The sequence below is a fragment of the Syzygium oleosum genome, unplaced genomic scaffold, assembly GCF_021117445.2.
Source record: "Syzygium oleosum isolate NSW1041296 unplaced genomic scaffold, Sole_v2.1 Sole_v2.02, whole genome shotgun sequence".
Classification (NCBI taxonomy): domain Eukaryota; kingdom Viridiplantae; phylum Streptophyta; class Magnoliopsida; order Myrtales; family Myrtaceae; genus Syzygium; species Syzygium oleosum.
Genome location: NW_026607486.1, coordinates 15632100 through 15772397, shown reverse-complemented (window position 1 = coordinate 15772397; position 140298 = coordinate 15632100). Strand labels below are relative to the sequence as shown.

Here is a 140298-nt window from a genome sequence, read left to right as displayed (position 1 = left end):
TCTATTGGCCCCTCTGTGGGAGAAGTTCTTCAAAGGGCACGAAGGGCTGTACTCGGTTTACGTGCACTCGAACCCGCCGTGGAACGAGACGGAGCCGGAAGCCTCGGTGTTTCACAGCAGAAGAATTCCCAGTAAGGTTAGTATCACTAGTCAGCTTCACATGATAATTTTTTCTTGCAATAATTCTAGCCAAATATATATCCTTTGACATTTGTCATGGGACCGATACTTTTTTGGAGCTATTAGACCGGAAACATTTCGAAAGAAACTGCCATTGTTTCGTCTGCTTTTGCTTTCTGGATCTGATTTAGATTGACAAAGAAAATGCACGTCTTCACATCTTTTCTTTTTTGTCCAACGACAGTAGTTTGTTCGATTTGCATGAGGTTGCAACATAACTTTTCCTAGTGTCTGGTCATATGGTTTGGCGATAGAACGAGTGAATCAGTTCCTTCAAGTTACGCGCATATTTGCTTTGCAGAAAAAACGAAGATGAACTAGGAAATAAGAATTGCGTAGCGATGCCGAGTTACGAAATTGTTTAGGGTTTTTGCACTAGAGTCACTTATAGCCCACTGGACATGTTGCGAGGTCACTAATGAAGGAGGATTGACTCATTAGAGCATGTGACGAAAGCGAGTTGTTTGTTGTTATTGTCGTGGCGGCCATGGATGGCAAGTGTTGATCAAAAGATTTACGCGACGGATTTTCTTCAACCGAGAGCGAGTTCATTAGCCGCGCCATGGCCGCCCCAACCCTCGAACGGGGAACAAAGATGATTCGATTAGGTCCTCATGCGCGTCCTCCTCCGTCTAGAAGACTAAGAGATTGACGGCAACGTGACGAGCTTCAATTAAGAGATCCGCATTAATCGGTTTTACGAACAGTTTTGAATGTTGGGCGCGCTTGGAAGGTGAAGGGTCTTACATGGAAACCACCCCCTTTGCCTAGCGCAATTAATGCATGCGCACTCAATTTGTGAGTGTCGTGACTAGTCCAACAAGAATTTGGGTTCATTTGGAGCATCTGCGTTTAGAATAAGTTTGATATAAGCGCATAGAAGAAGACGAAAGGTAATATCGAATTAGATCTTGGTTGTAGTAGCCAAACATTATTGTTTCGGTTGGATCTTGTTCTTTTCCACATGGATATTGGTTTAGGAAATTGAATACATCGGGCCCAAACTTGCCCCCCCCAATTCCGGCTAAATTGAAGGGGATATCTTTTTGCTCCCGGTGGTTCCACCATTTCGTCTTGATCTTATTGCATGTGATCCCATGACATGACCCGTTAACTTAACTAGCTACCGGTCGGTCCATTCTTGAATTTGCATCGCAGAAATGTTAGAACTTAGTACTTCAGGTTGTTCACAGACACCGATGACTCGTGAACTTGTCACATTTGCATCTATGTGATCCTTTGCTTCCCTTGCTTAAAGCCCTTTCACAGCTCTATAGACATTATTCGTGGAGTGCATGATCGGTCCCTTGACATGAACATGCTAGCTACACAGGCGAGAGCTTTACTCTCTAGGGTTAATCCAGAAAGGTTATATCGATTACATATCAAGAAAAACTATTAGTTTATATATACTTTTTAAAGTATGATTAATTTTGTCCATCATATCGTCCATAAATAAAACCTGCCCGATTTTTTTTTTGCCTTTGTATAATGTGCCAATCGTCCTCACAAAATGCAGGAAGTCTCGTGGGGGAAGGTCAACATGATCGAGGCCGAGCGACGCCTCCTCGCCAATGCACTCCTCGACGTCGCGAACGAGCGCTTCGTCCTGCTCTCCGAGACGTGCATCCCGCTCTTCAACTTCTCCACCGTCTACTCCTACCTCATCAACTCCACCCGAACCTTCGTCCAGGCCTACGACCTGCTGGGCCCCGTCGGCCGTGGCCGGTACAACTCCGCGATGTTACCGTACATCAGGGTGCACGACTGGCGCAAGGGGTCGCAGTGGTTCGAGATGGACCGGAGGCTTGCCGTCGAGGTGGTGGCCGATCGGACCTACTTCCCTCTGTTCCAGCGGCACTGCAAGCACGCCTGCTACGCCGACGAGCACTACCTGCCGACCCTCGTGAACATGAGGTTCGGGGCGAGCAACGCGAACCGGACGCTGACCTGGGTCGACTGGTCGAAGGGCGGGCCCCACCCGAACCGGTTCAGGAGGAACGACATCACGGTCGGATTCCTGGAGCGGCTGAGGGACGGGAACGGGACGCGGTGCGAGTACAATGGGGAGGCGACGAGCGTGTGCTTCTTGTTCGCGAGGAAGTTCTTGCCCTGCTCTTTGGATCGGCTGTTGAGGTTTGCACCCAAGGTCATGCACTTCAATAGGTAGACCATCTCCCAAGAAAATCAAGAAAGGGAGCGAAAGAGTCATTCATTAGTGGTTCATATTCTTTTGATTTCTGGCAATGATAAATAGGGTAAAGGATCTAGTCTAGTTTACCTTGCCAAAATTTTTACTTTTTCTTTTTACCACTTACTTCTTGAAACATTGAACAACATTCGTACACTTGTCGATCGTGCATAGAACGAAGATGTTCGCATGTAACTATCAAGTTTTATGATAAAATGATGTGCCATGCATACTTCAAATTACCTTATGCGTACGTATAATCTTGGGATATTTCAATTTTCAAAGTATTAAATATATATAGCAATATATGTATATAACTATTTTTTCGATGCACGGTGTCTCCCATCGTGCAAGACCACACCATCCGGAGGTGGAATTTCTGTCCCACGTTGATCATTACTTCCCCTTAGTTTAGGTTATAACTCGATGGAACCCAAGATTAGTCACCACTCGCGATAGGTGTTTTGACTTTTGATTCTTGATGTCCGTTAGAGATTACATATAACGCAAGGGGAGATAGTGTCATAATCAAATTAATCCATTTTTCGCAACGTGGCTTCAACTCTTTTTCAAACCAAACTGAGCCACGAACTGTATTGTAGAACCCGTTAGTTTTCCTTGTTACTTTTACCTTTTATACATGAAGTAGCCTACTTTTTAAAATTCGAAGTAGGTTTGGATTTCGTTTTGTGTGAACTTATGAATTGTTATGAGCGTAGACTTTGGCTTTTTGTTTTTAAGCTAAATGCTCCTTCTAAGCTAGTTTAATGAGTTTAATTTACATGTGGATGTGGGTCACATCCCTACTTTTAATCTTGATAACCTCACAATCAGATTCCTGAAGGCCAGCCCAACAGCAGATGACTTGCTCATTGACTTCGTAATGTAGTTACAAGGACAAAAAAAATACGTTCTTTTTTAGTTCAAGACTTCAAGTTTTTAAACTCAAGTCTTTTTGTGGCCTAATTCCTTGAAAAAAACCCTCAATTTTAAGTCATGTTCCAATTCTGTTTCGAACTTTTTCTTGTCTATAAAAAAAAATCTCAACTTTGGGTCTAATCCCAAATGTGTCTCGGACTTTTTTTTTGTTTAATAAAAAATCACCAACTTTAACTCTAATCTCAAATCTACTCCGAATTCTTTTTTTTTTTTGTAAAAAAAATTGTCTATTTTTAATCTAGTCTCAAATATGCCCCCGTTAACTCTCCATCCAATTGGACTTAAAAAACAAAAACCCTTTGTCCAAAAATCACCATTATTTGTTTAGCATGTCATTTTCACCTCGGTAACAAATCCACAATAGTAAGGTGACGGGAAAAATTATCTCCAAAATGAAACCGTTATATAATATGAAAAATAAGGAAATGGGAGATGATTAACAACGATTTTTGGACGAATGGCTAGCGGGGATAAATTTGGAACTAAAGTTGAAGTTGGTGATTTTTTATTAAACAAAAACAATTGGGATGGGTTTGAGACTGAACCTAAAGTTGAGGTTTTTCTTTAGATGAAAACTAAATTTGAGGTTTTTCTTTAGACGAAAAAAATTCGAGACAGAAATTGGACCTAAACTTATGAGCTTTCTTAGGAAATTAGGCCCTTTTTTCATAAGGGGCAGAAAACAAGTAAAAAAAATAAAATAATTGATTATGCCTTGAAATCGAAATCTCAAAGGAAAACCTTGCTTTTGCAATAGAAAAATCATTCGACGAAAATGAAAACACGCTAAATTGCTAATTGCAACCAAGAGTAAAAAAGTTGTTTCATGATCATACTCAACCTACTTTTCATGATAAAATGGTGCAGCGAAATTGTCAGAAAAAAAAAATAAAAAAAAGGAAGGACGATCGCAATGAAGACCTCTTCATTAACCACAATGATTTCTCAATCCTCATCATGAACCCAACTCAAGAAAAGCTCAAATCAAATCCTTCACCCCCTTTCCCCGCTATCATTCACGATGATATCGACTGGTCAAAAAAACAGAAAATCAAATTGAAAACAGTGGAAAAAAAAAAAGGAAGAAGAAATAGCAGATGATGACTTGTTAATTACAAGAATTACGGTGGAGTTTCACGGAGATCAAATGAAGTATTTCCTGCTAGAGATCACTGGCTCGTCCCGCACGTGCCTTCCGACATCGACGGGGAATCGGAAACGGACTCGAGGTTGTCGTGGCACGGGGACGACGACTCCTCGTCGGCCCCGCGGATCTCCTCGATCATCTGGACCACGTAGCCCATCCTCGGCCGTTGGTCGGGGGAGGCGCAGGTGCACGCCATCGCGATCTGGAGCAGCCCCACCATCTCCTCCTCGATGTCCTTGTACCTCATCAGCTCCAGATCGAACACCTCCGCCGTCCACTCCTCCCTCACCACCGACTGGACCCACCGTGGCAGGTCCAGGACGCCACCGGCCCCGCCAACGTACTCAGCCCCACTCCCGGGGTCCGGCGCGGACGGGCACTTCCCGGTCAGCAGCTCCAGGAGGACGACCCCGAACGAGTACACGTCCGACTTCTGCGTGAGCTTCACGATGCCGCGGTGGCTGTTGGCCGCCTCGGGCGCGCGGTAACCGTTGGGTCGGGGAGCGGCGGCGGGGGAGGCGAAGACGGAGAGGCCGTAGTCGGAGACACGGGCATTCCCGGCATGGTCGATGAGGATGTTGGTGGACTTGACGTTGCCGTGGACGAGCTTGAGGGACTTGCACGAGTTGTGGATGAAGGCCAGGCCCCGCGCCGCGCCCACCGCGAGCTTGAGGCGGGTGGTCCAGTCCAGCGGCGTTCTGCCCACTCCTCGGTTCCCTGCGTCACCAAGAACAATCTCGACCCATCAGTTCCTGAGAGAAATCATCTGTTGCACTCCCATTACAAGATTCAGCAACCAACCGCACAGCAAATTTCGATTACTTCCCTGTATCAAATCATTCCATTTGGAAGAACATTCCGCAATCAACACCGTAAGATTCCCATCATGTTAATTCGCAACGACAAAGGCATCGATGGATTTCGTTGGAATTTACGTCGAAACAGTGCGACATGCTAATCCCAGGTTTAGCTTTATCAAAAGCGAGGAAGATTCGGTCTAATAATTACGCGAGGAGCTTCACGAAGATCAACATCAAGAACGGAGGGGGATCTTTTAAAGAGATGGTCAAGATGATGATGATGATGATGATGATGATGCATGGTGTGTTGCACGAATTTGACTAAAGAAACAAAGGCCGGGTCAGGGGTAATGATGGCGATAACGAGAAAGTGCGCGGGGAAGAGGGGCCTACAAGCGCACACACTTTTGGAAAGCGTTCTGCTGGAAAGACAGCAAAGGATAAATTACGCACCAGAAAAAAGGAAAAGAGAGCGAAGAAGGAGACAGCAGCAGAAGGAAAATGAGAACAACGTTCGACAAAAAAAAATTGCGAAATGTTCAAAAACATCACTCGACAGAGAAAAGGAAAAGGGTCATTGAGCAGCTAAAAACAAAGCTATCCTCTTCCCCGGGAAAACGACGACGCAGAGGCCGGTCCCCCCCCCCCCCCCCCCCCCTGGTGCTGCAAGTATTTAAAGAAAGACAAGTGTGTTTGGCTCCCTGTTCACCGATGGCAATTAAAGTGGCGCAGGTTCCTGTCATCTTCTATAACTGTTCCCCTTGTCCGTAATAATGCCTTGTGGTACCATCAGTGGACCACTCATCAGACCATCTCCCAGAAAACAAAGATCGACATATAATCAAAACCCCTTTGTCCCTTTTGTCCTTTTACCTGCTCGCTGCTCCATATGCTCAAAGCTTTGCGAGTTCGAAAAAGAAGGGCACGAAACTCGGCGCTCGGCATTGAATGCTTCACTCAATGTGCGCCGTGTGGCGATTAATGGAGCGTTTTTACTACTGTTCACCAAAAGGGTCGTGAACTGTCTCGATGAAATGAAGCGTTTTTTGAGTTGACAAGGAGATAATGGGGGAACGGTCAGATCACAGCTTTGAAAACATCAAGGACGGTTCTTTGTTCCGGCCATGGAACAGTCAGTACAGGAGGTTCTAGGGGACTAAACAGAGCAACGAAATGCAAATTTCGAGCAGAGACTGGCGATCAACTTTACGCCAAAACCCAAATGAAAGTGTCACACCATTAAGGACAGCAAAGCAACAGAAACAAACGATTGATAGCAACGCACGTACCGTGAAGGAGCCAAAACAAGCTCCCATTGGCCATGTAGTCGTAGACCAGCAGCTTCTCCTCCCTCGCGAAGTAATAAGCCCTCAGGCTCACCAGGTTGGGGTGGATCAGCCTCCCCAGCACCTCCATGTGCTGCTCGAACTCCCTCCTCCCCCCCACGCTCGCGTCCTTCAGCCGCTTCACCGCCACCACGTTCCCGTCGTCCAGCACCGCCTTGTACGCCGTCCCGAACCCCCCCTTCCCCAGCATCTCCGCCGACGCCCTCAGCAGGTCCTCCAGCTCGAACCGCTTCACCCCCTCGAAGAACACCATCCTCCCCCGCTCGTACCCGGCGGGGTTGTTAGCCGCTGCCGCTGCGGCGGCGGCCGCGGCCGGGTATGGGCTGGACGAGTACACGATCTTCTCGCTCTCCAGGAGCTTGGAGTTCTTCTTCTCGCCGACGTAGCTCCTCCAGAAGTAGCAGTAGAGAAGGAGCGAGATTGCCGCGAGCACTAGGACGTCGCCAACTATGATGGCGATCATGGCCACGGGCTTGATGTGGGCTGCCCCGGAGCGGCGAGCGCCCGACGAGGCCGCGGCCGGCGTCGCGGTCACGGGCATGGAGGTCGGGGATGAGGCCACGGTGTTGGGCTTCGCGCTCGGGCTCAGTGGTGACGCGATGGCCCCGTCGGATCCGGGTCGAGTCGGGTCGCCGGCGGCGGCGCCGCATTTCCTCAGCGGGTACCCGCACAGGGCCGAGTTCTCCGCAAATGCAGACTCGGGGAACCCCGACAGCGACTTGGGCACTTCGCCGGCGAGCCTGTTGCGGGAGATGTTGAAGTCCTGGAGGTTCGGGAGGTCCAGGCCTGAAATGGGGCCAGAGAACCCGTTCCCCTCGAGCCTCAGGGTCAGCAGGTGGGTCAACCCGTTGAGCCCCGCCGGGACCTCGCCCGAGAAGTTGTTGAAGGACAGATCGAGACGATAGAGCCTCGAGAGCTCCGGCACGGAGGCCGGGAACTCGCCGGAGAAGCCGTTGTGGGAGAGGAAGAGGAGCTTGAGGGACGTGAGGTTGGACAGATCCGGGACCCGACCCGAGAAGCGGTTGTGCTTGAGGCTGAGGACGCGGAGCTGGGAGAGGGAAGTGAGGGGCTGGATGGAGCCGCGGAGGCCGAGGCTCTCGAGGACGACGCGGGAGACGCGGCCGTGGAGGCAGGAGACGCCGAGCCACGAGCAGGCGTCGGCGGAGGAGTTCCAGCTGGCGAGCCTGTCGTCGGCGTCGGAGGCGGCCTTAAAGGCCAGGAGAGGCCCGGCGTCTGGGTTGGCAGCGGCGGCGGCGGAGGGAGCTTGGAGGGAAGAGAAGCGGAGCAGGAGGAGGAGGAGGAGGAGGAGGAGCTTCTTCAGGTGAAGAGGCGGCGACATGGTGGCGCTGCGGAGGAGGAGCGACGGAGAGAGAGAGGAGAGAGAGAGAGAGAGAGAGAGAGAGGGGTTAAGTGAGGGAGTGAGAGTGAGGGAGGGAGAAGTAGGTTTTTGTTTCCCTGCAAACAAAGCTGAATGAGAGAGAGGGAGAGAAAGGGGCTGGGGGCACGACTGTAAATTGAAGCCGAAGTTGGAGGGTGGAATTGGAAACTCGTGCGGAAAAATATGACTTTATGTTAACAATATTAAGAATATGGTTAATATGACGAAAAATTCCAAATCAGAACACTTATGAAAAATTTACTTAAAATTAATTTTTTGACCACCAAAATTCCTAATCTTGTACACATATGACAACTTTACACTCCTTTAGTTTTCGTTAAATTTTACCATCAAATTTTGGAGTTAGATTAAATTTCTGAATTGGATGACGCGTGGCAGTTGACGGGTATACCAGTTTGGGGTTTTACCCTTCGTATATTATAGGTGTACCATTTTGTGATTTTTCGTAATAATTTATCATAAATATATCAATTTTGAATTTTTTGTAGTAAAAAAATTAGTTTAGGATAAATATGTTACAGGTATACTGGATTGGGGCTTTTGATAATCAAAAAATTAATTTGGGGTAAATTTATCATTGATGTATCAGTTTAGGGTGATTTGTGATATTAACCCTTAGGAATAGTAGATCATACACTACCGGTGAAATTTTACACGAGCAGCTTTATCCGCCGTCGATGGAAGGATTAGAAGTATTCCTCCTCTCCAATTAATGGTTTCCAAGTCATTTTGTGTAAATCGCATGTGGTTTTTTGGACTACAATGCTCTCGTTCAAGAGCCCAACTCAGATTCAACCCAACATAAACTGAGAAGACTGTTGACTTTGAGAGTTCGAGCGGGAGTGCTCTGTGTATAAAACAAAGCCTAATCTGTAGTTAATAAAAAAAGTAATTCGGGGTACCTCGAGCGTGGTTAGTGATTCTATGGAGTTTGTCTTATTATATTTCGAAATGGATCATTAAGCACCACTAATTAAGCGGGTTCATGCACGGTTTCACGGGGGATTGGCTTTCGTTTTTTGCCGCATTTGCGAGTGCCAGGGAAATCCCGCATTACAATGAGATTCTTTAAAACGCACTTCCAAAAAAGATAAACAAGAGTGGGAGCATAAAAAAAAATCCCTTTTGACTTAAAAGACAGGTTTGTTTATAAAAAAAATGAAATTTGCACTCAAATTTGGCGCGGGAGAATTCTTTTTTTTTCGGAGCAAACCTCGTTGATGAGTACTTTAGGATCACTGATTAAGCATGGAATACAAGGAATTCCTATGACACTGAGCACACTTAATTACGAAAAAAGTCGGTTCGTTTAGGATTGGAACATTCGTTGATTCGTTGATTAACTAGTTCCCTAGAATAATCTATAATGAGCTCTTTAGATAAACCGACATATCTTGCGACTGTGATTTGATGAATAGATTAGGCCTATCCGGTTCAAGAGTTCACAAGAGTTGAGCTCGAATGAATACTCTTTCACAAATTGATTTGGTTTCATATAATTGACATTGAGTTAACCCTAACTAGAGTTGTTACTCTTTTGCAGAGACAAACTTTCACTTGGACAAGCTACGAGCCATCATTCGCATCGATCCGAATGATGCACCAGAAGCTGATTAGAATCATCATCTTCGCGGTTCCATTGTCCTCCTCATTGGTGGTCTTGTGCAGCCCAAACTCTTCTCGGAGCTCCAGGCATTGGTGGACTCGACGTGGAAAGTACGTTTCGCTAGTACGATCTACCATGACTTATGATGTTTTTCCTCTTGCCGACCATCTCCAGGACCATCATGTCATAGCTATAGATATACGATTTGCAAGAAACCCCTCTAGTGTTCCTTATGATCAACTCCGAAGCAATGTGTCCGCCCGTGCACTGCACACCCAGCATCGACGCGATGCTATCTTTTGACCTACTTTAACTCTCAATTCACTCTCAGAGTTTTGCCCTACCTCTTAACAGAGAGTGGAAATCGAAACCCGCATCTGAAATTACTCCCCACAGAGAAGGTGAGGAATCGAATTTCCCACCTTCTTCTTCCCAAATAGGAAGAGTGGCTACCGGAGCAAATCTCAGTAGTTGTGTTACTCCCATTGAATATGAACTTTTTGAGTGATCCATTGGGCATGAGCTCATAAACCAAAGCTCTTCTGCTTCCTTCAAAATAGAATCCGAGGAGGCTGACAACATTGACACGAAAAGTCTTGCTTATGCTCGCAACATCATCCAAAACTTCTTCCCCCGCCACCTTTCAACTTCTTTAGAAGCTTCATTGGGCAAGTGATTCCGAAATTGGGGATTTGAGGGGTTAAAGTGTATGGATCGATGTGTGGAGTGATAATGAGACGATGGATAAAGGACGAAGGATATGGAAGGTTCACCACCAATGCTTAAAGACACGGACCACCAACAAAGGATAAAGAACCGAGATAGATAGCAACTCACCACCAAGGCGTAAATGATTACTCTACTGGCTAAGGATAAAGAACTGTTTGATTCACTATCAACAATGTTGAATAAAGAATCAGATAAATAATTCAACTCGCTTAGAGGAATTCTCATATATTCATCAAATTTTGCGTTACAACGGAGAATTCTCCTCTATCTATAGAGATACTTTGACATAAGAAATAGACACACTTTAAAGAGACTTGGGGACTCCCCAAATATTATAGACATAGGAATTAGAAAGTAATTAAAGTCCTAGGATCTTAGAACTTTGACTTGTAGAACCCACATTACAATAAAGACTCATCAAGATCTAGGAACTAAGAAATGTATTAATGACATAGAGACATGAAATCTTGACTCTTCAACCTTGTGGTTCATCTTCCAAAATTCATCTACCAGCTTTGACCAGAAAATAACCATCTAGGGAGATCAACAAATATCCAATGAAATTGCTTAGAATAGCCTCCCATCGATATGCTGTTGATTAGTTTTGATTTCGCCAACTAATATGGTGAATTGATAACTTAATACTTGAACAATGAGGAAGAATCCATAACTCCTCAATCGGTGGTAACCTGGTCGATAGTCTCCTTATCAACAACTTCATTCTCGATCCATCGAAGCAAGTTCTAACCAAATTATGCCTCGGCTTGAATGAACATCGATTGTGCTGAATTCGTCAATGGAATTAAGTCAGATGCTCCCGCATCATTCGCCGCCACCAATTGACCGTCTCGGAGTTTTCCTTTGTACATGCAGCCATAACCTCCGTGACCTGGCTTTTCCTCCAAAGAGTCGATCATCCTCTTGATGTCTTTGTAGGTGTATCTTCTCGAAGAGATGAGTCCGTCGATTTTCATCTCGCCATCAAGAAGTTTGCTCCTCTGCTTTACCAAAGCCATAATCTTTCTGATCATCAGCTTCTTCCCGAAGTAATGCATAACAATAAGGGCGATCCCAATCCCAGTTCCTGATGCAACTGTTCCTCTAAAACCGAACAATATTTTCAAACAACAATCTCACTTGGTCACTTTATCAAGGCTGCTAAGCTGCGGATCATTATAGATAGTATTCAACCACGAACACAATTTGACAGATTACGTATTATAGCTTTTGCCCCCAAATTGCCAAGTTTTGCCGCTAGGACACAAATCCTTACCAAATAAATATCCCAAATGAAGTTGTGATGGAACCAGTTAAAGAGTGCTTCCTACGGTGCAATGGGCCGTGCATGTATATTGTATCTATGACTCACGCTTGGAAGAATAATTAGAAGAATAATTAAACATCTCATTTAATCTAATCCCATATTTCCAGAACAAAATATCTACATCAATTTGCAAAACTTATTAATTTGGCTGTAAATCGATATAAACTCACCGTTTAAGAATTTTATTTGGTTTTCCTTTATGTGTTATTGATGTATAATATAATGTTTTTAGTAATTATTAAATTATCGTTTGGAAGATGGATTAGGGTTAATATCTACTTTATCGACCACCAATATCATCGGACACTGATCACAGAACAGAACGACAGTAGTTTGGGATTCAGAAAGATTCCGATATCCATTCGGAGAGTTAAACGTGGTTTGACTGTTCTTCTTCGGGCTTTAAGAAGCGAAAGGGCTTTAGTATGCCAGTGGCTCAAACTCAAAAGAGTAGAGGCGGAATAGTCCTAGTATATCTGGCTGCATGGTCCCAAACGTTATGAGTCCTTACCATTCTCTTTTGATCAGCATGTGGATCAGAATAACAATCTGAATTGAGCATTCGTGAATGGAAGCACCCAAGATTCTCTATGGAAATTACCACCGAAGTAAACACGGGAAGAAAAATCTCAAAATAAGTATTTCATGTAAGTTTATACAGAAGCTGCAGTGATATCAAATTGCAGCAGCGAACTCTCGTCTGTGGTAGCTACAGGGGATCTCGATGATGGGGATGACAAGGTTGGTTTGGGGGGAATTTGCAAGGCCTCGACACTTCCTCTCAGCATCTCCACGACTTGAGTCATCGATGGTCGAGCTCTCGGATCAATCTGAATGCACCACAAGCTGATTACGATCATCTTCTTCACAATTCCTTCGTCTTCCACGTTCGTGATACCATGCAAACCAAGTTCTTCCTGAAGTTCAAGGCGTCGGTGAATCCAGTGAGGAAAATATATTTCGCTACTACGGTCCACTCCAACTTCAACGTTTTTTCTCCCGCCCACCATTTCCAGAACCATCATGCCGTAACTGTAGACATCCGATTTGTGAGAAACCCCTCCGATGTTCCTTAGGACCAATTCCGGAGCAATGTAGCCTGCAGTACCGCGTGCACCCTGTAACGTTTTCCTAATGTGGGTTACATTAATTGAGATTGTTATTACCCGCTTACGGGTCTGGTCTAATAAGTTTGGATATAAGGTTTCTTAATTGGTCAGATATGGGCCCGGCTTGTGTGGGCCGAGTTCGGCCCGGCCTGTTATGAGAGGGCCTGGCTGGAAACTCTATAAATAGAGCTGCAGGTCCCTCCTCTGCACCTAACTCTCTCCAATCGCTCTCAAACTCACCTACGGCTTCCGTGAGTTGGCTGAGGCGGTCTCATAGCGCCGGGACTTCGGGGGTGACAGGGGAGAAGACCTACGGCACCGGTTCATCGTCATTTCCGCTTCCAGGCCGATGGAATCCAAAACAGGTGCACAAATTCAATCCATCTTTTTACCGTACCGTTAATATCTCGCTATGGTGATCCTAGGGCGCTCGGCCACCCAACATTGACAGGGTACTCTCTTCTCTAGGACATATTTTGGCAAGACCAAAGTCGGAAATCTTCGGACAATAATTCCGATCAAGAAGAATGTTGTGAGGCTTTATATCGAAATGCAAGATCCTGGCGTTACAGCCTCGATGCAGGTACTCTAGCCCTTGTGCTATGCCTAGGGAGATGTTGTATAATATCTCCCAACTCAATTGCTGATTGGCCTCTGAAGTGTTTCTTTTGAATATGAACTTTTCTAGTGATTGGTTGGGCAGGAACTCATAAACTAGAGCTCTTTTGCTTCCCTCAAAGCAAAATCCCAAAAGGCTGACAATATTGACATGAGAAGTCCTGCTTATACTCGCAACTTCATTGATAAATTCTTCCCCATCGCCTTCAGTTTCTTTAAAAGCTTCACGGCCACAAGTTGACCGTCTCGAAGCTTGCCTTTGTACACATAACCATAACCTCCTTGACCCAACTTCTCCAGGAAAGAATTGGTCATCCTCTTGATATCTTTGTAGGTGTATCTCCTCAAAGAGACCAGTCCCTCTACTTTTCTTGCAGCCGCAGAATGTTCTTTCTTTCGCATCATCAAAGTTATATGTTTTCTTATCATCGATTTCTTCCTAATGGAATAGACTACAAGAGTGACAATCGCAATTCCAACTCCTGATGCAGCTGATTAGAGAAAAGCAAAAGATTCGGAAGCAACTTCAGTTCATCGTTTTTACTAATATAAGGTCCTAATGTTGGAAAAGCAAAACTTTGTCAAGGTTTCTGCGCGGTGAATTAGAGTATATGAAACAAAAAAAGTTTAATGCAGTACCTATTGCGACTTTCATCACCAAAATGCCATGCTGCGCTGTTACGTAGGATACAATGGCTGAATTAGCAAAGGTGCAATGAACTTAGGATTTTTTCAACAATGATGCGAAGACACGGAGGGAAGAAAAAATAAAACAAACCCGTTTGTGGACAACGCCAAGCATGGCCGCTCACGGCAGTAACACCGGAAACTGTAGATGTCGTAATCGAACCCGCACTTGCCACCACTTGCCTCGCACACGATGCAATTGTTCACCTTCCAATCTAACACGAACCCGCTCCTCAACGCCTCCTCTATCTCCGCCCCGCGTCTCCACTCGGCCGCCACCGGCGCCACCACCAAAGTCCGGCACTTCTTTGCAGCATCGATCACTTCCGGATCCTCGCCATCCCTATATATCCCCAGAACGACCCCACTTTCGCCTTCTTCTTTGCCAGGACAGCTGATCCTGTGGTTCAGAAGCTCGTCGGTGTGGAGAGAGATGTTGCAGTCGTACAACAGAGAGAGATTGGCGGTAACTTTCGGGCACAGCTGGAAGTGCCCAGTCGACGAGAGACTCAGGTTCTTGAGAGAACCGGGCGTGCAGTAAGAGAAGGCGGTTGCGTTGTCGTCAAAGACGGCGGCGTTGGAGACCCAGAGAGACTGGTTCTTGTAGAAGATGTCACGGACGACGTAGTCGTCGCCGGAGAGGGTGATGACCGGGCGGTCGTCAGCGCAGGACAGCTCGAATCCCGGGTGGCCGCAGTAGGAGGGCTGCTGGCCGTGGACGTAGAACGGGAAGGTGATGTTCAGGCCGCCGCAGGCGACGGGAAGGCTGCAGTTCTCGAAGTGGGGGTCGACGAGAGAGAGAGACCGTCAGGGTGATAAAGAGAGAGCAAAGAGTAACAGGAATGTGTTGATTGGGAGAGGAGAAAGAGGACGTGTGGGGGCGGTTCTGGTTCTGGTCATCGTCGTGGTCATTGTGGATTGAACGGGCGGTGGAGATATGTCGAAGAGGTTTCCGGCTACGTACACGGCACTTAATATATCATTGGCTGATCTAATGTGTTGTGTCGAATCCAAGTACTCGTAAATAAATTTTTGGACCTTTTAAATGCGAAAGCTTAAGCTTGCACCATAGTCGTGGTCCACACGATTCATTCGATGGGGTCGACCGACGCTTCCTCGTTTTCTTTACCGTACAGAAGGCTGGCGATTGACTTGAAAATTTTAAAGTCTTCCTCCTCTTCTTCTGGTTCTGTGATGCCGGAAGACGAATTCTGCTGTTCTCTCGTGACGTCGGTACGCGTTCTTGTAGCTGTTCCTAAAGATTATTGCAGGACAATCGAAGGACGCGAAGGAGAGAGCGAGCGAGAGAGATGAATTCACCTGAGAGGTCGAGGCATATATGGCCTCTCTAAATTTGACCAGGGCTGGCCTTCCTAGATGGAGCCAGGTTGGAACAATAACATAATGAGAAGCAATCCAAGACTTTAAATTCGTGTAAATCGTTCTGTCGACTGTACCGAATCAGTTCGGCTAAGCAACGGGTGTAGGTTCGAATTCAAAAGCGAAATAAAGAAACAGCAAGAAAGCAAGACGGGTTAAGGAACGGACTTCAATATTGATGTTTATATATAGGCTTAATATCGCGAAAAATCCCAAACTGATAAACCTGTAATAATAGTTTCCATTTTCCTCAACGGTGTGACACTACTCATCGAAGTATAAGATCCTCGTGTTGCAGCCTCGATGCAAGTACTCTAGCCCCATGAGGTATGTCTGAGCGAAATTTTGCACAATGTGTGCCAACTCAACTGCTGTTCTACCTCGGAAGTGTTACTCCCGTTGAATATGAACTTTTTGAGAGATCCATTGGGCAGGAGCTCATAAACCAAAGCTCTTCTGCTTCCTTCAAAACAGAACCTCGGGAGGCTGACAACATTGACCTGAGAAGTCCTGCTTATGCTCGCAACTTCATCGAAAACTTCTTCCACGCCGCCCTTCAGCAACTTAAGAAACTTCACCACCACCAGTTGACCGTCTCGGAGCTTGCCTTTGTATATGCAGCCATAGCCTCCCTGCCCTAGCTTTTCTTCCAAAGAGCCAGTCATCCTCTTGATGTCTTTGTAGGTGTATCTTCTCAAAGAGATGAGTCCCTCGATTTTCATCTCACCATCGAAACGTTTGCCCCTCTGCTTTACCAAAGCCATAATCTTTCGGATCATCAGCTTCTTCCCGAAGGAATGCATAACAATAAGGGCGATCCCAATCCTAGTTCTTGATGCAACTGTTCCTCTTAAACCAAACAATATTTTCGAACAACAATCTCACTTGGTCACTTTATCAAGGCTTCCAAGCTGCGGATCATTATAGATGTATTCAACCACGAACACAATTTGACAGATTACGTACTATAGCTTTTGCCCCCAAATTGCCAAGTTTTGCTGCTAGGACACAAATCCTTGTCAAATAAATACCCCAAATGAAGTTGTGATGGAACCAGTCAAAAAGTGCTTCCTAAGGTGTAATGGGTCGTGCATATATATTGTATCTATGACTCATGCTTGGAAGAATAATAATAAGGATAATGAAAGATCTCATTTAATCTAATCCCATATTTCATCGGACACTGATCACAGAGCAGAACGACAATTTGGGATTCAGAAAGATTCCAATATCCATTCGGAGAGATAATCTAATCCCATATTAACGTGGTTTGACCGTTCTTCTTCTGGCTTTAAGAAGCGAAAGGGCTTGAGCATGCCAGTGGCTCAAACTCAAAGAGTAAAGGCGGAATAGTCCTAGTATATCTGGTTGCATGGTCCCATACGTTATGAATTCTTACCATTCTCTTTTGATCAGCATGTGGATCAGAACAACAATTTGAATTGAGCATTCGTGAATGGAAGTACCCAAGATTCTCTATGAAATTACCACCGAAGTAAACAAAGGAAGAAGAATCTCAAAATAAGTAATCTCATATAAGTTTATACAGACGCTGTAGCGATGTCAAATTGCAGCAGCGAACTCTCGTCTGTAGTAGCTATGGGGGATCTCGATGAGGGGGATGACAAGGTTGGTTTGGGGTGAATTTGCAAGGCCTCGACACTTCCTCTCAGCATCTCCATGACTTGAGTTATCGATGGTCGAGCTCTCGGGTCAATCTGAATGCACCACAAGCTGATTATGATCATCTTCTTCGCGATTCCTTCGTCTTCCTCGTTCGTGATCCCACGCAACCCGAGTTCTTCCTGAAGTTCAAGGCGCCGGTGAATCAAATAAGGAAAATATATTTCGCTACTACGGTCCACCCCAACTTCAATGTTTTTTCTGCCGCCGACCATTTCCAGAACCATCATGCCATAACTGTAGACATCCGATTTGTGTGAAACCCCTCCGATGTTCCTTATGACCAATTCAGGAGCAATGTAGCCTGCAGTGCCGCGTGCACCCAACATCGACACGATACTCTCTTCTCTAGGACATATCTTAGCAAGACCAAAGTCGGAAATCTTCGGACAATAATTACAATCGAGAAGAATGTTGTGAGGCTTTATATCGAAATGCAAGATCCTGGCGTTACAGCCTTGATGCAGGTACTCTAGCCCTCGTGCTATTCCCATGGAGATGCTGTATAATGTCTCCCAACTCAATTGCTGATTTGCCTCTGAAGTGTTGCTTTTGAATATGAACTTTTCCAGTGATCCATTGGGCATGAACTCATAAACTAAAGCTCTTTTGCTTCCCTCAAAGCAAAAGCCCAGAAGGCTGACAACATTGACATGAGAAGTCCTGCTTATGCTCGCAACTTCATTAATAAACTCTTCTCCATCGCCTTTCAGTTTCTTTAGAAGCTTCACGGCCACAAGTTGACCGTCTCGAAGCTTGCCTTTGTACACATAACCATAACCTCCTTGACCCAACTTTTCCTGGAAAGAATTGGTCATCCTCTTGATATCTTTGTAGGTATATCTCCTCGAAGAGATTAGTCCCTCGATTTGCTGTGTGGTTGCAGAATGTTCTTTCTTTCCCATCATCAAAGCAATATGTTTTCTTATCATCGATTTCTTCCTAATGGAATAGACTATAAGAATTACGATTGCAATTCCAACTCCTGATGCAGCTGATTACAGAACAGCAAAAGATTTGCAAGCAACAACTTCAGTTCATCATTTTACGGACATAAGGTCCTAATGTTGGAAAAGCAAAAGTTTGTCAAGGTTTCCACCAAGTGAATTAGTATATGAAACAAAAAGTAGGTTTAATGGAGTACCTATTGCGACTTTCATCACCAACATTCTATGCTGCGCTGTTACAAAGGGCACAAATCCTTGTCAGGTAAATCTCCCAATCAAAACTATGATGAAACCAGTAGGAATGCTTTTCACAACAGTCAGAGAGGACGCCAAAGGAATAAATTAGAGGGAAAACTATAGATAAATTCAGGGAGTAAATTAACAGTGTTGACTTTGAAGAACAAATTGACAAAATACAAGCAGTTTATGGATTAAAATGATGGTGGACAGTTAAAAAAGAAAGAAGATAAAAGAAAAGGAGGTTTTGTATCAAGACATACAAAAACTAGGAATGGTAGGTGATGTGATATTCAAATCATTAAAAACATTTTGTTCATAATAAAAGTTGAAGTTCCGGACAAAGTAGAGAAAATGGTCATGGCATTTTCAAGTTCATGTTTCTCCTGACTTGATGACCATTCGCTAGAGTCCTGCTCAGACCTTTCAAGGGGCATTAATGTTCTGCTCGGCCACTTTCAACGAAAAATGCATGGGAAGCAACATACTTCTGACTGTCAATGCTGTTGAACAGTTTGCCTTGTACAAGTGAGAGACTGACCAATCATGAGCAGTCGGAGTGTTAAGAAGTCGTTTACTTTTCAAATTCACCTTCACTATCTCTGCCATTTCATCATACTCCCGCTAAGATTGTTATTCGAGAGCTCAAAACCTCCAGTAGAGTCAGATTGCCCAGCTCAAGAGATATTTTGTGTCAAACTGTTGTCATTTAACAACAGATACTTCAACAACATCAAATTTCCAAGTGCAGAAGGGATTATCCCCTGGATATATGTGTCGTTGGTGGAGACTTACATGAAATGATAAAATCCAATCTTGGTGCCGTATGGCTCAAGGTAGGTCGGTTCGCACACGAGTTAAGGTTCAACAGACTTATGGGTCCTTTAAAGAATTTTCACTGATCAACCAAGGAAAAGTACCCTGATGCAACTATAGAAAATTTCGACAATGGACAGAGACTGTGTTGTTCCGACCCTCAAGAAAATTCTGCTATGCGGTAAGCCTGTGGAGCCCCCGAAAATTTATGATTCAGAGGTAATTCGTAGCGAATTCTAGGCAGAAAGGGAAGTGCACTTGACTCGACCCCCACAATCCGATGAATCTAATCACCATTTCATGAAGAGAAGAGTCTGCGCAGATAGAGAGTGAAGAAGAAATAACACTACCAGGAACACAAACCCAAGCATGAGGCCAGTCGGGACAGTAACACCTGGAAGTGATAGGTCTCGTGATCGAATCAGCTCTTGCTTCCAGTCTCCTCGCACGCGCTTCAATTGCTCGCCTTCCAATTCAGCACGAACCCACTCCTCAACGTGCCCTCTATCTCTCTCCTTTGCCCTCTCCACTGGGCCACCACCAGCGCCTCCACCATCGAATCTCACTTGGTAGACGCCTCCACCACATCCCCATCTTAACGATTTCCCTGTATTGCCAGAACAACTCTGTCCTGGCCTAAGTTTCCAGCACATCTAATCCTTGATCTAAGAAGGTAATCCGCACGAAGAGAGATGTTGCAGTTGTAGTAGGGAGAAAGTGGCGCTGATGTTCGAACCGTTTGGAACTGAGTTGATGGAAGGGTTAAGTTCTTGAGAACAGGCATGTAAGAGAAGGTTGAATTATTCGAGACGGCAGCGCTGGAGATGTGGAGAGACTGGTTCTACTGAAAGATATTGAGGAGGACGTAGTCGAAAAGTTTGAGGATCGGACTGTTGACGATGCAAGCTAAAGCGGAGCCACGGAAGCCGCAGGGTTGCTGATCTAGGATGAAGAATGAGAAGGTGATTTGTGGCCACCACAGGTTCTGTGGAGGCTGCAGGTTTGGAAGTGCCGCTCCACCACAAAGAGCGAAATCTTAGCTGATGAGGGTGCAAAGAGGAGTTATAATATGAGGTTAATGAGTGGAGGGAGAGGCGGCATAATCAGTATGATGATGCAGCCTCTCTTCACCGTAAACTTATCGCTTTCTTTTTGAGACGAAGGCCATGAATTAATTGATTGTGAAAATAGCGAACGAACTCCGAACTGAAAGCAGACGGAAGCTAGAGAGCTCTTGCTCATTCTACTTTCAAGTCGGGAGAGCATGACAAAAGAAACCCCCCCTAAAGAACACGGCAGAATTTTATAAACTTGCGAGTGCGGAATGAGTAACTTCACCTCTTTTGCAATGCCCGGGATAATTTTTATCAGAGCACAAACATAGAAACATCCATCCAGTTCGCCACATTCGCCTCCACTTCTTTGGCATCCGACACAACTATCCCAAGTTGGTAATGTCCGTCTTTTTGTGATCACTTTGTCAAGTTCTCGTAGTCAAAATTCCCTGTTCTCTGTTGAAGAGGCACCGCCCTCTCTCTGTCTCTCTGTCTCTCTCTCTCTCTCTCTCTCTCAACTTCTCTAGATTCTTCATTAAGTCTCCAACTTTTCTAGATTTATCTAAGACTAAATAGGTAGTTGTTATTTGTGGTGTTGATGTCCGCTTAGTGTTAGGTGAGATGTGTGATTGAAAATCATTTGAAGAGTCAGTGAAGCTTGTAATTGTAGAAAAGCCACGTTGAGCTCTTGTAGAGCACTCTTTTTGTACTATGTCGGTGGGAATCTCTCTATAAATAGGGAAAGTCCCCATGTCAACTGAAGTAGAGTGGACAGGATAGAAAAAGTGCTGGGTAGGGTGGCGTTGTGCAGTGAGAGGCGTGAGAGTGTGGTGCTGTGAGTTGTGTAAGTAGGGAGTGCGTGGGTGTGTAGAGAGGAAAGCAAGAGTTAAGCGAACATTTGGTGAGGAGTGTGTGAGTGAAGTGAGAAACTTGTGAGTGAGCAGAGTGTAGCACAAGTGTGCATTGGTAATAAGTACTTTAGGTAGTGAAGATCTACAAGTGGTTTCAGAGTTGCGTCTCTCAAATTCAATAATTGATATTAAAGCTCCAAAATTTTATAATTGGTACCTGAGGCTAAGGGCCGGGGACCGTATCAAAGCAGACGATCGGGAATCGTGAACCTAGCGATTTGGATTGTGGTAAGCGAAGACAGTAGCTAGGGACCATTGTACTTGAGCAAGCGGTCATGGAGCGGAGTACGCTGGAGTTCTGCTAGTGCACAAGTCAGGGAATGTGAAGTCGATTGGTCTTAGACCAGGTTTACTTAGTATAGTGCTGGGCATTATACTCGAGTCACAATGGTGGATTTCTCAACGTATTGAACTTAAACTAGAGATGATGAGTGAAAGTAAGCAGATGGTGTTTTTCAAGCAGAAGAAAGGGACGCCTAAGAAAGCCGAAGAAATCGAGCTGAAGTTTTTGGACTAAAGCATCAGAAGTACCAATTCTACAGAGATAAAGCGGACAGTGAGATCATTTGTGATCTTATATTTCCCAAAGACAGCGAATTGATATGAAACCCTCAGCGATCTAATTTTCTCATAGCTCGGTCCTGTTTGTCCAGAGGATCAGAACCGGATGATGAAGAGCAGAATGGCGAAAGCCTAAATTAGAATAGTTTGAGGAGCCTTACCATCGCCGCAGTGTACGAGATCTGTCCGGTCGGGGCAATAGCACACACTCGTGGTATTTTGACTGCCACACCGGCCCCCGCTTCTTCGGCACCTCGTGCAGTTGTACCCCGTCCAGTTCAGCGTGAAACCGTCCTCCAATAACTTCAGGTACTCAACACTTTGATTCACCTTCCAGTTTTGTACCTGAACCGGGGAGACCACCAAGTACTGGCACGACGCTCTATTCCAGTTCAAGTAATCGCACGTACTAGCTATCGCAGCAAAAGATTTGTTCCCTTCACCAGGACCACACTCGGCCCGAGATACTGTAGAATTAACAGAAAATGACCCATCGCAGTTGTGGAAAATGCAGAGATCGGCGTGGTCCGAACCGAATGTAACAGGTAACCGTTGGAAAGAGTAATTGAGACTTGGCAAGGGGCATCCCGCATTGAGTACCGCTTCACTCACCACTCTGAACGAGTTCTCGTCGTACGAAATCTCTTTAATCGCATAAGAAGATCCAAATGTCTGATAAATCGGCCTACTATTGTCGCACTCTATCTCGAAGCCAGGAATTCCACAATAAGGTTGTTGAACTTTCGGGATCCAAAAAGGATAGCTTATGTTTGGACCGATACCGCAGTTGTGTGGCTGACAATCATCAAATTTTGGGTTCGCCCCAAGAGACAGTACGAAGTCGAATAAGAACATGCTGAGATTGATGATAATACTGATCCGTCTAAACAGGGAAGCTCTAAAGCTCAGCACGTTTTGTGGATTCAATGCGGGAGACATTGCTGAAGAATGTGAAGGAATGAGAGAGAGAGACACGAATTGCACCTGAGAGGATGTAAGCATACATACCCTCGAAATGGTCCAAGTCATTACTATTTAGCACTTGTAAAATACCCACTTGGATATTAAATTTAACCTTGCTATAAACTGGCTGTTGTATAGTCAAACAAAAACATAAGGTTCGAATCATGCACGAAAGTCCAACCTTTCCATGTACTTATATCAGCGAGCGACACGTTCCTAAAATATTTCCACGTCAGATTTCCGGCAATCCAAATCGGATTTGGCACTTAAGTGATCGTTTTTTTTTAAAAGTGGCACTTAAGTGATCCAAAACAAACTTTTGATACTAAAGTGAGCGCGGTACACAACTTTTGGCACTTATAGTATCTTTCTCCCCCTAAAATTCTGCACCGAACGCCATTCAGTCCAAATGCAAACAAGCAAACAATATAGGGACATGTCGCTCTGGACAAGGAAAAAAGGACATATTTATCGTCCATGCCACATCGGTTCAGTTAAGCAACTGCTCTTGGCTGAAATTTCAGAAGCGAAGAAAGAAGGAAAGAAAGACAGATCAGGAGACAACCCATGATTTTGATGTTTATTTGTATATTGGTTAGAGGGTTGTCGAGGGGGTTATTGGTCAAAGTCTTCCCTCTGAAAGTCTAAGGAAGACTGGCTTTATTCGGAATTATCAATGATATCATGACATTCATGTACGTATCAAGTCTTTTCTGGATATTCATTTTTCGGCATTCAAACATCAGCAATTGGTGATAGCTTAGAAAACCAGTAACGAAATGCATTAAATTATCCTAAGGAAAAAGTCTATATAATTAACATGCAAACAAGAAAACATTATATAATCATCCCAAAGACAAAATTGAAAAATGAAATGCATTAAAGTATCCAAATAAACTGTACATAAATTACAAGTGGCGAAATGTCTCTCCATTAGTGAATCTAGATACCTTAACTATGATGAATTATGAGAATCATCTAAATCCATTCTATGGTACATGGATAATAAAAAGCTGTAATAAAAAGTGAATTTCATTGATCAAAATGAAATTATTTGTTAAAATGGAAAAGCGAAAGTAAATGTTATAAAACGGCAAATAACATATATATATTGATGATTAGGAGTATAGATTAACTAAATTATTTTTGCTAAGGCTCTATCAATAGTACATTACCCATGAATAAATTGATGATTGAGGCAAGATATAGTATTATGCAGAAATCCATTTTTCTTATGAAATTTTCGGATTACCATAAGCAGTAAAGGGAGCCCGTGCTTGCCCTAGTACCTATGGGGAAAAGAATGGCCTGAGACTAAAAATTTAAGAAATCGATCGAATTCCATAAATTGATGAACGAGAGTTGCTTTGAATTGAATTTAAGACCTCTGTCTCAATACCTCATGAAAAAGATGGCATATTATATGAATGTCTCGTTGAATCTTTTTCCACGTTAACACGCCAATCGACTGGGTCAACTGAGCGTAGAGGAACCGAAAGGGCAAACGTAGTGGACCCCATATTTTCTCAGTGTGAGAAAAATCTATTACCACTGTTGATACTTCGGCTAAAAAAAAGTCCGTTTTCAGGACTCACGATCGATTTCTCTCCAATGGCCATGCGCCCATGGCCAACTTTGTTTTCCTCGCAAAATTTCCAACTTATGTTTGACGGGGTTTCGAAGCTTTCCCACAGGCTTTCCTGGCTTAATTTGCAAAACCTCAGAACAACAAGAATTTGACTGAGATTTGTCTTCATCCTTGATCTCTTTGAAGGTCGAATACTATGATTTGAGTTCACGGCCGGCGATTGACTTAGAAACGGAGGTCTTCTCGTCACTTTCGGTTCCGATTAGGTAGAAGACAAATAAGAGAAGAGGTCTACTATTCTATCACATTATCGGTACGGATTCCAAGAATTACAGGACAATACGGAGAAGGATCGGCACCACGGACCCTGATAGCAATCACGGAGCCATTGCAACAGTCCCAACCCCCATAAGGACTCCGAACAAATCGAATATGGATTTCATCTCTCATTTTATTTAGAATTTTATCGTATGATGTTTTCTTTCTCTATTGGAACGAGGGCAGCCGTCGTTCCGTACTTTCAGAAAATAAGCAATCATGATCCCGAACCTTTTTCTTTTTTTTGGCATATGCTGTTATAGACTGCCACATTAGCGCAACTCTCGAATAAACTAGTGGTATCATGAATTTTCTTTTGTGTCGATTGGGTTAAAATATTAAAAAATAACAAAACCCTCAAGCCCCCTAATGGAGAGAAAGACGGTCGTGAACCCCAAAAGATCGATCACCAGGATTGCACTATCAATGGTTAGACGGACCTGGCCAAGGTTGCATGACCCTGGCCATGCGTCGCCTAGCCCTTGCCACATAGCAGTCATCACCACACCGAGTGCAAGTGGTGGGGGCTCGTGACTCATTGTGAGAGTGTGTATCTGCTTTTTTGTAACAATTTATGTTTTCTCTATGAGTATTCTCTCAAATGTAATCAGCGACAACAGTGCCAGTTGCCCAGGTGGCAACGCTAACGCTATTGCACTACCACACAAAGACCACCGTCAGCCACTAGTCCACTCTCACTTTTTTTTCTATCTTTGCCATACCATGTTTTTAGAAATGTTATTTCTGTTTTCTATTTGTCAAAAGTTTTTTAAAAAGCCCCGTGGAATGACAAAATCTACATTTACTGGCAAAATAATAATCACATCAGCATCTTCGTTTACATTTTAATTGAAAGGATCAATTGACTAAGAAAAAAGTTTAAAGACCTTGCCTTTTTTATCTGCACATAGATGTCACGACTCAGAGTACAATTTTTTTAATCAGTAAAGCAACAGAAATTTGTTGATTTTTCAAATAAGTGGTGCCGTTGGAGTTGGTCGATCAAGAAAGAACAAGAGAACACAAAACCAAAAAATAATATAGGATGAAGGAAAGTACAAAACACACCTCAATACTCAATGTGTTGATGCCTCTTCATTTGAAGAGGGTAAATATATGATAAATCTACTCCCACAATTTAAAGTATCTGTGTTTTAAAAAGAATTATCAATTACTACATTGTCATTCTTGTCGAGATCCCCTTAAGATTAGGTCAAAATGCAATAGTCATACTATTTTTATTAAATACTTATGAGGAAGAGGCGAGAGATGCGGAGCCACCAGCAGGTTTCTACCGAGGAGTTCCAGTTGGTGAGCTTGTTGTCGGTGTCGGAGGCAGCTTTGAAGGCCAAGAGAGGCTCGACGTCTGAGTTGGCGGTGGAAGCTTGGAGGGAAGAGAAGCGGAGTAGGAGGAGGAGGGAGATGAGCTTCTTCAGGTGAAGAGGCAATGACATAATGGCGCTGCAGAGGAGGAGCAAAGGGAAAATTATCCAAAAAATTATAAACTTATTGTACTTTTACCACGAGGTAGTCCTACGTGGCACCACCGGTATTCAAGTCAGCGATTTCTAATTAAAATAATTTTGCTGGGGCGGGTGGGGGGGGGGGGGGGGGTCTGTTGAAGCGAGGGAGTGAGTGAGGAGGTAGAAGTAGGTTTTGTTTCCTTGCAAAGCTGAAGGAGAGAAAAAAAGGGGTTGGGTTACAAGTGTAAATTGAAGTTGAAGTTGGAGAGTGGAATTGGAAACTCGTGCTGGGCAACACTAATAATGGGAAAATTTTCAAATAAGAGATCGAAATGGAGCTATTTTCTTAAAAAAGAAATTCGAAGTGGACACTGTCTCAAATAAGAGTTTAAAGTGATCAAATTGTCTCGAATAAGGATCTAAACTCGCCGGTCGACCAATTTTTCACCAAACCATGAGCATGTCACTATCTTAGCCACCGGAGAAAGGATATTTTTGTCCAAAATAACTCTAGGTCAAAGCATTGAAATCCCCAGACCCAAACATCCCCCCCCCCCCCCCCCCCCAAAAAAACAAGGTCAATAGACAGCACATCGACATATCAATCCCCTGCGCTTTCTCCTTCTCAATTTGTTCCTCGATCCAGAAGTGCATAGTTCTCAATCCATCCTACAACCAGCGACAAAAACGACGATTATCAATGGCCTGAAAATGTCAGAAAAAGTTAATCGAGAGCAGAAAGGATTGTCTTAGCAACCCAGAGAGAGAGAGAGTGAATAGATCTAGAAACTAAAGAGAGCTTAGGGAAGACTCCAGCGAGAGGGGAAAAAAAAAACGGAAAAAGAGACGATTTTTATTCGTTTTTGGGGGAGGGCAAGAGACTGAGAATGGCTAAGTGACAAAAACAAGCAAGAGCAAAAGCAAAGAGGGCGGCGAGGGAAATATTAATACCAATTGGGGCTTTTTTGTTTTTAAGATTTCTATTTTATAACTAGAAATTTTTTTGACTAAAATACCCCTTCCACGATGGTCGAAAAAGTCACATGCTCACCAGCCGACTAGTTCAGATTCTTATTTGAGATGATTTGGCCACTTTAGGCCCTTATTCGAGACAAGATCCACTCTGGACCGTTTTATGAGAAAATGGCTTTACTTCGAGCTCTCGTTTGAAATTTTCCCATGACAATGTAATTGAAAATAGAACTTATGTAATCAATATTAGGAATAATAGACCATACACTGCCGCTGAAATTTTATACCGGCGGTCTTATCCTTCATAGATTTAAGGATAAGAAATACTCCTTCTCTCGTATTAGTAGTTTCCAAGTCTGATTGCGTAAATAGTATGTGATTTTTTAACTAAAATACTCACGTTTAGGAACCGAACTCAGATTTAATTCAATATAAACTAAGACGACTGTTGACTTTAGAGTTTAAGCGGTTCTTGCACGGTAATTTATAGAGTTGTCTTATTATTTTTTTAAGTGAGCATTATTAAGCAATAATTAAGTCGTTCTTGCATAGTTACTGGGACGACTTTTGTTTTTGCCGCACTGCGAGTGCCAGGAAATCGCGAATTACTATGAGATTCCTTAAACACACTTCAAAACTCGAATTAAGAATGGAGCATAAAAAATTTCTTTTGACTTAAGGCTCCGTTCGTTTGGCGGAAAATATTCTCCTTTTGGAAAATATTTTCCCAGAAGTCATTTTCCTGGAAAATGTTTTCCCGGAACATAATTTTCCGGTGTTCGGCGATCAATATGAAAAAGTTTCGGAAAATATTTTTCACCGGCGACCGGCGGCGGCGGCCACCGGCTGATCGCATGGCGGCGCGGCCCAGCCGACCGAGGGCGACAACCGCGGCGGGCGGGGGGCGGGCGACCGGCGGTGGCAACCGGGCGGCGGCCGGCGACCGGCAACGGCCGGCGACCGAGTGCATCGGCGGAGTCGGCGGCGGGCGACCGCGGCGGCTAGCGGCGGCGATCGGCGACCGCGGCCGGGCGGCGGCGGCGGGCGGCCGGCGACCGATGGTGGCGGCGGCGACGGGCGACCAGCGACCGGCGGCCAAAGGTGGTGACCGGCGATCAACTTCCTCTCCCACGGAAAATATTTTCCCTCCCATTGGCAATTTTGCCTTCAATTTGGGGGAAAATGATTTCCTGTGAAAAGAGGAAATCATTTTCCTCAAAACAATGAAGGATTTGGGGGTGGGGAAGGAAAATGTTTTCCCACGGAAAACATTTTCCGCCCCCGAGCACCGGAAAATGCGGAAAATATTTTCCGGAAAAATATTTTTCCGCAAACGAACACAGCCTTAAGCTCCATTCCTGTCGCGGAAAACAACTTCTAGGAAAACATTTTTCGGATTTTCTAGCTTTCGTTTCATGAAAAATAAACTAGTCATGGAAAATGTTTTCCACCAATGAAAAAAACTCTTTCAAAAGTGAGGAAAATGTTTTCTGCTTTTTCTTTCGCCTCACTTTCTTTCACATAACACATTTTACTTTTACTTTTATTTTTTAAAAAAACTAATTTTTAATGATTTTTTCTTCTTCTTTTTTTCTTTTCTTTTTTTTTTTTTTCCATTTCTTTGTCTTTTGTTTTCTTCTTCCTCGGCCAGCCACGGCAATAGCTGGCGACCGGCCACAGGAGAGGCTGACGAGGCCTTGGGTGAGCAAGGCTGAGCCTCACCTATGGCCGGCAAAGAAAATAAGAAAATAAAAGAAATATTAAAAATAAAAAATTCAAAAATAAAAATAATTAAAATTTTGATTTTGAGTTTTTTGAAAAAATAAAATAAGAAGTAAAAAATATTAAAATGAGTGCAATGAGAATTTTCCATACTGAACGACGGAAAATATTTTCCAGTTTATTTTCAAGCTTCAGCCAAATACTGAAAAATATTGTCATTTCCTTGAAAATGACTTTCTAGAAAATATTTTTAAAAAACGTTACATTTTCCGTGAAACGAACGGAACCTTAATATAACTTTGTTTATTACATTCTTTTTTTTCAAAAAAAGGAAATCAGCGCTCAAATTTGACGCGGGATAATTCTACCAAGCAATATGCGAGGACCATTTAGGAGCTTGCATCGTTGACGAGTACTTCAGGATCACTAATTCAGCATAGATAACAAGGAATTTCTAAGACATTGAGCTCAATATTAATTACGAAAAAAGTCGGTACGTTTACAATTGTAACATTCGTTCTTCGCTAGCTCCCTAGAATAATTTATAATAAACTCTTTATATAAAACGACATATGTCTCAAAAACGCTTGATGAGAATGGACAAGGCCCACCCGATTCAGCCCACATGGTTTTTCTGTTACAAACAGTATCGGTCTCGTATAATTGACATTGAATTAATCCCGACTGGAGTCATTACTCTTTTGGAGAGACACACTTTCACCTAGACAAGCTGGGAGAGATCTCAAAAGAAGTATCTCATATAAATTTATGCAGTTGTTGTAGTAACACCAAATTGTAGCAGCGAACACTCGTCTGTAGTAGCTGCGACGAATCTCGATGAGGGGGTCGACAAGGTTGGTTTGGGGGGAATTTGCAAGGCCTCAACACTTCCTTTCAGCATCTCCACCACTTGAGTCATCGATGGTCGAGCTCTCGGATCAATCTGAATGCACCACAAGCTGATTATGATCATTTTCTTCGCGATTCCTTCGTCTTCCTCGTTCATGATACCACGCAACCCGAGTTCTTCCTGAAGTTCAAGGCGCCTGTGAATCCAATGAGGAAAATATATTTCGCTGGTACGGTCCATCCCAACTTCAACGTTTTTTCTCCCGCCGACCATTTCCAGAACCATCATGCCGTAACTATAGACATCCGATTTGTGAGAAACCCCTCCGATGTTCCTTATGACCAATTCCGGAGCAATGTAGCCTGCAGTGCCGCGTGCACCCAACATCGACACGATACTCTCTTCTCTAGGACATATTTTGGCAAGACCAAAGTCGGAAATCTTCGGACAATAATTCTGATCGAGAAGAATGTTGTGAGGCTTTATATCGAAATGCAAGATCCTGGCATTACAACCTCGATGCAGGTACTCTAGCCCTTGTGCTATGCCTAGGGAGATGTTGTATAATATCTCCCAACTCAATTGCAGATTTGCCTCTGAAGTGTTGCTTTTGAATATGAACTTTTCCAATGATCCATTCGGCATGAACTCATAAACTAAAGCTCTTTTGCTTCCCTCAAAGCAAAAGCCCAGAAGGCTGACAACATTGACATGAGAAGTCCTGCTTATGCTCGCAACTTCATTGACAAATTCTTCGCCATCGCCTTTCAGTTTCTTTAGAAGCTTCACGGCCACAAGTTGACCATCACGAAGATTGCCTTTGTATACATAACCATAACCTCCTTGACCCAACTTTTCCCGGAAAGAATTGGTCATCCTCTTGATATCTTTGTAGGTATATCTCCTTGAAGAGAACAGTCCCTCAATTTTCTGTGCGGTTGAAGAATGTTCTTTCTTTCCCATCATCAAATCCATATGTTTTCGTATCATCGACTTCTTCCTAATGGAATAGACTACAAGAATGACAATCGCAATTCCAACTCCTGATGCAGCTGATTAGAGAAAAGAAAAAGATTCGCGAGCAACAACTTCAGTTCATCATTCTAATCTAAGGTCCTAATGTTGGAAAAGCAAAACTTGTCGAGGTTTCTGCGCAGTGAATTAGTATATGAAACAAAGAGTAGGTTTAATGGAGTACCTATAGCGACTTTCATCACCAAATCGCCTTGTTGCGCTGTTACAAAGGAACAAATCCTCGTCAGGTAAATCTCCCAATCAAAACTATTATGAAACCAGTAGGAATGCTTTTTACAACAGCAGGAATTCTTTTCACAACAGTCAGAGAGGACGCCATACATACAAGATTGCAAACTTAGGGATCATATTTTGATCCATACTCATTACGGTGACTCTTATTCCCCGTCTTTAAAATGACTAATTTAGTACTGGTGCTAAAGAATGAAAACTGTTGAAATTAAGGGAGTGAACTAACAACGTTGACTTTGAAGAACAAATTGCCAAAATACAAGAAGTTTGAGGATTAAAATGATAATATACAGTTAAAAAAGAAAGAAGATAAAAGAAAACGAGGTTTTGTGTCAAGACATCAAACTAGCAATGGTAATAGTAGGTGATGTGGCCTTCAAATTATTAAGAATATGGAGGAAATGGTCATGGCATTTTCTAGTTCCAAGTTTCTCTTGACTTGATAACCGTTTGCTCGAGTCCTGCTCAGAACTTTCAAGGAGCCTTAATGTTTTGCTCGGCCACTTTCGAGGAAAAATGCATGGGAAGCAACATACTTCTGACTGTCACTGTTGTTGAAAAATTGCCTTCTACAGGTGAGAGACCGACCGATGATGAGTTATACTTAGCAGTCGGAGTGTTAAGAAAGGGTTTATTTTTCAAATACTCCTTAGCTATCTATGCCATTTCATCATACTCCTGCTAAGATAATTATAGAGAGCTCAAGAACCTCCAGTAGTGTCAGACTGCTTAGCTCAAGAGGAATTTTGCGTGTCATACTGTTGTCATTTTGGTGCCGTATGGCTCAAGGTACTCGGTTCACACATGACTTAAGGTTCAACAGACTTATGGGTCCTTCAAAGATTTTTCCCTAATCAACCAAGGAAAGATACCCTGATGCAACAACAAAAAATTTCGACAATGGACAGAGACTCTGTTGATCCAACATTCAAGAACAATCCGCTATGCGGTAAGCTTGTGACGCCCCTGAAATTTTATGATTTAGGGATGTAGCAAATTCTAGGGAGAAAGGGGAGTGCATTCGACTCGACCACACAATCCGCTGAATCTGATCAACATTTCATGAAGAGAACAGTGCATTATGCGCAGACAGAGTGAAGAGGAAATACGGCAACCAGGAACACAATACCATGCATGAGGCCGGTCAGGGCAGTAACACTGGTAATGGTAGATCCCATAATCAAACCCGCACTTGCTGCCGCTCTCCTCACGCGCTGCAATCGCTTGCCGTCCAATTCAACACGAACCCACTTCTCAACGCCTCCTCTATCTCTGCCCTCTCTATCCACTTGGCCGCCACCGGCACCTCCACCAAAGTCTGGCACTCTTTTGCCGCATCAGTCACTTCTTGATCCTTGCCATCCCCATATATCCCCAACAGCACCCCGCCTTCGCCTTCTTCGCCAGAACAGCTGATCCTGTAGTTCAGAAGCTCGTCAGCGCGGGGAGTGATGTTGCAGTTGTATAACAGAGAGAGAGTGTCGGTAACGTTCAGGCTCAACTGGAACAGAGTCGACGGGAGGGTCACACTCTTGAGAGAACAAGGCGCGCAGGAAGAGAAGGCGGCTGAGTTGTCGTCGGGGAGGGCGGCATTGGAGATACGGAGAGACTGGTTCTCGTAGAAGACATCGCGGACGACATAGTCGTCACCGGAGAGCGTGATGACCGGGTGGTCGTTGGGGCAGGACAGGTCGAAGCCTGGGAAGCCACAGTAGGAGGGCTGCCGGTCGTGGACGTAGAACGGGAAACCGATGTTGAGGCCGCCGCAGGTGACGGGGAGGCTGCAGTTTCCGAAGTGGAAGTCGATGAGGGAGAGAGACTCTCTGGGTGATAAGGAGAGAAAGAAGAGCAACAGCAGTAAGAGGTCTGTGTTGGTTGGGAGAGGAGAGGGAGGAGGCGTGAGGGCGGTTCTGATTCTGGTTCTGGTCATTGTGGATCGATGGGGTGGTGGAGATTTGTCGAAGATGGTGATATCATGCGTAGAGAGAGAGAGAGAGAGAGAGAGAGAGAGAGAGAGAGATAAGTGTTAGAGGTTCTTGGATGGGGGGGGGGGGGGGGGGGTGTTGTCTGATAAGTTTGACTTGGAGATTTTCTCGAGTTTGAGAGCTTTGATTATTCTGACAAAACTGGAAGAGTATGTGGTGTTCTACATATCAACCTCATATCAGATCGTAGACTGTTGAAATTCAGGAAATGCACATGAAATTCAACTTCGTCAAGTTAACCCATCCGAAACCTTCCACGTCCCAAAGTCGCCATCGTTGCAAGTTGGAGGAGGAGAAAGTTGAATGCTTTCGTTAAGTATGAATAGTGAACTGAAATGGGAAGTCCTCGGACACATTTGTCTCTTCCACTTTGTACCTGAGTTTCACTGTGCCTCTCCAGTTTGATTTCTGGCATCCTCTGCCACAATCTCTACATAGCCAGGGAAGCCGCAGTAAGAGGGCTGTTGGTCTAGGATGGAGAATGGGAAGGTGATATTGTGGCCACCACAGGTTCTGGGGATGCTGCTGTTTTGGGAGTGCTTGTTCATCGCACAGACCGAAATCTTAGCCGAGAAGGCCACAGAGAGGAGTGCTAATATGAGGTTTCTGAATGGAGGGAGAGGCGGCATGATCAGTGAGATAATGCTGCCTCTGTTCACCTTGAATTTGTGCGTGTTGATAGCTAAGAGACTGCTGGATGATGGAATTAATGTGGAGGGTGTAGATGACAGAGAGAGATCATGTGGGAAGTGGTACAATAACGCTAGGCGGTTTGACAGAACATGACTACGGCTCCAAAACGTCATCTACAAGTACTCATAAACTTGGACCATGGACCAATTTAAATCCGAAAGCATACCCTTTCACCATATTTAAGTGGGGAGTCCGCACAATTGAATGGGTCGACCAACACTTCATTTTTTCGTATTGAAGGCTGGCGATTGACTTGGAAAGTGAAGTCTTCTCTTCTGGTTCTGTATAGCCAGAAGACGAATTCTACTATTCTCTCGTGATGTATTTTTTTTTTTGGTCACTATTCTCTCATGATGTTAGTACGCGTTCTTTTTAGCTGTTTCTAAGAAATTACAGGACTGTCGAAGAATGTGAAGGAAAGAGGGAGAGGTGAATTCACCTGAGAGGACGAGACATATATGCCCTCTAAATAGTCTGTTAGTACAATATTCTCATTAGTAGGGGTGAGCATGATCCGAGTGAACGGTTCCCACCATGGAACCGAAAACTGCCCACTAAGGATGAGTTCTGAAAATTTGAAACTGGAAATCGCCTGTTGGTTCCATGGATCCACTCGAGAACCGAACTGCACCGGTCTGGTTCTTTGGTGGGTTCATGGAACTGGTCCCATCAAGCTTCACGCAAATGGAGGTGACCGAAAGCGAGAGAGAAGGGCAATAAACGGCCGGGCGCGGCTATGAGTCGATGAAAGTTGAGAGTCAAGGCCGTGAGTCGATGGGTATTGAGCTTGAGAGTCGAGACCATAAGTGAGAGATAGAAAAACGATTCGGCCAAGGTGAAAGTAAGACGAGACAAGCACTCAATTGATGGGTGTTGAGCTTCAAATTAAGGATTTTAAGGTTGTCATTTTTCTTAAATTTTTTCCTTTTTTTTTGTTGAAATTTTTTTTTTCAAATTATATATATTACCGGTCCGGTCCAAGTGGGTGGGTGGGTAGTTCCACGCCTAAAATCGGGACCTGACCGTTACTCACCGGTTTTAATAAATTAGAACCGGAAACCGGAAACCGGACCGGTCCCCACGGAAGACGTCGGACCAGTCTAGGCGGTTCTCAGTTCCTTTGTACACCCCTACTCACTAGTGAATTCCCTCTTGGATTCAGACCCAAAAAAAAAAAAATTCCCCCTTGGATATTATAATTTGCCCATGTTATATATAAAAAATTTGTATAGTCATCAGAAAAAACCATAAGGTTCAAGTTATGCACGAAAGTCCAACAATTCCCCAGGCGTGTATATCAGCAAGGTTTTCATAAACTTCAGCATCGAATGTGATACGATCCACAAGCAAACAAACAAACAATAGAGACACATCAGTCTGGCCAAAGCAAAAAGGACAGAACTATCGACCATTACAGTTCAGTTCAGTTTAGCAATTGGCCTAGGTTGGAATTTCAAAAGCAATAATAAAGAAACAAAAGGAAACAAAGACAGATAGGGAACAACCTTTAATATTGATGTTTATGTATATCTAGCTCAGAAGTTGTTGATGGAGGTTCTGTTTAAAGTCTTCCCTCTGGAAGTCTAAGGAAGACTGGCTTATTATGAATGTCATGTAATGATATGACGACATTCATATACGATGTATAGATCTTTTATGGCTTCCTTGATCTATCATAAATTCCTACCGATCAACTGAATATCACTTAACATAAAACATCTCATGAGTAAATAGATATTCCCTAATGTTGCATATCTTATGGAGAATTGCAGAACTAAGCTTAATGAAGTGTGTTAAGCAACAGTGTTAACCACAACTGTAAGCTGATGCGAGACAAGCACGAGCAAACTCACGTGCATAAAGCTTTTCACTTTACATTTTCCTCCCTGGCCTATGCATGGAAAATTCAGTAATCATCTATAATCCTCAACGCATCGCTACATCTCACATTGGAATTGGCTAACGCAAACAGTGACACTCTTAAAATTTCACTATTTACTGAGCAGAGCACATGATTAATGCAGGGTTGAGATCCACAGAAGCGTCTGCGGCGAGACAATGTATCTGTGATCTGAAGATGCTGTACCGTAGTTCTTCAGCTTTGAAGCGAGGAAGAAAATGACGTTGCTATGAATTCATTTAACTACTAAAACTACAAAAGCAACTGTGCAGACTATGTTTGGTTTGCTGAAAATGATTAGTTAAACACCATTTATAGTTTGAGACCAAAAAAAATAAAGACCATTTATGTTTAAAGAGAATATGTATGCTTAAAATTAGGAAAATGAATTCCTTAATCTAAAAAGGAAAAAACATTTGCCTTAAAAATGATTTCCACAGAATGCATTTTCCTTTATCATAAAGTTTTTCTCAAAACAAACATACCTAAAACCACAAAAGGATTGTCCAAAAGCTATATAAATAAGAAAGTAATGGCTTGGTGAAGGTAGCCAAGGTGGGAAAAAGGAACTGCGAATAGAAAACCAAGGGAAGCCAAAAAGATCTTCCTCTTCCTTTGAAGTCCTTATCAAGTTTGGAGAGCATGGCGAGGAAATTCACCGAAAAGCACATGGGAGAATTTAAACTGTTGCTATTACAGGGAATTAACCGAAAAGTGTTACCTCTTTTGCAAGTACGCCGATAAGCTTTACCAGAACAGGAGCACTGAAAACTTCCATCCGGTTCCCTGCATTTGCCTCCACTTTCTTTGCATTTAACACAACTCTCCCAGGAGGTTAAATTCCATTTCAGTCTAATCCCGTCCTTCAGCTTGTCCTCAGAGTCAACATTTTCTAGTCTGTCCTTTCTGTCCAATTCAACAGGTACAATAACATGACTCTGGCACACTGACAGATTAAGATATAGGACTTCTTGTATGTCTACTATAAGAGCGACATAAGAGCGGTTGGCGCCACCGGAGGGGCAAGTCGAGTGAGGATTTAGATAATCAACATTTGGGAAGCTGCTGCAATAATGGAGAAATGCTAGGTATGAAGGCCTCTCATTGGATTTGAGAGAGGAGGGCGGTTCAAATCTGGAAACATGAGTATCAGATTCACCGGACGGTTTGGGAGAATGTTCAATTGGAGCGAAACAAGCATTGCCAGTTCTCTCAAGCTCCGAGCTCGACCTAAGAGTTTGATTATCATAATCGACAACATACTCCCCAAAACTAGGTTTTAGGTTAAACACTGGCTTCTCAAGACACTCGCTTTGAAAATCAGGACATGGTTTAGTGTCGTTCCAGAAGTAACAATCTTTGATGACGTCACCGCACTTACCACCCTCGCAAAGTCCATCTTTCAACCACTCTGATGCAACCCAGTCTTCCAAAGAGATAACCGTCAAAATGCTAATGACAAGGCGAAGAAGCAAAAGCTTGGAACTCATGGAGCTTTCGACACCCATTTTCAGGAATTTTAGAGGGAACAATAGAAGCACAAAGAACAGACAGAAACAGGAGAGCTTTTGTGGCATATAGCGGAGACACAAGGGGCTTCAGTGGCTCAAACTAAAGATCGCATTTATATGAATGTCTCCTTGAATCTTTCTCACGTAAACACGCCAATTGACCGGGTCAATTGAGCGTAGAGGACCCGAAAGAGCAAACGCGGTGGCCTCAGAGCCACAACGATTTCAATGTGATTCGTCTTCGACCCTGGAATTCTTTGAAGGTCCAGTACTATGATTTGAGTTCATGGCTGGCGATTGACTTAAAAAGTGAAGTCTTCTCCTCACATTTGGTTCCGACTAGGTAGAAGACAAACCAGAAAAGAGGTCTCCCATTCTATCACATTATCGGAGAAGAATTGGCACACAGACACTGATAGCAATCACGTAGCGTCACAGCCCACGAGGACTCCGAACAAATCAAATCTTGATTTTCATCTCTCATTTTCATTTTAGAATTTTATCATATGACGTTTTCTTCCTCTATTGGTGGAACGAAGGCAGCCATCGTCCCTGTATTATCAGAAAATAAGCAACCATGATCCTGAACTTTTTTCTGGCCATTTGGATCTCTAACATGTTTATTGATCAAATTAGTTCATATGTTAAATATGCATACGAAATGCTGTCGGAGACTGCCACATTAGCGCTCCCTGAACAAACTAGTGGTATCATGAATTTACTTTCATGTTGATTGGGTTAAAATATTAAAAAATGGCATAACCTCAAGCCCTAATGGAGAGAGAGACAGATAGTTGTGAACCCCAAAAGATAAAGATAGATCACCAGGGCTGCGTGATCCTTGGTGAGATGGAACTGGCCAAGGTTGCACGACCCTAGCGATGTGTCACCTAGCCATCGCCACACCAAGCGCAAGTGATGGGGGCTAGCGACCCTCTTGAGTGTGTCTATTTGTTTTTATTTTTTTTTGTAGCAATTTGTGTTTTCTCTGAGTATTCTCTCAGATGCAGTCAGCCACACAATAACCACCATCAGCCGCTAGTCCACTCTTTCACTTTTTTATCAATTTTTGCCATACTGTGTTTTTAGAAATGTTAATTCTGTTTTCTATTTGTCAAAATTTTTTTTAAAAGCCCCGTGGAATGACAAAATCTACATTTAATGGAAAAAAAATTATCACATCAGCATTTTCATTACATTTTAATTGAAAGGATCAATTGACTAAGAAAAAAGTTTAAAGACCTGTGCCTTTTTCTCTTAAAAAAAAATAAGAAACGCATGTATATATGGCTGAGAAGATAACCATTAAATTTTCTCTTAAGTATATGTCACGGACGATCTCTCTTCCTTCCTTAAAATCGAAATAATCATACCTGTATCAAACGCCTCACAGTAAAAGAAAGCGACTTGATATAAGACGGTAAATTGGATAGACGTTTGTCTAGATGTGCCTCTTCTTCTATAAGTTCACTGCTCAAACACGGTCAAGTCAGATGCATGCCCAGATGACCTCGATAGTTTTATCAAACCGTCCAGGGCTTCATACATCTCATCACTATTAGGATGCCTCTCATCCAGGGAATAGAACTCAACAATATCATCATTGACCTCAATCAAGCTACATCCAGGAAGTTTTCTACGCCCAGTATCTTTCATTGCAGCTTTCAATCTGGCCACATCCTTCCACTTTCCAATGTCCCCGTATATATTTGAAAGCATAACATAATTGGCCGGATTTCCAGGTTCAAGTTCACTCAACCGATGGAGGGCTATTTCGGCCAAGTCAACATTCTTATGTAGCCGACAGGCTCCGAGCAAGGTAGCCCAAATTACAGCATCTGCTTTCATGGGCATCTGGTCCACAAATTCAACAGCCTGGATCAAAAGACCAGCTCGAGCAAGCAAATCAACCATACAACCATAATGCTCCATTTGAGGCACTAGAGAGTAATCATCAATCATGGACTGAAAGTATGAGAAACCATCTGCAACCATTCCCATATGCGTGCAGGCACACAACACGCCTACGAACGTGATTCCATCTGGTTTTACTCCAGCACGTTTCATCTGCTGGAACAAACTTAAGGCGTCAGCCCCACAGCCATGGATTGCCAAACCATTTATTATGGTATTCCAAGAGATCAAGTCCTTTGCGCACAAATTGACGAACACATTAAGGGCATTCTCTACAGTCCCGCATTTCGCATACATGTCAATCAGAGCATTGACAACATATGTATTCCCACCATATCCGTAGCTCTCGGCATAAACATGTACCCACTTACCCAAATCAAGAGCTCCTAGTCTAGCACACGCAGACAAAACAGTCACAAGAGTGGCATCATTTGGGCTCACAGTGCCATCAATCAACATTCTCTTGAAAGTGGCCAAGACTTGCAAGAAATTACCACCATGGGCGTATCCTCCAATCAAGCCATTCCATGAGAAAATATTCCGTTCAGGCATCTCGTCAAACATCACTTCACAAGCATCGAGATCCCCGTTATTAGCAAAACCATTTAACATAGTGTTCCACGACATGACATCCCGGTTGGGCATGACATCGAAGAGCTTCCGTGCAGCCACCATGTCCCCAGTTTCAATGTAACCAGAGATCATGGTGTTCCATAACACTATGTCACGTTCAGGAGCCAAGTCGAACAGACGCCTCGCTGAAACTACATCTCCACACAAGAGGTATCCATTCACCATCGAAGTCCATGCAACGACATTCCTCTCAATCATCTCACCAAAGGCCTTGTAAGCAGGACCAGCTTCTCCCCCGCTCGAGTACATTTCAATCAGGGTGGTACCCACAAAAGGATTTTCTTTAAAACCGGACTTGATCACGAAACAATGCACTTCCTGGCCTTCGGTCAAAGCATTGATCTTGCCACAGGATTTGAGCACAACGGGGAAAGTGAAGCAATTGGGCATCACGCCCATGCTCCTCATTCGACTGAACAAAACAACGACCTCCCTGTTCAATTAATTTTGAGAATACCCCCTGAGCACGGCGTTCCAGTGAGAAACATTCGGGTCGAGAATCCGGTCGAACACGTGATGGGCATACCCCATTTCCTTGAGCTGAGCACAAGCCGCGATGATTTTCGGGGCAACATAGTGGTTCCGTTCGAGGCCATGGCAGACCACCTGGGCGTGGATTTGATGAAGTCGCTTCTTGGTCCTACATGACTGCAACAGGGCGATGAACTGTTCTTCCAACAGACGTTGAGGGAGCTTGTGCGCAAAATCTGAAAGTATCGTCGCTATCTTCGGCGCAATGGCCCCGGTCTGTGGTCGATGCGAAAAGGGGTCCTGCTCGAGCTTCCTCACGCGAATAGATTCAGAAACTCCAGATGCAGCAAGTCGAATCGCTTCCTCCACTGGATACTCCCGAAGCAGGAAAATCGCTCGTCAGGCTGCGTTTTGCAATCCGGAAGAGAACTGATTCGAAACGAACACTAAACTTGATGTTACCAGGAGCACGGTGGAACGAACGATAGTCTAATGTTTCTTACGTCGGGATTCAATAATTTGCGGGAAAATTTCAAGCGCAACTTTCGACCGAATCACTTTGATTGTCCACGGGCCAATAAGAACAGGACCAAAAGTGAAATCTCCCCAGACTATAGGGGATTAAATATGTAATTTCCCTCAAATTTTTTTTTTAAGAGTTAATATCACGAAAAGCCTCAAATTAGTACACATAACAAATTTATCCCAAACTAACTTTTTGAGCAACAAAAATCCCAAACTGATATATTTGTAATAAATTTATTAAATTTTACTGTTAAATTGATTTGTTAAATGACAAGCGGCAGTTGACGGATGTACTAGTTTTGGGTTTTACCCTCCGTTTGTCACAGGCATACTAGTTTGTGATTTTTTTTTGTATTAATCCAATTTAACGGAAACTAACGGAGGATAAATTTGTCACAAATGTACCGATTTGAGGTTTTTTGTGGTAAAAAAATTAGTTTTGGGTAAATTGTCACGTATGTACTGGTTTGGAACTTTTCGTGGTATTAATCCCTCTTTTTTTAACCAATAAAGCAAAGACATTTGTTGATTTTTCAATGGTGAAGTACAATTAAAATATTTAAAAAGTGTAATCAAATTCTAAAATTAGCTAAATTGATATAATCAAGTTTGTCCGCTAATTTTGTCAAATTTAGCTAATGAAAATTGCTGAGTTGTCAAATTAGCTAAATCCCAAACTATATGACCTTTTCTATTATTAAGAATCGTGTGGCGTCAGATGCGGCTTTTTTCTTCTTTTCTTTCTTTTCTTCATTTCCACGCTTGTCCCGCCTTATTGCTGTTTGTTGAGGAAATTATCAAAAAAGTCTTAAATCTATTGTAATCGTGCCAATTTAATCATAAAATCTTTTTTTTTTCGCCAATTGAGTCCTAAATATTTTGCATTTGTGCCAATTCAATACATTCGGTCAATTTTGGCCGGAAATCGCTAATATGAACGCCAGCCATCCTACGTGGCGCGGCCAGCACTAAAGTGGCCATTTTTAAATAATATTTAAATAATTTTCGAATGTTTTATTTATTCTTTTCGTTTTTTCTTTTCCAACGACTTGCCAAAGGTAAGTGCGGCGAGATCGACCACGCGAGCCACTGGCAAGGTCAAGTCTTGCCAGTGGCTGGCGAGGGCGAGGCTTGCCATCGCTAGGCGAGTTCTTTGGTTGTTGCGTTGGAGAAGATTCATGAACGAGTTCTTTGATAGTCTATCTTTCTGCATTGTCAAGGATTCAAGCTCTGCCTTTTCACATAATGTGTTTCTGGACTCAATTGGCAAGATTAAAATGTTGATGACTAAAATGGCAAAAATGCAATAGGTTTAAGACTTTTTTGGCAATTTATCCTCATTGGACTAGGTCATTAAAGGATCCACCAGCTTCTATTTGTTTCCTTCTTTCTTGAAGCACACACCTATAGGCTCCATTTATTTCTCGGAAAATGAATGATTTAGATTATATGTCCTAAAAATGATCACGTGTATCTCTTAAAATAATTAGGCAATGAAAAATTTTACATTATCAACAGCAAATTACGTATAAATATTTTTGTGAACGATTAAAATATTTTTAATTCATTCATTTTTGTAAGCGATTGTTTTGAGGAAAATATTATCTAAATTATTCATAACAGATTTAATTCCACTTTCTAATCTTTAAGATTGTACACCCTCATCAATGCTCATCTCACTCGTCAAACTTTGGTTCTTGTAATGATCCTTCACTATTTTCATTGCACAACCTAGCTCTCTCCCTCTCCTCCGTGATCTCGACGGTTTCCGAGAGATACTTCACGTGGTTTCAGCGGGGAAAAATGGGTCGGGGTCGAACTCGAACCGTGGCCCTGTTCAGGTTTTGATGGTTACAGCGGAGATTGGCATTGGTAGTGGTTCGGGGCCGCCTGCCCGTTCGCAGCGTGGCGAAGGTGTTCCGACATCTCGTGCAGCAAGGTTGTGCCGCCGGAGCGGTGAATTGCCTTTACTGTAGAGCTACAGTCTTTGGAGTATCAGATGAACAGGGTTGAGTCCGACTCTTCTGTAATGCGACATTGCACGACCCTGATGGACGACGAATGCAACTGCTTGACAATACAACAGATAATGCAACTTACGAGTACGTAAAATTTTGCCGAACGCAATTTTCGAATGGCCATCGAGATTTCATTAAAATCTCATCTGCACTCACTTGAGACCGAACAGAAATATGCAACGCGAATCGCGAAGATAAGATCGAGATGGAGTCTAAGGGAATGAGTGGGAAGAACGAGTTGATCTGCCACTCGGAACGCCGGCCCTCGTCACGGTGCATAGGCAAAACTTTGCGATCCGCATGTTGCATATCATATCACTCGGGTATTGTTTCCAGCGTGGGACGCCAAGCCTTCCTGAGCATCAGCGACCTGAACCGCAGCCCCGTGAAAACCAGCCTCGGCGAACCCGGTCCAGCAATCAGGCCGCCTAGACTGCCCGCATGGAAAGGAAACGCCTCCTCCCCACCACTTCCATTTCCTCTGGCGCCTCCTCTTTTGTCATGGTCTCTTTCCAGACTTGGCGGCGGCGACACGAGCAGGTCATTCAGAGTGCGTCCGCTCGCGCTCTTCTTGCTGCCCGATTCGGGCTCGACCGAGTCAACCCGCCACAGAAAATAACTTCTAGGAAAACATTTTTCGGATTTTCCGACTTTCGTTTCATGGAAAATAAACTAGTCATAGAAAATATTTTCCACCGATGGAAAAAAAACTCTTTCAAAAGTGAGGAAAATATTTTCCGCCTTTTCTTTTGCCTCACTTTCTTTCACATAACACATTTTACTTTTACTTTTATATTTTTATTTTATTTTATTTTTATATTTTTAAAAAACTAATTTTTAATGATTTTTTATTTTTTATTTTTTCTCATCTTTTTTTTCCTTTTCTTTCTTTTTGTTTTCTTCTTCCTTGGCCGGTCACCGGCTGTTGCCCTGGCGACCGACCACAAGTGAGGCCGACGAGGCCTTGGGTGAGTGAGGCCAAGCCTCACCTATGGCCAACAACTGACGGAAGAAGAAAGAAATAAAAAAAAAGAAAATAAAGAAAATAAAAGAAATATTAAAAAATAAAATAATTAAAATTTCGACTTTGATTTTTTTGAAAATACTAAAATAAAAAATATTGAAATGAGTGCAATGAGGATTTTCCATACCGAACAACGGAAAATATTTTCCAGTTTATTTTCAAGTCTTAGCCGAATACCGGAAGATATTGTCATTTTCCTTGATATGACTTTGTTTTCCAAAAGCGTTGCATTTTCTGTGAAATGAACGGAGCCTTAATATGACTTTGTTTATTACATTCTTCTTCTTTTTTCAAAAAATGGAAATCAGCAATCAAATTTGGCGCGGGAGAATTCTACCAAGCAATATGCGAGGACCATTTAGGAGCTTGCATCGTTGACAAGTACTTCGGGATCACTGATTTAAGCATAGATAACAAGGAATTTCTGAGACATTGAGCTCGACATTAATTCCGAAAAAAGTCGGTACGTTTACAATTGTAACATTCGTTCTTCGCTAGCTCCCTAGAATAATTTATAATAAACTCTTTATATAAAACGACATATGTCTCAAAAACGCTTGATGAGAATGGACAAGGCCCACCCGATTCAGCCCACATGGTTTTTCTGTTACAAACAGTATCGGTCTCGTATAATTGACATTGAATTAATCCCGACTGGAGTCATTACTCTTTTGGAGAGACACACTTTCACCAAGACAAGCTGGGAGAGATCTCAAAAGAAGTATCTCATATAAATTTATGCAGTTGCTGTAGTAACACCAAATTGTAGCAGCGAACTCCCCTCTGTAGTAGCTGTCAGGGATCTCGATGAGGGGGAAGACAAGGTTGGTTTGGGGGGAATTTGCAAGGCCTCAACACTTCCTCTCAGCATCTCCACGACTTGAGTCATCGATGGTCGAGCTCTCGGATCAATCTGAATGCACCACAAGCTGATTATGATCATCTTCTTCGTGATTCCTTCGTCTTCCTCATTCGTGATATCATGCAACCCGAGTTCTTCCTGAAGTTCAAGGCGTTCGTGAATCCAATGAGGAAAATATATTTCGCTAGTACGGTCCACCCCAACTTCAACGTTTTTTCTCACGCCGACTATTTTCAGAACCATCATGCCGTAACTGTAGACATCCGATTTGTGAGAAACCCCTCCGATGTTCCTTATCACCAATTCCGGAGCAATGTAGCCTGCAGTGCCGCGTGCACCCAACATCGACACAATACTCTCTTCTCTAGGACATATTTTGGCAAGACCGAAGTCGGAAATCTTCGGACAATAATTACAATCGAGAAGAATATTGTGAGGCTTTATATCGAAATGCAAGATCCTGGCATTACAGCCTTGATGCAGGTACTCTAGCCCTCGTGCTATGCCTAGCGAGATGCTGTATAATGTCTCCCAACTCAATTGCTTATTTGCCTCTAAAGTGTTGCTTTTGAATACGAACTTTTCCAGTGATCCATTCGGCATGAACTCATAAACTAAAGCTCTTTTGCTTCCCTCAAAGCAAAAGCCTAGAAGGCTGACAACATTGACATGAGAAGTCCTGCTAATGCTAGCAACTTCATTGATAAATTCTTCTCCATCGCCTTTCAGTTTCTTTAAAAGCTTCACGGCCACAAATTGACCGTCTTGAAGCTTGCCTTTGTACACACGACCATAAGCTCCTTGACCCAACTTTTCCTGGAAAGAATTGGTCATCCTCTTGATATCTTTGTAGGTATATCTCCTCGAAAAGATCAGTCCCTCGATTTGCTGTGCGGCCGCAGAATGTTCTTTCTTTCCCATCATCAAAGCAATACGTTTTCTTATCAGCGGTTTCTCCCTAAAGGAATAGACTCCAAGAATGAAAACTGCAATTCCAACTCCTGATGCAGCTGATTAGAGAAAAGCAAAAGATTCGAGTGCAACAATTTCAGTCCGTCATTTACTAATCCAAGGTCCTAATAATGGAAAAGCAAAATTTAATTAAGGTTTCCGAGCAGTGAATTTGTGTATGAGACAAAGAGTAGGTTTAATGGAGTACCTATTGTGACTTTCATCACCAAATCGCCTTGTTTGGCTGTTACAAAGGACACAAATCCTTGTCAGAGAACTCTCCCAATCAAAACTATGACAAAACCAGGAGAGGACATTATGCATATAAGATCGAAAAACGCAGGGATCATAATTAGATCCATATTCATCTGAGTGACTCTTATTTCATCTTTTTTAAAATGACTAGTTCAATACTTGTACTAAAGAATTAACTTAGAGGGAAAATAAAATAAATTTAGGGATTGAATTAGAACGCAGACTTTGGCGAACAAATTGACAAAATACAAGAAGTTCAAGGATTAAAATTATAGTATACGTTTAAACAAGATGGAAGAAAACAGGCTAAGGAAATGATAAAAGGAATAAATCCAATCTTGGTGCCGTATGGCTTAAGGTACCTTGGTTCGCACATGAGTTAAGGTTCTACTGACTATGGGTCCTTCAGAGATTTTTCCCTAATCAACCAAGGAAAGATATCCTCATGCAACGATAGAAAATTTCGACAAATGGACAGATACTGTGTTGTTCCGACCCTCAAGAAAATTCTGCTACGCAATGAGCTTGTGGAGCCCCTGACTATTTATGATTCAGAGGTAACTCGTAGCACATTCAAGGTAGAAAGGTAAGTACACTCGACTCGACCCACACAATCCTATGATTTTAATCGATGTTTCATAAAGAGGAGTGTATTATGCGCAGACACGGAGTGAAGAAGAAATAAGCCTACCACGAACACAAACCGAAGCATAAGCCCCGTCAGGACAGTAACACCTGAAGCGCTCGAGATTGAATCCGCATTTGCCACCACTCTCCTCGCACGCGCTACAATGGGGCGCTGTCCAATTCAGCACGAAGCCACTCCTCAGCACCTCCTCTATCTCTCCCCTCCGCCCTCTCCACTCTGCCGCCACCAGCGCCTTTACCGCTGACTGGCACTTGGTTGACGCCTCCACCACTTCCCTATCTTCGTCATCTCCATAAATCGCTAGAACAACACTCTCCTGGCCTTCTTTTCCAGCACAAGTAATCCTTGACCCAAGAAGGTAATCCGCATGGCTAGAAATGTTGCAGTTGTAGAGGAGAAAGAGAGGGGCGGTGATGTTCGGATCAATTTGGAACTGAGTCGATGGAAGGGTCAAGTTCTTGAGATCAGGCGTGCAGGAGAAGGTCGAATTATTCGAGACAGCGGAGTTGGAGATGCGGACAGACTGGTTCTTGTAAAAGATATCATGGATGACGTAGTCATTGCCTGAGACATTGAGGATTGGAGTGTTGTCGATGCAAGCTAATTCGAAGCCAGGGAAGCCACAGTAAGAGGATTGTTGGTGTAGGATGGAGAATGGGAAGGTGATGCTGTGGCCACCACAGGTTCTGGGGATGCTGCAGTTTTGGAAGTGCTTGTTCATCGCACAGACCGAAATCTTAGCCGAGAAGGCTACAGAGAGGAGTACTAATATGAGGTTTCTGAGTGGAGGAAGAGGCGGCATGATCAGTGAGATGATGCTGCCTCTGTTCACCGTGAATTTGTGCGTGTTGATAGCTTAGAGATGGCTTGAGGATGGAATTATTGTGGAGGGTGTAGATAAGAGAAAAAGATCATGTGGCAAGTGGTACAGTAACACTGGGCGGTATGACAGAACACGACGCTGGGCGCTACGTCACGTCACTCTCCGTTTGCTGCTACCGCCACTCTCCGTTCGTTTCCCGGAAAATATAACGCTTCTAAAAAACATTTTTTAGGAAGCCATTTTCTAGGAAAATGACACGATTTTTCAGTGTTCGGCTGAAATCTAAAAAAAACTCGAAAAACGTTTTTTGCTGTTTGGTATGGAAAATCAAATCCTCCATACACTACTTATAATGATTTTTTTATTTTTTAGAGTTGATTTTTAATTTTTTTTAATTTTTTTTATCTTCTTCTCCAGCCGATCGCCGGCCACGGCGAAGGCCGGCAACTGTCCATAGGCGAGCTCACCAACCTCTGGCGATGCTCGAGCGTCGCCGATCTAGTGAGGCTCGAGCGGTGCCTGTGGCCGGCTGGAGAAGAAGGTAAAAAAAAAGAAAAGAAAAGAGAAAAATAAAAAATAAAAAGATAAAGAAAAGATAAAAAAGAAAAAAGTAATTGAAAATTAGAATTTTTGGAAAAAGAAAATTAAAATAATTCAAATGAATTGTGAAAGAAGGAGGGGGAAAATATTTTCCTCTTTTCGAAAAGAGGAAAATATTTTCCACACTTTTGAAGGTGTTTTCTCCGTTGAAAGAAAATATTTTTCATGATTGATTTATTTTTCGTGAAACGAACGCTGGAAAACGTTTTCTTGAAAGTCCGTTTTACGGAGACATTATTGGACGATCTAACGTGTCATTGAATACAAGTAATCATAAACTAAGACCATGGACCATTTAAATCCAAAAGCTTTTCCTTTCACCATACGTAACTGGGGGAGTCCACGCAATTGAATGGGTCAACCAACACTTCATTTTTTCATGTTGAAGGCTGGCGATTGACTTGAAAAGTGAAGTCTTCTCTTCTAGCGATTAACACTTCATGTTAGTACGCATTCTTTGAGCTGTTTCTAAGAAATTACAGGACAATCGGAGAACGTGAAGGAAAGAGAGGGAGAGGTGAATTCACCTGAGAGGTCCAGGCATATATGCCCTCTAAATGGTCTGTTAGTACAATATTCTCACCAGTGAATTCCCTCTTGGATATTATAATTTGACCAAGTTATATATATAAAATTTGTATAGTCATCAGAAAAAACCATAAGGTTCAATTATGCACGAAAGTCCAACGATTCCCCAGTCACGTATATCAGCTAGGTTTTCATAAACTTTAGCATCGAATGTGATATGATCCACAAGCAAACAAATAAACTGTTAAATATGTCTCGAGTTTGAGCCCGTTGAACGAAACCCGACCCAAGATTTATTAAAGGAAAGTCCGAAATTGATTATATATGGACGTTTGCCGCGGAAATATAGAATGCTCGTTTGGCATTGGAATAGAAAAGCAGAAAGAAAGAAAATATTCTTTCCTATTTCCTATTGAAGTCACGGACCAAAGTTTCCTACTTGGATTATGCGTGTATATTTTATATATATTAGTTAAGGTCAAGAATGGAAAGTGTATTTTTCAAAAGGTTTCCTTTTCCGTGTTGGACTTCTGATCCAAGAGGAAAAGGTTGACCGAGTAGACCCACGAATAAATATGGGCTGTTCTTCCTTTCTTTCGTTGGAACAGAGGGTGTGTTATGGCTGCCACGAGAAGAAAAGTCTTGAAGCGCCGCGGTTGACATGAAGATATTCTAAGCGAGTGCTTGGCATTGGGTTCGTGATTTTGTTCGTGAAATTACATCAAAAGTTCAAGTATTTGTAGCGATTAAATCTTGTGATAAGATTTGTGTAAAAAAATTTCGAGAGATTGAGAGATTATTTCGTGAAGAATTGGGGGCTAAACACTGCGTGAGTTATTGAGTGTAATTGGGGCTTGGGAAACACTTAGAGTGTTTGAGTGACTCGAGTGTGATTGTAATCTCTGTTGTATCATTTGATCTATAGTGGAATTCCGTGCTGCTCTCCCCGTGGACGTAGGTCATTACGACCGAACCACGTAAATCTGGTATCCGATTAATTTTCTTATTCTGTCAATTTTATTGTTCGATTGCTTGGCTTCCGCAACACAAACAATATTGACACATCACACTGGCCAAAGCGAAAAGGACATAACTATCGACCACAACAGTTCAGTTCAGTTCAGCAACTGGCCTAGGTTGGAATTTCAAAAGCGATAATAAAGAAACAAAAAGAAAAAAAGACAGATTAGGGAACAGCCTTTAATATTGATGTTTATGTATATCTAGCTCAGCTGTTGTTGAGGGAGGTTCTGGTTAAAGTCTTCCCTTTTGGAAGTCTAAGGGAGACTGGTTTATTACGAATGTCATGACGTTCATATACGATGTATAGATCTTTTATGGCTTCCTTGATCTAACATAAATTCCGACGGATCAACTGAACATCACTTAATACTATACATCCTAGGAGCAAATAGATATTCCCTAATGTTACATATCTTATGGAGAATTGCAGAACTAAGCTTAACGGAGTGTTTTAAGCAATAGTCTTGTCATGACATATCCTCGCGGGTGTACCACTAGGGGTTCGGCTAATGAATTATTAAGCCTAGACTTAACTCAGGTTTTCCCAAGCCTTTACCAATTTGTGACTTAAGGTTTAATTCTTAACACGCAAATCTTTTTCATTTTGGAGTCGCCACTAATCTATTTTTGGTGGGTTGATTAGATACCCAAGTAAAGTATTGGGAGTATACTTTATTCCTACGAACTAGAGATTATGGATTCAGGAATTTTGTGGTTAGACTATATTATTCTAATGCCCTTTTGGTACATTTTCTCTTTTATTTTCAAAAATATTTTGACAAGCAACTTGGATTCATTTTAACTAAGCCACTAACATATGAGGTGATCATGCGAGTGCGCAACCAATAATATAACACTCAATAATCCAAAGCAATAAATATATCGCAAGGACGGATAGAAAATACTTACCTTGGAGCAACGAAAGCATCTGCAACGTTAGTTAGAAAATCACATCAACAATCCTAATATGATTTTTAATTAACACGAAATTTCACTCAAATCTTTTTTACTTTGATTTAATGAAAACTAAACTTTATGCAATGCATTCTACGTCCACCATGACATGCGACATACGATTTATTTGAATGTCCTAATTTAACACCAATTAAATGCACTATCTCTAATATGGCACGCAAATGAGTCTAGACGTGAGATTTCTAATGACGAGAATTTATTAATATGTAACTACTCTAATATGACATGCACGTGATATTTTATATATATTTTAATTTAAATTCGGAATAAATAATTAACCTAATTTAAACATGTAATAATAATATCTACTCAAAATTCCCAGTTCTCTGTTGAAGAGGCACCGCCCTCCCTCTCTCTCTCTCTCTCTCTCTCTCTCAACTTCTCTAGATTCTACATTAAGTCTCCCACTTTTCTAGATTTATCTAAGACTAAATAGGCAGTTGTTGGTGTTGAAGTCCGCTTAGCGTTAGGTGAGATGTGTGATTGAAAATCATTTGAAGAGTCGGTGAAGCTTTTAATTGTAGAAAAGCCACGTTGAGCTCCTGTAGAGCACTCTTTTTGTACTATGTCAGGGGTCATCTCTCTGTAAATAGGTAAAGTCCCCATGTCAACTGAAGAAGAGTGGAGAGAAAGAAAAAGTGTTGTGTGGGGTGGCGTGTGTGCAGTGAGAGGCGTGAGAGTGTGTGGTGATGTGAGTTGTGTAAGTAGGAAGTGCACGGGGGTATAGAGAGGAAAGCAAGAGTTGAGCGAACACTTGGGGAGGAGTATGTGAGCGAAGTGAGAGACTTGTGAGTGAGCGAAGTGTAGCACAAGTGTGTGCATTGGCAATAAATATTTTATGTAGTGAAGATCTACAAGTGGTTTCAGAGTCGCGTTTCTCAAATTCAATAATTAATATCAAAGCTCCAAAATTCTATAATTGGTACCTGAGGCTAAGGGCCGGGGACCATATCAGAGCAGGCAATCAGGGATCGTGAACCCAGCGATTTGGATTGTGGTAAGCGAAGACAGTAGCTAGGGACCATTGTACTTGAGCAAGCGGTCATGGAGCGGAGCACGTCAGAGTTCTGCTAGTGCACAAGTCAGGGAATGTGAAGTCGATTGGTCTTAGACCAGGTTTACTTAGTATAGTGCTGGGCATTATACTCGAGTCACAATGGTGGATTTCTCAACGTATTGAACTTAAACTAGAAATGATGAGTGAAAGTAAGCAGATAGTGTTTTTCAAGCAGAAGAAAGGGACGCCTAAGAAAGCCGAAGAAATCGAGCTGGAATTTTTGGACTAAAGCATCAGAAGTACCAATTCTACAGAGATAAAGCGGACAGTGAGATCTTTTGTGATCTTATATTTCCCAAAGACAGGCGAATTGATATGAAACCCACAGCGATCTAATTTTCTCATAGCTTGGTCCTGTTTGTCCGGAGGATCAGAACCGGATGATGAAGAAAAACTTTCTAGAAGAGCAGAATGGCGAAAGCCTAAATTAGAATAGTTTGAGGAGCCTTACCATCGCCGCAGTGTACGAGATCTGTCCGGTCGGGCCAATAGCACACACTGGCGGTATTTTGACTGCCACGCCGGCCCCCACTTCTTCGGCACCTCGTGCAGTTGTACCCCGTCCAGTTCAGCGTGAAACCGTCCTCCAATAACTTTAGGTACTCAACACTTTGATTCACCTTCCAGTTTTGTACTTGAACCGGGGCGGCCACCAAGTACTGGCACGACGCTCTATTCCAGTTCAAGTGATCGCACATACTAGCTATCGCAGCAAAAGATTTGTTCCCATCACCAGGACCACACTCGGCCCAAGATATTGTAGAATTAACAGAAAATGACCCATCGCAGTTGCGGAAAATGCAGAGATCGGCGTGGTCCGGACCAAATGTAACACGTAAGCGTTCGAAAGAGTAATTGAGACTTGGCAGGGGGCATCCCGCATTGAGTACCGCTTCATTCACCACTCTGAACGAGTTCTCGTCGTACGAAATCTCTTTAATCGCATAACAAGATCCAAATGTCCGACAAATCGGCCTACTGTTGTCGCACTCTATATCGAAGCCAGGAATTCCACAATTAGGTTGTTGAACATTCGGGATCCAAAAAGGATAGCTTATGTTTGGACCACTACCGCAGTTCTGTGGCTGACAATCATCAAATTTTGGGTTCGCCCCAAATGACAGTACGAAGTCGAATAAGAACATGCTGAGACTGATGATAATACTGATCCGCCTAAACAGGGAAGCTCTGAAGATCAGCGCGTTTCGTGGATTCAATCCAGGAGACATTGCCGAAGAATGTGAAGGAAAGAGAGAGAGACGAATTGCACCTGAGAGAGATGTAAGCATACATACCCTCGAAATGGTCCGAGTCATTACTATTTAGCACTTGTAAATACCCACTTGGATATTAAATTTAACCTTGTTATGGACTGGCTGTCGTATAGTCAAACAAAAACATAAGGTTCAAATCATGCACGAAAGTCCAACCTTTTCATGTACTTATATCAGCTGGCGACGTTTTCCTAAAATTGGGAGAAGAACACTAGAAGTGCCAAAAGTTGTGTATAATGCTCACTTTAGTGCCAAAAGTTTTTTTTTATCACTTAAGTACCAAATCGAAGAAAAAATAATCACTTAAGTGCCAAAACGGAGAAAAAATGATCACTTAAGTGCCAAAACGGAGAAAAAATGATCACTTAAGTGCCGAATCGGAAAAAAAGCGATCACTTAAGTGCCAATTCCGGCCAAATTGATTACATGGCATTTATAATTAAATTTTTTAATATGACTTGGTATATTTTTAAAAAAAATTCAGTCCACGTGGACATCCAAAACGACGTCGCACAATCCAACTGGCACTAAAGTGATCATTTTTAACAACAACTAGCACTGAAGTGATCACTTTAAACAAAATTTGATACTCAAATAATCACTATTTACAACTTTTAGACTACGTCGTTTATGAGTTATATGCTGACTGGGCACACTGGCGAGCCACGTAGGATCAAGAAATTAATATAATATTACCAAGTCAGATTTCCGACAATCCAAATCGGATTTGACACTTAAGTGATCGTTTTTTTTTAAAAGTAACACTTAAGTGATCCAAAATAAACTTTTGGCACTAAAGTGAGCACCGTACATAACTTTTGGTATTTCTAATGTCCTTCTCCCCCTAAAATTCCGCATCGAACGCCATTCAGTCCAAATGCAACAAGCAAACAATATAGGGACATATCACTCTAGACAAGGAAAAAAGGACATATTCATCGTCCATACCACATCGGTTCAGTTAAGCTACTGCTCTTGGCTGAAATTTCAGAAGCGAAGAAAGAATGAAAGAAAGACAGATCAGGAGACAACCCATGATTTTGATGTTTATTTGTATATTGGTTAGAGGGTTGTCGAGGGGGCTATTGGTCAAAGTCTTCCCTCCGAAAGTCTAAGGAAGACTGGCTTATTCGGAATTATCAATAATACGATGACATTCATGTACGTGTCAAATCTTTTCTGGATATTCATTTTTCGGCATTCAAACATCAGCAATTGGAGATAGCTTAGAAAACCAGTAACGAAATGCATTAAATTATCCTAAGGAAAAAGTCTATATAATTAACATGCAAACAAGAAAACATTATATAATCATCCCAAAGACAAAATTGAAAAATGAAATGCATTAAAGTATCCAAATAAACTGTACATAAATTACAAGTGGCGAAATGTCTCTCCATTAGTGAATCTAGATCGCTTAACTATGATGAATTATGAGAATCATCTAAATCCATTCTATGGTACATGGATAATAAAAAACTGTAATAAAAAGTGAATTTCATTGATCAAAATGAAATTATTTGTTAAAATGGAAAAGCGAAAGTAAATGTTATAAAACGGCAAATAACATATATATATATATATATATATATATATATATATATATATATTGATGATTAGGAGTATAGATTAACTAAATTATTTTTGCTAAGGCTATATCAATAGTACATTACCCATGAATAAATTGATGATTGAGGCAAGATATAGTATTATGCAGAAATCCATTTTTCTTATGAAATTTTCGGATTACCATAAGCAGTAAAGGGAGCCCGTGCTTGCCCTAGTACCTATGGGGAAAAGAATGGCCTAAGACTAAAAATTTAAGAAATCGATCGAATTCCATAAATTGATGAACGAGAGTTGCTTTGAATTGAATTTAAGACCTCTGTCTCAATACCTCATGAAAAAGATGGCATATTATATGAATGTCTCGTTGAATCTTTTTCCACGTTAACACGCCAATCGACTAGGTCAACTGAGCGTAGAGGACCCGAAAGGGCAAACATAGTGGACCCCATATTTTCTCAGTGTGAGAAAAATCTATTGCCACTGTTGATACTTCGGCTAAAAAAGGTCCGTTTTCAGGACTCACGATCGATTTCTCTCCAATGGCCATGCGCCCATGGCCAACTTTGTTTTCCTTGCAAAATTTCCAACTTATGTTTGACGGGGTTTCGAAGCTTTCCCACAGGCTTTCCTGGCTTAATTTGCAAAACCTCAGAACAACAAGAATTTGACTGAGATTTTTCTTCATCCTTGATCTCTTTGAAGGTCGAATACTATGATTTGAGTTCACGGCCGGCGATTGACTTAGAAATTAAGGGAGGTCTTCTCGTCACTTTCGGTTCCGATTAGGTAGAAGACAAATAAGAGAAGAGGTCTACTATTCTATCACATTATCGGTACGGATTCCAAGAATTACAGGACAATACGGAGAAGGATCGGCACCACGGACCCTGATAGCAATCACGGAGCCATTGCAACAGTCCCAACCCCCATAAGGACTCCGAACAAATCGAATATGGATTTCATCTCTCATTTTATTTAGAATTTTATCGTATGATGTTTTCTTTCTCTATTGGAACGAGGGCAGCCGTCGTTCCGTACTTTCAGAAAATAAGCAATCATGATCCCGAACCTTTTTCTTTTTTTTGGCATATGCTGTTATAGACTGCCACATTAGCGCAACTCTCGAACAAACTAGTGGTATCATGAATTTTCTTTTGTGTCGATTGGGTTAAAATATTAAAACATAACAAAACCCTCAAGCCCCCTAATGGAGACAAAGACGGTCGTGAACCCCAAAAGATCGATCACCAGGATTGCACTATCAATGGTTAGACGGACCTGGCCAAGGTTGCATGACCCTGGCCATGCGTCGCCTAGCCCTTGCCACACAGCAGTCATCACCACACCGAGTGCAAGTGGTGGTGGCTCGTGACTCATTGTGAGAGTGTGTATCTGCTTTTTTGTAACAATTTATGTTTTCTCTATGAGTATTCTCTCAAATGTAATCAGCGACAACAGTGCCAGTTGCCCGGGTGGCAACGCTAACGCTATTGCACTACCACACAAAGACCACCGTAAGCCACTAGTCCACTCTCACTTTTTTTTCTATCTTTGCCATACCATGTTTTTAGAAATGTTATTTCTGTTTTCTATTTGTCAAAAGTTTTTTAAAAAGCCCCGTGGAATGACAAAATCTACATTTAATGGCAAAATAAAAATCACATCAGCATCTTCGTTTACATTTTAATTGAAAGGATCAATTGACTAAGAAAAAAGTTTAAAGACCTTGCCTTTTTTATCTGCACATAGATGTCACGACTCAGAGTATAATTTTTTTAATCAGTAAAGCAACAGAAATTTGTTGATTTTTCAAATAAGTGGAGCCGTTGGAGTTGGTCGATCAAGAAAGAACAAGAGAACACAAAACCAAAAAATAATATAGGATGAAGGAAAGTACAAAACACACCTCAATACTCAATGTGTTGATGCCTCTTCATTTGAAGAGGGTAAATATATGATAAATCTACTCCCACAATTTAAAGTATCTGTGTTTTAAAAAGAATTATCAATTACTACATTGTCATTCTTGTCGAGATCCCCTTAAGATTAGGTCAAAATGCAATAGTCATACTATTTTTATTAAATACTTATGAGGAAGAGGCGAGAGATGCGGAGCCACCAGCAGGTTTCTACCGAGGAGTTCCAGTTGGTGAGCTTGTTGTCGGTGTCGGAGGCAGCTTTGAAGGCCAAGAGAGGCTCGACGTCTGAGTTGGCGGTGGAAGCTTGGAGGGAAGAGAAGCGGAGTAGGAGGAGGAGGGAGATGAGCTTCTTCAGGTGAAGAGACAATGACATAGTGGCGCTGCAGAGGAGGAGCAAAGGGAAAATTATCCAAAAAATTATAAACTTATTGTACTTTTACCACGAGGTAGTCCTACGTGGCACCACCGGTATTCAAGTCAGCGATTTCTAATTAAAATAATTTTGCTGGGGCGGGTGGGGGGGGGGGGGGTGTTGAAGCGAGGGAGTGAGTGAGGAGGTAGAAGTAGGTTTTGTTTCCTTGCAAAGCTGAAGGAGAGAAAAAAAGGGGTTGGGTTACAAGTGTAAATTGAAGTTGAAGTTGGAGAGTGGAATTGGAAACTCGTGCTGGGCAACACTAATAATGGGAAAATTTTCAAATAAGAGATCGAAATGGAGCTATTTTCTTAAAAAGAAATTCGAAGTGAATGACACATGCCTCAAATAAGAGTTTAAAGTGATCAAATTGTCTCGAATAAGGATCTAAACTCGCCGGTCGACCAATTTTTCACCAAACCATGAGCATGTCACTATCTTAGCCACCGGAGAAAGGATATTTTTGTCCAAAATAACTCTAGGTCAAAGCATTGAAATCCCCAGACCCAAACATCCCCCCCCCCCCCCCCAAAAAAACAAGGTCAATAGACAGCACATCGACATATCAATCCCCTGCGCTTTCTCCTTCTCAATTTGTTCCTCGATCCAGAAGTGCATAGTTCTCAATCCATCCTACAACCAGCGACAAAAACGACGATTATCAATGGCCTGAAAATGTCAGAAAAAGTTAATCGAGAGCAGAAAGGATTGTCTTAGCAACCCAGAGAGAGAGAGAGTGAATAGATCTAGAAACTAAAGAGAGCTTAGGGAAGACTCCAGCGAGAGGGGAAAAAAAAAACGGAAAAAGAGACGATTTTTATTCGTTTTTGGGGGAGGGGAAGAGACTGAGAATGGCTAAGTGACAAAAACAAGCAAGAGCAAAAGCAAAGAGGGCGGCGAGGGAAATATTAATACCAATTGGGGATTTTTTGTTTTTAAGATTTCTATTTTATACCTAGAATTTTTTTGACGAAAATACCCCTTCCACGATGGTCGAAAAAGTCACATGCTCACCGGCCGGCTAGTTCAGGTTCTTATTTGAGATGATTTGGCCACTTTAGGCCCTTATTCGAGACAAGGTTCACTCTAGGCCATTTTATGAGAAAATGGCTCCATTTCGAGCTCTTATTTGAAATTTTACCATAACAATGTAATTGAAAATATAACTTATGTTATCAATATTAGGAATAATAGACCATCCACTGCCGGTGAAAAATTTCACCGGCGGTCTTATCCTTCATAGATTTAAGGATAAGAAATACTCCTTCTCTCGTATTAGTAGTTTCCAAGTCTGATTGCGTAAATAGTACGTGATTTTTGAACTAAAATACTCACGTTTAGGAACCGAACTCAGATTTAACTCAATATAAACTAAGACGACTGTTGACTTTAGAGTTTAAGCGGTTCTTACACGGTAATTTATAGAATTGTCTTATTATTTTTTGAAGTGAGCATTATTAAGCAATAATTAAGTCGTTCTTGCACAGTTACTGGGACAACTTTTGTTTTTGCCGCATTGCGAGTGCCGGGAAATCGCGAATTACTATGAGATTCCTTAAACACACTTCAAAACTCAAATTAAGAATGGAGCATAAAAAATTTCTTTGACTTAGGCTCCATTCGTTTCGCGGAAAATAACTTCTAGGAAAACATTTTTCGGATTTTCCGGCTTTCGTTTCATAAAAAATAAACTAGTCATGGAAAATGTTTTCCATCAATGAAAAAAACTCTTTCAAAAGTGAGGAAAATGTTTTCAGTTTTTTCTTTCGCCTCACTTTCTTTCACATAAAACATTTTACTTTTATTTTTATATTTTAAAAAAACTAATTTTTAATGATGTTTTCTTTTTTTATTTCTTTTTTTTCCTTTTCTTTGTTTTTTGTTTTCTTCTTCCTCGGCCAGCCACAGCGACAGCCGGCGATCGGCCACAGGCGAGGCCGACGAGACCTTGGGTGAGCAAGGCCGAGCCTTGCCTGTGGTCGGCAACTGGCAAAAGAAGAAAGAAAATTAAAACAAGAGAAAATAAGAAAATAAAAGAAATATTAAAAAATAAAAAATTCAAAAATAAAAATAATTAAAATTTTGATTTTGATTGTTTTGGAAAAACAAAATAAAAAATAAAAAATATTAAAATGAGTGCAACGAGGATTTTTCATACCGAACGACGGAAAATATTTTCCAGTTCATTTTCAAGTCTCAGCCGAATACTGGAAAATATTGTCATTTCCTTGAAAATGACTTTCTGGAAAACATTTTCCAAAAACGTTGCATTTTCCGTGAAACGAACAGAACCTTAATATAACTTTGTTTATTACATTCTTTTTTTTCAAAAAAAGGAAATCAGCGCTCAAATTTGGCACGGGAGAATTCTACCAAGCAATATGCGAGGACCATTTAAGAGCTTGCATCGTTGACGAGTACTTCAGGATCACTAATTCAGCATAGATAACAAGGAATTTCTAAGACATTGAGCTCAATATTAATTACGAAAAAAGTCGGTACGTTTACAATTGTAACATTCGTTCTTCGCTAGCTCCCTAGAATAATTTATAATAAACTCTTTATATAAAACGACATATGTCTCAAAAACGCTTGATGAGAATGGACAAGGCCCACCCGATTCAAGAGTTCATGTGAGTTCAGCCCACATGGTTTTTCTGTTACAAACAGTATCGGTCTCGTATAATTGACATTGAATTAATCCCGACTGGAGTCATTACTCTTTTGGAGAGACACACTTTCACCTAGACAAGCTGGGAGAGATCTCAAAAGAAGTATCTCATATAAATTTATGCAGTTGCTGTAGTAACACCAAATTGTAGCAGCGAACTCCCGTCTGTAGTAGCTATGGGGGATCTCGATGAGGGGGAAGACAAGGTTGGTTTGGGGGGAATTTGCAAGGCCTCAACACTTCCTCTCAGCATCTCCACGACTTGAGTCATCGATGGTCGAGCTCTCGGATCAATCTGAATGCACCACAAGCTGATTATGATCATCTTCTTCGTGATTCCTTCGTCTTCCTCATTCGTGATATCATGCAACCCGAGTTCTTCCTGAAGTTCAAGGCGTTCGTGAATCCAATGAGGAAAATATATTTCGCTAGTACGGTCCACCCCAACTTCAACGTTTTTTCTCACGCCGACTATTTTCAGAACCATCATGCCGTAACTGTAGACATCCGATTTGTGAGAAACCCCTCCAATGTTCCTTATGACCAATTCCGGAGCAATGTAGCCTGCAGTGCCGCGTGCACCCAACATCGACACGATACTCTCTTCTCTAGGACATATTTTGGCAAGACCAAAGTCGGAAATCTTCGGACAATAATTCCGATCGAGAAGAATGTTGTGAGGCTTTATATCGAAATGCAAGATCCTGGCATTACAACCTCGATGCAGGTACTCTAGCCCTTGTGCTATGCCTAGGGAGATGTTGTATAATATCTCCCAACTCAATTGCAGATTTGCCTCTGAAGTGTTGCTTTTGAATATGAACTTTTCCAATGATCCATTCGGCATGAACTCATAAACTAAAGCTCTTTTGCTTCCCTCAAAGCAAAAGCCCAGAAGGCTGACAACATTGACATGAGAAGTCCTGCTTATGCTCGCAACTTCATTGACAAATTCTTCGCCATCGCCTTTCAGTTTCTTTAGAAGCTTCACGGCCACAAGTTGACCATCACGAAGATTGCCTTTGTATACATAACCATAACCTCCTTGACCCAACTTTTCCCGGAAAGAATTGGTCATCCTCTTGATATCTTTGTAGGTATATCTCCTTGAAGAGAACAGTCCCTCAATTTTCTGTGCGGTTGAAGAATGTTCTTTCTTTCCCATCATCAAATCCATATGTTTTCGTATCATCGACTTCTTCCTAATGGAATAGACTACAAGAATGACAATCGCAATTCCAACTCCTGATGCAGCTGATTAGAGAAAAGAAAAAGATTCGCGAGCAACAACTTCAGTTCATCATTTTTCTAATCTAAGGTCCTAATGTTGGAAAAGCAAAACTTGTGGAGGTTTCTGCGCAGTGAATTAGTACATGAAACAAAAAGAGTAGGTTTAATGGAGTACCTATAGCGACTTTCATCACCAAATCGCCTTGTTGCGCTGTTACAAAGGACACAAATCCTTGTCAGGTAAATCTCCCAATCAAAACTATTATGAAACCAGTAGGAATGCTTTTTACGACAGCAGGAATTCTTTTCACAACAGTCGGAGAGGACGCCATACATATAAGATTGAAAACTTAGGGATCATATTTTGATCCATACTCATTACGGTGACTCTTATTCCCCGTCTTTAAAATGACTAATTTAGTACTGGTGCTAAAGAATGAAAACTATTGAAATTAAGGGAGTGAACTAACAACGTTGACTTTGACGAACAAATTGCCAAAATACAAGAAGTTTGAGGATTAAAATGATAATATACGGCTAAAAAAGAAAGAAGATAAAAGAAAACGAGGTTTTGTGTCAAGACATCAAACTAGCAATGGTAATAGTAGGTGATGTGGCCTTCAAATTATTAAGAATATGGAGGAAATGGTCATGGCATTTTCTAGTTCAAGTTTCTCTTGACTTGATAACCATTTGCTCAGAGTCCTGCTCAGAACTTTCAAGGAGCCTTAATGTTTTGCTCGGCCACTTTCGAGGAAAAATGCATGGGAAGCAACATACTTCTGACTGTCACTGCTGTTGAAAAATTGCCTTCTACAAGTGAGAGACCGACCGATGATGAGTTATACTTAGCAGTCGGAGTGTTAAGAAAGGGTTTATTTTTCAAATACTCCTTAGCTATCTATGCCATTTCATCATACTCCTGCTAAGATAATTATAGAGAGCTCAAGAACCTCCAGTAGTGTCAGATTGCTTAGCTCGAGAGGAATTTTGCGTGTCATATTGTTGTCATTTTGGTGCCGTATGGCTCAAGGTACTCGGTTCGCACATGACTTAAGGTTCAACAGACTTATGGGTCCTTCAAAGATTTTTCCCTAATCAACCAAGGAAAGATACCCTGATGCAACAACAAAAAATTTCGACAATGGACAGAGACTGTGTTGATCTGACATTCAAGAACAATCCGCTATGCGGTAAGCTTGTGATGCCCCTGAAATTTTATGATTTAGGGGTGTAGTAAATTCTAGGGAGAAAGGGGAGTGCATTCGACTCGACCACACAATCCGCTGAATCTGATCAACATTTCATGAAGAGAACAGTGCATTATGCGCAGACACAGAGTGAAGAGGAAATACGGCAACCAGGAACACAATACCATGCATGAGGCCGGTCAGGGCAGTAACACTGGTAATGGTAGATCCCATAATCAAACCCGCACTGGCTGCCGCTCTCCTCACGCGCTGCAATCGCTCGCCGTCCAATTCAACACGAACCCACTTCTCAACGCCTCCTCTATCTCTGCCCTCCCTATCCACTTGGCCGCCACCGGCGCCTCCACCAAAGTCTGGCACTCTTTTGCCGCATCAATCACTTCTTGATCCTTGCCATCCCCATATATCCCCAACACCACCCCGCCTTCACCTTCTTCGCCAGAAAAGCTGATCCTGTAGTTCAGAAGCTCGTCGGCGCGGGGAGTGATGTTGCAGTTGTATAACAGAGAGAGAGTGTCGGGAACGTTCAGGCTCAACTGGAACAGAGTCGACGGGAGGGTCACGCTCTTGAGAGAACCAGGCGCGCAGGAAGAGAAGGCGGCTGAGTTGTCGTCGGGGAGGGCGGCATTGGAGATACGGAGAGACTGGTTCTCGTAGAAGACATCGCGGACGACATAGTCGTCGCCGGAGAGCGTGATGACCGGGCGGTCGTTCGGGCAGGACAGGTCGAAGCCTGGGAAGCCACAGTAGGAGGGCTGCCGGTCGCGGACGTAGAACGGGGAAGTGATGTTGAGGCCGCCGCAGGTGACGGGGAGGCTGCAGTTTCCGAAGTGGAAGTCGATGAGGGAGAGAGACTCCCTGGGTGATAAGGAGAGAAAGAAGAGCAACAGCAGCAAGAGGTCTGTGCTGGTTGGGAGAGGAGAGGGAGGAGGCGTGAGGGCGGTTCTGATTCTGGTTCTGGTCATTGTGGATCGATGGGGTGGTGGAGATTTGTCGAAGATGGTGATATCATGCGTAGAGAGAGAGAGAGAGAGAGAGAGATAAGTGTTAGAGGTTCTTGGATGGGGGGGGGTGTTGTCTGATAAGTTTGACTTGGAGATTTTCTCGAGTTTGAGAGCTTTGATTATTCTGACAAAACTGGAAGAGTATGTGGTGTTCTACATATCAACCTCATATCAGATCGTAGACTGTTGAAATTCAGGAAATGCACATGAAATTCAACTTCGTCAAGTTAACCCATCCGAAACCTTCCACGTCCCAAAGTCGCCATCGTTGCAAGTTGGAGGAGGAGAAAGTTGAATGCTTTCGTTAAGTATGAATAGTGAACTGAAATGGGAAGTCCTCGGACACATTTGTCTCTTCCACTTTGTACCTGAGTTTCACTGCGCCTCTCCAGTTTCATTTCTGGCATCCTCTGCCACAATCTCTACATAGCCAGGGAAGCCGCAGTAAGAGGGCTGTTGGTCTAGGATGGAGAATGGGAAGGTGATATTGTGGCCACCACAGGTTCTGGGGATGCTGCTGTTTTGGGAGTGCTTGTTCATCGCACAGACCGAAATCTTAGCCGAGAAGGCCACAGAGAGGAGTGCTAATATGAGGTTTCTGAATGGAGGGAGAGGCGGCATGATCAGTGAGATAATGCTGCCTCTGTTCACCTTGAATTTGTGCGTGTTGAGGGTGAGATAAGAGACTGCTGGATGATGGAATTAATGTGGAGGGTGCAGATGAGAGAGAGAGATCATGTGGGAAGTGGTACAATAACGCTAGGCGGTTTGACAGAACATGACTACGGCTCCAAAACGTTATCTACAAGTACTCATAAACTTGGACCATGGACCAATTTAAATCCGAAAGCATACCCTTTCACCATATTTAAGTGGGGAGTCCGCACAATTGAAGGGGTCGACCAACACTTCATTTTTTCCTATTGAAGGCTGGCGATTGACTTGGAAAGTGAAGTCTTCTCTTCTGGTTCTGTAAAGCCAGAAGACGAATTCTACTATTCTCTCGTGATGTTTTTTTTTTTTGGTCACTATTCCCTCATGATGTTAGTACGCGTTCTTTTAGCTGTTTCTAAGAAATTACAGGACTGTCGAAGAATGTGAAGGAAAGAGGGAGAGATGAATTCACGTGAGAGGTCGAGACATATATGCCCTCTGAGGAGTCTGTCAGTACAATATTCTCATTAGTAGGGGTGAGCATGGTCCAGATGAACGGTTCCCATCATGGAACCGGAAATTGCCCACTAAGGACAGGTTTTGAAAATTTGAAACTGAGAATCGCCAGTTAGTTCCATGGATCCACTCGAGAACCGGACTGCACCGATCCGGTTCCTTGGTGGGTTCATGGAACTGGTCCCACCAAGTTTCACGCAAATGGAGGTGACCGAAAGCGAGAGAAAGGGGAGATGAACAGCCGAGCGCGGTTGTGAGTTGATGGAAGTTGAGAGTCAAGGCCGTGAGTCGATGGGTATTGAGCTTGAGAGTCGAGACCATGAGTAAGAGATAGAAATACGACTCGGATAAGGTAAAAGTGAGACGAGACAAGCACTCAATTGATGGGTGTTGAGCTTTAGATTAGGGATTTTAAGGTTTTTATTTTTATTAATTTTTTCCTTTTTTTATTGAAAATTTTTCTTAAAATTATATATATTATCGGTCCAGCTCGAGTAGGTGGGTGGGTAGTTCCACACCTAGAACCGGGACCTCACCGTTACTCACCGGTTTTAGTAAATTGGAACCGGAAACCGGGAACCGGACCGGTCCCCACGGAAGCCGCCGGACCGGTCCGGGCGGTTCGCAATTCCTTTGCACACCCCTACTCACTAATAAATTCCCTCTTGAATTCAGACCCAAAAAAAAAAAATTCCCTCTTGGATATTATAATTTGCCCATGTTATATATAAAAAATTTGTATAGTCATAAAAAAAAACCATAAGGTTCAAGTTATGCACGAAAGTCCAACGATTCCCCAGGCGTGTATATCAGCAAGGTTTTCATAAACTTCAACATCGAATGTGATACGATCCACAAGCAAACAAACAAACAATAGAGACACGTCACTCTGGCCAAAGCAAAAAGGATATAACTATCGACCATTACAGTTCAGTTCAGTTTAGCAACTGGCCTAGGTTGGAATTTCAAAAGTGATAATAAAGAAACAAAAGGAAACAAAGACAGATAGGGAACAACCTTTAATATTGATGTTTATGTATATCTAGCTCAGAAGTTGTTGATGGAGGTTCTGTTTAAAGTCTTCCCTCTGGAAGTCTAAGGAAGATTGGCTTATTACGAATGTCATGTGATGATATGACGACATTCATATACGATGTATAGATCTTTTACGGCTTCCTTGATCTAACATAAATTCCCACCGATCAACTAACTATCACTTAACACAAAACATATTATGAGTAAATAGATATTCCCTAATGTTGCATATCTTGTGGAGGATGGCAGAACTAAGCTTAATGGAGTGTTTTAAGCAACAGTGTTAACCACAACTGAAAGCAGATGCAAGACAAGCACGAGCAAACTCACGTGCATAAAGCTTTTCACTTTACATTTTCCTCCCTGGCCTATGCATGGAAAATTCAGTAATCGTCTATAATCCTCAACGCATCGCTGCATCTCGCATTGGAATTGGCTAAGCGAACAGTGACACTATTAAAAATTCAGAATTTACTGAGCAGAGCACATGATTAATGCAGGGTTGAGATCCACAGAAGAGACTGCGGCGAGACAATGTATCTTTGATCTGAAGATGCTGTACCGTAATTCTTCAGCTTTGAAGCGAGGAAGAAGATGACGTTGCTGTGAATTCATTTAACTACTAAAATTACAAAAAGCGACTGTGCAGACTATGCTTGGTTTGTCGAAAATGATTAGTCAAATCAATTACAGTTTGAGACAAAAAAAAAATAAATACCATTTATGTTTAAAGATAACATTCACGCTTAAAATTAGAAAAATGAATTCCTTAATCTAAAAAAGCGAAAACATTTTCATTAAAAATTATTTCCACAGAATGCATTTTCCTTTATCATAAAGTTTTTCCCAAAACAAACGTACCTAAAGCCACAAAAGGATTGTCCAAAAGCTATATAAATAAGAAAGTAATGGCTTGGTGAAGGTAGCCAAGGTGGGAAAAAGGAACTGAGAATAGAAAACCAAGGGAAGCCAAAAAGATCTTCCTCTTCCTTTGAAGTCCTTATCAAGTTTGGAGAGCATGGCGATGAAATTCACCGAAAAGCACATGGGAGAATTTAAACTGTTGCTATTACAGGGAATTAACCGGAAAGTGTTACCTCTTTTGCAAGTACGCCGATAAGCTTTACCAGAACAGAAGCACAGAAAACTTCCATCCGGTTCCCTGCATTTGCCTCCACTTTCTTTGCATTCGACACAACTCTCCCAGGAGGTTAAATTCCATTTCAGTCTAATCCAGTCCTTCAACTTGTCCTCAGAGTCAACATTTTCTAGTTTATCTCTGTCCTTTCTGGCTAATTCAACAGGTACAATAACATGACTCTGGCACACTGACAGATTAAGATATAGGACTTCTTGTATGTCTATTATAAGAGCGACATAAGAGCGGTTGGCGCCACCAGAGGGGCAAGTCGAGTGAGGATTTAGATAATCAACATTTGGCAAGCTGCTGCAATAATGGAGAAATGCTAGGTATGAAGGCCTCTCATTGGATTTGAGAAAGGAGGGCGGTTCAAATCTGGAAACATGAGTATCAGATTCACTGGACGGTTTGGGAGAATGTTTAATTGGAGCGAAACAAGCATTGCCAGTTCTCTCAAACTCCGAGCTCGACCTAAGAGTTTGATGATCATAATCGACAACATACTCCCCAAAAGGTTGTAGGTTAAACACTGGCGTCTCATGACACTCGCTTTGAAAATCAGTACATGGTTTAGTGTCGTTCCAGAAGTAACAATCGTTCATGACGTCACCGCACTTACCACCCTCGCAAAGTGCATCTTTCAAGCTCTCTGATGCAACCCAGTCTTCCAAAGAGATGACCGTCCAAATGCTAATGACAAGTCGAAGCAAAACCTTGGAACTTATGGAGCTTTCGACACCCATTTTCAGGAATTTTAGAGGGAACAATAGAAGCACAAAGAACAGACAGAAACAGGAGAGCTTTTGTGGCGTACAGCAGAGACACAGGGGGCTTCGGTGGCTCAAACTAAAGATCGCGTTTATATGAATGTCTCCTTGAATCTCTTTTCACGTAAACACGCCAATTGACCGGGTCAACTGAGCGTAGAGGACCCGAAAGAGCAAACGCGGTGGCCTCAGAGCCACAACGATTTCAATGTGATTCGTCTTCGACCCTGGAATTCTTTGAAGGTCCAGTACTATGATTTGAGTTCATGGCTGGCGATTGACTTAAAAAGTGAAGTCTTCTCCTCACTTTTGGTTCCGACGGTCCCATTCTATCACATTATCGGTACAGATTCCAAGAATTACAGGACAAGACGGAGAAGAATTGGCACACAGAACCCGATAGCAATCGCGTAGCCATCGCAACAATCACAGCCCCTTAACGGGTCCGAACAAATCAAATCTTGATTTTCATCTCTCATTTTCATTTTAGAATTTTATAATATGACGTTTTCTTTCTCTATTGGTGGAACGAAGGTAGCCATCGTCCCTGTACCATCAGAAAATAAGCAATCATGATCCTGAACTCTTTTCTGGCCATTTGGATCTCCAACAACATGTTTATTTGATCACATTAGTTCATATGTTAAATATGCATACGACATGCTGTCCGAGACTGCCACATTAGCGCTCCCTGAACAAACTAGTGGTATCATGAATTTTCTTTCGTGTTGATTGGGTTAAAATATTAAAAAATGACATAACCTCAAGCCCTAATGGAGAGAGAGACAGAGCCAGATAGTTGTGAACCCCAAAAAATAGATCACCAGGGCTGCGGGATCCTTGGTGAGGAGGACCTGGCCAAGGTTGCACGACCCTGGCGATGTGTCGCCTAGCCCTTGCCACACAGCAGTCATCGCCACACCAAGCGCAAGTGGTGGGGGCTAGCGATCCTCTGAGGGTGTATATATGTTTTTTTTTTAATTTTTGTAGCAATTTATGTTTCCTCTGAGTATTCTCTCAGATGCAGTCAGCCACACAATAACCACCATCAGCCGCTAGTCCACTCTCACTTTTTTATCAATTTTTGCCATACTGTGTTTTTAGAAATGTTAATTCTGTTTTCTATTTGTCAAATTTTTTTAAAAGCCCCGTGAAATGACAAAATCTACATTTAATGGAAAAAAAATTATCACATCAGCATTTTCATTACGTTTTAATCGAAAGCATCAATTGACTAAGAAAAAAGTTTAAAGACCTGCGCCTTTTTCTCTTAAAAAAAGAAGAAACTGATTCCTCTCAAGATTGTCAATCATCAGGAATATATATATATATATATGGCTGAGAAGATAACCATTAAATTTTCTCTTAAGTATATATCACGGACGATCTCTCTTCCTTCCTTAAAATCGAAATAATCATATCTGTATCAAACACCAAACAGTGAAAGAAAGCGACTTGATATAAGACGGTGACTTTAATAGACTTTTGTCTAGATGTGCCTCTTCTTCTATAAGTTCACTGCTCATACACGGTCAAGTCAGATGCATGCCCAGATGACCTTGATAGTTTTATCAAACCGTCCAAGGCTTCATATATCTCATCACTATTAGGGTGCCTCTCATCCAGGGAATAGAACTCAACAATATCATCATTGACCTCAATCAAGCTACATCCAGGAAGTTTTCTACGCCCAGTATCTTTCATTGCAGCTTTCAATCTGGCCACATCCTTCCACTTTCCAATGTCCCCGTATATATTTGAAAGCATAACATAATTGGCCGGATTTCCAGGTTCAAGTTCACTCAACCGATGGAGGGCTATTTCGGCCAAGTCAACATTCTTATGTAGCCGACAGGCTCCGAGCAAGGTAGCCCAAATTACAGCATCCGCTTTCATGGGCATCTGATCCACAAATTCAACAGCCTGGATCAAAAGACCAGCTCGAGCAAGCAAATCAACGATACAACCATAATGCTCCATTTGAGGCACTAGAGAGTAATCATCAATCATGGACTGAAAGTATGAGAAACCATCTGCAACCATTCCCATATGCGTGCAGGCACACAACACACCTATGAACGTGATTCCATCTGGTTTTACTCCAGCACGTTTCATCTGCTGGAACAAACTTAAGGCGTCAGCCCCACAGCCATGGATCGCCAAACCATTTATTATGGTATTCCAAGAGATCAAGTCCTTTGCGCACAAATTGACGAACACATTAAGGGCATTCTCTACAGTCCCGCATTTCGCATACATGTCAATCAGAGCATTGACAACATATGTATTCCCACCATATCCGAGGCTCTCGGCATAAACATGTACCCACTTACCCAAATCAAGAGCTCCTAGTCTAGCACACGCAGACAAAACAGTCACAAGAGTGGCATCATTTGGGCTCACAGTGCCTTCAATCAACATTCTCTTGAAAGTGGCCAAGACTTGCAAAAAATTACCACCACGGGCATATCCTCCAATCAAGCCATTCCATGAGAAAATATTCCGTTCAGGCATCTCGTCAAACATCACTTCACAAGCATCGAGATCCCCGTTATTAGCATAACCATTTAACATAGTGTTCCAAGACATGACATCCCGGTTGGGCATGACATCGAAGAGCTTCCGTGCAGACACCATGTCCCCAGTTTCAATGTAACCGGAGATCATGGTGTTCCATAACACTATGTCACGTTCAGGAGCCAAGTCGAACAGACGCCTCGCTGAAACTACATCTCCACACAAGAGGTATCCATTCACCATCAAAGTCCATGCAACGACATTCCTCTCAATCATCTCACCAAAGGCCTTGTAAGCAGGACCAGCTTCTCCCCCACTTGAGTACATTTCAATCAGGGTGGTACCCACAAAAGGATTTTCTTTAAAACCAGTCTTGATCACGAAACAATGCACTTCCTGGCCTTCGGTCAAAGCATTGATCTTGCCACAGGATTTGAGCACAACAGGGAAAGTGAAGCAATTGGGCATCACGCCCATGCTCCTCATTCGACTGAACAAAACAACGACCTCCCTGTTCAATTCATTTTGAGAACACCCCCTGAGCACGGCGTTCCAGTGAGATACATTCGGGTCGAGAATTCGGTCGAACACGTGATGGGCATACCCCATTTCCTTGAGCTGAGCACAAGCCGCGATGATTTTCGGGGCAACATAGCGGTTCCGCTCGAGGCCATGGCAGACCACCTGGGCGTGGATTTGATGAAGTCGCTTCTTGGTCCTACATGACTGCAACAGGGCGATGAACTGTTCTTCCAACAGACGTTGAGGGAGCTTGGGAGCAAGATCCGGTAATAGCTTCGCTATCTTCGGCGCAATGGCCCCAGTCTTTGGGTCGATGCGAAAACGGGTCCAGTTCGAGCTTCCTCACGCGAATAGATTCAGAAACTCCAGAAGCAGTATTCAATTCAGCGCCCAAATCACCTTCTTCTTCTTCTCCTTCTTCTTCTTCTTCTTCTTCCGGCTGTCCTCCTCAAATTCCTCTCCCTTCTTCTGATTATGCAGCAAGTCGAATCGCTCAGTTAGGCTGCGTTTTGCAGTCCGGAAGAGAACTGATTCGAAGCGAACGCTAAACTTGATGTTTCTTGAAGCACGGTGGAACGAACGAGAGCCTAATGTTTCTTACGTCGGGATTCAATAATTTGCGGGAAAATTCAAGCGCTAACTTTCGACCGAATGGCTTTGATTGTCCACGAGCCAATAAGACCGGGACCAAAAGTGAAATCTCCCCAAACTATATGATTAAAAATATGTAATTATCCCTTTAACCAGTAAAGCAACAGACATTTGTTTGATTTTTCAACGGAGAAAGTGCACCGGTGGCTCTAAATCTTGCCGCGAACCGTAATTGAATTCTTGAAAAAAAAGACAATCAAATCCTGAAATTAATTAAATTGATGCAATCAAGTTCGTCCATTAATTTTGTGAAATTTAACTACCGAAAATTATTGACATGACCTTTTTTTATTATTAAGAAACATGTGGCGTCAGATGCGGCTTTTTTCTTCTTTTCTTTCTTTTCTTCATTTCCACACTTGTCCCGCCTTATTGTTGATCGTCGGAAAAGTTATTTAAAAAGTCTTAAACCTATTACAACTATGCCAATTCAATTCTAAACATTTTTTTTCGATCAATTGAGTCCTAAATATTTTGCATTTATGCTAATTCAGTCTATCTTGCCAATTTTGGCCAGAAATCGCTGACATGGATGCCCGCCATGGCAGGCCGGCACTAAAATGGACATTTTAAATAATATTTTAATAATTTTTCAAATTTTTATTTTTTCTTTTGTTTTTTCCTTTTATTTCTTTTCCGGCGATCGGCCAAAGGCAAGGGCCGGCGAGGTCAAACTCACAGGCCACTCGCCATCAGTGAGCTGGCGAGGTTGAGCCTTGCTAGTGACCGGAGAGGGCGAGGCTCGTCGTCGCTGGGCGAGTTCTTCATTTGTTGCGTTGGAGAAGAACTCACCCCAAAAAAAAAATCGAAAATTTATTAAAATATTATTTAAAATATCCATTTTAGCTACCGAGGATCTATAATGACCCGATGAGGGAAAATTATCAAAATAGTCTTAAATCTATTACACTTTTGCCAATTCAGTCATCAACCTTTTAATCTTATCAATTAAGTCCTAAATCTGCACCAGCAAAAACAATAATAGAAATGCATTATGCAAAAAGGCAGATTTCGAATTCTTGACAATGCAAGAAGACAAACTACCGAAGAACTCGTCCGTGACTCATCAAAAGCAAAAGTAAAAGTATTTTTGCATAATTTTCTGCCGTAAGACATATGGCGCAATGCCTTCACTCAGGCAATTCGAGAAGGTGTTGTCATGAGTCATGAGGACCAATTTAGTTGCCTCCACCTACACAAGCGTAATGTAACAATACTTTCTTAAAATAATGGCGGAAGAGGGATACTCAAAAGTGGGATCCACAAAAAGTAATATAATCTGATTATTATTTTGAGGAGTATTTTAGCTAAAGAGGGAGTGGAAAAAGTGTGACCTTAATAGATTTGATTCTAGTTTCTAATTTTTAGGATTGTACACCCTCATCAATACTCATCTCACTCGTCAAACTTTGGTTCTTGTAATGATCCTTCACTATATTTATTGCACAACCTAGCTCTCTTCCTCTCCTCCGTGATCTTTCCGAGAGAGACTTCGCTCAGTTTCAGCGGGGAAAATTGGGTTGGGGTCAAACTCGAACCGTGGTCCTGTTCAGGTTTTGATGGTTACAGCGGAGATTGGCATTGGTAGTGGTTTGGGGCGGCCTGCACGTTCGCAGCGCGGCCAAGGTGTTCCGACATCTTGCGCTGCAAGGTTGTGCCGCCGGAGCGGTGAATTGCCTTAACTGTAGAGCTACAATCTATGGAGTATCAGGTGAACAGGGTTGAGTCGGACTCTTCTGTAATGCGACATTGTAAGACCCTGATGGACGACAAACTCTACTGCCTGACAATACGACAGGCAACGTAACTTACGATGCGATAGTATGTAAAATTTTCCCAAACGCAATTTTCGAACGGCGATTGATTTCATTAGAATCTCATCTGCACTATCTTGAGACCGAACAGAAATATGCAACGCGGATCGCGAAGATAAGATCGAGATTGGAGTCTAGGGGAATGAGTGGGAAGAACGAGTCGATCTGCCACGCGGAACAACGGCCCTCGTCACGGTGCATAGGCAAAATTTTGCGATCCGCATGTTGCATATCATGTCACTCGGGTATTGTTTCGAGCGTGGGACGCCAAGCCTTCCTGAGCATCAGCGACCTGAACCGCAGCCCCATGAAGACCGGCCTCGGCGAACCCGGTCCGGTGATCAGGCCGCCTAGACTGCCGGCATGGAAAGGAAACACCTCCTCCCCACCACTTCTATCTCCTCTGGCGCCTCCTCTTCTGTCGTGGTCTCTTTCCGGACTTGGTGGCGGCGACACGAACAGGTCCTTCAGAGTGCGTCCGCTCACGCTCTTCTTCTTCTTCTCGTGGCCCAATTCGGGCTCGACTGAGTCGACCCGCCGCGCCCCGACGACGCCGCCGCGAGTGAAGAGCATCCGCAGGGTGGTCTTCTGGCTCTGGCGGCGGAGCTGGACGACGGGGCTCGCCCTTGGGCTGCGCGTGGGACTCGGGGCGACGCCGCACTGGGCAGCGAAGAGCTTGAACTTCTGCAGAGTCGCCATCTTTTTCGTACTCTGTTTGTTCTTCTCGAGGGTGCTCTGTTTTTCGGGGAACTCCTTATATATGCCTAATGATGGATACTTGGGTTTCAGTGCTTTTGAAATTTGAATCGAATTTTTAGTACTGTTTTGTAGAGGATGGTTTTGATTGCTTGAGAGCATGATAAAGGGATCATCATGTGCTGGAGAATGCGCGCGATTTTGCAATCTTTTTCTTCGTGTTCTTGGTGGATGATCTCCCTTTTTCTTTTCAGAAATCGTCTTTCACAATTCTCAAAGAAAGAATGACTTTTGAACGCAAAAGAAACGCACAGCGAGAGAGGGAGACAGTTTTAGAGTGAGAATGCAGTTTCTTTTGAGTTAAAGGGTAGTTTTTAACGATTCTCGTGATGAACTGATGAGCTGATGATGGAAAAAGCTTCTGGTCCTCCTAACCTTTTGACCAAAGAATGCTGAGGCTTGTGCTTTTGGAACGTAAGGGAGAAAACAGTGAAAAGGATGAAAAAGTCGGGCCTCGGATGAAAATTCTGTCTCGTACCTTTATTTACGCAGATTAGCCCTTGAGTGAGAATAAGTCTTCCTTGTAACACGTACGATACGAGCGATGATGATTTATACATTCCTTCTTCTTTATTATTAGATGGGTGACACCGCCTCAACACGTAGAACATGAAGGAACTTCACAAGTTCCTTATGCGATGTGTTCATTGCCACGCGAAACTCACTTCACAAGTTTGAAGGTGAAGGAACTTCATGACTAGACCCCGACAGAGATTTAGCAATAAAACATTATCCGAGGCCTGTTTCTAGGATGAGACTCGATATGTCCTCCGGCGCAATTGGCCATCGTATCTCGGCTCTAAATCTGGTTAAGTCCTCATATTCTTTTTAGGAGCAAATCTGATCATGTCATAAAGATGCTCAATGTTCAACCCTGATCTGGGAAAACTCTTCAAACGCCCGAAATGTTGTGATAAAGAGAGGGACAATGGCAAGTATGTGTACAATCCTTTATTCGTACTCTTAGGAAAGTGCTCTTTACTAAGTAGTATTTACATCAAATCGTCCTCCAGCCTCAATAGAAGTGCTGACATGTAGAAGCAGAAAAATGATGACAAAAATGGAAAACTTGATCGCCTGCTATATCATCTACATTGTGTATAATATTAGCTAGAAACCATTAACGAAATGCAAGAAAACTTTAAGCCAAGATGGAGAAGGGAAAATTGCATGAGAGAACTGATCCGACTATGTGTCAACCACTATGTACAGAAGAACTGCCACTGCTTCCCCATTTTTGAGTCACGGAAACAGGTGAAGTCGGCGACTTCATATTCTTCAACAGCCCCGCATCATCGCATTCCGGCGAAGGAGGCGGGTTCTTGCCTTGACCAGCGCTGTTATCATCGCTCACATCCTTAGACTTGTCGGGCTCATGTGTCCCACTCGAAATCGCCTTCAACTCCTCCAGGACAGTCCCCATGGAGGGCCTCAAGTCCTTGTCCTGTTGCAAGCACCTGAAAGCCAGCTCGGCCACTGCCATGATCATCCTATTGATTTCGGGATCCGACTCGAACCCCAGATTTGGATCAATCAATTCGTGGAACGCACGGTTCCGTATCTTGCTAGTCGCTAAGTTGGCCAAATTAATCTCGTGCCTGTCTCGGCTTATATCAACCGCTGGCATGGACGATATGAGTTCCACTAATACTACCCCAAAACTGTAGACATCACTCTTTTCCGTAAGCTGGTAACACTGATGATACTCGGGGTCCACATAACCCGGAGTCCCCTGAGGAGCGGTTGACACGTGGCTCACATCGTTGGGGAACAGCCGAGAAAGGCCGAAATCCGCTACTTTGACACTAAAGTTATTGTCAAGGAGGATGTTGTTAGTCTTCACGTCACGGTGGATTGTGTCAGACGCATGAAGGTAAGCCAATGCGGTGGCCGTTTCTATGGCGATGCTAATACGAGTAGGCCACAGGAGAGGGTCCTGCTTCGCTCGCTCCCCATGTAGATGATCGGCTACTGTGCCGTTCGGGATGTACTCATAGACCAGCAGGAGTTCATGGCTGTGCTGTGAAGTGCAGCCGTATAAAGAGACGAGGTTTCTGTGGCGCAAGCGAGTAAGGATTTGGACTTCAGTCATGAACTGCTTCACCCGCCGATAGTTGCGCTCGTATAGACGCTTAACAGCTACTTCCCGGCCATCTCGAAGTTTGCCTGTTTAAGAAAATGGAGAATGACCCTCTTAGATTCCTAGTTGTCTCTAGGATTTCTTGCCATTTATATGCAAGTTGCCTAATTAGCCTCTTTCGTTAAAGTTCTTACCAAAGTACACGGTTCCAAAACCTCCATCTCCGAGCTCCCGGGCAGAATCGAAATAGTTAGTAGCTTCTTCAAGCTCGCCATTGGTGAAAATGGGGACCTCGAAGTATACATTGCCCACTTCAAGATCTGCTTTCAAGGAAGATTTGGAAGAAGCATGTCTTGAGCGGAATTTTAAGAAGGAATGCTGTTGTCTGTAGCGAATCCTATAGATGCACAAACAGAGACAAATAATGGCCAAGGCACCGATTCCACTACCTGAAGAACAAAAGTCTCATTAGATTTGCATCAGTGACGGGTAGAGGAAATGGAAAATTTCAGGAAAACTTTGACTCTGAGATGTCCACAAATGTACAAAGCATGTCATTGTGCTCTTGCATCGTAATTGTGCTCAAATACGTGTTGATAACAATTTTTTGCCATCACAAACCATGCTTAATGCACCGATATATACTCAAAGGATTGTAGAATGTCCCCCATGATAAAAGTTTGACTGACCTAATCCAATCTTCAAACGTGCCTGGTTGTTTCCTGCAGCAAAGATGTCGTACCAAAAGACGGCGTTCGCGTTAGAAATGAATTCCACAAATACAGATCCTATCCACATCATGAAAATGATAGAACAGGAATACAGACACCAGCTTCCTTGATCTAACATAAATTGCTATTGAATTTTATAGCACTTAACATAATTACATCTTAGGAACAAATAGATATTCCCACATGTTACATATCACATGGAAATTACAGAACTAAGCTTAATGGAATGTTGTATGCGACAGTGTTAACTGAAACTTTACGCTGATGCAAAACAAGCATAAGCAAACACACGCACAGAACACTTTCCCCTATTAGTCTTCCTTCCTGTGCATTTGTCTTCTCTTAGTGAATCATATGCTGGCCTCTGTATCGTAAATTCAGTAATCATCTATAATCCTGGACACATCTCTGCACTCACATTGAAACCGGCTAACGCAAACAGTGACACTCTTAAAAATTTCACTATTTACTGAGCTGCGCACATGATTAATGCAGGGGTTGAGATCCACAGAGGCGACTGCAGCGAGACTATGTATCTGTGATCTGAAGATGCTGTACCATAGTTCTTCAGCTTTGATGCGAGGAAGAAAATGACATTGCTATGAATCCATACAACTACTAAAACCACAAAAGGATTGTCCAAAAGAAATATAAATAAAAGTAATGGCTTGGTGAAGGTAGCCAAGGTGGGAAAAAGGAACTGAGAATAGAAAACCAAGGGAAGCCAAAAAGATCTTCCTCTTCCTTTGAAGTCCTTATCAAGTTTGGAGAGCATGGCCAGGAAATTCACCGAAAAGCGCATGGGAGAATTTAAACTGTTGCTATTACAGGGAATTAACCGAAAAGTGTTACCTCTTTTGCAAGTACGCGGATAAGCTTTACCAGAACAGAAGCACTGAAAACTTCCATCCGGTTCCCTGCATTTGCCTCCACTTTCTTTGCATTTAACACAACTCTCCCAGGAGGTTAAATTCCATTTCAGTCTTATCCCGTCCTTCAAATTGTCGTCAGAGTCAACATTTTCTGGTTTATCTCTGTCCTTTCTTTCTAATTCAACAGGTACAATAACATGACTCTGGCACACTGACAGATTAAGATATAGGACTTCTTGTATGTCTACTATAAGAGCGACATAAGAGCGGTTGGCGCCACCGGAGGGGCAAGTCGAGTGAGGATTTAGATAATCAACATTTGGGGAGCTGCTGCAATAATGGAGAAATGCTAGGTATGAAGGCCTCTCATCGGATTTGAGAGAGGAGGGCAGTTTAAATCTGGAAACATGAGTATCAGATCCACCGGACGGTTTGGGAGAATGTTCAATTGGAGCGAAACAAGCATTGCCAGTTCTCTCAAACTCCGAGCTCGACCTAAGAGTTTGATTATCATAATCGACAACATACTCCCCAAAACTAGGTTTTAGGTTAAACACTGGCTTCTCATGACACTCGCTGTGAAAATTAGGACATGGTTTAGTGTCGTTCCAGAAGTAACAATCTTTGATGACGTCACCGCACTTACCACCCTCGCAATGTCCATCTTTCAAGCTCTCCGATGCAACCCAGTCTTCCAAAGAGATGATCGTCAAAACGCTAATGACAAGGCGAAGCAAAACCTTGGAACTCATGGAGCTTTCGACACCCATTTTCAGGAATTTTGGAGGGAACAATAGAAGCACAAAGAACAGACAGAAACAGGAGAGCTTTTGTGGCATATAGCAGAGACACAAGGGGCTTCAGTGGTTCAAACTAAAGATGGCATTTATATGAATGTCTCCTTGAATCTCTTTTCACGTAAACACGCCAATTGACCGGGTCAACTGAGCGTAGAGGACCCGAAAGAGCAAACGTAGGGGACCACATATTTGCTCGGTGGGAGTAAAATCTATGACAACTGTTGATACTTCGGCTGAAAAGGGTCCATTTTCAGGACTCGCGATCGATTTCTCTCCATTGGCCACGGCCCCCCATGGCCAACTTTGTTTCCTTGCAAAGTTTCCAGCTTTGTTTGACGGGGTTTCGACGCTTTCCCACAGGCTTTCCTGGGGTCGATTTTTTCTTTTTCCTGGTATGAAAAAGGGGCTAAAGTCGAATACAAAAATTTAATGCCGTAAATCTACGATCCATATTTTATCACCTGAAAAAATATGAAATAACTATCTAGGAAGTAATGAAAAGAAACTAGTATCCAAGCACTTGTCGATTCCAAAATTAGCAAACGGATGCGTCATGGAATGTTTAGGTGATTTTTGTAATAGATTAGGACCGATTGTGAGCAAGGCTAAAACTAAAAAATTTCGCTTTCGAAGGACTTGGTCGATTTCAAGAGCTCAAAATCACAACGATTTTACTGAGACTCGTCCACGACCCTTGATCTCTATCAAGGTCGAGCACTATGATAACTTGAGTTCGTGACAATCAAAGGCAGATAGACCCAGGAGGTAACAACTGATAGCGAAGGAAGAAACTGGTGAAGTGATCATCTGATCTGCCCAGCGGGTTTTATGTTAGATAAAGATTCGTCGATATTACAGAAGGAAGAAGAGAAAAGTGATGAACTTGACGTAGCACCCCAGAGAACCCCCTCCCTCCAAATCCCGAGGTGGGAGTCAAAACTCCTCACCTTCTCGTTCTCTAGCTAATACGTGCTCGGCAACTTCAGCTAAATTGAGCTCATATGTTCTCTCTGTAGCTTATTTTTTCATGAGTCGTATTGAACTTAAACTAGAAATGATGAGTGAAAGTAAGCAGATGGAGTTTTTCAAGCAGAAGAACGGAACACCTAAGAAAGCCAAAGAAATCAAGCTGAAGTTTTTGGACTAAAGGGTTAGAAGAAACAATTCTACAGAGATAAATCGGACAGTGAGATCATTTGTGATTTTATATTTCCCAAAGACAGGCGAATTGATATGAAATCAGCGATCTGATTTTCTCATAGCCTGGTCCTTTGTCCGGGGGATCAGAACCGAATGATGAAGAAAAAGTTTCTAGAAGAGCGGAATGGCGAAAGCCTAAATTAGAATAGTTTGCGGAGCCTTACCATTGCCGCAGTGTATGAGATCCGTCCGGTCGGGGCAATAGCACACACTCGTGGAATTCTGACTGCCACACCGGCCCCCGCTTCTTCGGCACCTCGTGCAGTTGTACCCCGTCCAGTTCAGCGTGAAACCGTCCTCCAATAACTTAAGGTACTCAACACTTTGATTCACCTTCCAGTTTTGTACCTGAACAGGGGCGGCCACCAAGTACTGGCACGACGCTCTATTCCAGTTCAAGTAATCGCACTTACTAGCTATCGCGGCAAAAGAATTGTTCCCTTCACCAGGACCACACTCGGCCCAAGATATTGTAGAATTAACAGAAAATGACCCATCGCAGTTGTGGAAAATGCAGAGATCGGCATGGTCCGGACCGAATGTAACAGGTAAGCGTTCGAAAGAGTAATTGAGACTCGGCAGGGGGCATCCTGCATTGAGTACCGCTTCATTCACCACTCTGAACGAGTTCTCGTCATACGAAATCTCTTTAATCGCATAACAAGATTCAGATGTCCAATAAATCGGCCTACTGTTGTCGCACTCTATCTCGAAGCCAGGAATTCCACAATAAGGTTGTTGAACTTTCGGGATCCAAAAAGGATAGCTTATGTTTGGACCGATACCACAGTTGTGTGGCTGACAATCATCAAATTTTGGGTTCGCCCCAAATGACAGTACGAAGTCGAATAAGAACATGCTGAGACTGATGATAATACTGATCCGCCTAAACAGGGAAGCTCTAAAGCTCAGCACGTTTCGTGGATTCAATCTAGGAGACATTGCTGAAGAATGTGAAGGAAAGAGAGAGAGAGACACGAATTGCACCTGAGAGGATGTAAGCATATATACCCTCGAAATGGTCCGAGTCGTTACTATTTTAGCACTTGTTAATACCCCACTTGGATATTAAATTTAACCTTGCTACACACTGGCTGTTGTATAGTCAAACAATAACATGAGGTTCGAATCATACACGAGAGTCCAACCTTTCCATGTACTTATATCAGCGACGTTTTTCGTAAAGTTCAGCATCGAACGCGATACAATCGAAACGCAAACGAGCAAACAATATGGGGACATATCGCTGTGGACAAGGGAAAAACGACATTAAGTATCGTCCAAAACACGTCGGTTCAGTCCGGCAACTCCGCTCTTGGGTTGAAATTTTCAGAAGTCGAAGAAAGAAGGAAAGAAAGACAGATCAGGGGACAGCCCATGATTATGATGTTTATATGTATATTGGTTAGAGGGCTGTGGACGGGGTTTTTGGTCAAAGTCTTCCCTCCGAAAGTCTTAAGGAAGACTGGCTTATTCGGAATTATCGTGATATGCTGACATTCATATACGTGTCAAACCTTTTCTGGGTATTTTCATCTTTCGGCATTCAAACGTCAGCAATGAGTCATAAGCTTAGAAAACCAGCAACTCAACCCTATCTCCATTTGAAAAATGTCAAACACGGTATCCTTTATTGATTCTTTGATCTATCAGCATAATGATGTCGACCTTTCCACAGTAATCTGAATCTAATTACGTTTGTTTCACGAAAAATGAACGATTAATTATCCACAAAAATATTTAGATATAAATTATTATCGATAATTAAAATAAATTTCATTGATTAATTATTTCAAGTGATATAAGTGATTATTGTTAGGAATATTTTTTTTTAAATCATCCGCAAAACAAATAGAGACTAATACTAAGTTATTGCTATAATCTGAACTATAGGCACTGAAATTTCCTGAAGGATACATGTTTCTTTGCTTATAACAAGTTGCCAAAATACAAAAATAATAATGCTAATGGACGAAAACAAATATTAAGAAATGATGGCATAGTTGATATTAGAAAACTAAAGTACAATCAGGCAATTGACCAATTAAGATCAAAAATAGAGAGCATCATCTTCTTATAAGAAGTGAAATAAATATAAAGAATTGCTTAAACCTACTGAAAATTTAATTAACCAGTTAATAATTAGCACCTAAGTTAGAAATCGTAATTCAATTAAAAAAAACATATCCATAAAAAGCTTTGTTTTGGAAATACAAAAATTAATAATAAAAAAGAGCTTTAAATTAACATGCAAACAAGAAAACTCTATATAATTACCCTAAAGATAACATTTAAAAATGAAATGCATTAAATTATCCAAATAAACTGTACGTAAATTACCAGTAACGAAATATTTCACCATTAGTGAATACATAGCTTAACTATGATCAATTACGAGTCTCATCTAAATCCAATATGTAGCATATGGACAAAGAAAAGCTGTAATAAAAAGAGAATTCCATTGATAAAATTGAAATTATATATTAAAATGGAAAAGCAAAAGAAAATGTGATAAAATGGCAAATAACATATATATTGATGATTAGGAGTATAGATTAACTAAATTATTTTGCTAAGACTATATTAATATGACATTACCCATTAATAAAGTGATGATTGAGGCAATATATAATATTATATGGAAACCCATTTTTTTATGAGTTTCTCTTATAACCATAAACCGTAAATGGAGCCCATGCTTGCCCTTGTATTTATAGGGAAAAGAATAGAATGGCGGAGACTAAAATTTTTAAACATAAAATTCCATAAATTGGTGAAAAAGAGTTGTTTTAAATTGAATTCGAGACCTCCGTCTCAATATGTCGTGGCAAAGTGTAGTACCTAGGAGTGAGCAAGATGGACCACCCAACCGGGACTGAATCGACCGGTTTGGTCCGATTCCCGATTCCTAAAAGTGGAACCGGTTTCCGGGTGATCCGGTTCCCGGTTCTAGGGTGGGAACCGGACTGACCGGACCGGACTGATAAATATATATTTTTCTAATTTTTTCATATATATTAAATATATATGAAAAATATTTAATATTGGTCTCATTGGAACCGATTGTTCAATTTTTTCATATATTATATATATTTTTCCAATTTTTTCCATGGTCTTATGGGATCAAATCAGAACTACAAAGGAACGAACGGAACAATCGGTTTCCGGTTTACAAATAATATTTAATATTGGTCCCATTGGAACTGGATCGGACCGGACCGGGAACCGCTCACCCCTAGTAGTACCCAATCGTTTACTACAAAAACTTGAACTGTTCAAAGAGGGCGTGATTTACACTCAACAATGCTCTTCATTATCATATTTCCTAATGGCTTCATTCTACAATAACTTGGTAGTTTTAAAACCAGTTTATGGTAATCATTGAACTACAATAATAGAGTATGGGGAACTCTTAACCGCCCTATCCAATAATTACATTAATTAAGAGGGTAACAGCACCAAAATGACTAGCCAACTCAATCAAGGTTTGTCATGCATCGGACACTCAATTTGTTGCAAAATGTTCTGCCAAATGCCAACTCATTGCCTCAAGACAGCAAAATATTAACACTAATACTAAGTGGATTGAGATTTATTCTCACAAAATAGAAATATTAAGTGATACGACGGACCATCATTAGTTACTAAATATAGCTCGCTTGTTTGAAACTCTCTTATATATAGTCTCCAACATCGGTTAGAGTATTAATTTTACACATCTTATCATGCATGACATTACTAAAAACTTTAAGCAGTCCGGATTTGAGTCCTAATAGGATGACAAATTATCCTATTCGGTATTTGGCCATGTCCGCCGAACTAGATAAACATAGATATACCCAGATAAAATGCTGAATAAGAAATCCAACACAAGGGCGGGATAAACACAAGGGCGGGATGAACCCGAATTGGATTGATAGAGTGAGGCATCTGACAAACATTAGCAACGATCCCGCAATTCTTAACACTATTTGCATATGTCTCTCTACTCTCCAATTGATCCAACAAGGAATCGTTAATCATTAACAACTCGCTCATATTCTCGTTGGACGATTTCGATTCTGAACCTCCTCGCGGTTCGATTACCCAAAATGGAGAATCAATTTAAACCGACCTTCTCACCGGCCCCTCCTCCTCCTCCTCCTCCATCAAACCCAATTGAATGTCATGACCATTCACATCATCAATCTCCTTTGACAATATGTTGCTATTAGTTTCTCCTAATTCAATCCCATCATCTGCTCCTCCTCCATTACTGTTTTCGCTACCACCAACAATAGAGCCCACCGCACGATTGCCGCCGCTGTCGAGACACCAAAGAGACATGGCCAGGAGGAGGAAGGGGGAGAGGGATGGGGCCGATGATCGACACAAGACAAAGGGGGCAATTGGTACAGGGGGACGTGGCCGGATCCGAAGTCATCGGCGGGGTGGTATAGGCAAAAGCTGGTAGGGCGGAGTGGGGGGCGGCAGGGAGTAGCCCAGACATAGGGCGGTTTGGTTGCTAAAGGGGCCACGAGAGAGCATGGTGGCTATAGCTCATGGCAAACAGTGAATAGTGGAGGTACAATCTAAGAAAGAGAATATTCAAAAGATTTTCAATCCTATCTTAAGTGGCACCAAACATATGATGAGATTTTCTATAATCCGGATAATATTCGAGGATTTATAATCTCACTTTATTCTATTTTATCCTAATCCTAATCCGAAAGGCAAATACAGCCCAAGCAGCCTTCGTGAGCCGATTTTGTATCGTCGCTATTTCTAGATGAAAAAAATAGACTTCATCGCCATTTCCATGATTTGTACCCACTTCTAGCAACGAAATGGCTTCGTTTTCGTTGCTACAGAGCTACTTCTAGCGACGAAGTTCCACCTTTTCATAACACACGAGTTCGCTCATGCCAAGACATGAATCCACATGTAAACCCTAACATTTTTCTTCTCGTTTAAAGATGACTCGCGCACACCAGCAAAACATGTGGTCGTGGTTAGCCCAGTTGCTTCACAAGTATCGATTTTTAGATGACAACTTGTTGCGGCCAAATCGCCTTATTCTTTCAGTCCTTCCTTCTTATTTATAAAGAACTCTACTGTATCCATGATTACCCTCCTTGTTTCGTATAATAAGACTAATTTTAAATATTGTCTATGAGAACTTATTGCGACACTTACTATATAAACTTGAAGAAGAAGAAGAAGAAGAAGTAAACGTACCAGTTGGTGTGCAATGCAAAGCATGAGGCCGGTCAGGGCAGTAACACTGGTAATGGAAGATCTCGTAATCAAACCCGCACTTGCCGCCGGTCGCCTCACACGCGCTGCAATTGCTCGCCGTCCAATTCAACACGAACCCGCTCTTCAACGCCGCCTCTATCTCTACCGTCCCTATCCACTCGGCCGCCACCGGTGCCTCCACCAAAGTCCGGCACTCTTTTGCCGCATCAATCACTTCCTGATCCTTGCCATCCCCATATATCCCCAAAACAACCCCACTTTCGTCTTCTTCTTCGCCAGAACAGCTGATCCTGTAGTTCAGAAGCTCGTCGGCCCGGGGAGTGATGTTGCAGTTGTATAACAGAGAGAGAGTGGAGGTAACGTTCGGGCTCAGCTGGAGCAGAGTCGACGTCAGGGTCAGGTTCTTGAGAGAGCCAGGCGCACAGTAAGAGAAGGCGGTCGAGTTGTCGTCGTGGAGGGCGGCGTTGGAGATGCGGAGAGACTGGTTCTCGTAGAAGACGTCGCGGACGACATAGTCGTCGCCGGAGAGAGTGATGACCGGGCGGTCGTTGGGGCAGGAGAGGTCGAAGCCCGGGAAGCCGCAGTAGGAGGGCTGCCGGTTGCGGACGTAGAACGGGAAAGTGATGTTCAGGCCGCCGCAGACGACGGGGAGGCTGCAGTTTCCGAAGTGGAAGTCGACGAGGGAGAGAGACTCCCGGGGTGATAAGGAGAGAGAGAAGAGCAACAGCAGTAAGAGGTTTGTGTTGAATGGGAGAGGAGAGGGAGGAGGCGTGAGGGCGGTTCTGGTTCTGGTTCTGGTCATTGTGGATCGATGGGGTGGTGGAGATTTGTCGAAGATGGTGATATCATGCGTAGAGAGAGAGAGAGAGAGAGAGAGAAAGAGGGAGGGACTGAAGTATTACAGGTTCTTGGATGGTGGGTTGTCTGATAAGTTTGACTTGGAGATTTTCTCGAGTTTCAGAGCTTTGATTCTTCTGACAAAACTGGAAGAGTGTGTGGTGTTCTACACATCTACGAGAAAATATTGGGTATCAGATCTTAGACTGTTGAAATTCAGGAAAATGCCCACGAAATTCAACTTCGTCGAGTTGACCCATCCGAAACCGTCCACGTTCCAAGGTCGCCAACGCTTCAAGTTGGAGGAGGAGAAAGTTGAATGCTCTGGTGAAGTAGGACTGAAATGGGGGAGGAGTCCTCAAGACACATCTCGTCTCTTCGACTTTGGGGCCTGAGTTTCATTTGTGCCTCTCCAGTTTGATTTCTAATAGAAACCGGAGTGAGGAAAAAAGTCCGGGGCAAGTTGATGCAAATCACAATTTTTGGGGGGACTAAAAGTAAATAGATACAAAGTTGAGTAGGTAATAGGTTCTACCTAGGGATGTGCAACTGGACCGAGTTTACTTAGTAACCGGACCGGACCACCCGAAAAACAAGTCCGGAAACCGGTTCTTGTTTGAATTGGTCCGAGAACAGGTTCCATTTTTTGGAACCGGTTGGAGCTGGTCTAGTTCTCGGTTCCAAGTGAGGACCCACCCGGACCAGTTTTTGAACCATTTTTTAGCCTGTACTAAAAAAAATCGTAGATCATATTATTACTATATTTTGGATTATTACTTTTGGTGGATAGTAATTTTTATTGCTCATCTTAGGGATTGTTGCTTTAGACGGATAGCAATTTTTATTATTCATATTTTACTTTGAATTGTTTCATTGCTACTCATATTATTTGCTGGAAAAAATGAAACCACAAAAAGGAACAAAAGAAAAAAAGGTTCTTGGGTAGACCCTGAAACCGGACCAGAAAAACAGGATATGTTCTAAAACAGGTTTCAAGACAAACATGATAAGTTTCAAGTTCCAAAAACTGGGAACCGGTTATAACAGAGTCGATTTCAGATTCCAAGTCTGGAAACTACTCACCCTGGAACCGATCACCCCTAGTTCTACCCATAAGCCAACTTTCGAGGAGATCTACCATAGTTTTATCACTTGATTCGTGGGATGGGATTAATTTTATACTGGTAGATTTAAGACCGTGTTCGCTTCTCGTACCAGTGAGAGCGAAGAACAGCTGTCGATACGCTAAAGAGGTTGTCTCGTAGAGTACCTCTGCAGTAGTTTTTTAGCTGTCGTCACTTTTATAAGCAGTTTGATAAACGCCCCCATAACTATAGTACCTCTGAAACTGCAGCGGTTTACGATAAATTTTACGAATGCCTCGCCTAAGTTTTAAGATTCTGCAACTTTAAAGCATGTAGTACGAACATGTACATTACATCGCTTCGGAACGCAGCAACAAGGTATAGCTGCGGTTGCTCTGCAACTGTGTTACTATGCGTTTATGCTGTGAAGTGTTATAACTTGTGTTTTGCGTAGTAATATCCTTTAAACCCGCAGCACCTCAAAGCAGATTAAGGCAGCTTTCTAAAAATTGATGCAACTGCCAAAAGTTTAGCAAAGATTTGTAAAAACTGCAACACCCCTTTTCACGATCGTGGCTGCTGCTAAAAAATGTACCAAATAGGTTCTGAACGAGCTTTAAAAATGTTAAGCTAATATAGGGAGACACGGTTCTAGTATATGAATGTTCGAACACATATACCGTAAGCATAAGTTAGCCTTGTGTTATTTAATTTCTAGTCAAAAACTCACATATAAATCAAGCAGCACATCATTTTATTAAAGTTTTATATGCTTTTTATATACATGTAATCTCCCTCCGCTAATTAGTTCAAGCTTTTGGTTGGAAATTCCAACATAGTATCAGAGTTCTACTCCAGTTTTATCTCGTCCGTGCGTCCACATCCCTTGACTAGGGGTTCATATGTCCTTTATGTACATGTGGGTTCCATCGACCTATCAGTTTAAATTTTTACATTGGACATTCTAACAAAGTTTATATCAGTTCAAGCCAACGAGAGGCAGGAGACAACAATAAATTGTAATTACATGTGGACGTAACTCTACTTAACGAGACAAACTCATAGAAATGTCCTGCCTTTTTCTATTCAATCATGGCGGAATTTGATATTTCGATGTATGGACGACCGAGTCAATCATTCTCTATTCTATTCGAAGTTCAATTCAAAGCGAATCTTGTATAAAAAACCATGTCAAACCGGCCAATTTGAATAACAGCCAGATGATTACCTCCTGAACACATAAAGAATCCTATCATGAGAATTTATTGACTCCCCACTCTGACCGGATTCGTTGTATAATTCACTAATGTAAAGGGATTATGATTCATGAGCCAACCGAAAACGACTTGACTTCTAGATATGTGGTAAGCAATTTATAGAAACAATTAAGTTCTTGTATGCATCCGGCTGACGGGAGGCTTGTATACTTAAGCTCCTATCCAATCTTAATCGGTACAAAAATATTGAAGTCTTTTACAATCAAGCCCGGCAAACTTTTCAAGAGATCGCATTTATCAACTTGTGTTTGGCAACAAAAACCTATTGTTCTAGCCAAGGAGATGTCGATTCGGTCGCCAAGTAACATTGCCGAGACCCCCTCCGGCGCGTTAATTCCTTCTGAATATCCTCGAGAACACCCCTCCTAACGTCCGGTTCGCCGATCAGTCAGCGCTCGCGTTTTTCCTTATCCATAAGTATGAACTATCTGAACTCGTGGCATCTTACGCCGACAAACTCGCTAGTGTACGTGGTGGAACTAGTGCAACGACCGCTTGCGAATCCACCTCGAGAGCACCACATTCTTTATACCCACGTTATGTGCAAATCCCATGAGCCAACGTCCGAGTACAAAGCCCCGAATAGACGAGCCACTTTAGTTTGAGATGGTCTTATAGAACCATAATATTATACATGAGCAGGTGAGCTTTCACGATGTTAATCACCAATTAGTCCCTTAATAGGAAAGGAAGCCCAGGCCTGGCATGTATTCCGATGGAGAGTGAACTAAAAAAGCTACTGCTTCTGTTAATTTAGCTCCCGAGACAATTGATGAAAGACATTATGGGTGTACTCGAAGCACAGGTCTACATGATTGGTGTGTACTGACATGGCAAAGTATTTTTTTTTTTCGAAACAGATATGTCTTTTCATAAAACCCGAGCCCACCTATAAGGGTAAGGGGCATCAAAACACAAAATTTCCTAAAAAAGATGAGGGGGGTTTAGAAACCCAGTTTATAGGAAGGGTCTTTTTAGATGTGGAATGCGACCCATTAATGTAAATACTCACTTATAATCAGTCGGATCGCGGTCGGTATATTGATATCATAGACCAATTATAACGTATGAAACATTGATGATCCACGATGAGATCCTACAAAATGTCATGATCTATACCTATATTGTCGTTAGATCTTCATCCCGTGGGCCGGTAAACAGCTTAGTCAATTAATTGCCCAAAGCTTGTGGTTATAAACTGAAAGTGTCAATTTACTTCCTAAAATCTCGACATATCACTAAAAAAATTGATAAATGGTTGGGATGAAACTTACCAAAACTTGTTTTTCTTGAAAGCGCACAACAGAACTCTAATACATTCACAAGTTTAAGCTTGTCAACTTATTTAGTTGGACCCACATTCATTCATAAGCTTAAATCAACGAATTATAGTTAACTAGGATATATTAATTGCTATATACCATACTCATTCTCTGATGTGACACAACTCACATGTGCATCTCAATAATCTTCCCTTACTTGAGAGCTCAGTATTAAGTCTGTTTTCCTTTAATTCAATAATCATTTTGCATTCACATGTCTCAAATTAAATCTCCAACGCCCAAATTTATCCTTAGTCTCGAACCATGAAGGCTGCTATTGGAACCGCGTTATTATATCACAATGTTTACAATCACTCCAAGGTACAATCACCAAGCTAAATAGTGAAAACTACTTGGAAACCACATGGATGGCGAGATTTCTTCCTTGAGATATGCCCCAAACACCACTACGCATGAGTAGGCTACCAATCAACCATCATCCTACCATTAGTTGAGAGCGCAATAAGAGCCCAAGTCAGAACTCATTAATATATTCAATAAAATCCATATTCACTTAAAAGTTTAAACCAGTTATGAATCAATTAGGACAATAATGTCAATTCAATATTAGGTATACTCCCCCTTAATTCAGATAGCATTCTACGTATACATGTCTCGACATGAATCTCTAATGCCCGCCTGCGGAGATCGCAAAGAGAGAGTCTTAATTCGAGCCATTAACATATCCCGTTGGACCCACATCCACTCAAAAACTTAAACCCAGGAGTTGTGAGTCAATTAAGATATATTAACTACTCCACACCACACCACACCACACCAATTCTTTAATATTGGATTTTTCTAACACAGTTCACACGTGCATCTCAACAGTTTCAATCAATCTCTATAAAATGAGGTGTCGTGACTTGAAAAGTAAATCTACCGTACCCCATTAGTAAGTCTGTGTATCGTATAAGAAAGCTAAATGGCAAGGGTCCAATTTCAGAGCCCAGGCAAAGAATCTACGCCGTTTTGGACACTTGGCATCAACAGAGAGGTGGAGTTATCTGGATCCCCCAAGAAGTGATTATATTGATTAAATATAAGCATGTGAAGGAAGCCTCCCCTAAGCTCCTACATCATCAGCATTCCCGAAGCCATACCTTTCTTCTGTACCATGATGAGTTTCTTGAAACCTAAGCTTGGAATCACCTTCCCGTTATATAAGCCATGCATAATTAGGGTACCGTGTGAAATATCCTACAAACATTAGCTTAACCACCTTGTGCATATACAGAATCATGCCGATATACTCGTCCGATTCCGACGACCACCCCGCGCCCTTGCGGAACCCGCTAGGCCGTCAGAGGCCTCTGCACAACATCCTCGGCGGCGGAAAAGGTAAACTGATGCTCCTATCCATTTTATTTCCTTTTCTCTTTGGCCTTGTTCAATCTTCCTAACCTCGCGAGAATGATTTTGCCATCGCAAGTCGCGGACGTACTATTGTGGAAGAACGAGAAACTGTCGCTAGCAATCTTGATCGGGGTCACGGCGATATGGTTTCTCTTCGAGGTGGTGGAGTACCATTTCGTCACCCTCCTCTGTCACCTCATCCTGGCATTGATGACCTTCATTTTCATTTGGTCTAACTTGGCCGATTTGATCCATAGGTCAATAACTACTAGTGCTTTACAATAATCGATTTACGTGAAAATCGCGATTTATCTATCTATTTCATCCTTCTAATAGTCCACCCGTTCTTCACTTCTCAGGGACCCTCCCAATGTATATAGCTTTCAGCTGTCGGAGGCCACGTCTCGATACTTTTTTCGAAAGATCGACAGACTACTCTCAAGAGTTTACGACATTTCAGGTGGTAAAGATTGGAGGCTGTTCTTCGGGGTACGAATTTTGTCGCCCAAAATTTCTTTTTTTTCCTATTAATTTTGCGACCCGCCTTACTTGTATTTTGCATTTATTTGACTAAATCATTGTGCTGCGTGAAATTTAGGCAATAGCATTCCTGTGGATGCTGTCGGTCCTTGGCAACTACTTAAGCTCATTGAATTTGTTATATTTTGGTAAGCTCCCCCAAATTCAATGCAACAATTATTTTTCCTCTATTTTTTTAGTAATTATTTTTATATGCTAATTGATGTTCCTTTTACGTTTTGTGTTTAATTTTTTTTTTTTTTTGGTGGTAAGCTTTCGTTTGCATGGAGACTCTACCAGCTTTGTACGAGAGATACGAGAACGAAGTGGATTATCTTGCTGGCAAAAGCAGCAGAGACGTGAAGAAACTGTACAAGAAATTTGATTCCAAAATCCTCGACAAAATTCCTAGGGGACCTACGAGAAAAACAAGATTCGCATGAAAATGGCCCCGAAAAAATCAGTTCACGGGAAAATTATCTTCGGAAATTCCGTCCGGAAAGATATATGTACATATCACTTTAGTCATCACGACGAATAAATTGGATTGGAACTTCGATTCGATTCAATGTGAATGTCGTTCTAACTTTAATTTTTTTCGATTTTTCTTGTGATTGAGAGCCAGAATATACTAAAGTTGATGGCTTTTTAAAGGATGTACTTTCCTTCTGACCAAAAAAAAAAAAGTGCTTTCGCACCCGCATGCGGGAAAGAAAACAGGGTGAAAATAAAAAAAGGGGTGTTGTGCTTGGAATTCCAAATTCACCAAGAAAAGGCATATGGAGTTATGAACATTAGAGATTTTTAAAAAATTTCCAATTAAATAAGACCATCCACCAAACGCAACCTACTCACGTTAAGGAATAAGTGTATTAGAAGTTTTAAAACTTGTCACGAAAGTGCAATTGAGTTCTAAAACTTTCAAAAAGTACAATAAAGTCCTAAAACTGGTCACGTAAGTGTAATTGAGTCCTAAAACTTTCAAAAAATGCAATGAAGTCATAAAACTTGTCACAAAAGTGCAATTGAATCCTAAAACTTTCAAAAAGCGCAATCAAGTTCTAAAATATTTTCACGAAAGTATAACAAGTCCTGAGATTTGACGTGGCATGTGCCACGTAGGACCGATGGTGATGACTGAATCGCCACATCAGCGATTTCACATTGGAAGTTCACGCGAAAGTTTAGGACTAAATTGGTATAATCAAAAAGTTTAGGATTAAATTGACTTCCGTACAATAGATTTAAAACTAATTGAATAACTTTTCCCTCATATTTTATATATTTCATTTGTTCTTCTATTGGAGGCGCCGTAGGGTTTTGCTAATTGGGGTTTACTATTGAAAACAACGGCCGGCTACTTTGACCCATAAGCACGACCACCAGCATGATGGCAATTGGGCCTGTAATGTCCCACTCGCGCAAAAAGCTCCCTTATCTTTCTCCACTTTCTTCAAAAGCTTTGAAATAAAGCTTTGTGGGGGTGGAAGTTGGGTAAGGTTGGACCATCTCATCTCCTCCAATTCCTAAACCCATGCTGCCGGGGTACGAAAAGGAAAAGGTACTTCCCCCTAGATTCCTAGTCAAAAGGAGTGCTCCCACTTTGCATTGAAGCGACTGCCATGAACCGGTACTAGCTTCGGCCGTGGAAAGAAGGGGCGCCGCAACTTGGAAAGATGGTGTTCATCAAAATGCCTCAAAGGGGCGATATAGAGTTTCTCCGGCCAGTTTTATGATGCCCTTAGTTTAAAAGCACGCATTATCAAACATGCAAGTTATAGTAATTTCATGACACAGTTACAGTTCAGTTATAGCTATATCTGATGGGAGTTACCCACCATTGCTCGTGTATTTAAATGACGATCAAAAATAAAAATAAAAATGCAATAAATGCAGTGAAGTTAAACTAATCTATGCCCAAGATTCTCTTGAAATCCCACCCACAATTGATTAACTCCCGTTAATCACGACTTCACATTCCCAAACTCAAAAGAACAAGACTCTAAATTATATAAAATTTGCAAACGGAACAGGTCGAGTCCATTCTGTACAATAATTATTAAAACTCCACGCCGATCAAACCCTCTTCCATCGCAGCTCCTTTTGAAAGAAGTTTCTAATTCGAAAGCTTAGGCTCTACATTATCCAAGATGAGAAAGTCTTGCCCCCTAATGATTTCGGATAGGTAAAAATTAGTCATGTGTTTAGAGGAATTCAGATACTTTCTTATTAAGCAAAGAGAAAATATTGTGTTCAAACTACTATGATTTTATGACGTCGGGTGTCCAAGCCGCTTAGAGTAACCCGACTGATTCGGGTTACAACAAGCCCACTCTCCCGCCGTAACCGAGTAATTGTCGGGCGATTGGCCCTTGATGTGACCCCGAGAAAGATTATTAGAACATGTCACTATAGGGAAAAAATATGCAGCATTTCGAAATTATCGTGCTTTGCATAACCTATTAGTTGCACCCCACATCGAAGATTTTGATAAGATTCCATTGTTAACACCTCTTGTCTTCTTGAGGGAAAACATCATTAAGTAGACTTGAATATAGATGTTAAGAAGGTAAATATAGGCCAACAGAAGAGAGAATCCGGGAAGTCAAAATTGAACTCTATTTAAAGTTCTATTTATTTTCCGAGAAACGAATGATTTGAAAAACGTTTTTCTATTAATGATCGCTGGTAAATATTTTTCGTTCGTTCATTTTTGTAAGAGATATAAGCGATTATTTTTAAGAAAAATTTTTAAAAAAAATTTTTTTTTTTACTAAACAAACGGAGCATAAATGTCCGTAAGAAAAGATGGTATCGGCGATTGGAGGATGGAAAAGCGCCACTTCATACCAGTCGTTGAGGTGGGGGGCCAACCAAAGGACTTCATCGGGTGAAAGGAATCTCGTCCCAAAATATCCACACGAAGTCACCTCATAAAACCATTCAACAAGAGAGAGCCAAAAAGGGGTAGGCAAACCTTTGGAAAGATCTTAAGAGAGCTTTCTCATTACTCCTCAAGGATTGCTAGTCACTGAGAGAGAGACAGAGAGACAGAGAGAGATATGGTGAGGGAATGGAAAGAAGCCATCGCCGGAGGGTACGGAGGCGAAGCATCGAGCGGTGCGGTTTTCGTCGTCACGGCGTTCCTGCTCTCCCTTGCGCTGCTCATTGTGGTCGTGTTCATGTGCGCCGACGGCATGTCCAAAGACAAGGCCTCCGCCTCCGCCCACACGGACACTTACAGAAGCACCTGCGCCGCCGATTGCGGCGCAGCTTGTGGCGGATGAGGGCTCGGCGATCTCCTGCCGCACGAACTAGCTCAGCAATCAATCTCGTCCCAAAAGGGTTCATTCCCGGAGGTTAATCCTAATCAGACATTTTCCTCAGAGGCCGCCTCTCGATTCAAAAGGTAGTTGATGAGAAACCAGACACCATTTTGCAGGTCAAATGTAGTTTCTCCCTCTTTTCTGTCCCTTCCGAGTATTTATAGTGTCTGACCAGACTAGAGATGCCATCAATAGGATTATCAGTTCATTGTGAGTAAGACTCCCATATGAAGGGCTCAGCTATGTTTACAGCAGCTGTTCCTTGATTTAGAGAGAATGGCTTTTCTAATTCAAGTAATGCACCCCAAATCAGTGTAGCTTCTTTCTTCTTCCGGGTGTCTGTTCACTGCATGGCTCATGGTTGTTGAAGGACTAAACATAGTAAACATTGATAGCACAGTATCCAAGTAATGCACCCCAAATATGTTTTACAGTCGCCACTATTTCGTTCATCCGTTCATGCTCCGGGAGTTCACTTCATGCCGATGTAGATAACCTCGACAACTTGTTAAAACTGAATGTTCATCCCCAAAGATAGAACGCTCTTTACCTCTCTCTCGAACAAGACTCCAATTTATTAACATGGAAGATACAGCATAAGAGAAGTTATCATATTCCGGCAACTGCAAGATTAGAAAGGGCAAGTTGAAAATGTGCGGGCCGATATTTGGGTCTTCTTCTTCTTCTTTTTTGGTTAACTAAGTAGTAAACGATAAGCGACACATATAAGCACTGCGCTTCATGATCTGCGTGTTGCCCCCAACTCCTAACACACGCAGTTTTTATTTGAGAAATTTTATTTCACCAGAGGTATGGTATAATTCCTCTCTTTATGGGCATAAATAAGAGTTGAGTAACCACATCCACATATATCTAATGATATAACATTAAATTTCCAGGCAAAGTCGCCATTCCTTTGTTTATGCCATCCAAATATCATAACACTCCACGACTTCGCCTTATTTCAGTGGACGAAATATCCATGCGAAACATTTTGGTAGGTATTGATACGAACATGTCCTTCAAAACATCCGGAATGTCAAAATCCTCAAGAACCTGCAGTGTGTTGCATTTGATGGATCAAGCTTCTGGGGTTAGTTAGGAATAGATGTAGCGAAGGTAGAAAAGGAAATGGAAAAAGGGCACATTTCCGAGAATCTCATAGGACAGACCTTGAAAACTCCATCTACATTACGACCGCCCACCAGAAAAGTGCATCCAGTGCTTTTGCATCCAATAAGTATTTGCAGCATCTTCTTATAATCTCCGTCGTAATACTTTGGCTGCACAACATAATTATCAACAAAATCCATAAACACTGCAAAAGCATTGAGAAAACAAAATAGCCTTGCTCAACAATACTGGAAAGTGGAAAGACAATCAAACATATTCCTTAATTTTCACAATCCATTTACCACTAGTAACATGAAGCTGCAGTATGAATTGAAGTGAGCCATATGCTACGTCAAGAAACATCAACCCCAATGAAAGCTATGAACAGTTGATGCAGGGCCATTGTCTAAAATAATAATACGAATCTACAGTAGATGGCTGAGAACATACATTAATAAGTCTTGCTGCTGTGTCTGCACCAATTACAAAAGCACTGCCTGGAAAAAGCTCCGCTTTCTTATAGTAAAATGGTTGATTAGATATTATCACAGTTTTTCCTGAAATTCACAAGAAGTGTGATGGTTGATATCAATATAAGTATAAAAGGAACATTGGCAGTCAAAAGCAGTTCTAACAGAAAAGGCCCTCAGAGAAAAACAAGGACACAGATATTGACTTCAAAGACTCATCCCATCCCTGTACAGATTATGCAGAAGCAGAGCACATACAGTTCACAAGTCATCATTCAATGGCCAACACCCTGATTAAACAATTTCAGCTTTTAGTATGGTAATATTTCTATATATTAACCTCCTCTTTTTAAAAACATGTTGTGCCTCAGAAACAACAGTGGAAGCTCTAGCCTTGCTTGCACGACTCTTTATACAATGTTTCATCCTGATAAGCGCAATGCAGGTGGGACATACAACTGCAGCCATTTACTCACCATGATAAAAGAAAATGTAAGAGGGTGCAGAAGGAGTTTAAAATAGCAGCAAACGACAAGTCAACTCCAACCAAAGCCACGGCCTCTACAGCAGTTTTGAAGTAAATCTCTAAAGAAGCTCAAAGAATAGCACATGATCTTCACTACAGATAGCAAATCTATATAAAATGAAATACAGTATGCATATCCATTGCCAAATATATCTATATTCATTGCCATATATATCTATCTGCAAAAACATACATAAGTGGTTTCATAGTTGGAGTTCATTCAATTTCCAAATTGACAGCGTGGAACATCCAGGCAGGAAAATAAAGTTCATACAGCAGGACTGGTAACCAAGAACAAGAAACTCTCACCAACTCTTTCAAATTGCTTCACTCGATCTTTTATTTCTTGCACTGATAGTGGAGGTTTATCCGCATTTACTGCCGAAATTTCGAAACATGGATACCCATTGCCGCAGATACTGCAGTAGAATTCATTAATTTATGAAAAAATTGTAACATCTGATCAAGGGACAATAGTCCAACATGAATATCAGGAATGGCACATGATGTAATATCAGAAACCCATAACAAGAGGACTTCATGCGTCTGTTTAGATATTGCAAAGAATGATGTCGAAGCTTGTAGTCTGCAAATGGCTGTCCGACTCACCGTGACACAACAATGGAGACACTACCCCACAAACTTATTGAGAAGAGTCGAACATCAAAATTCTGCCGCTAGGACAAAACTATAAGTTGCTAGGAATTCACCTACATCTAATACTAGATATGTATTTTGGTGCAAAAGCAAAGGACCTATGAATTAATGACATGTGGTCCTCTCTTTGAGAGAAACATGTCCCGTTAACTAAACAAATAAAAAGAAACATGTTCTTCAAACTAAAGTAGTCATATTTTATTCATACTAATCTGTTTTTATACCTTTGTTCAAACCATTCTTGTTTAATTTTTCAATTAATAATTATAGGAAAAAGTAATATAAAAATTAACAAAGTAAAATTGAGAGGCTGATACGTGGTAGCTTCTTTGGCATTAATCAATTAGATTTTCTTTTTCTATAGGAAGATGTTATCAGTCCATTTCGTTTACTAAGGTGTTATATTCTTGCTTTATTACTTCAATAAAAGTACCTCATTAGTTTTCTAATAATTTTAAGAGACCTCAAAATGTTGATATTTATATTGCTTTAAAAGCTCATATACTAAGAACTGAAAAATTTAAAAGAAATCAATTCAAATAGTCTCTAACATCATTTAGTTTATTACTTAATTTTAGCCAAACATCCATTATAGAAGCAATTCGAGTTTAAATTCTGCAAATCAGTATAACTATGTAGGGTGGGTGGTGGAATTTGCGTTTAAAGTTTCTTTTCCTGCCTCTTTAAAAACTATTCAGTTCATGTGAAATTATCAATTCAACATGCAATTTCATTTGAAATTAATTAGAAAAATGTTATCATCCTTCCCCTCTAATTTCAATTGCCTTCTAATCATGGTTGAATTTTTTATATTGAAAATTATCTGACCCTTTATGAGATTTTGTGTCCTTAAAATGTTAGCACTCATAGTGTAATATGATAAGTCCACATTTAGTTATTCCAAAAGTTAGCATGAACTTAACCAAAGAAGAAAAAAGAGATATAATTTAATCTAATGTCAAGAAAAACATGAAAAAATTAGAATCCATACTGCAGTTTGATTTTTTCTTTCGCTTTATACTAAATCATTTCCTTCCCTGCTAAAGTTCAAGTCTAAATCATTATACTTCTCCCAGAAATCCAATTTTTCAAGCTTTTCGAACACTGAAGTTTAAATTATTGTTCAAAAAAACAGTGCACAGGCTTCTTGATTACTGCATAATAGTAATCTGCATTTCAACAGCTTGTATCACTACATTGACAGCTTAAACTACACAATTCATAAAACTATGTGGATATTTAAAAGGTTGAAACTTGATATTCTTTGTTTTGGTCCAAATGGTTAGAAATGCCAAAGTACCGTGAAACAATTATGCTAGGCTATTATTTGCCTTCAATTTAAGGCATGTCACCTGTTGTACTAGATTCAAAACCCTAGTAGAACTAGAGAATATGTAGCATGACATCAAGGTGGGTAACATCAAAAGATGAGCAATCAGTTGTACTATTAATCATGATCTGCATTCTAGTAAAGCAAATAAAGATATATGTCCACAACACCACTAGTCACTTAGAAACATCCAACTCTCAAATGTACCTAGAAGCAACTTCCAGCAACTTCAGATGACCGTCGTGTAATGGATTAAACGAACCAGACAGAATGATTTTTCTTTCTGCATCTGACGCATGCAAATCTGCAGAAAATGGATAAGTAACAATTTTTTGCATTGTATATATCAATTCCAAAGAACACAACCAGAATCTATACCATTGGAAAAAGGATACACCTTGAAGCATACTTCGCCATTTATAAGCTGCTTTAATTCTTCATCTTCATCAAAAGTTTTTTCAGATTCACTCGACGAATCAGACCGTGTCAACTCTGAAACAAATGTCGATGGTACTCTGCATGCTTTTGCAATTGCCTACGGCAAATGGGAAGTCAAACTTTTTTGGACTAATTGAAAGAAGAAGGCAAAAAATCAGTCCCACGAGATATTAAGCATGAGATCAGGCAAGCACCTAGTATGAGACTGCATCTTTGTACAGGTCACAAAATACAGTTCCTTTTGTAACTACAAAAGGACCCCCAACTTCCAACATTTATACGATAAAAAGAAAAAGGAAAGGCAGACGAGTTTCTCAATTGACATTTTGTCTTCATTAAATTGCCACACCTTAAGTAGAAACTGGCTTGAGACCTCATCTTCTTGCTCCCTTGTTCGCAATCCCTACATCCATTTGGCTCCTAATGAAACCAACAATCTTTTGATATACATACTAGACTGGAGAAGAAACATAGTGAAATTGGATACACTTACCTTTGACAAGGTAACTGAAGATACCCAGCTTCCGTTGGATGTTCTAGTTGATAGATGAAACCTATTTATGGAATAAAGTTACAGCCATCAGGTAGATGGAGTAACAAATTAACAAATTTATATAATAATACAACAAAACCTAAAGGTTCAAAAGCACATCGTAGTTGATTAAGTCCTGAAGCGGACACTATGTTGATGGTGCCATTGTACACATCGATAGGTATAACCTCAAACCACAAAATTTCACTGACTTGATAAGTCGTCAAGAATAGATGATAGATATGAACATGTTGGTTAATCCAATGTTCAATGAGAATATGGGAGAAAAAAGAGACGGTAGAAAAGTCTTATTCGCTCTGTCAAATGTCATTTGGCAAACTTATTCATACTTTTCATACCCGTATACAACGCTCTTGATTTGGATAAGTGACTTCAACAAAAAATAACATTGCTAAATCAGGATTCAACAATTCAATAGCCCTACAGCAAAATATTTCATAATGCCATCTAATATCACGGTCCCACATGCTAAAATGATTTGACATATAAATGCTAATTCCAATGCTGTGATACCTATGATCTCCACGTTTTGGGTGTATTCCACCCAAAGAGCCAGTGAAACCCACTCCGATAACTGGGGAATCTGCGAAGTGGGAAGAGACGGACACAGGCTCATTAAGACATCATAAGCAATGAACAGCACATCATAACAAGTGTTGTGATACGAGGGCATATCCTATATTAGTAGTTCTAAGTGTTATCTTTTCGTTTAGTCTTTTCTCATGATGGTCATGCGAATGTTTAGTTAGATTGGATTGTTGATTTTAGAGATGTTATTTTAGATCAAGATCGTCTATTATTTGTAACCCTAGAATAAATAAGTCTAAGTCTCTAACTCATTAGCTTTCTTCATTCAATAAACATGATTAGTTTTTCATAAACCATATATATCTTTTCTCTGTTCCAGCTTCAACTCAACTCTACTTTAGCCCTGTTTTTGTTCTTTTGGCGATCTTTCACTTCTCTGACTACATCAATTGGTATCAGAGCCCTTGTTTGAGTTTTCCCTTACATCATGTTGTGAGCTTAATATTTGTACCAGGGCTCAATCCATGTGAATCGAGAGTGAGTATTAAGAGATTCCACCATGTGAAATAACTTACAAAATCAGTAACTTTTTACTGGCTTTGATCTTGTTGATAATAGGACAGGCAAGCTAATTGACACATCCTATTAGATCATGCATCAAAATAGCACGAAAATCTACAGAAGGAAGTAGGTTATAGGAAATAATGGAACTTTACGAATATCGCTGTGCACACTGGTTAAGAATACCACTTCCCCTCTGCTTAATGTTCAATAAATGTGCTTCCGCGATGAAAGAAACAGATAAAAGGCATTCTACATACACAGTAGCGGTAGGAGAAGATAGTCAAACGCTTTCGGGATATAAAATGCGAGAGAAATCAATAAACTACAGCATAAATTGTTAAACACCAGCTAGTGCAGCCCTAACTTCACGGAGTTTAAAACCACTTTCAGAGACAAAATTGGAATTACTGATTAAATTCTGTCACCTGCTCTAGAAAGCTTGAGAGCACGATTGTAAGCCAGCAGCGCCATCTCCTCCGCAGCTTGGTCACAACAAAATTGAGCAGGAATCTGCAAAACCATTGAAGACAACGCAGGCATCTTCAATCCCGGTCGAATTGAAGATCGCAAATCAGACGAAACTGACTCACAATCCAGATCGGAATCGCCACAACATGGAACCGCCACAAGAAACCACGACTCGCGAGCGCGATTTGAGTTCGCGAAAAGGAAGGGAACGATGACCTTGCCGAGCAACTGGATCATGGACATCCTGGAGTAAGGGACGACGGCTTCGAGAACGGTGTTGGAAGCTCCAGGGAAGGACATCAACCACCCGAGAGCCTGGTTCGACAGCTCGTAAGCATCACAAATCCGCGCGGACGAAGACACACAGCGGCGACAGGATGAGCCGCGCACGATGATTATCAGATGGAGGGAAGAGAGGTGGGACCTGAGAGGCGCCGCCGGCGAGGTAGAGGACGGCCTGAGAAGGAGAGGAGTGGATGGCTTCCACGACGGCTCTAATCATCGTCATCGTCGGCGTCGTCGTCGTCGTCGTCTCTTCATCTTCCATGGGCTCCTTCGCCTCCTCCGCTCGCGTCCGCTTGTGCCGGATAAGTCCATTATACGCCGTCGTTTCTTTGGTGCTCAACCTGCACAAGCCAATACTAACTTTCTTTTCTTTTTTTCTTTTTTGGCTAGTAGCCTAGTACTACAACGGAAAAATCCTACTCCGGTACAAGTTTGACAAATTTACTCCAAATTAATTTTTTGACAATCAAAAATTCCAAACTAATACATTTATGACAGATTTACCCAAACTAATTTTTTGACCACAAAAAACCTCAAAGTGGTGCACTTGTGACAAATGTACCCTATGTTAGTTTTCGTTAAATTTGATTAATATCCAAAAAAATCACAAATTGGTACACCTATGATAACTCCAAACAGGTATACCCGTCAAATACCAAGTATCATTCAAATTAGCAATTTGATAGTAAAATTTACGGAGGGTAAATTTATCACAAGTGTACAAGTTTAGGGTTTTTAGTAGTCAAAAAATTAGTTTAGAGTAAATTTGTCACAAATGTATCAGTTTAGGATTTTTCGTGTGTGACATCCCGAAATTTCGCATAACTGATTAGTGACGTTATGTGAATTGAAATTAGTGATGACCAAGGTTTGATTTATACAATTGTCGAGACATTTAAGAAATTTTGGTGATATACATTTGGCAAATATTTGATTTGAAAATTTTGGAGCATTCATTGGACAATTGAGGGGCCCTATTTCAACCATATGTAAATATTTATGGTGATTATTTAATGATGATTAGGACAATGACCATTACTCTATGTCTTATATGGATATTTTGTGCACTTGAATTAATCATTATAAGACACAATTTGTGCCCCTATTACCCCTCGTATGGCCTACAATTTAGATCCCATCTTTACATGCACAATTAGAGAAATTAAGGCCAATTAATTATGAATGGTTACTTATGTCTACCAATAAAGCTTACATGAGAAAATTAATAATGAAAGCTTACATGAGAATGATTAATGATGAAGCTTGTTGTGCAAGGTGAGAGGCTTGTTGGACACACCATCTTGGGGCTCATGATGAAGAATCATCCTTACACTCTCTCTCCTTCTCTTTTCCCTTAACCCTCACGGCAGCTCACTCTCTCTCTCTTTCCATCTAACTCTCAACAGCAACCTCTCCCTCACTCTCCTCTCCCTCTTTCTCAGCCGCTCCTCACCGCCAGACCACCTTCATACCAGCTTGTTTCTTGTACTTTGGGCGTGATCAACAACCAAGGGAAGATGTTACCAGTCTTAGACAACCCAAGACAAGGAGATGAGACTCATTTCTAAGCCTTCCAATCTTCCTATACCCTTGATTTTGCTAGAATTGAGTTGTAGATACAATTTGATAGCTTGCATATGTGGTTCTTGATGTTCATTGTGCATGAATGGGTATGACCAAACCTAGAAATGAAGTGCATATGTGTTCTTGAGTTCTAAATGGGTGTTGCATGTCCATTCAAGTTGCTGGGTATGAGTTTTGTTGAATCAAATTTGGTGGTTTTCCATTCGGACTCAATTCTTGTTCTTGTTCTTGTTCTGGAAAACCTAGATTCGGGTCCTCTATACCTCTTCGTTTTGTTTTTTTTTTGGAGAACTTTGTGGACAGAATTTCCATAAATTTCCTCCTTCAAAGTTGTTCCAAATATCTTGAAGTTTAACATATTTTAATTTCATAATTTTTAGACTTGATATGAGCAGTATGATAGCCTAGTTTTCGGACCGTGTAAAACTGTCCAGAATGGGTATTTCTGTGATATTTACATTTTCTTGATTTTGTACAAGCTCTTTTGGACTGAGTTTGAACAAACTTCCTTCACAAAAGTTCTTGAGCACTTCTTTCTCTACAACATATAAAAATTTAATAATTTTTCGAGATGTTTTGAGTATGGTAAAGAACTGATTTTGTGGAACAACGGTTCTGTTCCAGTGAGCAATTTTTAGTCTATCTTTGGGTTATTAAAAGAGACACTTAAGGCTCCGTTAGTTTGGCGGAAAATATTCTCCTTTTGGAAAATATTTTCCCGAAAGTCATTTTCCTGGAAAATGTTTTCCCGGAACATAATTTTCCGGTGTTCGGCGATCAATATGAAAAATATTTTTCACCGGCGGCCGCGGCCGCCGGGCCGGCGACCCGCGACGACGGCCGACGGCCCAGCGACGGCCGGGCGACCGGCGGCGGCCGGTCGCCGGCGGCTGCCGGCGGCGGCAGGCGACCGGCCGCGGCGGTGGCGGCGGCGGCGGCGTGGCCAGCGACCGGCGATCAACTTCCTCTCCCACGGAAAATATTTTCCCTGCCATGGGCAATTTTGCCTTCAATTTGGGGGAAAATGATTTCCTCTTTGTGAAAAGAGGAAATCATTTTCCTCAAAACAATGAAGGATTTGGGGGTAGGGAAGGAAAATGTTTTCCCACGGAAAACATTTTCCGCCCCCGAACACTGGAAAACACGGAAAATATTTTCCGGAAAAATATTTTTCCGCAAACGAACACAGCCTTACAGAAATATTTGGACTTTGGTTTCCTCATAAAAAATATTTATCCAGGTGTCTTTTATTACATGTCCAAATTTTAGAATTTTCGGAGTCCATCTACTATTTATTTTGAAGGAATTTCCGCTACTGTGCAAAACTGCCCAGATTTAACCAATTTCAAATATGCGCAATTTCTCATGTGAAACCTTAGGAATTTGGACTTGATGTCTTCTGGAGATAAAATCTATACATTTTGAGCTTTCTAATGAGATATGATTGACCTTGATGTGATGTCAAATGATGGGACAAATGTGATTATGCATGAGAAATGGCAAATGATGATATGTATGTGACAATCGTTATGCTATTATGAAATGTATATGAATGATGCCACGTGATTAAGACCTTTACCACGGCCTATTCGCCATTGAGCAAATTCCCTTGTATGAGTATATGAATGAGACTCTGGAGTCAGCCAGATGTTCTACTATATGAAACGGTTCTCTACAAGGTTGAGATGATATGAAATTCTATGATGACATGACTCGTGTAGTCGTGGTATGACATGGCTCTTGTAGTCATGGTATGATGCTAAGAAATGATTATAATCACGCGGATGTACAGTTGTGTATTTATCCTCACTAATGAAGAGAACACCCGTGATGAATGGGCCGAGGCGTGACAAAGGGTATGAATGATTCCGTTCACCACGAGTTGATGGTGACGATGCCTCATTAGTCAAGATACATCGTGAATCGAGATGGTCCTGGTCAGTGACGAATGTGAATTCATATGTGTAAATTGATGAAATACGATGTGGTATTATGAGATAATATGACATCTGCTTGTATTTGAGTGAATAATCATATTCAAAATTGCTTGATACTTATGGTCTTCAAAGATGTTATTAATCATACTTGTTGCTTAAAATGTATATTATGTAGTGTGTCCCAGAAATCGAGAGTAAGTAAGATCAGTCGGTTTATAAACTGGTCTTATTTCTTGTTGAGCGTTAGTTCACTCCTGTTGATTTACATTTTTTTCAGATAACTAGAATGAATATCCCTTCGTTGGAAGATTGTTTCGAAACTAGGATCAACCTTGCTTATTACTCACTTTTTGGTATAACTGTAAGGCTGGGTGATTGGCGATTGGTGGGAAACCGTGAGTTTCACTTAGATGGCATAGGGGAAGTAGGATACCTTTATGACTTCCCAGACGTTGTCTTTTGTTTAGTATTTGATGATGATGTAATCCAAATCATCCTTGTATACAAATAAAAAGTGGGAAATGAAGATGTGGTATTTTTGCACTAGATGTGTCCACTGAGCGATAAATGTTTAATTTGATTATGGTTTGCCTTCCGCTTGTGCTATAAGTGAAAAGACTAATAATGCTTTAGTAAGTGGTAATTTTATCGAAATTCGGGGCGTTACATCATGGTATTAAACCCTTTTTTTTAGGAATAAGTTCACTGAATCTTAAAAACTTATCACGAAAGTGCAAAAGTTTTAAGACTTGATTGTACTTTCGGAAATTTTCAGGACTTCATTGTAATTTTGTGATAAGTTTTAGGACTTCTAGTGCACTTTTTGAAAATTTTAAGACTAAATTGCACTATCGTGACAAAAATAGGATTTTAAATGGACTTATCACTTTTTTTTAATCTTTTCTCCCTTTGTTTTTCCTTCTAAAAATCTCTGCTTTATTTAAGAAAATAACAAATAATTTTGCCCTTGAAATTAGTTTAATTTTTTAGTTTAGTACCTGCAACTTGATTTGCGAAAAAAACGAGAAGTCATTGACAATGTCATTAATTATGCAGATCCCATTTGAGCCTTGCATTATAAATTATGTAGATGGATTTAGATTTACATGATCAACGGATCATGAAATGCTCGAGTTGTTACTTTCCATACGTTTAGCGAAAGAAAGAATCCTATTGGAAGGAAATAATTATTTTTATTTATGGTGCATTATTTTCGCGAAAAATGAATTATCCAAGAAACAATCACCTAAAATACTTACAAAATGAATGAATGAGAAATGTTTTCATCGTCCACGAAAATATTTATACTTTATCAATAGTAAAGGTATTTTTCATTGGTTAATTATTTCAATTGATACAAGCGATCATTTTTTTTAAATTATTTCGCAAAATAATTGGAGCCTTAGTTGACGATGAATGATTTGCACACTCCAAATCATTAGTAAAAAACCAAACTACATGGTCCCAACTAAGCCTTTTTTTTTACCCCCAAAAAAAAATCTAAGCCTATTTGGAATACAAAAGCTACTTATTAATTTTAGGATTAATACCACAAAAAACCCAAAACTGGTATATCTGTGACAAATTTACTTCAAACTAATTTTCTGACCACCAAAAACCCCAAATTGGTACATTTATGACAAATTTATCCTCCATTAAATAGAATTAATATCACGAAAAATCACAAACCGGTACACTTATGACAAAGTGAGGGTAAAACCTTAAACTGGTACACCCACCACCTGCCACGTGTCATCAAACTCATAAATTTGACGGTAAAATTTTACAGAAACTAACGGAGGGAAAAATTATCACAGATATACCAGTTTAGGATTTTTGATTGTCAAAAAATTAATTTGAAGTAAATTTATCACAGGTATATCAGTTTGGAGATTTTCGTGATATTAACCATTAATTTTATTTTGGTTTTACTCACTAAAAGATAAGCAACGTTAATAAAAGCAGGGAATGTTGCTGTAATTATTAAACAATCAACGAGGTGATTTTACAGCTATGAAGCAGCAAGTCAGATTCGTGCTGGTTTGATGCTCCTCTTAGGACCCGTTTGGTTCGACTTTTGGGGAATGCATTTGGGGGAATGCAAATACCTTTGTGCTAAAGGTGTTTTCCGAAATGCAAGTAGTGTTTGGTAAGTGTTTTTTAAAATCAACTTGGGCTAAAGGACTTTTGCTAATTTTTTTTTTTTTTAAAAAAAGCTCCGGTGGAGCTAAACTGCCGGCCACCACCGCCTGGGGTCGTGCGAACCCCAGGCGGTGGCCGCCGAGGTCGAACTAGCCCTCAGGCAGCGATCGCTGGCCGCCAGACCTCGGTCTAGGGAAGATGAATAGTGTCGATGAACAGTGCAAGTTGCATTTCGAAAATGCAACTTCCCAAAGCACCTCCGGTGGAGCATGGGTCAAAGGTCCCTTGGGGAGCATTTCAAATGCAATTGCATTTCCCCAAAGTGAGTAAAAAAAATTGCCAAACACCATTTGCTTTTGGCCAAGGGACTTTAGATCCCAAATGAGCATTCCAAATGCTGAACCAAACGGGACCTCAATTACGTGGTGGGTTCACAAAGGATAGTATAATATTATATTACACGATCCTCCCAGACTTCGTAACTTTGTCGACCTTCATTTTGTTACGGCAGTCAATCCCCACCCATTTTTCCATTTATCACGCGTATAGGGCCGTGAAATAGATAGATCGGGTCGAAAATGATCCAATTTATATTGACTTATTTTTATGCAATATAAATTTAATGCCTCGTATCGACCGATACACAACGTGTATCCGACCCGACTCATATTACCAAAATATATTAATATTCAACCGAATCTAGGACAATCTTTATCCGCCCATTTAACCCACTTCAAGCTCTTCACGCGTATATGCTATTTGGATAAAAACTTTACATCAAATTTAGAAAGGAAATCAACACAATAAAAAAATTAATAAATAAAGCAAAAAAATTTAAAAAAACCTATAAATCGAAATACTTATAAAGAAGATCAGTAATCATAAATCATAAAATGGGTTCCAATTTTAGTTTTTGATTAAAATATAAATGGGTTCTGGGCCGTCCATAAATCAAGATTCAGGTTGCACAAGCAAAGTCAAAAAAACATAGCATTGAACCCGCCCGGTCTTAGTATTTGTACAAAGTTAGCATTGAACCCGCCTGGTCTTGGCAAGATCACAACTCTCATTTGTGTCATTTTCTCTTTTCAATTTCCATAAAATCATGTTGTATTGTGCCCAAAATTACAAGAGTGCATAATTATTATCACAAATGATACAAATGACCCCTAAACTTTGATTCAATATGCAATATTGTCCCTGAATTTTTATATTGTTCAATGTGGTCCATATCATCCATGAACTTCTAATTTGTTCAATGTGACTTCTCAAATTTGACTCAATGTATGATATAATCTCAGAATTTTTAATTAGTTCAATGTGGTCCGTGAACTTTGGTCAAATGATCAATGTGGTCCCCAAACTTTTAAATAGTTTCATTTCAGGGACCACATTGAACATCTGACCAGAGTTCGTGGACCACATTGAACTAATTAAAAGTTCGAGAACGATATTGTATATCAAGTCAAAATCCAAGGATCACGTTGCGTATTTAAGCAAAATTGAAGGATCATTTGTGTTGATGAATTTGAGGAAAAAAGAGTGATTTGATTAGAAAATCGAGAATAATTACGCTTTTGCCCTTGAAAAGTCGCATATCAAGCACGTTCAAATGGAAAATCAGACAGAGGGTCGATGACCGTAACAAAATGAAAAATTTGGGGGTTTTGTGTAACGCTTTGAAAGTTCGGAGACGAATGTGCACCTTGCTAAAAGTTCATGAGGGGTTTTGGGTAATTTCCACAAAAAAATAAAAACAGTTGTCGCTGTCACCCTACAATCTAATGTGGTTCCTTGTCTACACAGATGTGGACGAGCCAAGTTTTCACGAGCACTGCAATTTTACAGGCATTCGTCTCAAGGTATTTCTAGGGATCCTCGAGAAATCAAAATCTGGGTCTTCACAAGCACCGCAACTTTACATGCTTTGGAGTTTGTGCATCTTACGATACATTTTACAAAATCTTTGAAAAAAATGCAAGCAGTTATGATCAAAAGACCCGTCCCTTGATAGATCATAGAACTATCAATTTGCCTAGTAATTCCAGACCCTATTTTGTCATGCAAATTTTATGTGTCAGATTGAGAAGTGGGAACTGTTGGAGTCGATGAAAATTTTTGGGCCTTCTCTATGCTTCAGTGGCCTTGGACGCGAAATTTCGTCTTGCTAGTCTTAATGGTTGAAACTGACAAAAGTTTGGATTAGATTGTTGATAACAAACATCAATCTCACGGTTGACATTAAACTACTTGAATTCAATGGTAACTGTCTCGTGATCTTACCGCTCCATGAAATTGTCTTCCAAATCGTGACATGTCCCATGATCTTATTTTCAAATGGTATTTGTTCCCTCCAAACATGCCCTTCAAGCGAATCCTTGCCAATTATTCTAATGTTTCCCAATTGCTTCGTCTCGAACCGGTCACTGTACCTATATGCTTCTCGTGCTTTCAATGAGTTCAAATGGCATTCTGATGTTCGCCAATTGCCAATATATATGTCGATCGTTGCTGGTAGCTCATTGTTATGCATCGATAACTGAATACATGCCACTAATGTATATCGATACCGATCAACAAAATATCGACCTCTACGGTTGTTGACAAGATATGCATAGTAATACTCACGCGACTGCTCAGGCTCACGTGTCAAGCACGTGCTCGCTCATGTCGACGACCCGATCATTTTTAGGTGTAAACAGAGATACTCAGACTTTTCGGTCGCAGCGATCTCTACAGAGGCACGAGAGCCGCCTCCACCCACATGCATCCGCGCGATCCCTAAAGTTACGCCGACCGGGACGACGCCACGATCGGACTACCGGACCGATCCATCGCGCGTCCAAATCAAGAGAACACCTCGACCATCCAACTAAACCTCTTTCCCGGAATCACACTTTTATTTGCAGCCGCACCATGTGCAATTGTGCATGCCCCCCCCACCTACCTAAACTACGCGCGCGGCTCCATCGGTAGAGAACTAGAACCGACCCCCGAGAAGGTCAATACCGATTTTACGAAACAGCCCCGCAAGAATCCAATAATATACCAATAAAAGGACAAAAACGTCGGGGCTTCTTAGAAATTCGGTCCACCCCACCCCCGTCAGTCTTCCAACTTCGAGACCATCAATCACCAGCATCGTGATCGACGCCGGCCAAGCCCCCGCCCCCCCCCCTTACTTCTGCATTATTTCGATTTCCTACCCCCGAAAAATCGATCTTATTCTAATTCTGTCCCCACATGCAGGTGGCGCCACCGGGGGACCGATCGGGCATTTGGCGGAGCCCCGGGCCAACGCTCGCCCGACAAACGGCTAATTTCCCCAGGTAGGGGGGTAGGGGGTTCCGCATGTCGTTTCGCCGTCTCGGCGCCAAAATCTCGGGCGCGATTTCTCGCGACCCGGTGCATGTTATCGCGACGAAGAGCGAGCGGTTTCAAGGGGGTTTTTTTTAGTCGTTCCACGTGGGGGAGGGAGCATTCACGAGGAGGGGGGGCGACGTACCGAAGGGGGGGGGGGAACCCCACTGCTTGCTGGAGGCGCCGCTAAGCTAAAGCTTAAGCTATTATGGGAATTTTTACTTTTGTTAAGGACAGCTTTTTGATTGATTCTATCCCGTCAGAGAATGCAATTGGGTTATTTATAACTTAGCATTGATTTTTAACTTTTTCTTTTATTGGGAAGTAAGCTCCTTCTTCTTTTTCTTTTGCCTTTTGTTATGCCACGAAAGAACCCCGAATTGGTACGCTCGCACCAAGTTCGCCCTAAAGCTAATTTTTGTGTCGTGGAAACTCCTGCACCGATACACCTGTACCGTATCTTATCCCAAACTGGTGCAGCTGTGGCACATTTTGCCCTGAATTATGGTTACACAAGAATAATAGAGGGGATCCTCCTCGTTGGACTCTACCAGCCGGCTAGTGTATTAGGGAACCTATGGGGATACGCAAATAGCACAAAAGGATGATGTCCACATTCCCTTTCAAGCTTCCTTCCTGAAGATCAGAGGAAAGGGCAGCTAAGAATAGCGTGAGTCCTGTTTGAGAATAGAATGGAGGTCCAGGGTTTACCCCCAAATTATGGCAAGTACGAGATTTTTGTGGTAAATGCGATACGGAAGTATCGGTTTTGGAGAATGATTTTTTTTGGGATAAATGGGGCACGAATGTACAAATTTGGCGTTTTTTGTTTGAATGTGCACTCAATTGGGCTAAATGTGGCGTGGATGTATTGGTTTGGAATTTTTTGTGGCATAAAAGTTAATTTGGGGGTAAATATGATAATAATGACTCAGGAGCGAGCGAGGGTAGCCCTTGCCCCACTCAGGCGAGGGCGGCCCTTGCCGGATCTGGCAAGGGCGGCCCTCGCCCAATGCCGGTGAGGGTGGCCCTCGCCGGAAAGGAAAAAAAAAAAGAAAAAGCAAAAAAGACGAAAATGCCCATGGACTAAAGTACATTGGGGTAAATGTGTCACAAATAGCATAGTTTGGAGTTTTTGGTGTCACAAAAAAAAGTTCAAGATAAATGTGTCATAGGTGACATAGTTTTGGATTTTTGGTGATCTTTTTTCAATTTTTTTTAACGAATTCTCGAGGTAAGTCCCATTTTTGTAGTGATGATTGGTAGCGCTGAAAGCGACCACAGTGATGATGGTGTCTCCTCCAACGGTTCAAGGACCATGAGGGGGTTCATCATGACTGTCCCAGTGCCACTGACTCGGTACAGCTCACCTTGTGATAAAAAAAAGGAAGGCTTCGCACTGAACAAAGGCGCTGGCCTCCCTTTGCTCGCTGCTACTTCAATGACAAGGCCAAAAGAGATTTCGCCCGTATAACCCCACTTCCACCAGAATGATTAACTCGCTAAAAAGACCTTAATGCTCTTCTCAATTAGCCACTTGACAAGCGTCCCCCGGGACGCGGGATTGAAAATGATAAAGTATCGAGACCCGTCGAGCGGGACCGTTCGTGGAAAAAGCTGGTTTCTCATTTGCGGTACATATTTGGTGATGATCGTTGAACGTGTTCCTCCTTCGAATTTTGCTTCAGTTATCTTCCAATGATCTCCTCCTTCGGAAACAAACGCTAGTTTCTCTTTTGCTCTTGTGGGTCGCTGTCCTTTTTTTCTTTCTTTCTTTCTTTCTTTTTTGCATGTCCATTTTAATTAAGTTGGGAGGCCACGGTCACAGAATAAAATCGAAGTTTATTTATTGGTTAAATTTGAAGTTGGAAGCACCTCAACAATAAGGTCGCCTTCGAATTTCCATGAACCGTATTTCGCGCTTTCTTGGGTCCAATGCAAAAGTGTTTTGCGTGATTGTCGCGTTACGATCCGGTATAATAAACCAGTTACGTCGCCTGCGAAGCTTTCTTTTCAAATTTCAAGTTCCCCAGTCGATTAGCTCGTTTCTTTAATATAACTCTAATATGATAGACCCAATGGAAAAAAAAAAATCCCCTCGAATCTGACGAAAATAATGTGGTTTTATTGAACAAAAATTCTATGCTAGTTTGGACATGAGTGTTAAATTGAAAGTGTTGATTGGGCTATATATTTTTTTATCAGTGAACTACGTACGCATATAGTACTCGTACTTATATTTAGTTAAGTTTGCATGAGGGTAATATTTATAACTTGCGATCTACTAATAAAAGGTTTGATGATTAGGGCAAGTTTCTTTCAAATAGGATATAACAAAAATATAATTCTCGTAATTAATCTTATATTAGATGGTCAATACTATAAAGGGTGATCGATTCCAAGATAGATAAGTTTCGGATCAACAACCCATACCCTACCACTACCATTTTAGAGTCCATTCCCATATAAACTAGTCCGACATTGAATCGGCCCGGTTCAAAGGCCTACTCGGAAACTGAGCTCGACTTCAAGTAATATAATTATTATCTTCAAAAACTATACTATGTAAATAATTTTGTGACGTATTGGTTAATACTGTGGTTAAAGCATCGATGGTTTTCCTAACCTTCCCAAATTCGAAATCCATCTTTAATATATCTATCTTTTTTTTCTAAAACAAAGTAAAGAAAAAAAGGCGTAAAACCAAGGATCAAAACCGGCCAAAACCAGTTCCCAAATTTTTTACTCCGGAACCTACTTGATCCCCATGTTGAAACAGCTTGGAACGGATTAAACAAAGTCGGTTCGGTTCACTGTATCACTCTAACTCTCAAATCATTTTACTTTTACTCTGCGTTTTTTCCAAGTAAGAAGATTAGCCAATAGGGCAAATCCCCGTTGCTCAGTCCTAATCGACGATAGCCAAGTGTACGGTTTCTTTGACATTAGATGTGACTGTTCATCCTACATCTCGCGATAAATTGCCTGCTAGCCTAGCTATGAACTATGGGGAATTTCTCCCAAAATATATGCACATGTACTCTCTCTCTCTCTCTCTCTCTCTCTCTCTCTCTTCTTTCTCTTTTCTCTTCTCTCTCTCTCCCTTTTTCTTTTTCTATTTTGTCCAGTTATCAACCACACTCCACTCCACTCCACTCCACTCCCCAAGACCCTGTACCTCCTTTTTGCCTTTTTCCTTCCACACCATGTCCTGTTCTCTCTCTCTCTCCATGCTTTCTTCACACCCCCCCCCCCCAATTTTCGCCCTGCACCTCCATTTTCTCCGCTTTTCTCTCCCCCCCCCCCCCCCCTCTCTCTCTCTCTCTCCATTAACATCGACCGGGGCTTTCCACTTTCTGGCGTGGGAGAAAAGGAGGTAAAGCTCTGTGAACCCCCCCCAGGTTTTTGCGCATTCTTCTTCTCGCTCGCTCGCTCGCTCCAACGGTCAAAATCTTCCTCTTCTTTCTCCGTTCCTTCAATTGTCTGAATTTCTGGTTCGAGATGGTTCCTTTAGTCTTGTTAGTCCTCCTGCTGTGTAGCTCCGGCGTTGTCGTGTCCTCTTTGAACACCGAGGGCTATGCTCTGCTTTCGTTCAAGCAGTCCGTTTATGAAGACCCAGAAGGGTCTCTCGGTAACTGGAACTCCTCTGATGAGAACCCTTGTTCTTGGAATGGGGTCACCTGCAAAGAGGGAAAAGTCGTGTCCGTGAGCATTCCCAAGAAAAGGCTTTATGGGCTTCTGCCTTCTGCACTTGGGTCGCTCTCTGACCTTCGCCACGTTAACTTGAGGAACAATAAGTTGTTTGGGAGCTTACCCTCTGAGCTCTTTCAAGCTCAGGGCCTACAGAGTTTGGTGCTGTATGGGAATTCCTTATCTGGGTCCCTGCCAAATGACATTGGCAAGCTCGGGTACCTCCAGACTCTTGATCTGTCTCAGAATATGTTCAATGGCTCTATACCCATTTCCATTGTTCAATGCAAGAGACTCAAGACCCTTGATCTCAGGCAAAACAATTTCACCGGCTCGCTTCCGATTGGGTTTGGGGTCAATTTAGTTGCTCTTGAAAAACTTGATCTTTCGTTCAATAGGTTCAATGGGTCAATTCCTAGTGATATGGGGAATTTGTCCAACTTACAAGGAACTGTTGATTTGTCTCACAATCTGTTTGGTGGTTCTATCCCGGCTAGCCTCGGAAATCTTCCAGAGAAGGTTTATATTGATCTGACCTACAACAATTTAAGTGGTCCAATACCCCAAAATGGTGCTCTTATGAATCGAGGACCAACTGCGTTTATTGGAAATCCTGGGCTTTGTGGCCCCCCATTGAAGAATCCATGTTCTTCGGGTACTACAGGTGCATCTTCTCCTGCATCGTATCCCTATTTGCCAAGTAATTACCCACCTCAGTCAGATGACAGTGCAAGGAGCAGCGGAAAAGCTAGAGGGTTGAGCAAGAGTGCTATAACTGCAATAGTAGTTGGTGACGTGGTTGGAATTTGTGTTGTTGGGCTGCTATTTTCGTATTGTTATTCGAGGATTTGTGTACGCAGTCGCACCAAAGATGATAATGTCTATGGATTTGAGAAGGGCCGGAGGAGAAGGAAAGAGTGCTTGTGCTTCAGGAAAGATGAATCTGAAACTTTGTCTGAACATGTCGAGCAATACGATCTTGTGCCGTTGGATTCTCAGGTAGCTTTCGATCTGGATGAGTTGCTTAAAGCATCGGCTTTTGTTTTAGGGAAGAGTGGAATTGGGATTGTATACAAAGTTGTGCTCGAAGATGGGCTGACCCTTGCTGTGAGAAGGTTGGGTGAGGGAGGGTCTCAAAGGTTCAAGGAATTTCAGACGGAGGTAGAAGCAATAGGGAAGTTAAGACATCCCAATATTGTAACTCTTAGGGCATACTATTGGTCTGTGGATGAAAAGCTGCTTATTTATGACTACATTTCTAATGGAAGTCTTGCCAGTGCACTTCACGGTAAAATTCTGTCTTTTATTGTTTCACGATGCAAATTCAGTCAAGTTAACTTCAATTTCTTAAAAGCTTCCTGATACTGACTCTGTCCTATTTTTCCTTACTGCTTTTTCTCTACATGCTTTATTGATCATCAGGAAAAGCTGGATTGGTGTCTTTCACGCCCTTGCCATGGTCTCTGCGATTGAGAATCATGAAAGGAATAGCGAAAGGTTTGGTCTATCTTCATGAATTCAGCCCCAAAAAGTATGTTCATGGAGACTTGAAGCCAAACAATATACTTCTTGACCAAATTATGGAGCCCCACATATCCGATTTTGGGCTTGGGCGTCTTGCCAATATCGCGGGAGGCTCTCCTACCCTACAATCTAACAGGATGGCAAGCGAGAAGCCACCAGAAAGAATCCAAAAGAGTACGTCCTCAGAAGTTTCTACAATTATCTCATCAGCAAACTTGGGATCGAACTACCAGGCTCCTGAAGCATTGAAAGTCGTGAAACCGTCGCAGAAGTGGGACGTCTTCTCTTTCGGGGTCATCTTACTGGAGATGATCACGGGAAGGTATCCTATCGTTCAGGTGGGAACTGCGGAAATGAACCTGGTCCATTGGATCCAGTTGTGCATCGAAGAGAAGAAACCACTTTCGGATGTCCTAGACCCGTACTTAGCTGAAGACGCAGATAAGGAGGAGGAGATAATAACGGTTTTGAAGATTGCGATGGCATGTGTCCATAGCAGCCCCGAAAGAAGACCCGCAATGAGGCACGTCTCTGATGCTCTTGATAGATTGGCCATACCAACTGATTGATATATTATTCACCCGGCCGAAAAGCTTAACCTGAATGATCAGTGAAGCTTGTTGTCTCAACCGGACGATTTCATGATGAGCTCCTGTTTGACAATAGAACCGAGAACATCCCTTGCTTTGGAACGTGAGCGTAAGAAATTTTTTGCTGGTGTTCTGCCTGAGGGGGCTTCAAATCAAGACCTGGACCGCCTGGACCACTGTAAAATTATTCGTTTTATTTACCGTCTTTGCATGAGGTAATGGGGGCTGTAGTGTAGGTAGCTCAGCTAGGTCAGGCCATCATCCTGCTAGAGATTGCAATTTGTTTCTGAATGGCTTGGTTGTTTCTGCTGCACGTGATTGCGAAACCCTCCTTGTTTCTCTTGTTTGTTTCTCCTTGTTTTCAAGAATCTGTATGTTCATCCATTGACTGTGTCGTCTGGTTTCTGGTCATTTTTCTGTATCCTCCTAACACAGACCTTGGGACTGTGCCTAACGTTGTCTAGATGCTACGGGGATGAAGCTTATTTTGGATCCATGGTAGGCAATAGGCATGTGTTAACTCCACATGTTAGTGCAGTGCTTTAATTTCTGATGGTTCCAAAGACCTTCCAAGTTGGTGGCATTACAGATCATGACCGAGACTCATTGTGTGAACTGAACCCAATTTGGTAGTAATGTTGAACTGTGGAGAAATTCCTCATTGACCAATCATGTGCCGAGATTATAGGGGTGTGGACTCCGCAATTCAAGTCGTTCGCAATCATGTTCTTTGTGTAAGGATTCTTCCTTAGCTGTCTCTTTTAGACTTAGTTGGCAGAATCCTTCTTTTGACCCGAGAGCTGGCTTATGGCATTGGTGGTGGTCAAGATTTCTCACAGCATATTCTGTCTCTCCAGTCCTTTTCGTGCACTTTTTCTTTGAGAAGAAAGGAGCTTTGGCGAGCCATTACAGGCGTAATTGGGTGTTTCCTCTTCCTGCTCTTTTCCTCTCCGCACACAAAAATAAATAGATAAATAGGAAGACATAATCATAACATCTAAAAGAGGACCTTATCACATCTATAATTAAGTTTTTACAAGAAAAGGAATGGAAAGGAAAAGAAATTCCGATAAACATCTAAACATCCTGTGGTCATCCACTCCATAAGGTACTTGATCACTTTGGATTGCTGCATCCATTTCTTTCCGTATGGTTGGCAATGCAAGTGATCCTTGATCTACTTCCAAACAGTGTTGTACTATATTGATGCCATAGTCCACAGTCGCAATCCAAGAAAAATTAGGTGCCTAAATCACGACATGTTCGATCAAAAGAATCGACTATAGCTTTGTCATTGTGCTCGTGAATATGAAATCGGTCACGCATCGTCTAACCAAACAGAATCTAAGTAAAACACGTTGATCCTCCACAAAAATGTTACAGACAAAATTAATAGACTACCTACAATTATCAACGGCAATGAAGCCCGGGCATATCAAGCCCCATCTCGATCCTTTATCCCTTGGAGAGAGATGATCATCCTACTAGAGCATCGCATATCTTCTAAAGTAACGAGCGCTGATAACCATCATCAGAGTCGCAAAATCTCCACGCATTTGCATGAGAACCCCTCTAATCTAGGAGAGCACGCAAGCACCATACAGCATAACCAGAACAGAATTCCATTGTTGTTGCCTCGATTCATCAAGAGGAGGTACATTTGTTGTGTTGGTTTTCGCGACAATCATGGCGACTAAGAAACTTGATTATACATGGGTAGATCTGCTGCACGGCCTGCCCAAGAGCCATGACGCACTAGCATCAGATGACAAAATGGAATGATCTAAGAGTCCGTTGAACATGAAAAGCAAGAGCCATACCATTCGTCCCCCCACCAAATCATAATGAGCATAATGAGGCCCTTCAGGTCCCCCAAAAACTTTGTAAGTCACCAGATTATCAGGAATAAGCTTCACAGTTTCTGTACAACCAGGTCAAACGAGTAAGAACAATTTTTTTACTGTCCAAAAGAACTTTTGGCATGATTCCTAATTAGACGTACCCTCAACAGCTTCAGGTGGACAGATTAGATCTCTATTCCCTGCAATCGCCAAGATAGGCACATTGCTTTCGTGCAAACGATCCTTGTAAAAGAATCTGCCACTACGGTCAGATAACCCTCCTTCCTTGAAAGCCGTCGTCAGCTGCAGTATGAGTTTAGCAGGTATAGTGCCTGCAAATCCCAGGACAAAAATCGAGTGAAATCACTCACGTGGCACAAGAACACTCAGCTGATGGTATAATACAGCAAGATGCAATATTATATCCACTGACAGTCTATGTACAATATCAACTATTTCGCACATCCAAAGATACAGAACAGTTTTCTGAAGGCTACAAAGGGAAGAGACAATTTGCGGGTGGATGGCAGAAATGCAGAAAGTTGTCAAGGTTCTAGCATATTGCAGTCAAGAATTTGTGCACACCACTAGGATCAAAGAGATGGAAAACAATTTTGTGACAGTTGTTCTGGAAGTAACGAGTAAAGCGGACAATAAAAATGCAGAAATTTGCAGGTGCATTCTAAAATTTGTCCTCATACTGTGCATTCGACATCTTGTGAATCACTAGAATCCCAAAATACATACTCCACTTAATCTTTCCAAGGAAGCCAAATCTTTTTCTCCCCCACTCTTTGGCCAGTTCCAAGGGTGCCAAATCTAGATGCCAACATAACTAGACAAATTGGAGTTTTGATGCCTATGGCCGAAGCTGCAGGCAACTTCCATGAAAAGCACATGTTATCTATCTCCCATCGCAAGGCAGATGCATTTAACTTACAAAAGTTGTTCAGGACGAGCTTTTCCAACAATTCTGGATGCATCATGTCCTCTGCTGATATCAGATGATTTAACCAAGACAATACATAGGGAGGGCGTGATGAAAGAGGATAAGCAGCCGATAACATCGCCCCCAGAGGAACGACAGGAACATTAAGAGCCTGTGCAGGATCTGCCTGCTTGACAAGAACCATGGCATTAAATTTTCGGCACAGACGATAACAAAACTTAGCCGTAAAAATCAATTCCAACGAAAAAGGCATCCATCGCACTTCCACTTACGAGGGGTAAAAGCAACTTGAGTGTTGATTTTGAAGGTGTGTAGTCAAGTGATGATGCCAAAGTAGCAACAGCTGCTAAGTTTGGGTCCTTTCCTTCAAAACCTTGTCAGGTAAAATACAAACGGTCAAAATATAAGATGCTACCACAACTATCTGAAAGTCTTAGACCAGTTCATGACAATGATCAGCCTTACAAATTTAAAACAGTCAAAAAGAGGATTTGAAAATGACAATCGGTGCCATTTTTAATCACCGCATAGAGATGATGGAACAAAATACTGACGAACAAGCGGTGAAGAAGATACCAATTTTTAGGCCCAGGAAGATCACTTCCATGTGAATAAGTTAGGGGTAACACATACTATCCGAAGCGAAGACTTTAGTGTAAAGCGAGGATATATACTATATACTATCATCCACCTAACTTACTTGAAACAAAAAAAACTGAAGAAAACATCACAACTGATTAAACCTGACAAGATCTTAAAAACTAGCAATAATTGCTTCGCAACAAAGTCTGTCGCAAAAGGTAAACATTTAAACAATTAAAGAAATAAATGGAAAACAATTACGAGATATTAATAAGACATGAAAAGCGGAAGAGATGTTAATGCTCTCTACGATACAGAGAAAAGCTCAATTGTGCGAAGAGGTAAGACAGAATCTCACCACATCGAGATAGCATAGCATAAAGCAAGATTCCTCCCATGGAATGTCCGATTGCCAGCAGTTTACCATCCTCCGGTTTGCTTATTGCTCTTATATATTCCATCTAAACCAATGAATGAATAAATTTTAATGTCAATTCCTGGTGCCAGGACTGAAAAAACACCGTAGTTATACCAGAAATTAGAAGAAAGCAACACAAGGTAAAATAAGAAAACAAAACACAAATAGCGTATGAATATACACAGTGTATATGTCACCTCACCGCAGCAGGCACATCCTCTTCAAGGTAATGATCAAAATCCCAGTCATACTTCACGATCAAATCAAGCTGCTTCTGAAAATCTTCAATAGTGGAAGAGAAACGTTCTTGTATATTAAAAAGTGGAGGTGAAACGGATCGTTGACCTTCTTCAATAATATTTACAAGTCGTTCACTTAAGTCTCTAATTTGATTAGCAATCCCAGAGTTTTGCCTCGATTCCAACAAGCCTGAAAGAGTCGCCCTTATCTCATTGTAGCGCTCTGATAACTGTGAATCCTCCACAAGTTTGGATATCTGATCAAAGAACCTAGCAGACATAATTCTGGATTGACCTTCGCTAAGAAAACCAGAAAGCCTTTCTGACAAACGCATGAAAGTCTCTGTTAACTTTGACACCAGCTTAGATTCATCCCATGCTGTTGCCAGAACTGCAGGATCTCCCTTAGCAGCAGGAACTTCGGAGTCCAGATAGACACTGGTACTGTTCGTTGCATCCTGTTGCTCAGGAAGAGCTCCATTCATCACACCTTTTGCAGCAGCTTCCATTTGCTTCGACATTTTATTTGCAGATTGTTCAATTCCTTCGGGAGTTGATCCCTGTGCGCTCAATCCAGCACCTCTGACTTCCAGAATCCAGGTGTCAAATCCTTCCCCCGACATGTACCGTGCAAATGAAGACTGTAAAAATTTAAATCAGTCATCAAATCACAAGTATAAACTTTTCAGATTAAACTACAGTCCTAAGATTGTGCAATTAGTTCCTGGCCCGTTGATCCTGCGAATTACAGTTACAGGACCCCCATGTTCGGTGCCAACAGAGATTCATACAAATCGAGCAAGAACCTTCTAAATGACGAAACTCCAAATTAAACCTAACGAACTAAACTAAATTGAAGTATTGACTCGAGCTGAGCACTTCCAGAAGCATATCTAAGACAGAAAACATAGGCTCATTAGCCGCCAGACCAGAGACCCTTTACCCTGTGAATGGCTGCAAAGTCGCCAAAACACGGACCAATTGACACTTTTTCCCATTGCAAAAAGAAAAGAAACTACAGATTATGAGCGCACCATGCAGGAAGACCTCACCAAAAATCCGAGGAGAAGACACTGAGACATCAAGATATCAATTCGGCAACTCCAGCATTCCTCTAAGTAACAACTAGAAACATAGCAAAAGCTGAAACAAGCTTCAGACGATCTTATTCGATAATGCCGGTGGTTTCACAAAGAGAGAGACCACATGATCATTCGTCACGCGCGTTACGTCCACAATTGGCCGATACATACAACAAGTCCTTAAGATAAACTAGGCACAAATGCCAAAAGTCAAACGCGGCGCAACACAGAATCATTCAAGAACTTCACAAAGACCATCGAGAATCGCGACAATTTTATTTAAAGAAAGAAAATGAAGAACATACACCAGGGGAGAGATCGTAACCAATGGCGTTGGTTCCAACTCCGGACAGCAACAGCAGAGGATGATTCCTGACAGGAGCCTGTCGAGCAACCATGCCCAATCAAAACTAGTATAAAACGAATCATAGCAAGGACGAACCGCCGCCGCCCCCCAAAAAGTGCGGACAAAGAAACGGAACCTGAGGAGGCGGATGGTAGCGCCAGAGGGCGAGGCGCCAGTCGCTGTTGCCGACGGAGACGTAGTGGAGCTCGTCGGCGGTGCAGACCGACGGCTTCTCGGGGGCCCTCAGGACGGCGTCGGCGGCCTCCTTGGTGGAGCAGAAGGCCCGCAGCCTCAGCGACGGGCTCGCCGCGGCGGGGGCCCGGCGCGCCGCTGTAGCGGCGGCGGCGGCGGCGGCGGAGGCGGCGCCGGAGAGGGCGAGGGAAGGGGCGATGGAGCGGACGGCGGAGGAGGCCACGTGGAGGGCCGAGCGGACGTCGTGCTGGATCGTCGCCATCGATCGAACGGAACCCTCTCTCGCGGGATTCGGGGAGCCGCCGACGTTTGGGGGAATCGGAAAAACCGGTCGTCGGCGAAGCTTTGAATTTGCCAGAAGCTCGAACAAGAAAAGGAGGGCGAAGAAACAAGAAGAAGAAAGAAGGAGGAGGAGGAAAAGGATCTTGAGTGCGCTAGTAACGTGGCAGTATCGGCAGGCCGGAGATCCTTCCCTGTCCAGACTCCATTGTTATGAGCTGAAGGAGGAAGGAGCAAGGCCCATTGCTTTCAGAAAAGCCCAACAAGACGACGGCCCGCCCCCGTCGTCTTCTTCGTCTTCCTCTTCCTCGCCAAAACCCCTCCTCCCTCCTTTCTTGAGCTCGTCAAAAGGTTCGGAGGTTTTTGCAGCTCTGCGCTTCTTCGACTCCGACTCTTCTGTTTCCTCCCGCGTGCGCCGTAATCGACGGAATGTCCGGTCCAGCTCGTGAGGTCGGCGTGCGCCGGGCTTTCGTCGGGGCCGGATGCAACCGGATCGTGAACAACGTCTCGTGGGGCGCCTGCGGCCTGGTGGCGTTCGGCGCCCAGAACGCCGTCGCCGTCTTCTGTCCCGAGGTGCTTCCGAGGCTCCTTTATCGAATCGAGTGATCGTTTTTTCTTGGTTGCTTTTTGGCTGACAATCATTAGTATTGTCGCAGGCTGCTCAGATTCTGACTACGCTCCCGGGTCACAAGGCGTCCGTGAACTGCACCTTCTGGCTTCCGAATAGCAAATTTGCATTCAAAGGTAAGGGCTTTTCTTTCGTTTGTGTTCTTAGCTCGACCGCAATTCATCGGACAATTTGGTCGATTGTTTTTCCTAATATCAGCTAACTGTTTCTTCTTGGACTATGTTTTCCTTCTCAGTAGCTATATTCGAGATTGGTATCCATTAGGATAATCATCACCCAATCAGTATTCTTTAAAGTTTAGCATTTTACTGTATAACTGAGGCTAAACATCAAGAGGAGGTGTTCTTTTTTTTATTTATGAATCTCTCTAAATTTATGCAATAGCCCAACTTGTTTCTGAACGTTACATTGATCTGGTGGTATTTCTTCTATCTTAATGGGATTTTAATGAATTTTATGTCCTTTGAACAGCTAACCATTTGGAGCATCATTATCTGTTGTCTGGAGATGCTGATGGTGCCACAATACTATGGGAATACTCTCTCCTTGACCGCAAGGTACATCTCGGGCTAGTGGAGTACATCTCAAAGAAGCTTACCCTCTTTCTTGCTTTCTTTTATTTCATTGCATTTATTCTGAACCTAGTTCCTTATTTCTGGTAAATGAGGGTCAATGATGTGGTACTCAAAGTTCTCTAACCTCTAAAAAGATCTAGTGACAAATGTTCTTAGAAATGCTAAAATACAGTGCATCTTTTATTCTCAGTGGACGCATATTATGCAACTACCACAGTCGCACAAGAAGGGAGTCACATGCATTACCGGAGTCATCATTTCTCCAACTGATGGTCTTGTTGCATCAACTTCATCAGATGGTACTGTTAATATCTGGGAAGTGGCTTTCCCATCCACCAGCGGAGGTGAGCAGCTCTTATTAACTACAGTGTTTTTCCATCGACGTATTTTACTCTATTTATTTGCCATCTGTTGCTTTTCGCTTTTCAATGGTAGTTGTTCCAGCAGGGATATTCTATCTTGGCTATTACATTATGGTTATTTCTCATTATCACTATATGATTTCAGGATTTTTTTGTTCTTCGTCCACATAATTTGGAAACTCCTGCTTAGGCTATGCATAATAAAGCGGAAGCTCTCAATCAGGGCTAATCACCATAGAAGATACCGACAATATTAAAATTTGATTACAAGTTAAAAGCTTTGCTTGTTTTAACAGAAGGTATTTTACACTCCTATTATCTTTAGGTATTTAACTCAACCTGTGAAAACTGGGGGAAAAAGCTTGTAGGCAACAGAGATTTTAGCTTTTGGGAAAAAACGAAGGAGAACCTAGCCTGGTAAGAGTACTGCAATGTTAGCAGTCATAGGGATATGAAGATTCAATCTCGTAATTGTGAATAGATATAATCTTATGATCATTGTAATTCTGATTGTTAACCATCATTGATCTCCAATTTATATGCCAAACTTCTTGGTTGTTGTAGGAAAATGCAATTTCACACTTCTGGAATCCATATTTGTGGGTTTAAAACCAATGGTAGCACTCTCATTAGCAGAGTTGCCAGGAGATGCTGGGAAGATTGTCCTGGCCATGGGAGGATTGGACAATAAAGTTCATCTGTACTGCGGTGAGAGGTCAGGAAAGGTATTAAACTTTGGTTTCATCAGTTTAGATTAATTCATGCATCTTTACCTGCTTCACGTTGAAGTTCTTCTCTGACGGTTTGTTTGTTTCTGGCAGTTTGTTCAAACCTGTGAGCTGAAAGGCCATACAGACTGGATCCGAAGCTTGGACTTTTCATTACCTATAGTTACTGATGGTGAACCAGATAGTATCTTACTTGTAAGTTCATCCCAGGATAAAGGCATACGCATATGGAAGATGACCGATCGTAATTCTCCTGCCAGTACAAAGGGCACATACAAGAAAGAAGAAATGAGCCTGGCTTCTTATATTGAAGGTCCTCTGCTTATTTCTGGCTCGTGCTGTTATCAGATATCTCTTGAATCTCTTCTCATTGGACATGAGGATTGGGTCTATTCTGTGGGGTGGCAGCCACCTCTAGTCTCCTCTACAATGGCGACCACGTATCATCAGCCCCTAAGTATATTGTCTGCATCTATGGACAAGACAATGATGATTTGGAAACCTGAAAAGACTACCGGTATCTGGATGAATGTGGTCTCAGTAGGGGAACTAAGTCACTGTGCTTTGGGTTTCTATGGTGGCCATTGGTCACCAGATGGAGATTCAATCTTGGCACATGGATATGGTGGATCTTTTCATCTTTGGAGAAATGTTGGTTATGGATTTGACGATTGGCAACCACAACGGATTCCCTCTGGACACTTTGCAGCAGTGTCAGATATTTCATGGGCAAGGTGTGGTGAATATATTCTCTCTGTCAGTCATGACCAGGTGAGATGATGAAATTTTTTCTCAAGCTTGTCCTTTTGTTTCCATCATGTTCTGCTGCATGTTCATTTTTGTTTGAAGCATAGGTGTTGTCATGATATTTCAGATAGAGCTACTAGCAACTTACTCTATATGGTCAACAAGATGTGATTGTATCAAATAAAAGTACTATCCTGGGCACAGCTTGGTGGGATGAACACATATAAGAGATCAAAATCAATTTCATAGTAAGTTGAATAACCTTGCATGTTTAGAAACGGAGATTCTTCTAAGGCTTAGAGTTTAAGAGCTGCTTATGTGGGAGATAATGAATATTGAGCGGCATAAGGTTTTGTGGACATATGCATGATCTATTTGGCTTATCAAGGCCAATGGATGGGTGAGCAAAGACTGAAAAGCCCTCACCATGTGACAATGACTGTCTTGTAATTCTTCCACTGCAATGATATTCTTGCAAAGGGACAGGGATTGCTACATGCTTCGAAGTTGACCTCATAGGCACTGTTCCTTAAGTTTTTCCTATTGCAAAATCAAAAAAACTGACAAATTTTTCTTGATGCGCAGTTGAATCTGCAGAAAGTTTTCTCTTCTTAAAGTGAATTGTTCCATCCCAGTGGTGAAAATTATTATGCCATATTGCATTTCTTTGTGTACTTTTAGAATCTGATGCAAACTTTTAACATTTTCAGACAACACGAATTTTTGCACCCTGGAAAAATGAAGCTTCACTACAAAAGTTTGACCCTTGGCATGAAATTGCTCGACCTCAAGTTCACGGTCATGATATTAATTGTGTGGCCATCATTAAAGGAAAGGGCAACCATCGCTTTGTCAGTGGAGCTGATGAGAAGGTTTCAAGGGTGTTTGAAGCCCCTTTGTCTTTCCTTAAGACCCTGAATCATGCATCTCTACAGGCCATTAGTTTTGCTGAGGAAGATCAACTGGGTACTCAGGTTTTGGGTGCTAATATGTCTGCCCTTGGACTGTCACAGAAACCCATATATGTACAAGGTGAGTCTCTCTCTCTCTCGCTCTCTCTCTCTCTCTCTCTCTCTCTCTCTCTCTCTCTCTCTCAGATGTCTTTTCTTGAGTTTATGTGGATACTTTGACATTTGTTGTATGCTTGCTCTACGAATTCAGATGTCATTAGAGATCAATACATCTTTTATCATGGAGTTTTATTGGACATGAATTCAACATCTTTGGGATGGTAGAATTTATATCAGTTAAAAGGATGTATTGAAGTCTGGTACTTGATGCTGAAGCTATGATGAATCGGGATAATTATAGTATTGGTTATGTCTAAAAATTTCCTACTTGATTATCAAAACATTTAATTCCTATTCATGGGCAAAATATAGGATATGAAGTGTAATTACTTGGTGTAGGTAATAGGTCGGGATAAAATGTTACTAAATGAAGCATTTTCTGTTGTAGCTGCTAATGGGACACCGGAAAGAAACAGTGGTGATGGTTTCGACACCCTCGAAACCATCCCGGATGCAGTTCCGGTGGTTTTAACCGAACCCCCCGTTGAAGAGCAACTGGCTTGGCATACATTGTGGCCGGAGACGCACAAACTTTATGGTCATGGCAATGAGCTTTTCTCCTTGTGCTGTGACCATGAGGGAAAGCTTGTTGCTTCATCCTGTAAGGTATAAATGGTTGCTAGCATGTAAACTTGTAGCTTTCATCATTGAAGTTATACTTAAGTTAATATACATATTCTAGGAGTGTTAAACATTAAAATTGCTGAGTTGAAGATTCTGTGGTTTATTTTGCATGGAATAGTAAAGTGCCCTAATTGCCGGACAGTATTAAATTTGTTATTTCAGTGGAGTTATAGGAATCATATGCGCAATCTTCAGAAGTTTTCTTTTCCCATATTTTAGTGTTCTTGTCAAATTTGTCAGCCCACAACTTGATGCTCCATTTCAATAGTTGTTAGCTGTCTCTAAACTTCAAAATCTTGTATTTCATTATTGTAGGCACAGTCAGCACCAGTGGCTGAAATATGGCTATGGCAAGTGGGCTCCTGGAAGGCAGTAGGTCGCCTTCATTCTCACAGCTTAACGGTGACGCAAATGGAGTTCTCTCATGATAACAAAATGCTATTAGCTGTTTCAAGGGACAGACAATTCTCTGTTTTCTCCATTGATAGAAGAGGTATAGTTATACATCCTTCTTTTGCCAAAAAAATGCATTCTAAAAACATATTGTACGTTAGTTTCTTGGAGCTGCACAACGTGCACAGCCATTCTAGTTCAGGAGTCTGATAAGTCAAAAAGCAAGGTCATTACAACACCAAGATGGAAAACTACAGTGATTTAACAAATTCGCAATCTGGATATTTTCCAATCTTCACTAGTTTGTTTGAACATGCTTTCATTTTCCTAAAGGTGTGTTTAATAGGCTTCGTCTGTCGGAATGTGTCTAGAACCTGTAATGAAAAGAGGCATCAGTTGGCATTTGTATCTTGGAAATTGATAGAACTCCTCCCATGATTTGGTCATATTAGTAACACCTAAAACAATTTTTCTTACAATACTTAATCATCATGCCATTATCGTAAGGGTACTAATTTGGACTCCTTGATTTTAGAGATTGGATTATTGCCCCCACCTTTGTCTGTTTCAGAGTAACAATCTTAAGACTGACAGAATAGTTTCTCGTTGGCAAATGTTTGTTTCCTGATTCTTTCTTGTCATATGTAGGCTCAGATGAAGTCAGTTATCATCTGTTAGCAAGACAAGAGGCACACAAAAGAATAATATGGACGTGTTCATGGAACCCATTTGGTCATGAGTTTGCAACAGGTTCGCGGGACAAGACAGTCAAGATCTGGGCTGTAGTGGCCGAATCTACAGTCAAACATGTCACAAGCTTACCGCAGTTTGGCAGCAGTGTCACTGCCTTATCTTGGCTTGGTCTTGACCGTCTAAAAAATGTGGGATTGTTAGCAGTAGGAATGGAAAATGGACTGATCGAGCTATGGAATCTATCAGCCAAAAGAGGTGAAGTTACCGAAATTCCTGTGGTAACTGTCTCTCTTGCTGTTAGGCTTGACCCGTTGATGTGCCATGTTTCTTCTGTGAACCGTTTGGCATGGCGGGATTCGGAGAAGAGTGCGGATTGCAGGAGCATGCAGCTAGCTTCGTGCGGAGCCGATCATTGCGTGAGGATCTTTGAAGTAGATGTAGATTGATGGTTAGTCGGTTTTGTATCTGCACAAATTTTGAAGCGAAAGTGTCCTATACATATTTCTTTGGTTACTTTCTTAATCAAAGTATCCAACAGCAAATTACGAGTGAACTACTAACAGGGCCAGGTAAGTTCAGATACACTGGAATTTTTAGAGTACGTTATTATCAATGCAACGCCAAAGGTGCCTGACAGTATACTCTTCCAGAAAAATTTGAGATGGCAGCTAAAATCAAGCTAGGGACTAAGAAACGCCGCTGTGTGGTTCAGCTCAATATAAGTTCCTTGCTGTAGAGTGAGATGATTCAAGAAACATATATATACCGACCATAATTCAAGCAATCTGCAGGAACATAGATAACCAGCACAGCGCATCCTTTCTTTCTCTCGTAGTCACGAGTCTTCAGAAACTGAACTGAATCGATTTTAATAGGGTCAAGTTGCTTCAACCGCATCGGGTGAGCTTGCTTTGGTTACCAAGCACTTCAGGGACATTCGAGCAGGACATAAAGCACGGGTCACTCTGTTCCATCAAGCAAAGAAATTTTATGGTAGCGCGCAAAGTAGTCCCAAAAAGCCTGATCTTATGGTATCTGTAGCCGCTTACAGAAGCGACTAACCACTTCCTCCATAAGAAGTGAGTGCAAGGAATAGGAGATATAACAGTGGTTTCTTTAGGCGGAGACAAGGACAGGTTGAGAAAGAAGAGAATACATGCCAAATCACCAGAATAACTCACAAATGACCTTTTATGGCCTCATAGACGATCCCTCAGGCCAATCTCCAATAGGCAGTGTCCTGCTCACCAGCGCAGGCATCATCATCTCTTGAGACTCCATTCATCATGATTGCCGGAAAGGCCAATTTGCTGGAATACTACGATTCCAGCAACAAGATAAACTCGTCCAATATTGCATATAACATAATGTTACACAGGTCACAGAAGAATTATTTGCCAACTGTGAAATTTATATTCCAAAGGGAATTGAGAGAAGCAGCATGACTGCAAGTTCAAGCATTTACATCCCGATAACTTAGACCACTTTTGTTTCTTGACTGACAACAATATATCACACGAAAGAAAAGTATTGAGCTGAGGTTCTTATTTTCCCGTCCCAGTTACATACCACAAACCAATCACGGTAACAAGACAGACACACGCTAGAAAAAAATCAAAACAAAAATGAAAAGGTATACTGATCCCATTCTTCCAAAACTGTTTCTTCTCTCTGAACTGATTTTTATAACGGCTGTTATGTCCTCATCTGCTGCTTCATGCTGTCACCAGAATGTTGACCCGAAGCTTCAGGCAGCCCAACGGCATTCGCTGCGGTCATGGTTTGGTACTGAGAAGGTAATGACGGTGCTAAGTGCTGAGCATAGTAGATCTGCCCGGGAGCTTGATTCGCAAATTCATAACCATAAGTAGCTGGGGCACCGGAAGAGGGAGCAACTGACTGAGATGGATGATGGACCTGCGAGTAACCAACATACTGTTGTTGATGCTGACCTGCAGGTACTTGAACCAGAGGTGAAGCAGATGCTGAAGCCATTCTGTATACACTTGAAGCCAAATCGGTTTTAACGCCAGGAGGGTTTCGTATGGGGTTAGTATAAGCTGCTGACTGAGGAAGCACAGCAGAGTTTGGAGTTGCTTGGGGGCGGTTAGAAGGATTTGCTGTAGCAGCCTCATTTGGATTGTTTTGTTGTGCTGATAGATTATAGGCTTGGGGTTGGCTCACAGGCATATAGTACACTGGGTAGTGCTGATCAATCTGATGATGCTGGACCTGATGTTGTTGGGACGGATACACAGTGTAGTAGGCCGCGACGGGCATTGAGCCTTGGGGATGGTGCTGAATGTAATGTGAGCCAGCTTGCACAAACTGCTGCTGTGGTTGTTGATGTTGCTGTGGTTGTCGTTGGTCAATCTGAGATTGCAATACATACCTAGCATCCTGCATATGCTGTTGTAGCTGGACTCCAGTGCTTTGCTCAGAGATATTAAAGTTTGGATCCATTGCATTGGTCGGACCACGATTGATCCCCAAGGACATCTGTACAGCTTGGTCTTGATATATTACAGGTTTTGGACGAGCTAGCGGGTTCGTCAAGCTACCATCACTATAAGATGGAAAATGCAGCTCAAAACCTCAACCAACACATATGTAGATGGAACAAAGCAACAACGATCAAGACCAATTTTATGCACAGAAAGTAGATGTTTTCAGGTATTTTCAAAATTAAATAGATGTTGAGCATTAACTCGCTTTGGAATTCCAAAAGGCTAAAGATGCGATAAAGAGCAGACAGGAAGAGACAGGAAGGTCCCTTCCTCAACTGTGGAAACAAATCTTGGCACCTGGGTTATAATTTATTCAAAGCTATGTTAGCAGTTCATCTAAATCATCCCTATCAGCTGAGGAAATAGGAAACCAAAACATTGTACCCTTGACGAACAGTGAGGGCGTGATTGCCCTTTTGGAGTCACAGTCTTCATGATGGGTTTCTAACGTGTTTTCAAATCTTTGAAGCTCACTCAATGGAAAGAAATGGCACGCTCTTGCTACTTTTTGGGCTGATGGCGCTGAAAGTATATGAAGATAAAAGAACATGTGTTGGACAGAAGTACTTCTAACAACACTGGGAGAAATCCCCTCTCTTTCCTCTCCTTCTCTTTAAAACCATGACAAGAAAATCATAAATCATTCTAAGAACCAGCAATCCCCTTTAATACAAAGTCAGCAGCACACCTACGCAAATAGAGCTTTGGTAACTTGGCAGGGGAGGAAGAAGTATGGGGCTAAAGGGCAACCTGCAACAGATACTTTACGCCCACATGCTATGATAGAATCAGCAGTCAATAATTTCGCGTAGCCTTTACCTACACTGATTAGCTTATATCAAATCGAGTAGGAGTAATTCACACAATTGTTACTCAATATCCGACTGACCCCATATGACCCTTATATTTTTAGCAGTGAAATTTTCAATTCCATTTCCACCACACTTTACAAGGCGTATGAGGTCATCTTATTAGATTCTGGCGTCCTTGATGCACATGACCGGAACAGTAATTTCACATGTCTAACACCTGCGATCTTCAAGATCTCACGAAAGCCTTATGCGCACTAGAAGGTCTACTTTCGCAGTTTCCCTTCTATAAGGTGCCATACGCTAACCACAGATTCTGCTGTATACTTATGATAAACCTATGGTTTGGCAACTACGACCTGCCGAAAATGACAATCAAAACCATATAAGATTTCATATACATTAATCGTTCCAGGTCATCTACTTGAGGAGTTCCCCAAATCTTGACAAATCCATTGTATAATATCGGATAAAGTATGCACACAGAGGCCACTTCAGCATTAATGACAGAACAAAGCAATCGGTACCTCGAAACTGAATCTGGGGAAGGCAAATCAAAAACTCCACTAGGCTTTGGCTGTGACTGGGGAGGCTGAGGCTGTTGCTGAGCCAGAGGCAATTTCCGAAGCCCTAAAGGAACACCGTGGTCCGATCTCTCATCATCGGAATATACCCGATTGGAATAATCTCCCGGAGGAACAACCGCCGCGGAGCCCACATGAACGCCTGTCACCGCAGCCGCCGCCGGCACCGTGGGTGGCGAGGAAATCATGCCAAGGCCATCATCTGGCTTCGGCACAACACCAGTGCCTATAACCATCTGAGCAAACTGTTCCTCAATCCCCAATTTCTGATCCAGCATAACCCTAACCCCTCCACCTCCGCCGCCGCCGCCGCTGCCGCCGCCCATGACATTTTCCTCCACCTGAACACGGATCGAAGGCAAGTTGGCAATCGATGGCGAGGACGAAGTCGATCCGAACGACGACGTCGTCTCCAGCATCGGCGAATCGGGCACGGAGTGCACATCCTGCGCCTGCTTCACACTCTTCTCGTTGCCGAGCGACGAAGAACCGTCCGCATCTCGAGAGCTGGTCTCGCCGTTGTTGATCCCCACTTCATCGTCCAAGTTCATGAGACAATTGGCCGGAGCCGAGTCGGAGAACGCCCTGCCGAGCAGGCCGGCCGTGTTGAGGGCGCTGAGGAACCAATCGTCCGATTTGGTGGAGGACTCGAGGATCGGGCCGATCGACTGCGAGGAATCGGGCTTGGAAGGGAAGAGGAAGAGCCTCAGCCGGGAGGGCTTCGCGGCGGCGGCGGCGGAGGAATTGACCATGGTGCGGTCGTACTCGTCGATCATGTTCTCGAGGTCCTCGTCGGTGGAGACGGTGATGAGGGAGTCGAGGTCCTCGCTCGGGAGCTGGTACTTGAGCGTGAAGGGCCGGTTGTTCAGCAACGTCTTGGAGAGGTGGGCCGAGAGGGAGGAGAGGGAGGCCGCGTTGCGGTCGACGACGACCATGCGGGTGTCGCCGCCGACGTAGCAGAGCGACTTGTCGTGCGGTCGCGGCACGATGTGTCCGCCGTAGCTGCACATCAGCCGGAGCTTCGGGGGGAGCGGGTCCGCCGCGGCGGAGGACGGTGGATCCCAGGATTCGGTGGCGGCGCGCGAGCGCGGGGACGAGTCCACCGAGTCCGGGTAGCTGTGGTGGGACGGCGGCGCGGCGGCCGCGGCTGCGAGGGAGGGCGCCGTGGCGGCGGCGGCGGCGGCGGCGGCGGAGAGCGCGGGGGCCGGCGGCTCCATGGCGGCGGAGACGGTTGTCCTCCGGGAGGAGAGAGAGAGGGGGGCAGGGGGGGGCGGAAGGGAGGAGAGAGAAAGCGAGCGGGGGTCGGAGAGAGAGAGAGAGAGAGAGAACGAGGACTCGAGGAGGCTTTAGTGCACCTGTCTTATAGATACTCCCAGTCTCCACCACCTGGTGCTGGTGTATTACGGCTGTTCATGTCAGACAATATTATTATTTTATTATTATTTTAATTATTTCCCTATTTTTCTCCTTTTCTTATTATTAACTATTTTCTTTCTTTTCTATTAAGCAAAAGGTAAGCTTTCGACCCCAAAAAAACAAAAACAAAAGGCGAGCAGTAGCACCACCGGAGGATGATTTGGCCCAAGGAGAGAGAGAAGAAAAAAGCAATGAAGAAAAAAAATCAGAAATGGTAATAATTATTATCCATCCTTTTTTAATTGTCGTATTATGGCCAACGCTGGCGTGCGAAAGCACGGGGAGAGCGAACGGGATTGAAGACCCCCGGTAGCCCGTAACGACGTGAAAAGGAAAGTGTCTATCTACCGAACGATAATCGCATTTCGCCCGGTCATATTCCATATCGAAAGTTCGTGTAATCTATTCTCAGAAGACAAAACCTCCCCTCGATCAAGCTCCGTTTATTGACAACCTGATGCTTTCTTTCCTACAATAATCAACAATATAAGAGCGGCCTAATCACGAAAAGATAGAAACTTAAAGGGTTAATACCATAAAAAATTCCAAACCGGTATACTCGTGATAAATTTATCCCAAAACTAATTTTTTGACCGCCAAAATCCCCAAACTGGTACACCAGTGATAAATTTACCCTCATTTAGTTTCCATTAAATTTTACCGTCGAATTGTCCAGTTGAATGTCACGTGACAGTTGATGGGTGTACCGGTTTAGAGTTTTACCCCTCTGTTCGTCACAGGTTTAACAGTTTGTGTTTTTTTGGTCATAAGTACACCAGTTCGGGAGTTTTGGTGATCAAAAAATTAGTTTGTGGTAAATTCGTCACAGATATATCAATTTAAGGTTTTTTTATAATTAAAAAATTAATTTTTGGATAAATTTATCACGGACGTACTAATTTGAAATTTTCAAATTATCCCTATCAGCAAAATATATTCGAAATGTCTCGCAAAATGCGGAGCTCCACAAATACGCTCCAAGTCCCATTTTCAGGGTTTTCACTTGCGTGCTAGAAAGATCAGATTCGTCCAACTTTTACGAATTTCTTTTTTATTATTTTTCTTTAGGGGCGGGGGCCGTAGTACCAAAACGCAGTTTTCCTCGAATAAACACTTTTTTTTAATTTCTGAGTTTCGCAAACACAATTCAGGCGGGCCACGTGTACGTGACGCGGCACAAAGGACTTGTGCCCGCGTGTACTAATTACAACCCGAGCCTGAGCAAATGTGAAGTTACTGTTGGGGCCAAAAAACAGGGGAGGGGTGGGGAAGGAGGCCCCCGGGCAGGCAGCGCAAGTGGGACATAAAATCTAAATTCTAAAGAGCCGTGCGTACGGTCCGATGGTGGTGACAGCTCGTTTTCACTAATCGGCTCCAGCCGGGCCCCGAGAAATTACCAAAATAATCTCCCGAGGCACTCGTCGAATTCACATGTACCATTGGAAGGGGCGAGCCTACGCGAGCCTCGCCCGATCTAACGGCGGATGCGAGCCGAGGTCACGTGGGACCGGGGGCGGGGGCGATGATTGCTCGAGAGACCGTGGTGCGCTCTCCTCGTCGGTAAATTCTTCGACGGTCCTGATCTACTCAAGTGCGCCCGATAATTGATAGTTGATAGTCGAAGGGTAGTCGGTTTTTTTTTATCTATCATATCTCTAACTTTCTTCGCTTTCTGACTTTTGCTCTGTCATTTACAGAGCACTAGAGTCGAATCACGCACCTGTGATACTAGCGTTTCCATCTCCTAAACTTTTTTTCAGTAGCATAGCATGTTGAAAGTTGATTTTTTATTTTTGAAAATTCAATACCGTAGATAATTTAATTTTTCCCTCGCTTAGTTTTTTTACTTTTTTCGAGATTTTTTTTTTTGTATATCCTGTGTAATGGGTGTCGGAGGTATCTGATTCTCTGCCACTTGGCCACAAATGGGTTCGTTGATAGTCGCTTTGTCTGCTAATAAGGTTTTACTTTATTCCACGTCGTCTAATGAGCGCCGCCAGCCAAATTGTACAAAAAAGTTGTCTAAAGATGACGTGGGGATCTTCTGGGGCTCACGCGGCTTTGCACTTTGGCTTTCGAGCCGAAAATTACAAAAATGAAATTTCTACGTCCACAAAAATATTTAAGTGTAAAGTTATTATTCGTGATGAAAATATTTTTTATTGAATAATTATTCTAAATAATATTTAGGAAATCATGTTTCAAATTATTTATTTTTCGCAGAGATAATAATAATTGATTACTAGGTTCCTGGTCTATGAGTTGAGTCAAATCTAAATATGAGGTTGAGGTGCTGAGAACAATTGTGGCGAAATGAGCTTTAGAGCGAAGATACCATTCAAATATAACACTCTTCGTTTGTTTCGCGAAAAATGAATGATTTAAAAAATATTTTCGTAAAAATGATCGTTTATATTGCTTACAAAAATGAATGAATGAGATTTTTTTTATCGTCCACGAATATATTTAGACATATATTACTGTCAACAGTGAAAATATTTGTTATTGGCTAATTATTTCATATGATACAAGTAATCATTTTTTGGAACATATTTTATAGAAAATTCATTTTCCGCGAAAGAAAGTAATGGTTTGATGCAAGAAGGAAATATGAAATTTAGATGTTGTCCGCTTAGGCTTGGAATATCAGTTGCTTGCAAGATTTATCAGGACAAAAAAATCTAAACTCTCCTCTCTATGTCGATCCCCTCTATTCATAACTTTCATCGCATGCATCAACAACCTCCGTTGACGACGCATATCGCTGTCGACAATGCCACCAATTGCCAAACACCGCCACAATCGAGGCCATCACGAGTCCCCGTGTGATCTCAATTCGAGGTCGCCATGGCTATTGAGATTGCCCACGGCCACAGTCCAGGGAAAATACCAACAAATAGTAAAAGCATCTGATATCCAATTGAAAACTAAGTACGCTTTTTTTCTTTTTATTCAGACAACACGGGACCCTTTTAATATTAAGCGATGGAAAAGAAAGGACCCACAGGAACTGTCGACAAATGAAAGCCGTGTACAAAAAGCATGTCATATTTTCCTCTTACCTCGGTCCAAAGAAAAGAGCGGGCCACAAGTTATAGACATCACGTACGTGCAAACTTGACCGAAATTAAATGTCGGCGATATCCATACCAATAACCCAGCGATCAGAAGTACGGCCATCGATGTATGCAGAATCGGGTACTTTCTCGAGCACGCGGGACAAATCGAAACTGCAGCGGAAAGCCGATGGCACCAAAGGCGTCACTAATTTTGAAAATCGGCCCGCGTGCGGCACGTTCCACCAAAGATGGCTGGCTTGCATCATCGCGAACACATGACGAGTCAAATTGCTTCGGCCAATGGTGGATTCCCCCAAATTCGAATTGAAAGGGAGGGATGCGCAGGCAGACGGCGCCAAAAAGGCAACGAGGTCGTCGTTCATCGAACGTGGCTTGTCGACGAAAACGACATCGGCTTTTTTTTCTGGCCAGAAATGAAAACGACGCGCCCTCGGAATACCGGACGGGGACGCCAACGTTCTCCAGACGTGAATTCGTTGAATGGTAGTAGAGCATGAAATTCATCTGACCAAGCCGATCGTGCATCGAAATTAGTCAACTCAATGTATATATTCTACAAAAAAAAAAATCATTTTATATATAGATTTATTTATATGTTTCTACATCAGGATTAGTCTGGTCTACCGCGACAATGATATCCCTGGCGCGATGTATATGTTTTTAGAAGGACTTGGTAAAATTGGCTATTCGGCCTCCTCAAGCTGTGCTCTCTCGATTAGAGAAAATTTGTCCAGTCAGTTCTAAACTTATTATATAGATGCTAATTTAGTTATGAACTTTTTTGTAATTTTACCAATTTAGTTATATTCCTTTGCACAAAACTCCAATGCGGTCCTTCTGACCAATTTCCGTTAGAGACCGCTGACGTTAGGGTGCGCCGCGTAGAACGTCCGGCGATGACCGGACCACCACGTCGGCAGTTTTCGGCGAAAATTGGCCAGAAAGATTATATTGAAATCTCGCGCGTGGGTTTTGGGATTAAAACGACGAAATTTGAAGAGTTTAGGACTGAATTAAAATCCGCACGATTAATTTAGGACTGACCGGGTAATTTTCTCCCTCAATTATGCCTCGTGGGCAAGAAGAGTCTCTTCTTCCGGGGGTACGACATATTTCTAAAGTTCTTAAAAGTAAAAAAAGGCGTTCGAAATCGAAACTTTGGGACAAAGATCTCGGTTGACGAAGAATTTCATCAAATTCTTTTTCTTCCCACTTTTGAATATGACACGATTGAGGATTTTTGGGCACATTAAAATTCGAATTGTGTTGTTCAAACTTCAAAGCTCCAGGGGGACTGAAGCTCGGGCGACGACGAGGAATATTATTAGCTCGTGTGCTCGATCCGGGTATTCTTCACCTTAGAAGCATAGATCCGGATTCTACATGCACCGAATATTTAAGGTAGGACCCAAAAAAAAAAAAAAAGAACAAGGAATTATCGAAATCGAATTGCACGAAATTTAAATAATTACACGAAATTATTGACCCCTCGATTAAAGTGAATCGCACACCAAAATAAGACGTCACGTCTTAATAGGATAGTCCTTTGCACGTCATTTTCTCCCACCATGCTCTATTCTTTTTTTATTTTTTTGTATCGAGTAGGCCCCCCTATCTAGTTAAAGACGCAACGCATTTGTTAATCTGAAAATCTTCCCGTGTGTCAAGTGAACCAACTGGTTTTCATAAATAAATAAAAAACAAATAAAAGTGAGTTTTTCATATTAAGTTGCTTTTGTTTCGGCGAGAAACGAACGATCTGAAGAATATTTTTCTCTAAAAAAAAATTGATCCCTTGAGTGGGCTACACAAAAGTGAATGAACGAAAGTTATTTCCATCGATCATGAATTTATTTACCAACAGATCATCGATGATAAACATATTTCCGTCGACTAACTTTCCTAAGCGACACGAACAATCATTTTAAGAAAAATATTTTTTAAATCGTTCATTTTTATGAAAACGAATGAACCCATTTTTCTTAAAAGCAGTGGTGGACTCGGTACAATGAAGGACCGAACTAATAAATTTTTTTTTTTCGATAAGTATTGTATAAACAGATCGATCTGAACGGCGGACGAGGCACTCTGAACGGAGGCGACAGACAAGACGAAAGGAAGTACTCGAATTAAATAACAATGTTATAAAACTTTTGGAAGCCTTTGGATTTCAAAACTATTTGATATTTACCGTGGGCCTAGTGAAACTTCAGGTTCGTCCAAAAGCGCACATTGATCAAATGGAAATGATCTTTTTACGATGATGTAATAAACCTTGTACCATAATAACATAGTAAAAGGTCTTGGTCATCTCGGTAGGGGCCAAAAAAAAAAAAAGGAGGGGGGGGCCCCCCCACGTAAGAAAAATGGGGCGCCTATCGAAAATTTTAGAATATTTATTTAATGGATTATTTTAGCTGACTTGACTCCATCCCAATCTTGGGCCCCTTATATAGATGCACATCGCGGCGTCAAACTATATAAATAATAAATTTAAGAGATGTAGAAGACATGGTGGGCGTTCGTGTACGTATGCGTGTGCGTATAATAGGGCTGATCCTACGCGGCCACTTGCAAGCATAAGGAATTTTTGTTGACTAATATTTTTTTTTTAAGAAATATAATGCATAATGGAATAAGGAATAAGGAATAAGGAATAAGATATCCGCGTCCCGCTTTTATTTGTTATTATCTCTTGTTAAAGTATCCCTCTTTTTTGTGATAATTTAGATTAATTCGGTTTATCTACGGTGTTAAAAGCAACTCGCATCGCTTGTCTACGAAATCTGTACTCTCCCTCCATCTATCGGCTTGAGCTTTTTGGTTTATCGGAATCGGGTTTCGTCCCGGTTGTATTCCGCGTGCGTGGGCGGGCCACGTTTTGTCGATTTCCCGTGTCGTTCCTAATCCGGCTTGCAGGCGAGGGCAGCTTTATACGCTCTTTTTATCTGCATGTACTCAGATCACCCTCCACTCATCGGTTTAAACTATCGGATCGGTCCTTTTAATGTCCGATATGTTACGCGAAAGGGATATTGCATGGAATGGGAATGATGCGAGGTTCGATTGCAAACAGTTAAAAGGAGATCGGCTTTAGTAGGCCGTATCTAATTTGGCATATATCAACCAATTGCCTCCTTTTCCTTCGCATGCGATGACGTCAGAAAACGATCAAAACAAATCGATCTTTCTTTTTTTTGTTTTTTTTATAGTAAAGTTGTCGAGGTCACGAAATGCGATCGACTTCCGTAAAGACGAGACGAGACTAGTTTGCCCTATAATTCGCTTTGCCTACTTTATACTCGCCATATGATAACCTCACCGAGAAGAAAATCGTGATTCGGTTCACCTGATAACGCTATCTGCGTTACGCAGTCCAATGACTTTTGGAGGACGTCAAGGCATTGAAATAGTTTGCAAAAGGACCCTTGATGTTATTAGTATTTACGTAGGGAGGGCAATTAATTTGTCGTTGTTTTTCCTTAGTGAAAAGATCATATTAGAGAAATTTTCTAAAGCTCGAAAGCATTAGAATTGCGAAAGCTCTCGTATAGGCTAGCAAAAAAATAATGAAAAAAACCAATTTTTTTTACCACCGATTTTTTTTAATCACTGTTTACGCAAAAAAAAAAAATTGATTTCGATGTAAGGCAACGCACATATCCATCCCACATAGACCCGATACGGAAGTTTTTGTGCTGTTTTTCTTTATAATCCAAACGCATGACCGTAATTTTGATGGGATAATTGTCTAAAAAATCTTAAACATATTGTGCGATGGCCAATGCGATCTTAAACTTTTTGAATCTAGTCAATTTAATCCTAAAATTTTTGACGATCTTTCAATGTAATTTTTCAGACTAATTTTGGCCGGAAATTATTGATGTGCATGCCGGCCGTCTTTTGTGGCACGGTCGACGCCGACATGGACAATATTTGTAATTTTTTCAAATGTTATCTAGATTTTATATGATAAGTTTTTTTATTCTTTTCTTTTTTTTTCCACTGTTCATATTCCCGGAAGGGCTAGCAGGGGTCGCCGGGGCCGCGGCAATGGTCGGCGACCCTCGCACCTCGCCTCGCTAAATCTGTGCGAGGTTTATCGTGGCCCTTGCCGGTCATGTATATCCCCCCATTTTTTAAAAAAAAAAACAATAAAAGAGAAAAGTGAACGAAATTTTTTTTTACAATTGTCAACATCAGCGTCGGCACATACTGGACAGACTACATTAGAAAAATTCTCTAAAGATTTGGGACTAAATCGAAAAGTTTAGAAGTGAATTAACTGCCGTACAATAAGTTTAGGACTTTCGGGATAATTTTCCGGTAATTGGACCATTTCTCTTTGCGAAAATCTAGGTTCGAGTCGTGGACAGAAGATCTTGGTCTTCCGAATTCTTAAATGCGTGTTCGTAGAGTAGTAGGGTGTCTCGTCTTCTTCTGGAGAAGCTTCGCCCCAAGGGAGCCACATCCGTTGCGTTGCCGCGTGACATCCGTTTCGTCCCTAAATATCAGGCATGTGATGTCCCCATGCATCGACCCTTTCCGAAACATTCAACTCCCGATTTCGGTCCGCATGGCCACCCCTTTAGGAAACAGCTAATCTACTTTGGAATGCACGAAGCGCGCTCTCCCTGTCTCCTCGAAATGAACGAAAACGCTACTCGAGGGATATATGTAGCAGCAGCAGCAGCAGTCCTGACTGTTTTGACCGCCGATCGATCGAGCCATTGGCGGTCGTATTTTGAATGTTTGACTAAATTGGAACTTACTCCTTTTGAAAAAAAAATGCAATTGAGTATGAACACGATACTTGATTGTCGTTAATACGATACTTGCTTTCGTGAAATCTTAGGAAGAGAGTTTTCTAGCTACGAAATGTCAC

At 42.0% G+C, this 140298-nt stretch overlaps 15 protein-coding genes and 4 pseudogenes across 23 annotated transcripts in view; 4 read left to right on the top strand and 15 right to left on the bottom strand.

Annotated features, from left to right (window-relative positions):
- The window catches only part of LOC115671623 (glycosyltransferase BC10), a 3789-nt gene extending 1176 nt beyond the window's left edge, over positions 1 to 2613 (top strand). The window contains exons 1-2 of the mRNA XM_030593254.2: positions 1 to 136; positions 1700 to 2613. The exon at positions 1 to 136 is cut by the window's left edge and continues 1176 nt beyond it. Of these exons, the coding sequence (XP_030449114.1) occupies positions 1 to 136; positions 1700 to 2350 (787 nt within the window). The 3' untranslated portion in view covers positions 2351 to 2613. The remainder of the gene's footprint in view (positions 137 to 1699) is intronic.
- Positions 2614 to 4220: 1607 nt separating this feature from the next.
- On the bottom strand, positions 4221 to 7980 carry LOC115671613 (probable leucine-rich repeat receptor-like protein kinase At1g68400). The gene is made up of 2 exons (XM_030593249.2): positions 6547 to 7980; positions 4221 to 5174 (listed from the first exon to the last, which is right to left on the bottom strand). Exons 1-2 carry the CDS (start codon positions 7940 to 7942, stop codon positions 4480 to 4482), a joined length of 2091 nt encoding a protein of 696 aa, XP_030449109.1. The 5' UTR covers positions 7943 to 7980; the 3' UTR covers positions 4221 to 4479.
- Positions 7981 to 9948: 1968 nt separating this feature from the next.
- LOC130137319 (LEAF RUST 10 DISEASE-RESISTANCE LOCUS RECEPTOR-LIKE PROTEIN KINASE-like 2.2) lies at positions 9949 to 11740 on the bottom strand (annotated as a pseudogene).
- A 505-nt stretch (positions 11741 to 12245) lies between these two features.
- LOC130137516 (PR5-like receptor kinase) lies at positions 12246 to 14265 on the bottom strand (annotated as a pseudogene).
- Positions 14266 to 16908: 2643 nt separating this feature from the next.
- LOC130137515 (PR5-like receptor kinase) lies at positions 16909 to 18078 on the bottom strand. The gene has a single exon (XM_056308991.1). It carries the CDS (start codon positions 18068 to 18070, stop codon positions 16997 to 16999), a length of 1074 nt encoding a protein of 357 aa, XP_056164966.1. The 5' UTR covers positions 18071 to 18078; the 3' UTR covers positions 16909 to 16996.
- Positions 18079 to 29431: 11353 nt separating this feature from the next.
- LOC115665367 (LEAF RUST 10 DISEASE-RESISTANCE LOCUS RECEPTOR-LIKE PROTEIN KINASE-like 2.7) lies at positions 29432 to 47151 on the bottom strand. Of its 6 annotated transcripts, none has more exons than XM_056308438.1 (3): positions 46241 to 47111; positions 30740 to 30775; positions 29432 to 30593 (listed from the first exon to the last, which is right to left on the bottom strand). In XM_056308438.1, exons 1-3 carry the CDS (start codon positions 46998 to 47000, stop codon positions 29458 to 29460), a joined length of 1932 nt encoding a protein of 643 aa, XP_056164413.1. In that variant the 5' UTR covers positions 47001 to 47111; the 3' UTR covers positions 29432 to 29457. The 6 variants fall into 6 exon arrangements, with proteins under 6 accessions (XP_056164413.1, XP_056164412.1, XP_030443105.2 ...); XM_056308437.1 differs by lacking the exon at positions 46241 to 47111 and adding an exon at positions 36107 to 37118; XM_030587245.2 differs by lacking the exons at positions 29432 to 30593; positions 30740 to 30775 and adding exons at positions 44087 to 45353; positions 45503 to 45538 and having other exon boundaries at positions 46241 to 47151.
- On the bottom strand, positions 38206 to 40225 carry LOC115666095 (pentatricopeptide repeat-containing protein At3g29230-like; annotated as a pseudogene).
- Positions 47152 to 51626: 4475 nt separating the features above from the next.
- On the bottom strand, positions 51627 to 52433 carry LOC115665369 (LEAF RUST 10 DISEASE-RESISTANCE LOCUS RECEPTOR-LIKE PROTEIN KINASE-like 1.2). The gene has a single exon (XM_030587246.1). The coding sequence runs from the start codon at positions 52431 to 52433 to the stop codon at positions 51627 to 51629; it is 807 nt and encodes a 268-aa protein (XP_030443106.1).
- Positions 52434 to 58916: 6483 nt separating this feature from the next.
- Positions 58917 to 66831, bottom strand: LOC130136264 (PR5-like receptor kinase). Of its 2 annotated transcripts, none has more exons than XM_056306518.1 (3): positions 65797 to 66831; positions 60455 to 60490; positions 58917 to 60303 (listed from the first exon to the last, which is right to left on the bottom strand). In XM_056306518.1, exons 1-3 carry the CDS (start codon positions 66581 to 66583, stop codon positions 59168 to 59170), a joined length of 1959 nt encoding a protein of 652 aa, XP_056162493.1. In that variant the 5' UTR covers positions 66584 to 66831; the 3' UTR covers positions 58917 to 59167. The 2 variants fall into 2 exon arrangements, with proteins under 2 accessions (XP_056162493.1, XP_056162497.1); XM_056306522.1 differs by lacking the exon at positions 65797 to 66831 and adding an exon at positions 61655 to 61789.
- On the bottom strand, positions 61733 to 62455 carry LOC130136273 (LEAF RUST 10 DISEASE-RESISTANCE LOCUS RECEPTOR-LIKE PROTEIN KINASE-like 1.2). Its single transcript, XM_056306532.1, has one exon. It carries the CDS (start codon positions 62453 to 62455, stop codon positions 61733 to 61735), a length of 723 nt encoding a protein of 240 aa, XP_056162507.1.
- Positions 66832 to 67944: 1113 nt separating the features above from the next.
- On the bottom strand, positions 67945 to 70331 carry LOC115665042 (pentatricopeptide repeat-containing protein At3g29230-like). Its single transcript, XM_030586921.2, has one exon. It carries the CDS (start codon positions 69731 to 69733, stop codon positions 68123 to 68125), a length of 1611 nt encoding a protein of 536 aa, XP_030442781.1. The 5' UTR covers positions 69734 to 70331; the 3' UTR covers positions 67945 to 68122.
- A 1812-nt stretch (positions 70332 to 72143) lies between these two features.
- On the bottom strand, positions 72144 to 73657 carry LOC115665043 (uncharacterized). The gene has a single exon (XM_030586922.2). It carries the CDS (start codon positions 72967 to 72969, stop codon positions 72349 to 72351), a length of 621 nt encoding a protein of 206 aa, XP_030442782.1. The 5' UTR covers positions 72970 to 73657; the 3' UTR covers positions 72144 to 72348.
- Positions 73658 to 73803: 146 nt separating this feature from the next.
- LOC115665041 (LEAF RUST 10 DISEASE-RESISTANCE LOCUS RECEPTOR-LIKE PROTEIN KINASE-like 1.2) lies at positions 73804 to 84758 on the bottom strand. Of its 3 annotated transcripts, none has more exons than XM_056306510.1 (4): positions 83768 to 84758; positions 75637 to 75669; positions 75142 to 75396; positions 73804 to 75033 (listed from the first exon to the last, which is right to left on the bottom strand). In XM_056306510.1, exons 1-4 carry the CDS (start codon positions 84588 to 84590, stop codon positions 74063 to 74065), a joined length of 2082 nt encoding a protein of 693 aa, XP_056162485.1. In that variant the 5' UTR covers positions 84591 to 84758; the 3' UTR covers positions 73804 to 74062. The 3 variants fall into 3 exon arrangements, with proteins under 3 accessions (XP_056162485.1, XP_056162481.1, XP_056162472.1); XM_056306506.1 differs by lacking the exon at positions 83768 to 84758 and adding an exon at positions 78715 to 79507; XM_056306497.1 differs by lacking the exon at positions 83768 to 84758 and adding an exon at positions 76531 to 77666.
- A 4731-nt stretch (positions 84759 to 89489) lies between these two features.
- LOC115672982 (reticulon-like protein B14) lies at positions 89490 to 90837 on the top strand. The gene is made up of 5 exons (XM_030594996.2): positions 89490 to 89650; positions 89742 to 89922; positions 90025 to 90154; positions 90264 to 90333; positions 90458 to 90837. Exons 1-5 carry the CDS (start codon positions 89551 to 89553, stop codon positions 90625 to 90627), a joined length of 651 nt encoding a protein of 216 aa, XP_030450856.1. The 5' UTR covers positions 89490 to 89550; the 3' UTR covers positions 90628 to 90837.
- A 3543-nt stretch (positions 90838 to 94380) lies between these two features.
- LOC115666568 (uncharacterized) lies at positions 94381 to 100754 on the bottom strand (annotated as a pseudogene).
- Positions 100755 to 112884: 12130 nt separating this feature from the next.
- LOC115664849 (receptor protein kinase-like protein ZAR1) lies at positions 112885 to 115653 on the top strand. The gene is made up of 2 exons (XM_030586728.2): positions 112885 to 114443; positions 114578 to 115653. The coding sequence occupies exons 1-2, from the start codon at positions 112967 to 112969 to the stop codon at positions 115246 to 115248; spliced, it is 2148 nt and encodes a 715-aa protein (XP_030442588.1). The 5' UTR covers positions 112885 to 112966; the 3' UTR covers positions 115249 to 115653.
- A 607-nt stretch (positions 115654 to 116260) lies between these two features.
- Positions 116261 to 121440, bottom strand: LOC115664848 (uncharacterized). Its single transcript, XM_056308442.1, has 9 exons — positions 120863 to 121440; positions 120686 to 120763; positions 119262 to 119939; positions 119000 to 119102; positions 118332 to 118432; positions 118051 to 118225; positions 117272 to 117442; positions 117090 to 117190; positions 116261 to 117003 (listed from the first exon to the last, which is right to left on the bottom strand). Exons 1-9 carry the CDS (start codon positions 121178 to 121180, stop codon positions 116914 to 116916), a joined length of 1815 nt encoding a protein of 604 aa, XP_056164417.1. The 5' UTR covers positions 121181 to 121440; the 3' UTR covers positions 116261 to 116913.
- Positions 121441 to 121487: 47 nt separating this feature from the next.
- On the top strand, positions 121488 to 127570 carry LOC115672729 (elongator complex protein 2). Its single transcript, XM_030594685.2, has 10 exons — positions 121488 to 121770; positions 121854 to 121941; positions 122297 to 122382; positions 122591 to 122744; positions 123327 to 123487; positions 123584 to 124261; positions 124948 to 125269; positions 125696 to 125913; positions 126247 to 126424; positions 126973 to 127570. Exons 1-10 carry the CDS (start codon positions 121627 to 121629, stop codon positions 127461 to 127463), a joined length of 2520 nt encoding a protein of 839 aa, XP_030450545.1. The 5' UTR covers positions 121488 to 121626; the 3' UTR covers positions 127464 to 127570.
- Positions 127571 to 128407: 837 nt separating this feature from the next.
- Positions 128408 to 132149, bottom strand: LOC115670480 (uncharacterized). Its single transcript, XM_030591774.2, has 2 exons — positions 130861 to 132149; positions 128408 to 129583 (listed from the first exon to the last, which is right to left on the bottom strand). Exons 1-2 carry the CDS (start codon positions 132132 to 132134, stop codon positions 128713 to 128715), a joined length of 2145 nt encoding a protein of 714 aa, XP_030447634.2. The 5' UTR covers positions 132135 to 132149; the 3' UTR covers positions 128408 to 128712.
- Between the last annotated feature and the right edge of the window lie 8149 nt (positions 132150 to 140298).

Bases quoted from the DNA above. Each gene is read 5' to 3' on its own strand.
- LOC115672729 (XM_030594685.2), top strand. From the start codon at position 121,627: ATGTCCGGTCCAGCTCGTGAGGTCGGCGTGCGCCGGGCTTTCGTCGGG. The intron at 121,771-121,853 runs GTGCTTCCGAGG...GTATTGTCGCAG, and splicing joins TCGCCGTCTTCTGTCCCGAG to GCTGCTCAGATTCTGACTAC. The intron at 125,914-126,246 runs GTATAAATGGTT...TCATTATTGTAG, and splicing joins TTGTTGCTTCATCCTGTAAG to GCACAGTCAGCACCAGTGGC.
- LOC115665043 (XM_030586922.2), bottom strand. From the start codon at position 72,969: ATGCTCTCAAGCAATCAAAACCATCCTCTACAAAACAGTACTAAAAAT.
- LOC115672982 (XM_030594996.2), top strand. From the start codon at position 89,551: ATGCCGATATACTCGTCCGATTCCGACGACCACCCCGCGCCCTTGCGG. The intron at 89,651-89,741 runs GTAAACTGATGC...TGCCATCGCAAG, and splicing joins CATCCTCGGCGGCGGAAAAG to TCGCGGACGTACTATTGTGG. The intron at 89,923-90,024 runs GTCAATAACTAC...TTCACTTCTCAG, and splicing joins TTGGCCGATTTGATCCATAG to GGACCCTCCCAATGTATATA.
- LOC130136264 (XM_056306518.1), bottom strand. From the start codon at position 66,583: ATGGGTGTCGAAAGCTCCATAAGTTCCAAGGTTTTGCTTCGACTTGTC. The intron at 60,491-65,796 runs GTAACACTTTCC...CCTTTGTAACAG, and splicing joins TCGGCGTACTTGCAAAAGAG to CGCAACAAGGCGATTTGGTG. The intron at 60,304-60,454 runs GTACTCCATTAA...TTCTCTAATCAG, and splicing joins GGTGATGAAAGTCGCTATAG to CTGCATCAGGAGTTGGAATT.
- LOC115665041 (XM_056306497.1), bottom strand. From the start codon at position 77,389: ATGCCACAAAAGCTCTCCTGTTTCTGTCTGTTCTTTGTGCTTCTATTG. The intron at 75,670-76,530 runs GTAACACTTTTC...TCTTTGCTGCAG, and splicing joins TCCGCGTACTTGCAAAAGAG to GAAACAACCAGGCACGTTTG. The intron at 75,034-75,141 runs GTAAGAACTTTA...TTTCTTAAACAG, and splicing joins TTTTGGAACCGTGTACTTTG to GCAAACTTCGAGATGGCCGG.
- LOC130137515 (XM_056308991.1), bottom strand. From the start codon at position 18,070: ATGATAAGAAAACATATTGCTTTGATGATGGGAAAGAAAGAACATTCT.
- LOC130136273 (XM_056306532.1), bottom strand. From the start codon at position 62,455: ATGACCAGAACCAGAATCAGAACCGCCCTCACGCCTCCTCCCTCTCCT.
- LOC115664848 (XM_056308442.1), bottom strand. From the start codon at position 121,180: ATGGCGACGATCCAGCACGACGTCCGCTCGGCCCTCCACGTGGCCTCC. The intron at 118,226-118,331 runs GTAAGTGGAAGT...CTTGTCAAGCAG, and splicing joins TCAAGTTGCTTTTACCCCTC to GCAGATCCTGCACAGGCTCT. The intron at 117,191-117,271 runs GTACGTCTAATT...CTGGTTGTACAG, and splicing joins TCCACCTGAAGCTGTTGAGG to AAACTGTGAAGCTTATTCCT.
- LOC115665367 (XM_056308437.1), bottom strand. From the start codon at position 36,962: ATGCCACAAAAGCTCTCCTGTTTCTGTCTGTTCTTTGTGCTTCTATTG. The intron at 30,776-36,106 runs GTAACACTTTTC...CCTTTGTAACAG, and splicing joins TCGGCGTACTTGCAAAAGAG to CGCAACAAGGCGATTTGGTG. The intron at 30,594-30,739 runs GTACTCCATTAA...TTCTCTAATCAG, and splicing joins GGTGATGAAAGTCGCTATAG to CTGCATCAGGAGTTGGAATT.
- LOC115665369 (XM_030587246.1), bottom strand. From the start codon at position 52,433: ATGTCTCCTGGATTGAATCCACGAAACGCGCTGATCTTCAGAGCTTCC.
- LOC115671613 (XM_030593249.2), bottom strand. From the start codon at position 7,942: ATGTCGCCGCCTCTTCACCTGAAGAAGCTCCTCCTCCTCCTCCTCCTC. The intron at 5,175-6,546 runs GTACGTGCGTTG...TTGGTGACGCAG, and splicing joins CTTGTTTTGGCTCCTTCACG to GGAACCGAGGAGTGGGCAGA.
- LOC115665042 (XM_030586921.2), bottom strand. From the start codon at position 69,733: ATGGGGTATGCCCATCACGTGTTCGACCGAATTCTCGACCCGAATGTA.
- LOC115670480 (XM_030591774.2), bottom strand. From the start codon at position 132,134: ATGGAGCCGCCGGCCCCCGCGCTCTCCGCCGCCGCCGCCGCCGCCGCC. The intron at 129,584-130,860 runs GTACCGATTGCT...TCCATCTTATAG, and splicing joins TCCCCAGATTCAGTTTCGAG to TGATGGTAGCTTGACGAACC.
- LOC115664849 (XM_030586728.2), top strand. From the start codon at position 112,967: ATGGTTCCTTTAGTCTTGTTAGTCCTCCTGCTGTGTAGCTCCGGCGTT. The intron at 114,444-114,577 runs GTAAAATTCTGT...ATTGATCATCAG, and splicing joins TCTTGCCAGTGCACTTCACG to GAAAAGCTGGATTGGTGTCT.